Source organism: Lutzomyia longipalpis, chromosome 1, assembly GCF_024334085.1.
Source record: "Lutzomyia longipalpis isolate SR_M1_2022 chromosome 1, ASM2433408v1".
Taxonomy (NCBI): Eukaryota; Metazoa; Arthropoda; class Insecta; order Diptera; family Psychodidae; genus Lutzomyia; species Lutzomyia longipalpis.
Genome location: NC_074707.1, coordinates 2075902 through 2206294, shown reverse-complemented (window position 1 = coordinate 2206294; position 130393 = coordinate 2075902). Strand labels below are relative to the sequence as shown.

At 35.6% G+C, this 130393-nt stretch overlaps 6 protein-coding genes across 14 annotated transcripts; 3 read left to right on the top strand and 3 right to left on the bottom strand.

Moving 5' to 3' along the window:
* Positions 1–2986: 2986 nt before the first annotated feature.
* LOC129786490 (innexin inx1) lies at positions 2987–7882 on the top strand. Its single transcript, XM_055821572.1, has 5 exons — positions 2987–4007; positions 4097–4204; positions 5982–6137; positions 6231–6583; positions 6703–7882. Exons 1-5 carry the CDS (start codon positions 3759–3761, stop codon positions 6920–6922), a joined length of 1086 nt encoding a protein of 361 aa, XP_055677547.1. The 5' UTR covers positions 2987–3758; the 3' UTR covers positions 6923–7882.
* Positions 7883–33918: 26036 nt separating this feature from the next.
* On the top strand, positions 33919–91432 carry LOC129786455 (innexin shaking-B). 7 transcript variants are annotated; one of them, XM_055821502.1, is made up of 9 exons: positions 33919–34103; positions 43941–53474; positions 65862–66015; positions 68367–68500; positions 68685–68874; positions 85951–86170; positions 86735–86901; positions 87651–87829; positions 87915–91432. In XM_055821502.1, the coding sequence occupies exons 2-9, from the start codon at positions 53146–53148 to the stop codon at positions 88105–88107; spliced, it is 1566 nt and encodes a 521-aa protein (XP_055677477.1). In that variant the 5' UTR covers positions 33919–34103; positions 43941–53145; the 3' UTR covers positions 88108–91432. The 7 variants fall into 7 exon arrangements, with proteins under 7 accessions (XP_055677477.1, XP_055677478.1, XP_055677479.1 ...); XM_055821503.1 differs by having other exon boundaries at positions 33919–34140; positions 53030–53474; XM_055821504.1 differs by having other exon boundaries at positions 33919–34140; positions 43941–44334.
* Positions 91433–92789: 1357 nt separating this feature from the next.
* Positions 92790–94339, bottom strand: LOC129786494 (solute carrier family 35 member G1). The gene is made up of 3 exons (XM_055821575.1): positions 94187–94339; positions 93885–94117; positions 92790–93814 (listed from the first exon to the last, which is right to left on the bottom strand). The coding sequence occupies exons 2-3, from the start codon at positions 94085–94087 to the stop codon at positions 92974–92976; spliced, it is 1044 nt and encodes a 347-aa protein (XP_055677550.1). The 5' UTR covers positions 94088–94117; positions 94187–94339; the 3' UTR covers positions 92790–92973.
* Positions 94340–94707: 368 nt separating this feature from the next.
* On the bottom strand, positions 94708–105449 carry LOC129786476 (arginine/serine-rich coiled-coil protein 2). Of its 2 annotated transcripts, none has more exons than XM_055821549.1 (5): positions 105335–105449; positions 98786–98923; positions 95899–96000; positions 95705–95838; positions 94708–95569 (listed from the first exon to the last, which is right to left on the bottom strand). In XM_055821549.1, the coding sequence occupies exons 1-5, from the start codon at positions 105401–105403 to the stop codon at positions 94786–94788; spliced, it is 1227 nt and encodes a 408-aa protein (XP_055677524.1). In that variant the 5' UTR covers positions 105404–105449; the 3' UTR covers positions 94708–94785. The 2 variants fall into 2 exon arrangements, with proteins under 2 accessions (XP_055677524.1, XP_055677525.1); XM_055821550.1 differs by having other exon boundaries at positions 98786–98939; positions 105335–105424.
* Positions 105450–105908: 459 nt separating this feature from the next.
* Positions 105909–110438, top strand: LOC129786522 (COMM domain-containing protein 4). 2 transcript variants are annotated; one of them, XM_055821611.1, is made up of 4 exons: positions 105909–105999; positions 108012–108152; positions 109591–110045; positions 110184–110438. In XM_055821611.1, the coding sequence occupies exons 1-3, from the start codon at positions 105997–105999 to the stop codon at positions 110029–110031; spliced, it is 585 nt and encodes a 194-aa protein (XP_055677586.1). In that variant the 5' UTR covers positions 105909–105996; the 3' UTR covers positions 110032–110045; positions 110184–110438. The 2 variants fall into 2 exon arrangements, with proteins under 2 accessions (XP_055677586.1, XP_055677585.1); XM_055821610.1 differs by having other exon boundaries at positions 109591–110438.
* Positions 106005–107100, bottom strand: LOC129786518 (leucokinins-like). The gene is made up of 2 exons (XM_055821605.1): positions 106571–107100; positions 106005–106495 (listed from the first exon to the last, which is right to left on the bottom strand). Exons 1-2 carry the CDS (start codon positions 106818–106820, stop codon positions 106101–106103), a joined length of 645 nt encoding a protein of 214 aa, XP_055677580.1. The 5' UTR covers positions 106821–107100; the 3' UTR covers positions 106005–106100.
* Positions 110439–130393: the final 19955 nt, after the last annotated feature.

Here is a 130393-nt window from a genome sequence, read left to right as displayed (position 1 = left end):
TGCTGATTTTCATGTAGGGGGATTCTATTTTTGAAGAGAATACGATTAACTGACTAACTTGTGATCTTTGGGACATTAATTTTCTTGAATTTTACCTCTTTTTCTTTGATTTTCTTTCACTGTACTGTAACTGACTTTTCTTGGCAATTGTCTGAGACATAACTGACAATTTTTGAAATTATAGGGGAAGGGGTTATCCTACAAACATTGAGATAAGCATAATAAGATAATAATAATAATAATAATAATTGAGATAAGACGTTTGACGATTCCCAAACAAAGACACAATTGAGTAAGTTAGGAAATTTTGAAAAATTGGAAAAATTGAAAGAAATGAAATATTGAAAGGAAAAATTGTAATTTATTTAAATGTTTAATAAAAATTCCAGCCACTGAGGAAGACGCACAGTAGCGTCGAAAGCTCTGGCCCCTAAAATTGAAAGGATGTGTTTGGGTTGACCTACCGTCCCTTGGCTGACGCAATTCGGAAGGATTGTCCTTAAACATCAAAAACTTTAAACCGTTTTATCATTAAATCTAGATACTTCTTTTTAGTTTAAAATTTGAGAATTAAGGCTAATTAAACAGAAAAGTTTTTTGTTACATCTTTGCACAGTTTTAAAACAATTAAAGGACTTTATTCATTTTAACGTTTTTATTTGATTTTTTTTGCAAAAAATCTTTGAAAAAAAATCAAGACAGACCTAAAAAAATTACATTTCTATAGCTAAAAAGATTGAGAAACATTAGTTCTAAACTGCCAAAACCGCGCCCACGTATTTCCTTGATTATTATGATTATTTTTATGAGAGAAGCCTATTTTTAATTTTCTGTCATTTTTATTCTTAGCTAGATCTCTTCCAAATTTTCCAGCTGAAATTATATTTTTTCTTCTAAGTAATTTTCAAAATTTAATTTTATTTAATCGAATGATAGAGCTCTAAAATGAATAAACTCCTTCCTACGATATAATGATACTGTATGTATATTTTTTGAGAGGGTCATCTGTCAGCATCCCCCAAAGTCATTTGCCATAGATTGTTGTCTTATCTGTTTATTCAATATTTATTATTTCATCTGCAAATGACAGAGTATGATAGACGGAAAATTTATCTCAACATTCACTGAAAGAGTTTATCGTCATAAATAATTCTGCGTTCGCTAAAATGCCAAACATGACAAAACAGCTGCCAAGACGCAAAAATTTATCACTTATGGACTTTTATTAGGTCTCTCGCATAATTTATGTATTGTCGGTCAGCAAAAGATAGTGAGAGGAAAAAAAGCAACAACTATTTGCCACAGACTGCGAGTAAATTAAGATTTTCATGTTGCAGCGTCATTTTCACGATGAATTTTCGCACTTTTTGCTGTCTTGCTCTTGATTAAGAGCCCCCCAACATGCCCCGGAGGAGTACATGGACTTTATAGAGACTTCTCAATTGAGATAAATTGAATACAAAACACCAACGACCCAATTTTCACATAGAAACATTCCAACAAAACCATGCGACTTAATGCGAAAAAGTGCCACACTTAGGAATTATTGAGAGGAATTTTTATTAAAAAAAGTGCTCGAGTGCTTCAAATTAGAATTACTTTACTATGTACGTTTATTTTTCTTCTTTAATGTTCACTTCACGGCTATATTTTTTGCTGAGAAGTGATAAGAAAAAAAATGAGAGTGTGGTGTAACATGCAAAATAAATTATGTAAGAGCGAAATGAAAATTGTGTACATATGCAAGTATCAGGAGTTTTATTGAAATTCTAGTAATTCGTTTAGATTAATAGGCAAATTAAGCGATAACATGCAATATAAGGTCATACTTCTTTCTCAATAATTAATTTATCAAAAGTTATTTAATAAAACTCCGAGATAGTTTATTGAGATTAAACTTTGTGGCAGAATTCTCATGCTCGGGAGACACATAGAGGTGACACGCTGAGCGCATGAACATACTTCAATATTAAACATGTAGAGGAAAAATATAGAAAATTGAGATATATTTGAGCAAGGGGAAGTTTCAAGGGGGATTCTATTTCACCCAGAAGGGTGCCATTTGAAGTGCGGAAGACATCAATTCACGATTAGAATGCTAACCCTTGTCTAACGTCCCATTGTGTGTTTTCTATTTTGGGATGAGATTTCTTTCAAATGAATACCGCAGGAAATCCAGAAGTTTTTTTTTCTGAAATTTAAGCTAATCAGGAAGCTAATGCGTTGTCTGGTGAAGTTATTTGTTGTTTTCTTTTTCTGCCAGGCATATCCTCTTTAAACTGCGATAAGGCTTAATGACTCAAGAGCTGCCATTTGTATATAAAATCCATAAATAGGAAAATGATAAGACGTTGGAAAAACACTTTCTGTAAAAATTTCCTACGTAAGGAAGTGTTAAACGTGGCAATGAAAACTTTTATCTCTCGTAAAAGAATTTTTGGCTGCAAAAATATCTCTACATGCTGTGCATATTTCGGGCTGCACAGAGTAGGTCAGAGGCGAAATTTCTCCCTTCGTGAAGTGCAGCTGCGGAAAAAAATTATGTTGAAATGCTGCATAAAGGCCAAAAGGGACCTTCCCTCTCACTCTGGCACCCTGTTGAGTGATGTTTCCAAGGGAACCGGGTGCTGGTTGCAAGCGAGAAGCTCACAAATGGTTTCTCAATAATTTACCACGGAGTGCCACAGCACGCACAATTCAGGGGCTCGCAACCTTCATGCGAAGACGCAATGCTCTTTTATTTTTCATGAGACTTCTTCATGCATAAATCCTGCTCTCTTTGAGGGCGTGTAGCACATCAATTATTGGCACGAATCGCCATGGCAGCATTGACCCGTGGAGCTTGGAAAATTTTGGGTGTCATTATCATAAAAATTGCATACATTTGCGTCTGTGTTGCTGATGAGCATAATTCCCCGCAGCTCATATGATGGCTATGTTGCCCACCCCAGGCATTTTGAGTGTTTGCGAGAGATGGGCGAACGTTGGAACGGAGAGGAGGAGATTGAAAGCAACCAAATACAGTGCCAGAGTCTGGCAAAGTGGAACCAAGAGGAGACACAAGCAAAGGCAAAATAATAACACGCGAAGCAACCACAAAGAGGGGCCTCAGCTCACTCAACTCCATTCCCAGTAAGTTTACACGCTTATATACACATCAATCGTGGTAGATAGCCATTATAAAATACATCTGGAGGGGGGACTGCTGGAGTGGAGAGGTTGCTCAGTACTCAGCAGTGTCCTCGTAGTGTAGTAGTATCAATCAGATTGGAGCTCCAGCACACTGGTGTATCACGTAATTCAGTTTGCAGAGAGAACGAGCTACGAAGTTTCGTTTGGAGCGCACGGAGTGTTGGCAAAATTCATATACGGGCTACCCTCTTGCTATATATGCCACTACACCCCATCATCACCAGGCCACCCCACTGCTAGACTACCCTCCGGAACAGGGAAAAAAAATTGTGCGCGGGAAATTTTTTAAACAAATCTCACTCCCACGCGCAGAGGAATTTAGTGTGTACCAGGAAGTGGGGCTTTTGTGAATGCAGAAAATTCAGGGCTGAACAGGGGGTAATTTGTGATGTGTACAAAGTGAGAGAAAAATGAGGAGTTTAGTCAGAGATTGCATCTAGGTATGCGCCAATTTGCCAAGTGACTGTGTTAATGATATTCACGTAGTTGTGATTGCGGGTTCTTTCTTTTTGTGTGCGGAGAGGGATCAACATTACGTGACGTGCGCGCGTGCAACTTGAGTAACAATGTATAAGCTTCTAGGAGGACTCAAGGACTACTTTAAGCTCCAAGAAATCCAAATTGACAATGCTGTCTTTCGCCTCCACAATGTCTTTACCACCGTCCTCCTTCTCACATGCAGTCTCATCATAACAGCCACCCAGTACGTGGGTCAACCCATTAGCTGCATAGTCACCGGAATTCCGACTCATGTTGTAAATACATTCTGCTGGATTTCCAGCACTTTCACCATGCCCGATGCCTTCAGGAGGCAGGTGAGATCACCAATATAAAATAAAAGCTAAATGTTACATTGTTTAGTGGCGAGAGCTCCCGGTGTAAAAGTATCCAATACCTTCTCTAGGTGGGGCTCGATGTGGCGCATCCAGGAATCGCAAATGACTTCAACGATGAAGATGCCAAAAAGTACTACACATACTACCAGTGGGTTTGCTTTGTCCTTTTCTTCCAGGTAAGTTTTCACGTTGCACCCATCTTCACAGCTCCATCCATACAGCCCCCCTGAATACACCCCTGCTCGACTTTGGCGCGGTTCAATTGAAAAAGATGTTCTAAAAAATTAACATCAATTTAATTTACTTTTCTCGCCACATCGTATGCTCTCCCACTGAATTGAGTGGGAGCCCATGACGGTCATATAGTGACATGACAAAGTATAGTGGCTGGCTAAAGGAGTGCGGGGCAAGATGTAAGAAAAAAATCGCTGCCCATCGCACAAGTACAGAAGAAACTACAGATAGAGCATTAATATGCTCTGCGGCTTCACTTGCCATCTCTCCTTTCCTTTCGCATTCACCACCCGGGCCTCGCGACCGGCTGTGGCCACGATTCCGTGCCTGGCCAAGATGCCGCATCGCCAACCCAATGGTGGGCAATTTATTTCAATTTACAATACTCATGGCCCGTATTGCACGTCCCAAAAGGAGTTGATTGCTCAATACGAAATTTTCTTACAATGCAATCATACAAGTAATTTATTCTGGAATTTTTCTCTTAAAAAAAAAGTTCATTAACCAACAGAATGCAATTTGTTCTTTGACAAAAACAAATCACACCTTTCAGCGTTTATAATTAAAATTTTTACTACATTATCAAGTAATAAAAACAATTCAACGTTAAATGAGGAAAAAGAAAAGAAAAAGATATAAAAATGCCGTTTATGAGTTTTTGAAACTCTTCTGAATTTGTTAAGCAAATCTGTTACAAGGTTGTACGTAATTTGAATTTTCTTATTTTAAGTTTCTTTTAGGATTTTTTATTATGTGTTTTTCTTTTACTTTTTAGACGGGAAGAAAAAATTAAAATCTTAAAATTACGTAAAATCTAAATAATAGCTAAACTGCTTTAGTTTTTTTTTTTTTTTGAGGAATGTGGAAGAAAAAAGTTTGTTTTATTGTTCAAAAATAAATCCAATTCATCTCTGAAACATTTTTTTATTATATAGCTCGTGAGAAAATTATTCTATTCCGTTCTAAAGAGATTTTCTCGCTTTAGAAAATGCAAAGGTTTTTGTGAAAACCAAAAGGGTAATTATCTGAATGAAAAATATTCTTATAGGTAATATTCGTTTATTGTTTAAGAATATTGAGGATTTTTGAAAGAAAAATAGATTTTTAATGTAGAAATTTTTAATAGATAAATATTAATAATTTTCGTAATCATTTTCCAAATATTCCAGAAAAATTATTTAAGAAAATTTCTCACATTATCCATTGAGGTGGAAAACTAAAAACATGCTACGTTTAGATACTAGATGCTCGCCTCTGACGTTTTTAAATGATTTTTATAAAACAATTGTATCAATAAATGATTACAAAGTATTCATAAATGTATAAGATGGTATAAAAGGCACGTAAACGCAACATATTATATAATATATTTATTTCCATTCATAATACTTTTATTTCTTTTATATTTAAAGTAATAATTTATTCTTAAAATTATTTAGTAGGTCAATTAATAAGGTTAGTTATATAGAAAGAAAACTATTTTTAGGCAGAAAAATATATCTCTTGTCCCATTAATTTAGCCTCTAAAAAAAACTGAATAATAAGTATTATTTCTATATCTTCTCCTGAATATATTTGGCAATTTAATTAGCACTTGTGGTTGCTTTTTCATTTTATTTATCCAAATTTTCTCACACACAAACCTCAATTATTCCACCAAAAAAACGTTTTGTTAATCAAATTTAAAGTTCTCTAAATTTTTTTTTCTTTCACTTTCAGGCCGTTGCATGCTACACCCCCAAATTCCTTTGGGATTCATTCGAAGGTGGCCTCCTGAGGACCATTGTGATGGGATTGAATTTGGGCATATGCCGCGAAGAGGAGAAGAAGGCAAAGAAGAAGGTTCTCATTGACTACATGCTGCAGCATCTCAAGGTACACCCGATAGCACCACCTGATTGTGGGGGGAGGGAGTGCGCCATTCGTGAATAAGTAAATTTGACGTGAGCACTTTTATTCACCTTCTAGCGCCATAAACTGTATGCCATTCGGTACTGGGGCTGTGAATTCCTCTGCTTTGTCAACATTGTCATTCAGCTGTGGCTCATGAATAAGTTCTTTGACGGGGAGTTCATGTCCTATGGCCTGAGGGTAATGAGACTGTCCGAGACACCGCAGGAGAATCGATTTGATCCCATGGTCTATGTCTTTCCACGTGTCACAAAGTGCATCTTCCATAAGTATGGTGCCTCAGGCAGCATCCAGAAGCACGACTCCCTGTGTATTTTGCCACTGAACATCGTCAACGAGAAGACATACATATTCATATGGTTTTGGTACATAATCCTCGCTATTCTTCTTGTTGGATTAATATTTTATCGGTGAGTGGAAGAATTTTTTTTGTGATGATGTTGAATGCGTGTTTGCCTGTTTGTGGAAAACTAATCTTTTGGGTGGACTCCATCCGCTCACTCTCTCTCTGTGTTTTTTGTGCTTCCAGGGTTATGATAATAACGATGCCAACAGTTCGTGCCAGAATCCTCAATGCACGCAATCGCATGGTACCCAGAGAGGTGGCCAAGTCCATTTCCAATAAAGTTGATATTGGAGACTGGTGGATTATCTACATGCTGGGTCGCAATTTGGATCCCATCATCTTCAAAGATGTTCTCACTGAGCTCACGAAGAGCATCGATTCGTCCAAGAGGGAGAAGAACTGAAGGCACCACCCCCCCTGAGCGTCATCAGCTCTTGCCATATCGGTTGGAGGAATCGTGTCGAGTGAGGAGTCAGAGCAAAAAGTGGACCGAAAGAGCGAGAAGAAGACGAATTAATTAAGTTTAGAGCATTTAAAACTTTTGTAATTTATGAATTTCCCATCTGTCTGCATGCCACCACATCTGGAACAACGATGACTTTTCCGCGAAAAAGGGCATTTTTTTTTGAAAAATATTATCTCAAACACTCTTCATTTGGCAAATCAAATGCAGCGTGATTTCTCAGAAGATGCTGCACAACACTTGCTCTCAAAATTCTCTCTCTCTCTCTGCGTGCCCTTATTCGGAAACTCTCAGAACTATATATGCCATAATTTTAGGGATGAATTTTCACGGGAAATTGCACTTCCACCATGTAGTGGTGTCATGTTGTGGAGGCGAGAAGGTCCATTATATTTTATGCCTCTGTGATTATTGGTAAATTAAATTAAGGCACACAAACATTAGACGATATGGTTCCTAATGGCCAAGGCAAAGTTTATTATAATGCAGATGTGCATTTCACTGCATGAGATTACACATTTTGAAAATGGAACCGATGTTTTAATAGGTCCTCTCTTGCGAAATAACTTATCATGGGAGTTTATTTTATTGCTGGCGCAGAGTGTCTCCCGTGTATCTCAGTTCGTCTCTCTGTGCCATTATACATAACGAATTTCGGTCAATAATCTCATATATGGCAGCAATAAGATGCAATTATCTAGCATTTACAGTGCCCTAAACACTCTCAACTCTATCGCTCTATTTTAGAGCTTTTTTTTCTGCGAGGAAAATTTTTTATTATTCTTTTTACGAGGCTTCCCAACAGCAATATTATGATATTTTTTATGTAATCGTACAATTGTAACTAGTAGACCCCATTTTGAAACACAAATAAGATGAAAATATAATTTTTATCAGCAAGTTTTCTTTTTTTATTTAACATTTTTAACTTTTATATTGAAGAGGATTGTGTGAGTTTCGTGCAACTATATAGATTGCAACGGTCTTAACGCAACTACATAGCAATTTGTGAAAATTCTCTATGCTCACAGATGGAGACACATTACATACATACAATGAGCATCATAAATTTTTTTTTTCATTTTTGGTTTTTCAGGATTTTCAAGTTTTCTCAGTAAAAAAAAATTTCCTATAGTCAACATCCTACACAACAGATAGAAGAATGCATAAAGGAAAGTCTAAAATTCCTTTTCTAATAAAATTAATAAGATTGAGGGATTCTTGGCATCCAGCCGCCATTTCTTTTCGGCGTCATGACTGTTTTCCCGCGGCATTGTTTTTTTTAATATAAAAATGGAAAAGCTTGAATTTCCTGCCCGGAAAAACTCTACAGGGTATAAGGAAGGCCTCAAGAACCTTTTAATTAAATTCTTTATTAAATGTATAAATGAAAATTAGTGGTCCAATTTTGAAATTTTCGCGCGGGAAAACTCTTCCGACGCCTTTTGTTTTCGGTTCCGCGCCTGAAGTTCAATTTTCTCGCGTTGAATTAATTAAAAATGTTGAATATCTTTCACTAAAAATATTGTAATAGTTGTTTTCCCCACATTTTAGAACAAAATTGTTATAAACAATTTTTTGTTAATGTTTTTTATGATTCTTTTAATTTAGAAGCTTTGATAAGCTTTTTATTTAAGCTCTGAGAGCTGTTTGACTTATTTTTTTAATTTAGTTTAAGCTTGATCTGAATTTGCTAATTATTTAGGCAAAAATCAAAAGGATTTCATTGGAGCAAGAATTTTTTTATGCTAAATTTCAACAATTTCGATTAAAGTTAGATACTTTAAGAAAATTTCAAGACGTTCTTGGGCTACCTTTAAAGCTTTGTTAAAGCTTATTAAGAACTTTCGCAATTAGAATTCAAGTTTTTAGTTTCAGATTTAAAGGAAACTCATCCAATAAAACATCGAAAAGGCCGTATGTGAAAATGATGATTGAAAAACGAGAATTATATAATTATTTTCCATATCCTGAACCACAGAGATCAATGATTTTGTAAATTCACCGTATCTACTACACAGAATTCAAATTGATTTAATGCAAAAAGGAAATTGCGATTGAGTTGGAGGAAAACCCTACGTTTTATTTTGATGTGTGTGCTTTTTTTCTCATATAAATTTAACCATTCTGTATAGCAGAAAATCTTTCAGCATTATTCTCATCAATCGCTTAATGTCCTGGGTGAAAGAGAAGAGAGAATGTACAGAAAATCTTTGTGGCATACCACGGTGTATGTTTCGCAAGAGAATTCTGTATGTGAAGGCAAGAACAGAAGAAGACGGAAAAAAAATTCACCGAAGAGATACAAATAAATTGTCCCACGTGGTTGAATATCTCATGGTATTATTCTTTAGAATTCATCCTTCTTACCGCACGCGCCACCACACCGGGGGTTTATTCAACCCACTTTTTACCTGACACTCTATTAGTTTCAAGCGCGGTTTTGCCGGGAGAGAGAGCTTTGACTGGCTCCACTATTGCGCATTGCATTTATGGTTTCTGGCAACAATTGAGCTTTTGAAGTTTCTCATCGTGTTTCCTCTCATTTTTCCATCCATCCTTCCGTTCCTTTCGTTGCACTTCCTCCCCACTTTCCCATCGACATTCCACACTCTGTGAAAATGTTAAATCAACACTCAAAGATTCACCAAACATGCCAAATATTAATTTCCAAAATGGATATTCTAACAAAATCCTTTTTTTTTTAATTGCATTACTCGCAGAAGAACTTTTTTTTTGGCAAATGAAGCCGTCAAACTCTTAAATGGATTGTATGGGGGAAGAGTCAAGAAACTAACACTATATCCACACTGTCGTCTCTTTGAACTTGAGAAGTTGTCATCATTGCGACAAAATTAACAAAATATCTTTCTATTTTAGGTAACAGCCATATAGGCTACAGGGTGTTTCCGGTTCTAAAATTTATCTGAATATTCTAAAGAAGAAATTCGTTAAATTTTATTTAAAAATCAAATTATAAATAAATCCTTTTAATCAATCTTAATTTTATAATTTGGCTAAATTATTAAATGATTAGTAGCTTCCTCAATGAATAGGAAGAAATATTATTTTCTTTTCCCTTTAAGAATGCAGCATCAAAAAATGCGATAAAATAAAACTTTCAATGAATCATGCATAGTTTGGGGTGAGAGCGAAGAAATGTGGGAAATTCTTGAAATTCTATCTCAACTATTAGTCATAAATTCATAAATATAAAATTCAAGCATATTTTTGTAAATTCTTTTCAGAGAAGAAATCTCATTCTGCATATGCAGGAGAAAGGAGAAAAAAAACGAGGAATAAAATCTAATTAATTTATTAGAAGATTATGACATGAGGAAAGAATGTGGGATAATATCATGAATACTTGAAAATGTGCTTGCAGCAAAACTCTACATAGCAGAGAAAAACTATCCAAAAAAAAAGACAAGCACAAACATCTTTAATATTCCACAGTTCAACTCCAAAAGTTTTTTTTTTTAATAAATAATAACATCCTTGGGTGAGAAAAAGGAAATATATGAATAAAAAATTATCTTTCTTCACTCAATGAACAGAAGAAAAAATCACAGCTATAAAAAATTTCACGTGATATGAAAAAAATGCTGAAAGTAGAACATCCAATTCTTACAGAGCAATGCAGAAAATGTTTATCTACAAAAAGATGAATGTCAAGATGGGAAAAAATTGGCGAATTATTCTACTTGTAAAATTGTAGAGATATTTCCTGGAAAATCTGGAAGCTCAAGTTTAGAGCTTTTGATAAATCAATTATGTAAATTAAATCCTTTCTTTAAAGCGTTCTTTAACCTATAAACTAAATTTATGCAATTTTCCTTAATTCTTTATTAATTAGAATAGAATTCTTAGCAGCTAAACAATTTATAAAAAAAAATACAAAAAAGTCGTGATTCAAGTAAAATTATTTTTGGCATAGATCTTCACTTAAAATGAACACTGAGGGTGATTTATATAAATTCACCGCTGAGTGGGATATTAAAATTATTAATGGAACAACTTTGAGGACATAAAATATAGGAACTACAAAGCAGAAATATCAATAAAAAGAACACGTTGGTTTTTAAATAAAACATAAACATCTCATTATTGCCCCCATAGTCAAGTAAAAATCCATTGAGTAGCTCACACGAAATGTTGTGAGGAAAATGCATCGACAAGAAGAAACCAAAAAGAAAAATCAGCTAAAACGTGGAATGAACGCACGTTTAGAGCCAAAAGGAAGCATAAAAGACACATTTGGAATTTTTAAATTTAGATTTATCTATGCATCTGCATAATATTAAGTGATTTTAAAATTAAAACAGCATGTTGGTGATAATGACTTCTTGTCAAATTTTCCCAAATAGAAATGGCTAAAATTTATTAATTGAAAGCAAAATTTTCCAACGAAAAGCCAAGAGTTTTGGGTGAAGTTGATCATTTTGCATAAAATAATTTTCTCTCTCTCTGGAGTATGGAGGAAAATTACATAAATAAATCATTCTCATATAGAAAATTTCCTGACCTCCTGACCTATAACTTTCTCTTTGACTATTTTATTCTATCTCACAAATGCGATTTGTCGAGCATTTCTTTATGGCTAGCTATTTAAAAATTTTATTTTAAGTTTTTTATCTGGGTTAAGTAAAGTCAAAGAGAATATTTTAGTTATACAATCATTCCACACTGTATCAAAAATTGACATGATTTTGATTGAAAATAAATTTTTAAATTTCTTTCAGTTAAAATAACATAAATACCTATTAAATATATATTTACATACCTACATATATAATTCACTGAATATCTGTTCTTGAAGGGTTCTCCGTCAAAGTTTATTATAACTTTTTTTTTCTTCTGTGTTAAATGACTGCAAGTCTAAATCACATTTAATAATAGTTTCTTGTTCTCAAAAGCAATATTGTCTCATCCAATTCTTCCAGCTTCTTGGCAGCTGAAGAGCTGAAGGCATTTCTCGTAGTTCCTGTTTCGCTCTTTTTTTTTCTTACCAAAGTCGCATCAAGAACATTATAATGGCAGCAGCGCTAAGATACCTCGATATTCCAAAATATTTCAAGTGTCTTCACCTAAACCTCATGCGGAACATAAATCATTTTGATTGATCGGTTGGGGAACAGTAAATAATATAAGATTTTGCTTAATTACACAAAAATGGTGAAATCTGTCGTGGGGTGTGAGGATGATTTGGATGAATTCTCGATCTGGCAAATGTAAATATTGAAAATCATCAGTGTGGCTCAAAGACGTCCGTCTATGTTCTAATTAAACACAAAATGCGGTCTGTGGAGAACCCATCGTCGTCCTTTTGTGTGCTTGTGGCACAACGATTCGTATGTGAGAAAAGCGACACAAAATTTGGAAAATCTGCGCTCGGCTCTTCGTGCTTGCACATGGATTAGTGTGTTAAAAATACACTTTTATGCCCCTTTTTACACATCATATTAAAATGTGTATACAACGGGCTTTTTTTTTGCCCCCGCGAGCCCATTAATGCCGCCAAACCTCCTTCACATCGCAACCTCTTCTTTATTTAAATACTCCACTTACTCGTAGATAGTATATAATTCAGCGTTTGGTGAAACACTAAAAATTTGTTTATCAACCGCCCCCCCCTTCACTCTTTGCTGGATGAAACAATTCCATGTCTATAGGTGAGCATTTTTTTACACTCTTCTCCCCCAATAGAAATCATGAATAAAATGCCGAAAAATAAACCAGATGACATAAGATCAGTGACGCAGAGGACGCGCGCGAAAAGCGTGAAAAACCAGCACAGAAACATCGCGATAATTGCAAATGGCATCGACCGATTCAATGAACACTGCCGATATATATGTAACTTTTTTTTGTCTCTGGAGTTGATAAATATATATTTTTTTAAAAGCTCCCACTCGAATAATATTGGCAACAGCTATAAATCTATCGAATTTGGGGCACCTTCTGTGGTGGTGTGGCATCAGCGGACATCCCAACAACAGGCAGCAGCAATTCCAATAGTCCATCAGGGGAGGACATATATAGAAAATATATTATATGTATATGCTTCTATTGAAGTTAAATTTGCAGGAAAATTATACGGAAAAGCATAGAAATTAAAAGTGAGCTTTTCTGATTGGAAAGACTCAGAAAGCAACCGGAAATTGAAAATCTATTTTGCTTTTATTTTATATTTATTCTTTGCATTTTTTTTGTTTTTACACTGTGTAAATTAACTTTGCATCAAAGCTTTACCTGCTGGGGACGTAGAAAAAAGCCAAGGAGCCAATAAAAGAACTTTATCCGTGAAGAATTTACTATAAAACAATAATATTAAAATACGAGGTAAATTGTCGCTTCGCTCCAATTTACCTCGCCCCGCTTCGCGGGGATTTGTTGCGCTTCGCTCAAATTTTAGAGAAAAAAAATTATGATGGTTTATAAGTAGATGAGGTAAATTGTCGCTTCGCTCCAATTTACCTCGCCCCGCTTCGCGGGGATTTGTTGCGCTTCGCGCAAATTTTAGTGAGAAAAAATTGAGATGATTTAAAGTTAGGGCCACTTATTAATCCCGGAAAAAAATCTCTATGGGGGCTACCTGAAGGGGGGCTTTGGGGGGGGGGGAATGAATACGGCCATCTGAAACCGCCTGTTATAAGGAGCCTCTGTACCAAATTTCATCGCGATCAGACAAACGGTGTGGATTTGTATAAAAAAGTCGGAACGACGATTACCAACAAACAGGCCTTTCTTTATTATATAGATTTGGGCCACTTATCAAACCCAAAAAAAAATTTCAAAGAGAAGAAATCATATTCATACAACATTTCGGGCGCCAAATTCAAAAATTCGCAAAAAATGCATGACTGTTATATGGGGGCTACCTGAAGGGGGGCTTTGGGGGGAAAATGAATACGGCCACTCGAAACCGCCTGTTATAAGGAGCCTCTGTGCCAAATTTCATCGCGATCGGACAAACGGTGTAGATTTGTATAGCCGAACACGACGGAAGATTACCAACAAACAGACCTTTCTTTATTATATATAGACTAGAATGATTAAACTCCTTTTTTTTTTCAAATCATTTAACGGATCTGAATGAATTTTTCATCAGCAACTCCTAATTTAAAATTATCTGGAAAATCCAATTCCTATTGATATTTTGTAAAACTTCGTATTCAAGTTTTAAAACAATTTTTTTAACTGAATTCATTCAAATTTTGTGAAAAATAAATTGTCTTAATCTTTTAAAGTGAGAACCATGCAGAATTTTCAAGAAATAAATAAGATAAATCCTGATTATTTTGAAATAAATGTGAAAGAAAAACGTTATTTATTTTCTCAGAACAATCTCGTAAAGAAAGAAAAATCTTTCTCCATTGTTATTGAGAAAAGCTCGGAGGGAGCCGAAAGCTCTGGAAGAAAACTGAGTTTTCTTTTTTAGGTTTTATAGTTGAAAAAGATATTTTTTCTTGATGAAAATCAGTGTAAATGGGACACAATTTCATAATTTTGTTCAGATTAAAAATATATATATCGAAGTTTCACTTTAAAAAAAATTATTAAATTGATTCTTAAAAAAAAGAATAAGTAGGTTGCGTGAAAATTTCTCAATTGAAAATAATATTAAAGAAAATAACACTATTGCAAAATAAAGAAATTTGAAACAATATTGAGAAATTGAAGGAGATATCTCCTCATGAGTGAACTTTAAAACAATTTTGTTGCATGAGAAATTCGTGACTATGGGATGAAAGTGAAGTGAATCATCATTTAACTGAATGAAGCTACACTTCTTGTTCTTGGTATCGTACTTCATGCAGAAATTATTGAATTACCGCAACTGTGCAAGTGGAAAGCCCCCTCACCTCGAGAATCATCTCACTCTGCGAGATGTGAAAATTCAACACTTTTGCACACATTTATATACCATGTGGGATGCTGCTGCTGTGCCTGATCTCACCATGGCATAGTGATTGAAGCAGCTCAAGTGCGTAAGCACACAGTGTTGATTTTCCGTGGAAATAATGTTGCGAGAGTTTAGGGTGTTGCACTTTATATTTATAATGCTCACTCCAGTTGCAATATGGGTGTTAGCATATATTTGAGATTTGTGGCTTCCCCATGTGGGCAATGTCCAACACACAGTGTGGCATGCGTGCGTGTATTTATAGGATGAGATAAAGGGGGGAGGCAAGATTATGCGTGCCGAGAGAGGAGCCTTCGGGGCGCGCGTTCAGATCATTCATCAAAATCACAGGCATAACAATTGATGGAGTTGGGTGACATCTGTCACCGCATCATTACACCCAAATGCTGGCGCAGCTTCTTGATGATGCCCACCCATTCCCCACATTCATTGGGGAGGATTTGAACGGGGGGAATGAAGGTGGGAGGGTGGGACACTTTTCGTGGCGCGAGAATCCGCGACCACGGGAGGAACACATGTTCCATGTCCCATTATTGGCAGCTGAAGCATCATCTCTGTCGTCGACGACCTGTCGTGCTGCTCCGCGACCGAAACGCCAATCATCGCTAAATTTAAAATGATAAACGCCGCACCACTTCAGCATGCAGATCTTAATTACACATCCCGCCAGTTTATTCACCACACAGTGCGGGTACCTGTGGAGAATCTTCACGAGATGATTCTTCACCTTGGGCGCAGGCATGTGAAATGGATGTTGGGCGCTTGAAGGTGCCGTCAGTCTCTCACCTCAAAAGCACAACACCCCATGGAGAAATTATTAAATAAAAAATTCAGTGAGATTCCTTATTGCCTCCTCCTATACATACATAAATGTATGTATGTATAAATGTAATGTAGATAGTATACCCACAATATATACCGAATGTTATGAACTTCTCACACTCCACCGTTGAACTATTGATGGGAAAACTTGACTAAATGCCTGCAAGAGCAATAAATCCTTTAGCTGGTTGTTCGAATTAAGAATTAAATATGTGAGACTGAAGGATCTATTTCACTTTGGAAATTCCCCATGGGATCACGAAAAAGAGCTCCCAGGGAGGAGATACTCCGACAAGAATATTCGTCCGGTATGAAAAAAAATTCAATATTCCTCCGTGGTGGGTTAAAAAGGAATCTCTCAGAGGATTTTCCACAAATCTGAGAGTTTCGTCTTCCTCTTTTTTTTTTGTTCACCACTCAATGTGTCCCACAAGCCTGTGGTGCTGCTGGTTTCGAGGCAATATCAAAAGGAAATTTTCCACCAGGAGACAGGATATTTAAAATACTGCAAATGAGAATTTAGATGCATTATCATCAATTTTTGCAAGGAAATAAATTTGAAAGGAGAAGTAAATTCCAAGAGCTGGTCTCTTATGAAATATTCCAGCAGATGAGTGTTGTTGCACAAATTCTAACGCTTAAAATGCCTCGTAATATTATTGAATTCATTGTTTGCATTTAATTTGCTTCTATTTTTGGGAATTCAACTAGTTAATTAATGTTTTTACCCATAATATGTAGGACTGACTCATATATTAACATAAATAATATTTACATGAAAATTTTGTGATTTTTTTCCCCAATTTTTCCTTTCAACGTTCAATACAAGAACACTTTATCTTAAAAGTTATGTGAGGTCTTTAGGATATTGAAGCCAGAGGAGAGAACATAATATTAAATCGACTTAAAATATATGGGGAGAAAAAATCTCAAGAGAAGTTTAATCAAAAGCATCTGAGCAAAAAGCACAAGTGCAAGTTGTTGAATTTTATCAGAACTCTCTGTGAAAGCTTTTCATGTATTTCAAGTGCTTCTCAAGACTTTACAGAGGAACTTTCCACACAAAACTACTAAGCAAATTGCTCTGTGAGAATTTGAAGATTCCGTCAGTCAACTCAGCGGCTTGTCCAACACCAAGTTCAGCAATTAAAGAGCCAACACAAATAAACACAGAGCAGCACGATACATTTTGAAAGTGAGGCAAAGGAGTTGTTGTGTATGCTGTGGGGGAAAATGGTGAAAAGTCATCGAAAATGGGTACAAAATTGAATCATTTAAAATTTAAATATTCCCAACGGGATACACTGAAAGGCCTAATACTTTCACCGCATCTACACTTCTTGAGTATTTGCATCCTGCATTCGGTGGGAAAACCACAAAGTATTTGTCGTATATATGAGATGAACTTCCGTCATGTGCAGGCTGCGTTTTGCGACCCAATGGGGACACACCATTTGGTGTCGTCGATAGAATCTCTATTTTTTCCTCATTTTTATTTCTTTTTCATCACAAAAATAGAATCATTTGAGATGGATTTTAATTGGTAACGCTGTGTGTCATCCCAGAATAGATTTTCTCATCACAATCACTTGACGAAATTTTTTTTCATGCGGAGAATTGTTTCCTCACATTCTTATTTTCTTGTCACCCAGTTTTCTTTTTTCGTTTACACGCTCCCCCAATTTTCTATGCATTGGCACGTACGTGGAGGTGGAAAGAGAAGGAAAGAAAATTACATACATTGGCGGGTTTTCCGCTTAAACATAAAAATAGACCCAACATTATTAGATTAATGTCATTATCCGCCAGCGCTTTCAAGAGCACCCACCTTCAATTTAGTCAACAATACATATACTACCATACACTGAGCATGATTATGTTTATAAATTGCATAATTATCTCCACAAATAACTTTTGGAAAAAAGTCCTCCAAGCATAATCCTATCAATTAAGCAAATAATATTGAAGCAAAAACTTATTTAAAACATAACTAATTGTGACATAGAAAAAAATGAAACTCAATTGAAGCTGAGAATTGGACAATGTGTGGCTATGCGGTAATGGCAGGTCATTAATTTGCAATTTAGTTATGTTGGAGGTCAATGTTAGTTCTTGAAATACTTAATAAAAAAATCAATGAAGGGAAATTCTACTTGAGACAATTCGTGCCAATTCTGCGTCTATTTTTATTCATTCACAAAGTTACATTTTGAGAAAATTAAATGATACAAATTGTCTTATATGTATTTGGAGTATGAAAGACTAAAGGTTTTAAAGCAATTTAAAATCCGCGAAAAAAATCTAAGTTTTGTGTTTTGAACCTGGCGTAAGGCAATTTTCTTTGTTTTTCCGGTCATCGCCAGGGGTAGAAATTCTCGCCCAAATGAAAGACGTACTTCCCAAAGCTTTCAACCCCTATCCGGGCCGACGAGACAACACAGCTCTCACACAACATTCAAACAACATAGAATCAACATACACACAATCATTACAGGTGACGAGACAACACAGCTCTCACACAACATTCAAACAACATAGAATCAACATACACACAATCATTACAGGTGACACACAGCGCACACAACAGTCACACAACATAGACTCAAACTCCATTCCACACACTCATTACAGGTGAGTGTATATTACACATTTACCTTAACATATGTCCAAAGAATCTGTTACGAGTAAGAATTAATGTTTTATAAATTTGTTTGAATGTAAATTGTTAAATAAAGTAATTCACCCACTTCCAGCCACTGAGGTGGGCCCGGATAGGGGTTGAAAGCTTTGGGAAGTACGTCTTTCATTTGGGCGAGAATTTCTACCCCTGGCGACGACCGGAAAAACAAAGAAAAAAAATCTAAATTCCTCAATATTCTAATTTAAATTTAAAATCTAATGTTAATCAATGAATTTTTGGAATTAGAGAAGAATAAAAAAATTGCAAGCAATGCGGTGGTGGTGTTAATGTCAAAAATGTCAGCACATTTGCTATAACAATAGAATTTGATTGCCGTCCAAACTCATTTTGTATTACTATCTCTTCCAATATAAATATTGCGCTTGATTTTTAAAATAGCTCCAACCACTTTTCATCAGCCCCAATCCCAAATCTCACTCGCCGGAGGGCACCCATCGGATGTCGCATTACATTTTCATTCGTGCACCGCCACATTGGTGTGGATCACCATGAAAAAAAAGCCCGAATGTGTGAGATATTTGCGTTGATAGTTTATTTATTTATCAGCTTAAATATATGTTTGCAGTATCAACATGAGAAAAATTAATATTTTTTTTTGTACCACCATCCAACCTGCATATGGGATATATTTTGGTTGGGAGATTGTCTACAGCAATATTTATCCGCCACCCAGGCTCCCCTGCCCAAATGTTGGAGCCGCATCTCCGTACACTACATACATACACGCGGGAGGAAGATGAACCCACCCACACCCAAACTCCAATTCCCACGTCCAGATAAAACTTACACTCCCCTCTGGAATGAAGTTGTGCAATTCACGCGCGCGAAAAGCCCCTACCGTAGCCGGAAGCATCTCCATTAATTTATAATTTGCCAGCGAATAGCTTTTCGGGGTGGCAGATCTGTCGAGGGGATTCACACCGTTTGCCACATTCAAGGTATAAGGGAAGCCCCGTGTAAATGCTGCATGGCGAAGAGGCGCGAAACACCCATTTGGTAGATACAAAAATTCTGGCCGTAAAATGTAATGTTTTGTATTTTTTTTGTAGGTCACTTGTCCATTGAATGGTGCTTGATGCCAATTGGCGACATTTTATAGTTCTTAATTTTTCGGTGAAGCACATTTTCCGTGTCCGCTTTTTTTTTTGAAGACATCCTCGTCTAGATCATGGAACTGACTGTGTATACATAGGTGTGATAAAAATCCCTAAAAATACATGGGAAATGTCGAAAAATGTATTTCATACTTTTTTTTTATTTTTTTGGTAACATTCAGTGAGATGTGGTGGTCAGTTAGCATTGAGCTTTTCCACGCTTTTCACATAAAATCTGTGTTCTCTTTTCCCTCTGCCTTTTCCAGGTTGTTGAATTTTAATTGAAAAGTGCAAAGAACGCAAAAAATAAAATAAAAATAGAATATTTACAACATTCAGTAAATTCTAATTTTATTTATTTTTTATTATTTAAAAAAAATCAACAAGTCTGAAGATTTTATTCTTAAGATTCTAAAGAATAATGTTTTCTTTTTTAATGGATTTTTAATAATGTAGTAGATTTACTTTCCTATTAGTTTTATCCGGAATAATGTTGGACAAAGCCAACGTCTTTTGCTGACTTACTTTTATCATTTTCCATTTGAGAAAACGACAGGATTGTATACAAGTGCTAAGAATCCGTAAATACGTATACGTTTAGAAAGCTTTTAATTTACATTTAAGCTTCGTAATTTTTATTCATTGACCGGAAAGTATTTTTAAGGACTGTCATGAGGAAAAATCGAAAAAAATACTAAAAAAATAAATAATAAAATTTTTAATGTATTCTTCAGGCTTATTTAATTTACGAAATTTTCTCAATTTTTTGTTTTTATTATAAACCCAAAATCTAAACACAGTGTAGAAAAAATTTCAGCCAGATCTTTTTAAATAACTAAATTACTGAACGAATCGCCGATGCAGATAACGTTGTACACCAAGTTTCTCATACTTTTCCCTCATCCACCTTGCAGTCCCTCCCAGGAGATTTTCCACCTAACCCACATCCCGTGTTTGGCTGATAATTTCAACAACTTAACATCAAAGGTATATGGAGAGCCCCCCCCCTAACTTCCACGCGATGCCCCCTCCCCCATTGACTGGCCGCACTGGTGTGAGAAAGGCTAGAGGCGAGCATGGAAAAAAAAAGCGTGAAAAGTGGCGGCGTGATGTGAAAAGTTTCCCAACAAGTGGGACATTTGGGGATGTTTTAATCAAACTGTGTCTCCCAAGGGGGGATGAGTTCATCATAGTTTATGTAGTTTGAAAAACTATCGCATATATAGGAGTTTAATTGGATTCGATCAAACGGTTCACACTAATGGACTATGCGATATATATAGATTTTTAATAAACATCCACCCCATCACCCAAATTGAGGCAATTGAGCATTGCTTAGGGTCATACACAAAATGGCTAGTGCACAAATATAACAAACATGAATGGATTTGGAATGAAATGAGAGGTCTGCCTATGTGGATTTTCGCATTTAGATTATAACACCCAGATAGCCAGCAACGGTTAAATAGCACTTACACAGCCACCGAAGCTCTATATAGGTAGCGAAATGACCAGAACAATATTGTCTGGTATGGTCAATTCATTTTAAACCATTTTCATATCGTTTGTGCTCATGTGTTTGGGGTCTGCTGGAGCTGCCACTATTTGCGACATAATACAACACTGCGCATTGCCTCATGGGCAAATCTCTTCTGTATATATACCGTATACATAGCAATAATAATTATAACGTGTACCTCTGCATTTTGTCGCCTACAAATTTTAAGCAATGTCCTCTTTCCAAAAATATGAAACCCAAAAAGGAGAATAACATTATACAAATTAAACATACCATCAAATAAATATAATCACTTTTACAACTTAAATTTATTATTTATATAATAAACAACCCTTAAGGCATTCAAGCATAAATATTAGTTTTATTGAGACACTTATACCTATATGTACGTACATGCGTATATAGTAAATTTATCCAAGATTTATGTCTTAATGTTCTCATATTTTGGCATTGTTTAAACAAATTAATAATTCATCCCTCGCCCCCACCCCCCAGAATATTTATGAGTAGGTATTCATTTTCAATGTACAGAAATTTCCTATTAGCATTTTCTGTTAATTTTCATTGAAAATTTATCCCTGAGGTGTGATATATCAAAAATTAACGACTGAATAATCTCCTTTTGGGAATATTTCAATGCAAAAAAAAATTGGTTAATGTTTTTAATTATGCAAACGTTATGAAGTATGAAAATTAAATTTGTCGCCACATGAAGGGTATTATCGAAATTTTCGAATTTCCGTATTTGGTAAAACTTATCGTGGTACATATCAAAAATTCTCCACCCCCCGCAAATCCCTACTTTTTCCACTCAATGCATCCCAATATGGGTAAATAATTATATTTCAATGTATGGAAAAATCATACAAACTGTTTACTTATTTATTTTTCAGAGTGGAAAATACAGCTTAAATTGTTGATGGTCAAGCACCTAAGGGTGAGGTAATTGTGTTGGAAAACTGAATGAATTGTTTGGTCTATGAGCCAATGTGGTATGAAATATTTATTCAGTGGCCACAGATTCAATATTGTTGGCAGCAGTTTTGTATATTAAACGCACTTTAATTACACGATAAATATAATATTTTAATATGTACTCCTCACACTTCTTCCACATTTCGTCGTTATAACAAAAATGTGCATTACAGTGTAGCCTCGACAAAAAAATTCTTTTTAATAAATAATTCCAAAATATTTTTTCTGTGTGTTTTTATCCGTAGTTTTGTTAATAATTTTAAAAAAAATATCAGTTTTGCTAGCATTTAATGCTAAAATTAAATTCTAATAAGCCAATGGATTATCATAGCTTCATATATGTTTGTTATTTTAAGGCCAAACTGTACTTGTTTTGATGATCAGCACATAAAAGGCCACCGCACTCAAATAACTATACCTATTTATTTGCTGCAGCATCATACAGCATTGAATGAGGGCGAGATTATGGCAATGGGATTACATTCTTGCACAGCTCATGTTGTTATGTGACAAGTTAATTATTTTTCGCTGGTTGTCGAAAAATCAATTTGATTCTCTCTTAGAGAGGACACACTTGCGCTTTGTTGAATTTATCTGATAAAATCTTATAGCATACATAACAATTTTATGTTGAACATTTATCATTGATGCCCAAAGGATGTTCTTTACATACTCAAAGCAGAAAAACTTTTTAGAATAATAATAAAGCTCAAATTATTTTAAATTTTTCTTCATAAAAGTAATAAATTGTGTGAGTTTTGAAAAGTTTAATACGTACATGGATTATGAGAATTAAGTAGGAGGAATAACAGGGGCACATACATACATTGGGACTAATTAAATAGGTAGATATAATCATTTACCCCACCACAGAGTACTGATCCTACATAATTCAGTGGTATTCAATTAATAGAAACTTTAGAGAGTATAAGTATTATCCCGTAATAGAGAGAATTTTCCACTTCCCCCTTTACATCCCACATGCAGTTACACTTAACGACATCCCTCCTGCACATGAGATGGATATAGATGGGTGCAGGAAAGAAAATTCCAGTGATGTCCAAGTATTTTTTTTGTGCCATGTGTGCAAAATTCAGCACACGGTGCACAAGGGTGGAAATTCTACACGCAAGCACTGACCAATGAGAAAAATGTTCTCATCTACTCCTCTGCAGGCAATTTTTTTTTCAACATAGGATTATGCTGTTCACATTAAATGTATAAAGTCGTGGAGAGAAGGGGTTGTCTTGGAGCATGGATGAGAAAAACTCTCTCCACTTGGTACATTTTATTTAATAAACATTTGCAATTTATGTTTGGTTTTTGCGCGAACTCCACACACACACCGCATACACTTCCACCCCACAAACATTATGTACTTTCCCATGGTGGAATTTCCCACATGAGTGTGATAAGTGTTTGAGTTGATGGAAACATACACATTATTTTATTTTATTTTATGTGGACTGACCTATCTTTATGTGTCCACCCCGGAACAGGGTATAGCCCCCCAACTGCTCCCCCAAATCCCACCGGAAAAACTGACACACAACACCACTGGGCTTTTGGGGGAGAAAAAAGGAAAACAAATATTGCTATACAATACACCACCGCAAAACAATGAGAGTGAGTGAGTAGATGGAATTATTAATGGCACGCGGAGGGCATAAAGTGCCTCTTTACATATTATATTGGAACATTTTGGGGACGGTTATTGCGAATCAAAATGCAGCTTCAACAAAAAAAAATTATTGCTCACTCTCCTTTTTTTGACCACTAAGGGGTATGTTATTGCAAATTAAAAGGACCGGCAAAAAGTTTTTTTTCTTGTTTACATTGCTCTTAAGATTAATTTGAATTTTTTTTATTGATTAGACAAATTTAATAATTCTTAATTGAAATCAATAAGAAAATAATCAAACGCATGGATGTGGCACACCTGAGTGCAGTATATGAAGGTTTGATGACTTTTGACAGGGATGGCAGTTGAGCATATGTTTGTGGATGCTGGAAATTGTTTTTAAACCCACTGGAAGTTTCTTTGTGATTTAACGTTCAGTCACACAGTCTCTCCTCAATTTGTGTATTATTTTTCGTAAAAATTTTTATTTTTTGTTAAAAATTATCAATTTCATGCCTTCTGCAATATTGTAAATTAGTTAGTAGGCCTCCAGCTTCCTCATCTATTATGACGTGATTCACACAATTAATCCAGAAGTTTTTTGCGTAAGAAAGATTCCCTTGATTTTATATTCTTGAAAAATGTATTGTGAACTAAATAAAGACTATTCCTATAATAGCCACTGAGGATGACACGCAGAGTGTCGAAAGCTCTGGCAATTCAAATGTTTTAATTGCTGAATCGAATCTTACCCGACGCTCACCGGAGAAAATTTCTAAAAATTTTCAAAAATCATTTAAGAAAATAATCTTTTTGTGATTAAAAAAAAATCTTTTACAGTAAAGTCTGTCGCTTCATACAAATTATGAACTTTTTGTGTTTTCCTATTAGGTCAATTTTTTTTATTATTGCTATGTGATTCTACTCGAATTAGCTTTAAAAATAATCTTTTTTACAATGCTTAAAACGATTTAAAAATCATAAAATCTCTTGGTAAAATATCCATGAAAAATTTTCATAAAAACATTTAACAACATATTTTGTGATTATTTAATTAATTGAAACTAAATAAAGTTCATGCAGATAGAAGCAATGAATTTCCTTTCAAAAAATACATCTAAAGGAATTCTTTTTACACACAAATAAAACATTAGCAAAAAATAAGAAGGAAATCTTGAGACATAAAACAGTAAAAGAAGGAAGCAATCAAGAATTCAATTAAAGTCAAAAATAAATAAATAAAATAAAAAATTTATAAACACGGAAAAAAAGATCCCTTTTAAGGGAAGACTGATAGCCCTCTTGTATTCCCCCATTTATTCCACAATGTCACTTCAAAAGAGGGATAGGGATGCGGTCATTGGTGCGATGCAGACCACCCCAAAATATGTACAAGAAACAATATTTTTTTCCTCTCATCTGGGAGCCTTTAATAAATGGTTCCAATAAAAATTGTATAACCCCCACACACGGAAGGACACACGCAGCACTCAACGTGCGACAGATGCAATCTGCACAGGAGGTTGAATAAATTTTCTCCACTATTTCAATAATATTCTGCACACACCGAGAACTGTTGGAATTTCAAGTAGATCAGGAAATCCATTATTCTCCAGGGGATAATTTTATATCCCATACGACATAGGTCCCCCACTGCTGCCCTAAGGACATGAACAGTTTACAATAAACCACCCTTTCATTTCCCCCTGGGGGGTGAATGATGTCCCAAACCGCCATGCAGTTAAATATCACCCAATATCCCTTTAAAATCTTCCCCCATATAATGTATCTATTTAATGTAGGTATATAGAAACTCATTATCCCCGTGATTGTTGACTCATTTCATGGTGGTAAAATGATACAATATCCTCAATTTTCTAATTACATCCAACACGTTCGCCAGTATTCGATAAACACAGTGTAGTGCAGCTCTAATGGTGAAAAATTGATTTTACTCCAAATACACAACATGGGATGAAATACTTCCATTGATGAGTCAATGATTTGCATGTCAAATTAGACAGAAATCTGATTATATCTCCCTCTGAAAATTGATTAAAATTGCCCAAATGCAATTTCACTTCATCACACTGCTTGGTCTGTATTATGGAATTACAAAATTGAAATTTCTAGATGAATACCCTTGATATGTTAAGTTTAGTGTTATGACCATTTAAGAAATGTTCCTTATGTCACATTCATTACTGCAATAACGACAAATTCCACTTTAATTACAATCATGGAGACAATTCCGAAAAGGCCATCCGAAGCAATTGAACGTAAACACATCTTGCAAAGCTTCTTTGGGGGGCATTGAGGGCCAATTTACGGAAGCATTTCAATTTGAAACTTTCCCCCGAAATAATTTATCAAACTTTGAGTTGCAACAGTTTGCATGAAATAATCTTTATTCCATCTCACCATTTGATAGTTTTGCTCTATATATTACAGTTTATATAAAAAAAGTTTTAGTCAACTCTTGCTCTGATTCTTTTACCGTCTTCTCGTCTTTATCATTGTAATGAATCATTTACAAAGAAAGAAAGAAAAAAAAACCCCAAGAAAAGTAATTGATTTATTTCTCTTTATTTATAATAATGATGAGCTTCACAAGAGAAAAGCGCGAGAAAACCACAAAGTATTGAGAAAATAATGCTTCAACAATTTACAGCCCAAATGCTGCGAAGATCAAACAGATGGAAGAGTCTCATCGGTCGATCAAACAAATTATATATTCTGTTTTGTGTTCAATAAAGTCGATCACGCAACAAAAGACCACAAATCAATTTCCGACAATTTTTTTTTTTTGACTTTAACCATCATTATGTGATTTTCATCGCATGGCTATAATATAAAGTCAATCATAACGCGTCCAGTTATAAGAGTTGGTGTCCCACAACGTGTAGAAATTTGTTTATGCGTTGTAATACTATTTGTGAGCAGAATTAGTAGACTTTAATTTTTTTTGTAAAATTTGGCAATTTGATGGATAAAAATGGTCATATCTTTGGTTCTATAAGACCTACAGAAATTTCTTGACTAGTTTTGGAAAGGTATTAAAACAGGCTATAAATTGACATACATTTCAATAATTTTCAAGGTCATCTCCAGAACACAAAATGGCGACTTTTTGTTTTACTAAAACAGTTTTTGGAATTTTTTGTTTCGAAGAAGTGGTTCTAGAGGGTTCTGATGTTTCAAAAAGTTGTAGAGAATTGCAAAACCTTTAATTTGATACTAAGATGAGCAAAATCGATCAAGCAGTTCAGGAGATATGACTCTTAGAACTTTTCAAATTCAAGAATTTTTCAAATGGCTATATCTTCTAAACGGCGACATAGAATTTCTTCATTTTCGGACTGGTGATAGATATTGAGTCAGACTACAACATATCAAAATTTAAAGGAAAACGATAACAGATGTTGGGAGATATTGCCCCTTAAAGTTAGGCAATTTTTGTTTTTGATTTTAGCGCCTCTTGCGGATGTTCTTGGAACTTGAAATGTTCTAGACAGTTGTAGGGCTTCGCAATACCTTTCATTTGATACCAAGATGGTCAAAATCGGTTAAGCCGTTCTCGAGATATATCGAAAAAACACTTTTTGCTTTAGGCCGCCATATTTGCTAAACCGCTTGACCGATTTTCAAGTATGAATTATCGATGAAAACGTCTCACTGAGCTCTACAACATACTAAAATTTCACACCTCTAGCTATAAGGGAAGTGGTTGACAGTATTTCAAAATGGCGGACGGCGGCCATATTGGATTTTGAAAATGCAAAAAAATGAAAATTTACACCCACATTTCTATAGAAAACTTCAAACCGGAAGTCTCTATCTTTTACCGTTCTCGCGTTATAAGGCAAAATGACGACCACCGGCAGGATAACCGGCAGGATAACCGGCAGGATAACCGGCAGGCCGGCCGGATCAAAAATTTTCCACCACCAGTTTTGGAATGTGGGTTGTCTGAAACGTACTCATACCAAGTTTGAGCCCGATCTGAGGTGGTCGGTTTTTCCGACGATTACAATACTTGGTGTTGGCCACGAAGTGGAACACCAACTAATTAAAATATCCCAATGGGTTTGCAATGAAAGCCAAAACTCTGGAGGTGAATACTGCGAATAAATTGTAATTAATTTGTATCCTACCCATTCTCTCTTACTCTTCATGAAATTTATAACCATCCTCTTTAGCAGACGTCGAGAGGAGAGGAAGGAGGGGGATACGAGAAAATAGGGAAACTTTCAATAGCCTCAGGGTGTATTGTGCAATTTGTGCAATTTTCGAGTTTGACCTCCATAAAAATCATTTCAATATGCAAATACAAAATTGTCTCCATACACCATCGCTTTATATTACAAAATGCATACATATAGCGAAGATTCAGAAGGTGGTGCAGCGTAGCGAAAAAAACCACGTTGATGGTCATTATGAACTTTTCAACAAGTCGTTTTTCCCTCGAACAAGCCAAGGTACTCGTAGATGAGGATTTTTCTTCTTCTTAATGTTTTTTTGGGGGTGAAAACACCTGCAAACAATGAATTTTGTGGGTGCAGGTGGGGATGTAAATGGTGACAGAAAAAAAAGGAAAATTATACAAATTGCTGCATGTGGACCTTGACGGAGTGGATAAAAAAGGTCGCCAGTAGCCATGAAAGTTTCTCCAAATGCATTACTTTTGAATGCCTACAAACCCTTAAAAGGAAGAGAAGGTACGAAAAGGAAGGGGAACTTATCAATTTCAAAAAGGAAATTTTTATGTATCCTCTTGTGTATCCTCCTAGACCAGAAGTAAGAGAGAATTCTAAATTAGACGTTTTTATTTTAGAAATTAGGTTTGTGGACATGCGTTTTTATTAGCTTTTCCTCAAATGCAATTTTCCTGCAATTTGCATATTTTACAAAGAGAATTTTATGAATTTGTATGTTTCTGACATAGACTGTACAGTGGTGCTCTGCAAAAAGTCTATTTAATTTTTTTAACTTGGAGTTAGTATTAAGACTTTCCCAAAACGCGGGAAATTACGGTTTTTGGCTTATCAGGGGCTTTATATTAGCCAGCAAATCGATTTTTCTAAATCCTATTTCTCGCTTTAGAGGAGAGTCCTAAAATTAATTCAATATAAATTCGTATTGCGTAGCACCACTGTATAGCATTATATATAGGGTAATGCTCGTAATATGACGCAGTTTCGTTCATTCATTCTTTCTCAATTGAAAGCTAAAATTAAATTATATTATTTGTTTCATTAAATATTTTAATTAGATTGCGATAATTTATTCAAAATATTTTTTTCCCCAAAATTTACCTTATTTTGATAATATTTTTCCATAGAATAATTCATAAACAATAAAAATAATTGATCAAAAACTACCTCACACTAGGCATACTGACCCTATGCACCTATTAATAAATAATGGGCAATAAAGTGCTCAAAGTTATGTATATTTTGTAAATTTAGTATTTTAATTAAATTCGCGCAAATTTTGAATAATATGTACACGCATACGCTCAAAATTTGACGCAGAATTTTAATTTCAAAGGACTTAAATTAATTTTTAATGATTTTGGGGAAATATGTGATTACAAACCAAAATTACAACTAAAAAAAATCAATTTGCGATTTACTCCAAAGTTCAAAAAATAATTAACTTATGTACATACATAATTAGGCGAGTTATGTATAAATTGAGCTTCTTTTGTTCAAAAGTCCCAAACTATCCAATGTCATATATGTATATGAAAAATAAATTAAAAATTTTCAAATTAATTTCATTTGAAATGGTTTTTCAATAAACTCCATTTTTGGGGGGGTTTGCGTCAAAATCTGAAAGGCATAATGCGAACTTTTAAAATGTTCCTCAACTTTTCTTCCAAATGTATTTCACCATTCCTTTTTGGAACACTTACCACATTTGCCACATGTTCTATTGCAGAAACTAGAAGTTATGCGAAGGAAAAGTCTTTCAAGCTAGAGTTCAAAAGTGTCCTCGTGCATGCAAATTTCACCATCAATGCATGCCAAATGACTAGCGCGAAAACCACTTCTAATTAAATTTTTGAGTACTCCGAGTGGCACACATTGGACAAAATCCATAGTTTTGCTCTTAGTGCACCCACCCCGCGTGGCGTTAGGCACCCCCCCTTGTAGGCATAGAGTTACCGCCAAAACGGGACGTAGAGTGATTGCCAGCGCGAAGGGTTGTGCAGAGCTCTAACATACATTCAGTGCAGAGGAAACTCTCTGCTTTCGCATTCACTCCAATTCGTAAAACAGAACAGGGGGGGACCACTCTTCGCGTAATGGTGAGCAAATGCTGTATCTCCATCCTGAAATGGTGAAATTTTTGGTGTGGCACGAACCGGGCGATGGCACATGGGTGTTACATTTGTGTGAGATGGAGAGTGCAAAATTATATAATACATTTTGTATTGTAATGTGCTGCGATAGGGAGCTTTTTCCGCCACACTTTCAAACTACGGCAGCCCCGCGTCAGCCTTTTTCCGGGGTGGCTGGCAACACACCATCATCCCCCAAACCTCGCACCCATTTGCCTTTCACCGCGCACTGTCCGTCTGACGCCACGAAAATTCCCTCTCCACCTTAAAACATACATATAAATATCTATGTATGTATGTAGCATCTCCTCTAAGGAATTGGGCTATATAGATACATAATATAGCATTATATAGGTACAATGTATAATTCAAAGTGATATTTCGGGAAAATGATGAAAATGAAACACACTAATTGTATCCAATATTGTTTTGATAGGCACACAGTAGTGCGGGGGAGTTTAGCAGTTGGTGGGATGCAGAATTTTCCTACTCATTTCACTTCTTCAACCCCTTCCCTGCCCATCATTTATACTTCCGAGAACCCCCAGCTGTGAATCACTGTGCAAATTGTGTGGGTGACTCTGGACGAAAATGTGGTGTGTTTGCTATTGAGAAACCACCCCATCCCCATGCCCACACCCTCAACCGCTCGGCTCTCGAAACAGCCTGCATTAGAAAGTGTTCTTCTTAGGAGGCAAGATATAGTCGGCGATATCCCCCAACTCTCTCGCAAGGAAATTGTACAACTGAAAGTTGCCAGATCGAAAAGTGCCATCCACCCTCGTAATTTGTTTGTGCCATTGTGTTTGGGATGCATCCAAACTTCATCCGTTTAATTCCCTACACCCCATGTCGGCAATACCCGATTTGAGAGAGAGAGAGAACCCCCAAACCACCCCCCATTGGCACACACATGGTGGCATCAACAAGAAGCATGGGTGGGATGTGTGCTTGAACGATAAGCCGTATAATTTAGTTGTACAAACCATTTTCGGACTTCAACATTGTGTACTCCCGCCTGCCGCCCCCGCGCCGCACTTTACTCCCCCAACCACGGTAGTTCGGAAATGTTCTGGCCAGCCCCATTGGAGTCATCCCGAACGGCAGCCAATTCTTGCAAAAATTATCGCAGTAAATGCTTCAAAGTTCTATATATAGACACACATAGAGATTTTGGGAGGGGGTGGGTGCGGGCGAACAAAGTGGGATAAGTACATTGTGGGACATTCTATACCGAAAGAGACTCCTCTTTCTGCAGCAGTGGGTATTATCCGTTGACATATCCCATACTACCACCCCCTCCGGGAAGGCGATGGGATGACGAAGAAAGGGCCAGCAGAGCTTCCTCTATGGATTCTTACGCCTCACAAAATTGTACTTGTCTGCCTTCCTGTGGGGTGGGGAGTTTGGGTGAAGAGTTCAGAGATTCCTCATCTAAATAGATTGGTGGGATTGTGAAAGAGACGTTCAAATTCAATATCTGGATCTTACTAAAGCGAGGGTACAGCGTATATGTGTGTAGTACATATATCGGTAGTAAGGGTAGTGAGGATGTAACGAGAAGGGTGCTTAATTATTGCATTGACGATAGTCTCGGGGTGACGTTGGCCAAAACGCTCCATTTCTTCCCATATCTCTCTGTATGTAGCTAAAAGGGGGGAGGGTTGTGTCCTCCAAACCCACCCCTAACCGGTGCCCCCATTCTCTCACACCCCTATTGCATAGCTTCGCCAAAAAAGAACATCTCTAGTTGCTCTATGACGTCACGTATGGCTCGACATTTTCATTGAATGTGCTTTTCTTGCACTTGGGCCAGAAATGGCAAAAATGAACATTTCCTTGGGAGCACATGTACCCATTCGGCTGCAACAAAGAGAGTTGCATGAGGTACAGGGGGAAAAAAGGAAATCAATGGGTGAGAGATGTGAATATTGCTCCTCTCTCACCCATTTCCCCATGATGAAGTCCCCTTTTGCAATTTTAGAATGCTTCAACCCTCGTGGCTCCAAGATGGAATCGGTTGAGGGAAGGCTAGACTATTTGGTAAAAATTCTCTCCTGCATATGAGGAAAAGTCATCACATAAGAATTTGCACATAGAATAGCTACTATACCACATAAATGTCCTGTGAGCTTTCAAGAAAAAAAAACTTTCCCATTCCACCCCCTACTGCTCATCGGCAAATAATAAAATTTAACTCTTCTTACACTCCTAGGAAATAGAAACTATTTTCTGAATAGAATTTTAATTATATTTTTAGAATTATATTTTTGATCTATAGAGGAAAGGCTCAAAAATAATAATTCTTTACCTATTTTGAATTTCAAAAACTCTGTTTCAAAGTTAAACGTTTATTGAAGCTATTTAATAATAAAGCCTGATCATGAAAATAAATTTATCAAAATCTTGCTGGAAAGCATAGGAATTTTATGATAAAATATGTTGTTCTTCTATTTCATTAGAGTTCTATTCTAATTTATATAAAAGAGTAACGTAAATTCTTATATGTTTCAAAAGCTTATCCCAAAGCTATTTTAGAAAGTTTTTGTTTCGTGGTTTTTCATAAAAAATAAATAAATTTTTTTAGAAAAAATGTAATAAAAGCATATTTTAAAAAATGACATACTTACCTTGTATAAGATTATAAAATAATTGTGAAAAGGTCTTTAATGTTATTTTACGTTGGTACCTGATGAAGGGTAAAAGATTCTTTGAAAGTTCATGCTAGAATTCGTATAGCTATTGAGTTTCAAAAACACTTTAAATAAGTATCTTAGATACATTTTTCTGTGAAATTCTGTGTATTATATTTTTCACAGGTTCATCAAATGTTTTTTAGAAAAATATTTTAATGAAAAATCTTAAGAAGAATTTTTAATCCCTCTGTACGTAATATGTACAAAAAGCTCCCAATAAATGAAATTTTTCCCCCAAAATAAAAAAGTGGATCCCCGCAGAGTTAATTGAAATGGCAAAATACTGCAGTTTTAAATTCTTTTCGCAATCACGGTGTTCCCATTTATGTTCTAAAAAGGCATAACCTTGACTCCACCAAGAAGTTTGTTTGCAAATCGATAAGCAGCGGTGTTGTGTGGTGTCTTAGAAAACTGGGTAGAAAAGTTGAATTGGCGTGACATCAGATAATCGTTAGGGAAATTTGTTCGATATAATTTCTCTGGGTGCATCCATCCAATGCCACCCAAAATGTTGCCGACTCAATGCCCCACTCCGGCAGTGGCAGCCCCCCACCCGCCGCCGCCCCCCGAGCAGGATGCATGTGAGCACACAAACATATACCCCTTCTGGCTCTCATGCATGCAATGGAGAGATGCTTCAGTAGCCAAATGTGAAGGGTAATGTGGAGCCGAGGGTGGTTGTGGCAAAAGACGAAGAAGGCACAACGACATCACATGGAGGAGAACGAGATTCACAGTCAGAGACTTGGCTCTGGTTGACGTCGACGTGGTTGGGAGGTTGCTTTCGGTCTCTGTCTCTCGCAACAGCTGTATATATATGGGAGTAGCAGCATCTCCTCTTCGGGGGATACTCTATACACAAGGATTTAGCCAATATGTATGCTGAGAGAGGGGGATGTGCACGAGGGGTGGAAGATTGGTGGATGATGCAGAAAAAAAGGAGGAAAAGGAAGAAAATCCTAGCGATGAGACGTCCCATCTATACGGAAGCACGGTACAAAGTGAGAGACATCCGAAGCCGCTACCACACAGTGTGTTTGCTCCACAGTATCCCAAACAACCACGCGAAATGATGAAATGCGAAAGACGCGCGCATTTCCAACACTATTCCGCCGCTCATGCCGCCGTAGTATTGAGAGACGCTGGCGTCGTGCTCGAGACGACGGCCGCACACACAAATATAATAATCCACGAGCAGTTGAATTTTTAAATATTTACAGGCCGTCGAGCAACGTCGACGGCGTCGTGAGTGCTCCTACTCTAGTTTGGTGGTTAGTCATATGATGGACGTCGCACGAAATTGTCGCGAGTGAGTGGTGTGTGGATGCATCCGTGATTTCTTTCACTGTTAGTGACACACAAAAAAGCGCCGCGCGATGAGATGGATGCATCCCTCCTGCGGTAGTCCTAATCCGTTGCAGTCAGATTCTTTCTATTGGTGTCGTGCTTGTATTTCCGTGTGTAATTCTTTTTCACCTTTTTTTCAACATTTTTATTTTATTTTACACTTGACGTTGCATTTTCAACTTTTTTTTTACAAAAAAAAAAAAATTTATTTCTCTCTCAATTATATGTGTATTTTTTCTGATATATATTTATATGAAATTTCCCACTCTTTCACTTCAAAAAAATAAAACCAAAAATGCATATTTGGTTCACCTACTTTTTTGATAAATATGTAAAAATATATAACTGAGAAATCCTTTGGAAAAAAAATTAACCGCGTGCAGAAAACAAGAGAGAGAGAAACATCGACAGGACATTAAAATATTATATAGTGTGTGATTTTTTTTTGAAGTATAAAAAAAACTACAAACCACTTTCCCTATATTTTCCGTAGCAACAGCATAAATTTTTATCACGTTTTCAATTCATATACCCCAAGCTAGTTTGTGGAATAGAATTCTGCACATTTGTGCCGCAATATTTCTCCCCAAATTCACACGTCACCTCAGTCTATCGCTTCACCCTTTCCATATGCGAAAGAAACCCTTATAATACAACCTCCCCCACCCCCTGCAACACACAGAAGATGGCCCATCGTCATTGTAACTTCTGGTTAATTAAAAAATTTCGTGAGTCCCCCCCAAAAAAGGAGGAAGAGGAAGAGGTTTTGGCCACCAAAGTACAGAGTGTGCACTTCCTCTCTGAGCACCCCGTGCTCACCCATTAGTGCAGCACCACTGCTAAGTGTGGAATGAGTCGCCTCGACTAGGGTATATGTGTGTGCAGGACGAATGGGAAGGAAGAAGGAAGTATTAAGTGATTTCTTCTTCTCCAAGAATTGGCGTAGTACCTTCCTTTTCGTCCTCCTTCTCCCATCCTTGATCAATTAAATTACACCACACCGGCACCACTATATCGCAACATCATCATCTGTGCATGCGAGAGAAAAGGAAGTGGCCATACCAATTTCCCCAAAAAAATCCCTACCCGCAATCTCCTCTGCTTTGACATCTCTCCTAAAACTCCATACTGCCTGCTGAATTGTGGTGAATGGTATAAAAAATAATTGGTGCAATGGAAAATGAGGTGGAAAAAAAATAAATCAGCGTGATTTAATAATACCAACGTATGAGTTTGCCTGCGAAGAGTGGTGATGGGAAGGAAATTGTGTTACCGCACGAGGACATCATCATCATGGAAAATGATGCAGGAGAATCTCTCACGAGGCATCTTAGCTGGTGTGCGAGAAAGTTAACGTGGTTTTTTCTGTGATCTAAAGATTTTTTTTCTTTCTAATCCAAGGATTTTTTTCTAATCCAAGGATTTTTTGTGATTCAAAGATTTTTGTGAGTTTGTAAATGATTGGTATGGGAATGTGTTGATGCTGCTCATCCCTTTTTTACAACTTTTCCCCACCCCCACCACACTAATTTCCTAATTTACAGATTATATCTCACACTGAAGCATATAACTTTGAGAGAACTTATTACAGTCTCGTGCCAGAAATAATGCAAAGAAGCTTCGGAAAAAATAATAGGGTAACTCACATTAACATTGCGTAAAGAAAATAAGTTTGCTGGGAGATGGAGTAAGCATAAAAGATAAACTTTTTTTTCTTAATTTTTGAAAAATTAAGAATATTAAACACAAATACAAAATTATGATTATTATGCAAAGAAAACTTTTAGATTTTGTTTTTATTTTTATTAAATGTTTAATGATAAAAAAGTTATTTTTTTACACCTAATTTGTCTTGTGTAATTATAGAAAGATTTTTTTTTCATAAATTGCATTATTTCTTGCTCTGATTCCAATTAATAATTAATTAAGAATATCAGATAAAATGTAAGTTCAAAGTAGAAAAAAAACGGGGAAGTAAACTTAAGCTGGGAAATTTTCTACTTGATTTTCTTTTCTCATAATATTACAATTAACTGAAAAAGATACTTTTAAGGTCCTTTATGGAATTATTATTGACGAGAAAATATTTTAAAAATTCTTATTGAATGTATTGTAAAAAAAATCTTTTCTAGCTCCTATTCTTTCAATTTTCCTAACGCTTACTACATTTTGTAGCTTACGCTCTCTCTTACATTTTTATGTGAGTTTCCATAACATGTAAAAAAAAAATAAAACAAAGAGATTTTTTTAATTAAATTTTAAATTAGAAAAATAGAGCTTTAGAAATATGAAGACTTTACTTTATTAATCAAGTTTGGTTCACCTAAGAGGTCTCCTAAAGGATCTTTGAATAAAATTATTTACAAAAGCTCCATGGCCTCAGTGTAATAAAATTGTTATTTTAATTCAATGAGACTTCTAATATTTAAATTTTATCTTATTAAGCTTTTTAAATAATTCTATACTTTTAAAAGTCTCCGATAAAGGTCCACAGGGGGTAAAAGCTCCTCAAATGCATTGAGCATAATTTTTTCAATTTCATCTGAAAAATTTAAATTTATCTAAGGCGCATGTGGAGCATTGGGAAGAAAATTAACTGAAATATATATTATTTTAAATATCGCAATCTGTGAAAATATTAGAATAAAATGAGAATAGAGAGTAGATGATGGGAGAAGTAAGAGCCCAGCTTACAGGGGATAGATAGTATTGCATGGGAAGTCTATGAAATGATGACGATACTGAAGAGCCAACATTCTTCCTTTATCCGGAAATGAAATTCTCACAACAGCCCGAAAATCTCATGACACCACCTCTGAATTATTTAGGTGTCACCCCAAAAAGCTCACCCCAAACCCCCTCGTTCGCAAACAGAGTCGAAGTGGATAAGTAAAGTCACCAGAGAACTTGTGTGATGTCACCGTCAATGCCAATAAACAGACACTTTGGCATCGAACAAATCGTGTTTCTTTATTGTCCTCATCATATACTCGTACGTTATGCGAAGAGGCGTCTCTCTGCAGGCCCACCCTACTTCACAGAGGTATTTTCCCCGGAACTTTTCGCACGAAGCAAAAGTTGTGTGCTTGAATTAATGTACAGCCAGAAGCCGTTTTTTTCTCTAGATACATTTCAAAATATTGTACACAAAACATTTTAATACACAACTTTCAACTGTGGCAGCACATAGAAAACATCCACACCACGAGAACATATGTGAGATTGCGGAGATTAAGGAAAAATCCCATTTTCGAAAAGCCTGAACCATTGCGCTGGCTGCCGCCTTAGCCCCGCGTGCCTTCCCTTTTTGGTTACAAAACCACCCACTCAGAGATGTATGCAAAATTGTTATGACCCAAATTGCCTCAGTCGTACAATTATTCAAATTGAACATAATCAAAATCTCTGCACAGAGCCCAAATATCTACTAAGCATTCGAATCTTCATCCATATTTCCACCAAGAACATGAGGCGAAGAACCAAAAACGCGTCGTATAGCAAAAATACACATTTAGAAGGGAAAATAGTAAAACTAGCGACATTTGTCTCCTCTGTGCAGACAGCTGGCAGCGTTTTAGAAAAGTCATTCGCGGAACAAGAAGATTTTTCCTTCTTTTCCACTCACTGAGCACCACACGGAGGCGCAAAGGAGAGGAGATTTGCGGGGTGTGGGGTGTACCGAAACGGGAAAGAAAAGCATGATAATTTACTATGGCCATCTAACATGAATATATTATTTCATGGAGCTTCGAGTGGAGTCGGAGGAGACACTATATGGAGAAAATCTCTCAAACTATTTGTCTTGTGCTTTCCCTCCTCCCCAAAGAAACCCATCCCATGTAGCTTAATCAAACACATCAAGTGATTAGGCGAGTGTGAAAAAGGTCTCAAATGAATGTTGCGAGAAATTGAGTGAGAAAGATGCTTCACCAAATGATACACAAAATATTGTGGCTCACAGAAAAAGAGAAGAGATGTAATGTGTTAGGAAAAATGTCACTGAATGCATAATTAAGTTCCATAGTTTGCATGTTTTTTTTTTCCTCGCTCACACTGTCGCACTCTGGCAAGTGCTGAAGGATATCCCGCAGCCACAGAGGGGTATGTCATACCGGAAAACCGTGTACCCTTGAACCAAAAATGACGTCAAGTGTATGAGTGCACAAAAAAAAGACATTCCGGATATTCCGCATGAAAGTCGCGTTCAAAACGACGTGAGTTGCAAATGTGGAAAATTATTTTCTCGCATTTCTTCACATTAATAAAGAAAAAAAACTTTTCTCTCCACATTACTCACATTTCTCAGGTCAAGTCTTAGGCGGATTATGAAGCGAAAAATAAAATGCAGAGACGGTGATTAATTGCAAAATCATTTCCCTTTTATAATTTAGGCGTTTTTAATGCACAAAAATTTGAAAATTTAGCTTCCATTTTTTTTTTTCAATGAAACATTTATAATTTAATTGGCGTTGGAGACTGACGTGAAAATTCGATTATTCCTTTAAGGTCCGCGATAATCTAGCGAGCTGATGGAACTAAAAATAATTTTTATGGGTTCTTGATTTGAGCTCAAATAAGACATTTTTGGCAAAAAAAAACCCAACTAAAAATTTACGGTTTTATGTCCTTCCTGATCCTGTGTGTCCTTAAGGATGTCTTTTTGTGGTTATAAAATGATCAGGTATTATAAATACATAGTCTCGTACTAATTTGGACTCAATATTCAAAAAATAACTATAGGGGAACCTGGGGTAACCTACAAAATGCAATATTTTCAAAATCGAGCCTTTGGGTCATGGTATGACCCAATGGTCCTTAAAGGGTTAAGGTGAGTAGGACGGTAAGTCCTTCCGGGAGCGTCAGCAAAGAATCTTTTGAAGAAAAATTAATAAAAGTCGTCTTACTCCTCCTAATTAATTATCCTTCTTTATGAAACCTTTAAACATTTATAAATCCACAAACAATTAAAAATAAATAAACAAATAATCTTTGAAAAGCTCTTGAATAAATTTAAAATTAATAAAATTTATGATATAGCTCTGTTTCATAGACATATAAAAAATGAAAGGTACCTTGTCCCCTCAATGAATACCCCGGTGTTTTCGTTCCATGCTAAAAAGAGCAAGTTCAAATCGTTGTTTCGAACAAATCCTACTCTATATTCTCACCTTTTCCACCCACCCACACCATATGCTGTGTAAGACAGATATTCACACGTAAAATAGGAGATTCATAAGAGAATTGAAAGATATCAGGAAAAACGAGACATATGTTCCAATCGAGTGAAAAAAAAATCCACCTCTCGTGAGGCGGCAACTGTGCAAATAAATACAATTGTGAAATCGATGAGTTTATTGAACCAAACGGGCTTCGTGCACGTGAATGAACACTGGAATAATTAATTGACGGCGCTTTGGCCGTAAATTCTGATAAAAGTTCAATAAACATCGCCTTCAATTTTTGCCCATATCTTTCGGCCCATTTGCATCCTATATACACCCCCGCCCCTCGTCTACAGGCACTCAACTCATCTCTTAAAAACCTCTTTCTGTATTCGTGATGTGTGTGAGGAGATAAATGAATTCAAACACACCGTGTTTCACCTGTCTTTCACATTCACCTCCAATCATTTCATTCATCAGTGCGGCAGGGGTAGCACACTGCCGGAGGGTAGGTAGAAAAAAAAATCCATCCACCCACTCATGGGATGTACGTATAACCTCGTGCGCTGAAGTAGCGGAATCTGCGAAGGGGTGTGAGTGATATGGGGGTGATGTGAGAAGTGAAAATCAAGAATGGATGAAGAATGGCACTTAGATGAGGAGAAAAAACTGGCAAACAATTTGAGTGTTTGGGTAATGGGGATGTTTGGAGCAATTATTAAAATTTTATTTCCTTTTGTCAACTTCACTTTTTTTTGACATACATTTCACATTGGGATCGTGATCACCGGATGCACACATGTTCACCATAAAGCACCCGCTCGTGGGAGAAAGCACCGCAGATCACGTCACTGCTGTGAGAAAGACGTCGTCATGATTTCACAATGCGCCCCCATAACTCTCGGATAAATCCACGTTAAGCCCCCTCCTTAGCCATCGTTATATTAAAAAAAAACCAGAGGCAGATGAATAAGACAGAACAACACTAAAATGGCGAATAAATCACTTACTATGGAACAAATCAAGTGCGGTCTCCTCGCTCACTGAACTCGATGGTATTTCTTCTATAGAGCTACAACTATTGTAAATAATTAAATTTCCTTTGATTCTCTAATATTTTAACTCACCTAAAAATATTTGAAGAGATGGCAAAGGTTTTCTTTAACCGTTTTCTTACGATTGAAATGATAATTTAAAAACATCTTGGTTTTGTATGAAATTATTTCGTGAATAAAACGAGTTCTTTTTTTTAAATTGAAGATTTTCGTTCAAAGAGTCTTATGTACGAGGCATAATGTAAGTCCCCCTCATGTAACCAAAATTGGGTTTTAAATTATTGTAGGAGATCAGTAAAGATTCAAAATAAGCGTGGTCATTTCCCGGAAAAGCGCTGGGAAACCTACGAATTTTCCGGTTTTTGGTGTAACCTATATTGATTTATTTCTCAATTTCTAGCAATTGTAGGATATTGCGATTGGTGTCAAATGAAAGCTATATCAATGCTTAATATTATATATTAAAACCATTTTCCAAAGTGCCCTAGAAGGTGAAAATTGGGAAAGATTTTCCGAACACGTATTTTTCTTTCGCCTACCATTCCCACAATCTTGCATGGGACCACCTGGAACATCCCTCATTTTGTAGCTTTTTTAATCCCCTTTCATTTGGTATTTGCTGGGGAAATCTGCTGGGAAAACTATTTTTTAGTGATTTTCAATGTTGGAAAAACTCACTATTGCCATCTCATCAATATTGCATTAGTTGAAAAGAGACAACACGATTCCTCTTGAAGCTTTCAAAGCTCTTTAAGATAGATCTTTAATGATCCCCTATAATAATTGAAAACCCAATTTTGGTTACATGCGGGGGACTTACTCTATGAAATGCGCATAAGACCCTTTTTATTAGTTTAAAAGAGCAAAATTATTTTTTATTCAATTTCCCCATAAAACGAACGCAAGAGGTTGAAAATCATTTAAATTCAATACAAACGAAAAGAAAAAAGTATAAAGTTTTGTCACAACTTTAAGGACATTTTGAGGAATCTTTAACTTTCCCAAGCATCCCCCCCATCCAGTCAACTTCCTCCGGTTTTAGCATGCGAGAATGATTTTCCTAGACCATGAAAACAGACGCTTTTTTTTTCTTCACTTCAACATGGGCTTTTCTATTTGGAGGCAAAACCCCCCATAGTGTGTGACAGTCGCCAAGAACAAATACATTCCGTTTCCTTGCAGAAACGAGAAGTACCGGCAAAAGGCAAAAATCAACTGACTGGAAACAAATAATCTACCATCACGATTTGAGCTTCTCCCCAATTCTTGCTACTCCTCATAGCGGAGTCCCCCATATCCTCACATGCTCACCCTTCATCCGTCTGAGAAATACATATTTCTCCAATAAATTTTATGTACAATGCACCAAAAGCTCAAGAAGCTGCATTACACCATTGAGCTTTTCCCCGAGAGCAGACATTGTGCCATTGGCGGCATATACATACACATTTGCTTTCTCATCCCCAAATATGTATGTATGAACAGAGAAGACGACGGTTTCAACATCCGAAAAGTAAAATGGTTATGTACGTTAAGAAAACTTTTGCATTTCACTATAGGCATAAATATTTAATATTGATATAATAATGCGATAACATGGAAAATTGTAACACAAATTGTGCTTTCAAAATCAAAACCTTTCCAGCACTCTGTGATGGGGTGAAATGGTTCAACCACCATTGATTGCTTCCATATATTTGTTTTAGCCACACGGTATCAAAGAAGTATGACAAGCAATAAAGCCCATGCCAGAATGCGAGAATATAACCGTCACAATATACTTTTCAGGAGACTTCCGCGCTATGAGCTAATCGACAATCATTTTATTAATTAATTTTTGGCAATATTTGGTTATGCCTTTGGAGACAATTTATCATATGGGATTTTGTGGCTTGTGAAAATGTCCTCCCCCCTCCCCCTCGCCCCAGCTAAATATACATTTCACAACTCAAACCACCTAGACATATGACAGTCATCCCCATGATCCCTTTCCTTCACACATTACGCGTGGTGGTATTCAGTATATGAAAACCTCCCTCAATCATTGAAATCGAATTTGTATAGGTATCTTAATATTACATACATATATACATAATTATCCTAATGAACATATCATTATCTAGAATAATAAACATTCATTGATTTTTTGATCAATTCTATTATTAGAAAATAATACATCTAAGATAAGATTCTAATCAGTTGCCCTTTTAGTCTTACCTTTGCTCTCACTTTAATATCTGTTCCTGCCTTTTCATATTTGGGGTCATTCTTTTGAATAAGTCTTTTTGTAATGACCAATTAAAATTGATCAATAAAGAAAAGTTCAAAATGATCTTCTTTTCTCTCTCGAGATTTTGTAAAAAACCTAAAGCTTTTTTTTTTTTTTCAAGAGAGCTTTTGGTTCTTTATTTAGTTTATTTTCTAATAATCCTTCCGGGAAATTTTCCCCGCCATACACTACGCTATATAATTAAAAGTTCGTGCTAAAAATAGTCCTGCACTTTTTGTGGCAACACATAATTGCGTCAAATTTCGCTGAAAAGTGTTAAAAGAATAAAAATGAAACAAAAAGCAACCAGTTGAATATTTCAAAAACACCGTGGTGCAACAAGCTAATCACCTGTCCACCAAAAATAGCATGATTGAGAGCAACTTCAAAAACACGTATTTGATGTATTAGCAATTTACGTATTATACTGTTTATAAGGAGGTTTGTTTGATTTATTTTTCAATGAATTTAAAATGCTGTAAAGCGAAATTTTCATTAAATTTTCCAAGTAAATTAAAGTTATAAAATTGGAAAAAATTAAGATATTTAATTTTAAATGATTTGAAAATTAACGTAGAAAATCTTAGATGGAATTGGAAAATCTGTTTTTTATAGGTCGGCTTCGGAAAGTTAGATCTCAGTCCAGAATTAAAGGCAAAGTTCTAGCAGAGCTTTCAGAACTAACTTGAGTCAGAAAAGCGATTTCCCTAATTCCCAAAAAAAAAAAATGAAATAGGCTATGATTTTTAACAAACGATTAAAAATGATTTAAAAAATCAACTCTTCCATCAAATTTGAACATCCTGAAATCCTTTTTCCTTTTTTGCCTTAAAATTCAGCCATGAAACTGAGAGAAATTTCAAAATTAAAATTAAATCGTTATTTTTATGTTATGTGCCATTTCCGAAAAAAGGAAGGAAGGGAAATCCATTGAAAATCGCTGGGAATGAGTGTGAAGGAGAAAATGGGAAAATTGCAGGCTTAATTGGTTGTGTGTCTGGTAGAATAAACATAGAATGCAAGAATGCAGTGCAATGTTTTCCCAAGTGATGTGTATTTTGTGTGGTATGTGGAGGAGAGTTGCCCAATAAGTGTATCCACCCCACCCCCACCCCCCGGGCAATCCTTTATAAGAGGCCACCTCATACATACATTGAAGCCATTTAGCACATCCTACTCCTAAATCTTTTCTGCACATTTTGAAAGGACCCCCATCGTACTCCCAGTCCTAATACTCTCTTCTCTGGGTCTTCCATACACACAAGAAATGCCCTCAAGCTCCTTATAGGACACCACTCATGGGTGTCGCACATATTTCCAGGAGAGGAGGGGTGGGGGTTGAAATCTATGTGGAGAATTGGGGTGAAGGAGTGGAGTGTGAGAGGTGAACAACTTAAACAATAAGTGCGCTTTGGAAATTCCAGAAGGCATCCCAATCCTACAGCTCTTCCTCCCTCTGGAATACACCATGGAGGATCAAATTGTCCTGTGAGAAGATACACCATCCCGATTGATGGTATGAGGAGTGCTGAGAGTGCTGCAGAGAAAGTAAGAACGACACAACTAAAGGGTGGGAAAGGAACCGACCGAATATAGGCAAAAAGAGAGAGAGAGAAAAAAGAAAAGAAAATTGTATCGCTTCCAACACTAAATTGCAGCTATTATCTGCATTGTGTGATACAAAAGAAAAGAAGTAACCAAGTGATTAAAAGATTGTGCAACGATATTCATTGCAAAAAGGGAGAATTAATTCACCACAAGTGCTGCCCGGTCGCGAATATTGTCATCCTCTTGAATGCATCCAAACAACGAAGACGAGTAAGAGAAAATTGTGTTGGAACAAATTGATTTTAAGCAACACAGAGAAAAACCACCCGCTCTCCCCTAAAAAAAAAGAAAATGATAATGCTTTTCTCTATGCATACCGCAAATCTAACAAGCACATCTTTGGCAGAAAAACTTTTTCCACCCCACCAACACTGCAATATTGTCGCATATTTTGCACATGAAATTTTATGGTTATTTTTACTAACACCACATCTTTTGAAAACTCTTTATGGATGATTCTTGTCTCCGCAGTATCCAGCTATTTCTCCTAATGTTTACTAATACATTTTCTCACATCTCTGGCTGTTGACTATGCTCTGCCTTCAAATAGCCAAAAATGGATAAAAGCATTGCTATGCGTCCAAGAAGAATATAGCAGAAAAAGGCAATTAACCCATTGAAATGGCTTTCATATATTTTTAGCAAATATTGATGAAGTTCCTCGGCACGAGAATGGAAACTTTTGTAGCAATTAATGGTCGATAGATTTGTGCTATTTGAGATGTTGATTTGCTAAAATCCAAAAAAAGTTTGTGCACAATGACAATTTTTCCCGTCCCCAATTTCATACGACATATATGTTATACAAAAGACAATAGACTAATTGTTGTTCTTCTTTTGCTCACAATGTGATCATCAGCATTATCATTGCGCGTCATCAGAGTACTTTATTCCACCCACTACTGCCGAACCATACAAGGAATGAAAAAAAAAACACATACTTGGCGTCTCTCTGGAGGAGGCTTCTTGTCCTCCTTCTCACAAATACCCTCCCCAATGGGTTAGCCCCGTCCCCCTGTCCCGTTGGTCGTGGAAGTAAATAGATGAGAACGCGTCACACCAAACTCCTTGTGCATCATCCATATATATAATACGTACATATAGTGTAGGTCCTCAGCAGCGGCAGCATTAATGCACATATGAAAGGCAGGCAGGGTGGCTTAGTATTAAATGAGGGAATACTGCGGGATAAAAGAGGTGCATCAACGGGATATTGTAGGAAAAATGAGGGAGATGGGGGCAAAGGAAGGGTGTTGGGGGACGAATTGAGTATGAGATGGAAAGTCCCTTTTCTGTGTCACCCACAAAGTTATCCGCATGATTGTGAATCAATATCATCGTATGCCACTAGAATGCATGATGACTCCAACAACGGCTAGCTTAAATAAATATATATACGAAGGGGGGATAAGATAATACCATGAAGAAAATTGTCCTACTGCAGAATTGACAAAAATTCCAAACAGGAAAAGAACTTAAGATGAACTTTTCACCTAATTGGTACAGATGAAGTACGAATGGAAAAAAAAGAAAGAAATCAGTATTCCAATCCGGTCACAATGCAGTCTATTTGGGAAATTTAGGTCATTTTCCCCCCTAATTGAATCAGTTTAAGGCCAAGGATTATGAGCAATTCGCTTTCTTTGACGTAATGAATAAAGCTTTCATTATATATCTTTTCTCAATCAATCAATTTTCATGTAGTAGATTAAATTGAGCTTAAATAGACTTAATCAATTTCCTATAATTGTACATAATTCAATTTTGATTTATTGATGAAATTATGAAGAATGTTTCATCATACAGATTTATTTCAATAAGATTTATTTTGAAAACTTTTCATATCTAAACTCATGTTTTACAAAAGCTCCAGAAAAGCTTCAACTATACTTGCAGGACTTGGGGCAAAGTACAAAATCGAATAAATGCAAATCTTGTGAATTTTAGATAAATTATCAGCTAGTTTTTGGGGTAGGTACTTGGAAATTGGGTAAATGAATGGCATATTTACCCAATTTAGCAGTGTAACACTTTGTGCAGACATTGGAGTAAGTAGTGGAAAAACTTTGGGAATCAATTGCAAAATCTTCATCCCCAAAAAGCACCGTAGCTATATACAGATACCATGGTAAGAGTAAACGAATCTTCCTCACGTGTCGCAACTTCTGATACCCCACAAAGCTCTTCCTTTTACTCACCCAGCCCATACCCCGTAAACAAGGTGTATATATATATTCCTTTGCATCCTCCCCAACATTTACCCAACCTTTTCCATAGACCCCCTCGGGAGAAAAGTCTCAATACACTCGGTCGCTGAGAAAAGAGAGAATAGGTTTGTGTTAGGTAAATGGTACCACCGAAGGAAAGCCGTAACATACAATAGAGTGAGGTGAAACGCGGGAATTTCAATTTTCCCACCTTTTCCCATGTGTTTCGCTATCACATACACGCCATCCATGTACATTTCTATGTAAATTGTGTATAAATTATACATAAACTACAAAACTGGTACATTTGAAATCTTGGAATCATTTCGAAAAGTTTCACTGTTGATTTGTTTTTCTAACTGCCTCATTTGGTTGTAGGTAGGTATGTATGTTAGTATTTTGTTGAATAACATTTACGCAGAAACTTTTCCATGTGATCACGCGGCATAGTTTAGCTCGAGGAGAGCATTTTGCTATCATTTTCACCCAAACACACACCCAAACAATTTTCTCATTTCAATCCACCCATATAGCTTATATTGAGCGGTTGTTGATGGATTCCACTGGGAAATGGAATGAATTAATTGTAACATGTGACTCTGCTTTTCACCTCGGCTGCTACACCGTCCGACTGCTATAGCACAGTCCAAAAAACTTTCAGCGGAAAACTATTTTCACAGGCCCCAAGGTGAATACTGAGAAAATTTACTTTACTCCACGAAAGCCACATGCTTTTCAATGTTATACCCCAAATTATCCTGATTGACTGCGACCGTCAAATTGGGTTGTGCAACTTGTGTGTTATGTAGGTAGGTAGCATACCTAACAATACAAAAAAAAAGGAGAGCATTTGCGGGGTGGAAAAAGATGACAAAATAAACTCCTTTTCGTGAACTACAAATGTACATTTTGCAGAACTTGTGTCACTTTTCTCAACTTTTACCCTCCACCACCATCTCCCATTTTGTATACAACACAACAGCAATTCCCCATTGGGGTGGACGCTGATAGCTTGACAATTGTGTCCAACAATGTTGCAAATTAATTGCTTTCATCCACCCAATTTACCATTCTTCCCTCGCAATTCCACGGAGCAAACACCACCTGGTGAAATTTACACTCTCCACCAATGGGGGGCTTTTTGTGCTCAAAACACACTTCCAGTGGAAAATTCAACACTGAGCTGCCGTGTCAAGCTGCCGGAGGTGGAGACTGGGTTGTTTATTTACTCATTTAAGGAAAATTCAAATTTTATTGGATTCCCCCCGCACAGCCAAAGGGGGGTATACAAATCAATAATTACATAGTGCAGCAACACAATCAAAACATACTCCCATTTTTTTGCGCGCCATGAAGAAGAAAAAAAGAACCAAAAAGGTAATCTCATAGCATTTTCAATTTAGGATATATTTTCTTCGCTCACAGGAAAATCCATCAATACCCCCCCGCCTCACAAATGGATTCTTTTCATAATATCCGGAAACTATTCTTCATTTACACACCTATCCAATAAATACCCATTCATGGCATTTTTGGCTTCTTTTCTGCCAAAGGAGCTTCCTCGAAAAAATTGCCACATCATTGGCTATTGAAATTCTAGATCAAAAGGTTAAATAGTGGAGTATCCGAGAATGATGTGTGTGATATAAGCAAGGAATTCTCAACAACTACACAAACGCTATATAGTCTCTCTCTCTCGGTTATTTTTAGGAATTCCAGTTAAAAAAAATCAAGGGGCGATTTATTGCGAAAATATATATCCCAATAGGAATATTTTTTGAAAAAGCTCTCAATATTTTAAGAATTTTCCAGATTTTGATTGATTGTTAAATTAAATTAAATTTTATTCTTAAAATAAAACATTTTATTGAATTAACATGCCCATTATTCGATTAACCTTTGGAGGATTTTGTTTACCAAAGAGGCTGATTCGACTTTTTTTAATCACCACAGAATTGAAATCTTTTTAACATTTTCTGATATATTCTGCACGTCTATGTTTAGGGAAGTTCTATAACTTCAAGATAGTCGAAAAAAAACATTTTATTTTCTGAGAAAAATAAAGATCAAAGTTATGAGGCTAGAAACCTCGATCCTCCAAAGGTTAAAGAATCAGGATAAGAACAAATAATAAAAAGTATTTTGAAAGTATAATAAAATTGTCATAAAAACTTACTATTTTACGTATATATATTTAAAAATATTTATCAGATTTTCTAATTAAAATTGTCAATCTGTTTGACGGTTTTTTAATTTTTTTTTTTGATTCTCTACCACGTTTTTTTTTCATGACCTATATTGGATTGAAGTTCTTGTTTTAACTTTAATCGATTTTTTTTTATAAAATTGAATTTCTTCAAAATCAATAAAATAAAAGTCTCTTCTCAAGCAATATTTGGAAGTTTTTCTTCATACACTAGGGGTCTAAAAACTTTTCCTTTTACCGTACCTATCTATTTGATGTTTGAGAAGAAAAAGAGAAAAAGTTTTATGCTTTTTCTCTTGCACTTGACGTACACAGTGCAATCTTGCCAAATTTACTAAATACAATACATATGTACATGTATGTACGAGCAAAGGGGATGTTAAATGGAGTTTTTGGCTTAATTTCAACGTACTTTGGTATTGGGAAATTTTTGAAAAACTCACACGTGCCCCTTAATTTAATTTTGTCATCTCATTCACTCATTTTCGGTGGATAAAACCCATATACACATACCAGTGGATTTGCTCATTTCACCATTTTAACTACTATTATATACTCCAACTGGACCAAAGGGGTCGTAAATTGTTGAAATCACGACACTAATCTCCTGGGCAGCTAATTGAAATTTTTGCAATAAAACCCACTCATGGGGCGGTCTTTTGTTCATGGCGACAGGGGTTGACAGAGCAGTGAAATTTGCCGATCCCCATTTCGAGAATGAAAATAAAACCATTAGAGATTGGCATCGAAAAGACATCACAGATGTATATCGCGGTCTTTCATCGCGATGTGACAGCAAATTTCTCAATTGGACAGATGAGGATGATTTATGATGTTAAGATGAACTCCTGATAACTTTGTTTTCTATCAATCCCCCCCCCGCGCACCTAAAAGACTATATTTAGCAATTATTGTGTACGATATTTAATGCAATGTAATTATATTTGAAATTGATTAGAGTTTAGTTTTTGATGGAAAATTTTTAAATGGAATTTTTACTGAAAAAAAAATGAATAATTCATACGCGAGATAGTTTATTAAATTGAATTTATTATTCTTTTACATTTCCATTCTGTAACTTCATTGAGAGAATTTTTCAGTTTTTTTTGTTCTTAAAATAAAACCGAATGGAAATACATTTTTTCTCCATTTTTAGTGCATATAAACAATAAAAAACGTATAATGCATTTTCACATCATCTAGGGAATATAATGCAAATTTCGAAAGCCACGGTCATGGGAGTGCTATTAACCCTTTTCGAGTTGACTTATACCCTATACTGAACCATTACGTATGACTCGCCAACCATTTGCTATACTACATATATACATATGTTGTATACGTGGGGCAGGGAGGGTGGTAGGGGGTAGGCACCATCACCAAGTGGCAATAGTGGCGTATAAGTTGTGTGTCGAAAATTTCCCCAATGAAAGTACTCTAGTTTTAGGTGCTTGGTAAATAACCATACGTATGTATATATGTTCTCTTTCTCACCAATGCTCCATACAAACCCCTTCCTATGCCTTTTAAACTAGAGGCCAGCCACCAGAGGAGAGAACATCGGCAGAGGCCACATTGGAGTCCATATAAATTGTTGGTTTCACTCTGTGTATATGTATGTACATGGTGGCTCCCCCTTTTGGCTCCACCGCGTTTTGCTCATAGAACCCCCTCCCCCCTCTGTACTCTTCATTGCTCTAGGGGAGTGTGGGTTCTCCGGGGTGTATGTGGAAAGGCGCAAAAAGAGAGTAGCACAAGACAAAAGTCCCCATTGTGCAACTCGGTTGGATTCCGAAATATTTAACACACCAAAGACCTAATGTACAGAATGCGAAGCACTAAAATTTCTGCAATAACCCCACAACCCAGAACAGATGAGGTGGGTGAGATGAAAAAAAAAAGAGCGCAAGCCACTGCCCAAAAAAAGACGTGCAATAAAATTTGTTTAAAAAAGAAAAAAAAACAGCAAACATAATAGTACAAAAAAAAATGAAAAAAGGAAAACATTTCCATGATCTGTGCCTGTCTTGTGTGAGGAAGTGTAAACACTTCCATCATTCACGATCGAGATACCGTCATCAGTGGTGCAGTCATGAAGAAATGAACATAAATAGTGGAGAATTTTCTGAATGTGGTATCCACTTCTGGGACTCTCTCTGGGGCATAAAAGGCACAATCACGTTGTGCACAATCCACCATGTCGCTCGTCCTGTCCTGTGTGCGCCACTTTACCCCAACCCCCAACCCAACCCACCCCCCACCTCATACTCTTTCACAGAGAAAAGCGCTCATGGCGGCAAAAGAAGAATGACTTTTCCACTGAGCTAAAGTCGAGGTTAGAGTGGAGAGACCAAAAAAAAAAGACACCCAGAAATTTACGGGTGGTCGATGGCAATTTCGCCTCATCTTTCAAGGGTATACGGAAGCAATGGGGTAAAAGGGGTTGAAGGGAGGGATGGGGTGAGTATGGGGACAAAAAAGATGGCATGGAGCAAATTAAAAGGAAGAAAAAATATATTGTACTTCTTATAAATGGCGGAGGACACCATCAAACACTTTATGCCACTCCACTAAATGTGCATTCTGTGCCCAATTTTGTAAATACATAAACCCTCCCGTATGTAGCCACCATGATATAGAGACGCTTTACAAGAGAAACTAAGGGGTACCAAAAAAGTGTCACATAGATGGGTTAAATTTCGCGTCGGGCATCACTCTACCGACTGAGCGACCCACGACCCCTGCTGACACCCACCCCACACATATCTATATATAGCAAATACATATAATAAACCCAAACGTTGCCAATGCCATTGCATCGCTCCAATGTTTGCATATAGATTTAACATTTTCACAAAGAATAATTTATTAGAATTATTCTATTTATATTGAAACTCCACAGAAATTTCAAAATGCATTTTGGTCATTTTGGCTCCACCACACACACAAAACTATTGATTTACTCTTCGGAAAGTTTCCCAAAGAAAACCCCAAAATTTAATCAATATAGCTACAGATCATGTCGCCCCTTGATTGATTGAGCAAGATAGATTGGTTTTAGTGAAGCGACTCCTTTAAAGTTTTGGAACAAGTCTGGCAAGGAAAAGAACTCTATCACAGTCGGTGCAGATATATAGAATGATTACCATTCTAGAGAAATCTATTTGAGAATTTTCATCTTAATGTATGGAATCTTCATCCAAATCTAATACATAATATTAAATATAGGTAGCTCTATATATACATATATTCAGACAAATATTGACCTACATATTTTCATTCAATTTAAATAAATTAAAGGGGAATTTGGTTCTACAGTGATGATTCGTATTACGTCTATTTTTTGTTTTGAATCAATATTGAGACTTTCCTTTTCCCGCAATGTAGGGAAATTAGGTTACATCAATAAGTTGGTTAACAGCGTATAAATCATCATACTGACTCAAATTTTTAACTGAAAATGACGTAATTTAGAACATCACTGGTTTTTATTAAAATGATGATTTAATATTGATTACTTTTATTTATTTTTATTAATTAGTTATCAATTGAATGAGTAATGAAATAAAATTTTAAACGTTGTTTAGGTTATTCGGTTAATTCGTTTTTAACCCAGATATGTCTTTAATTTATTTAAATTTTCACAGTCTGATTTAAAAAAATGTCTAGAATGAATTAAAATTATTGAAAAGCTTAAAGCTTTAAGATTTTTCGTTGTTTTTTTAGAAGTTTGTGCAACTTCTATGCATTCAACTAAATTTTTCCGAGTGTACTAAATACAGTAAAATGGACACATCTGGGTTAAAATTACTTATTATTCTAACAAATATTTTTTTTCCTTTAGAATAAAAAAAACTCCTTTCAGTCTTTAAATAAATATACTTGTGTGACAATTACCCGGGAAAAGTGCAAAGACAGAAAAACTAATAATTTGTATGTAGCACGAGGAAAATAATTTGTATTTAATATATATACAGAACAAAGAAATAATTAATCAGAAATATTCTGAATATTTGAAACGAAGCAAAATTAGCTTTGTGACGATGTATTTCTCTCTCCCAACATGAAGATTATCTTATGTGATTTTTGTTGATTGGGTATCTTCTTTCGTAACATTCTTTGACCACACAATAAAACAGTATGATATATATACGATTTTTTCACACTTTTTCCGTTTGCAATGTGTGTCTTCCAATGATTTAAATGTGTGTTCTATATGTGTATATATATTTTCAACTCATTCTTTTAGGAATGTGAAAAATTTTTGCTCTTTTGCAATATACTTATACTGTTGTTGGATGCCTTGTTCTCTCTATCCTATTGTCTCACCCTCTCAGTTGTTATACTCTTCTTCACTGTCGTACAAAATTATGTGTTGTGTCTGTTTCTTTAGTGTTTTTTTCGTGTCTTTCATTCTAAATAAAATATCATGAGTGTGTGTGATCCTCTCTCTCTCACCTCACATTGGTGGTGCATAAAATATACAATAAAGTTGGACGAAAAACAATAGGAATAGGAGGAAAAATAATAATAATAAATACAAATATAGAGATAATATAAAGAGAAAAAAGAAAAACAAAGGAGAACAAAACGAACTTTTCCGCATAAATGTTTAAAGAACCTGCAGAACCGCGCCGTGGCAGCTTGAAGTCCTTGCAGAGCACTTCATTGGTGAGTGCGGTATTGGAGAGTGCAACATCACCACGAATCTACCCCCTCGATCCGACATCCGTGGAATTTGTCGATTTCAAGCAAAGCATCTCGGGACACCATCATCATCACCATCACCATCACCATCACCGGTACCGAGACGACGTCAGCACTTCCTCAGGCGGACACCATCATCCTGGCAGACGATTCGCGCTTATGGGCAAGGCCGCAACCGGCCGCCACAGTGAATTCAAGCACGGCTCAATCAATCAGCACAACAGGCAAAGGTAAACACTATACATTTCCCTCTATCCGTCCGACAGGAGAACACCCCATGTAACCACATATCATGGAATACTCTCTACCTCAGGTCCACTCATAGGTGATATCTATCTATCTATCTATCTATAAACCTATACCTAACATACACATATACTTTACTATATATAAATATATTCACACCACCCAGAATAATAAAACGCGGAGAAAAACATACAATATAGAGAGCATTACAGTTGTGGGGAAAAAATAAAAGTGGAGGTGAGCAAAAAGGGCAGGAATTCGACCTCTTGTCTACAGCCACGCCACCATAGACTCCATCTGCAATGGTATATTTGGTCCCAAATGACCGAATAATTGCCACAATAATTGTCCACATGACTATTTTTTTGTCCACCCTGACAATCTACCCACCCGGCGTCCTCATCGACTACAAGTGCCCCACCGTAGTTCACCTTGTGGTGCTCCCTCTATGCCATCGCCACATGTACATACACTTTTCCTCCCATGCACACCCTCCCACCTCACTCCATCCATCCCAATGGGAGCATTACAAAATATACAGCAGACACAGTGAGACACCAACAATGTCAGGAGAGCTTTAGCATGGGGAAAATCAAACCAAAGCGTCAGCTTTTCGCAAAGTGCTTACTTAACTATATACTCAAAGCTCTATATTTCATTAAAACTAAAAAAAATTTCTCTCAAAAATAATATCAACTTCATGAAAATTGGACAAGATTTTTAAATACATGTGCAGGCCAGAATTATGCAAGAAGAGAAGGAAATCCTTCAAATTAAAAGCTTATTTTAAACACAAACGTAGACTATAACTAAAACAAAACTTCCCCATAGAGGCCACAGAGGCACAACCCATAAATCTCCAGGGGACTTTGTACTCAACACAGCACTTATTAAGCTTGGAAAAAAAAAGAAAGTTCTGCTTAATATTTCCTGTGTAGATTTAGCTTTTACTAAATGTTTCTCCCATTGTATAACTCTCCCTCTCTCTAGAAGCTCTAGAACATATTCAAAGTTTTCTCACACTTTTTGTGACAACTTTTTAGGAAAAAGTTCTATAGATTAATTGAGAATTCGCATTATTAAATGTTAATTGAGTTTGAGAAAATACAGTAAGAATTTTACGATTAGTTGGTATTTAATAGAGTGGGTGGTGATGAAATGTCATCACGTATTAAATGCATGAAGTCAGCTGATATAATCCACGGGCGAGGGAGAAGAAGGACATTGAATCTATTTTTAATATATCATTACAAAACCGTTTGCGCGAATATAAAGTTTTCGTAGACGATAGATTTGCTCCCCCAGACACCACATAAAACTGTGCGAAAGTGGTGGCAATAAAAAGAGATGGAATATGGGAGAAAAGTGACATCATTTCGAGGACGAGCTCCCCTTGCGTGATGTTGTTTATTCGATTCGATTTGTCGGCATAAAATGCACCAAAAAGTGTTTTGATACCTCCTAACATTTACATAAATGTATGTAGGTTTGTATGAGCACATCAATACAATAAATTCAAATTTTACCAACGAACCCTCTCGCTCAATCTTTAAGCAAAAGTGCACGTGTACGAGATAGGAGCGGGGTAGGGGTCGGGGTGGAAAAGAACGTGGGGTTCTTATGGGGTAGGTATACCCTTACACGATGCAAATTCGCTCGATTATTCATACGAAATTTGAAACATTTATCTTATAAAATCCACTAAATCCTGACCACAAAGTACGAATATTTTAAATGAAAATACTAAATCTGAAACAGTCAAATAACTTTTACGGCACATAGTATAAGTTTGAATAGACTGACTATGGGGGGATCCCATAAAAGGCGACCCCTTATCTTGCAATGATTTTTTTCTCTAAAAATAAAACGAAATATGTATGCTGTAATATGCATACATTTGCATAAATGCTGGAATTCATGTAGCAATTGAACTTATGCTATGTTTATTCCATCCATTATGTATGCACTCATTTGCTTCCATAAACAAATTATTAATATTTACTCAAATTGATTTATTTAACAAAACTATGAAAAAAAAAAGTTTTCATAAATTTAAAAATTTTCATAAATTTAAAAATTTTCTAACGTCAGAATTTTTTTTCAAACAAAAACTCTCACAGTTGAATTTTTTTTAAAAATAATTTTCATGCAAGAAAGAAATTGGGAGCAATCTATCGACGAGGAAAATTGTTATACAACTTGCATTTGGTGCAAGTTATATGTACAACACTATGTACAATTTTCACAACCTGGGGTATCCATAATTGAAAAATTTCATACGATAAATCACCAAAGTTATGGTGGGAAATGAAAGAAAACAAATCCTACTTTTACTCCTGAGTAATGCTCCGCAACATCAGGGAAATGTGAAAGTGTAAAAGAATAGAAAATATATATGGGGCTCCGTGAGGTGCCCAAGAGTTGCTCAATCACCCTATCGAGCAAACTCGGATGATTTTCACATACCAAAAACTATACATAATTCCTTCAATTCTACCTCTCATATGTTGAGACAGATTAATTCAACAAATGTTGCTGCGCCGTGCAAATATTAAACAAAAAAAATTTTTTTTAAATATTTTTGAAAAGAATAGGGAAAACTGGGGTAATTCGGTGAATTTTTGGGAGATAATTTTTTCTGAGTTCTATGGAAATATTTGAGATTTTCCATGAGAACTACCTTATAGGAAATTTTCCGGGCTACAACTTTGTGTCAGACGATTTTTCTCTATCTCAATGGGAAAATGCTTTTTCATGCCATTTTCCAAACCCTTCCAAATTTGCCTGTTCCAAAAATCCTGGGGTAAAACGGTTAATTGCGTTTTTTGTTCGCTAATCTTAATTTAATGAAATTATTTTAGCAAGGCACTATAATATCTATTGAGAATGAGAGATATGTGTACCAATTAAAACTTTTTTTTAATAAAAAAAAAAATTTTAAAAAAAACGTTAAATTTAAGAAATTGCCTTTTTTATTTTTTTAGTTTATAAAAATTGGTAATAGTAAGTGATTAAACATCCCAAATTGTATATAATAGTTATACTAATTAAGGGAAATTATTTTTTCAAAAATGTAAAAAGTTATTTTAAAAAAAACACCAAATTCACCATTTTGCCCCAAGCGGTACTTTTTACTATCAGTGTTTTACGGGAAAACTCGGAAAATTTTTTCGGAAAATTTAGATTAGATTCGTGTTTAGCAATAGTTACTCTGTCTAAAAATGCATTTGGATCAAAAATATTGCAGAGAATTTCGCCAAAACTGAATTTGTAGTTGAGTGGTCAGAGTAACTTTGAGGTTCGAAAAATTTGTTTTTCAAATAAAAGCCAAAATATTGGATCAATTATTATGAAACTTTCTAGGCTTAGGCAGGGGTACGTAGTGCAACTACTGACAAAATTAGACAGATTAGCTCTCACTGCTTTTTGAGATATTAATTTTTATTTTTTTTTTCAAATTCACCATTTTACCCCAGTTACCCCTAATAATTTAGAAAGGAAATTTTATTACAGCCTTTTTTATAACTTTATAACTTGCATATGACTCTTTAATAGAGTTTATGTTGTACGTTTATTCTTAGAATTCAACTGTTCAACTGTTCAACTGTTGGATATCAGTTAAATCACGAAAACAATTAAATAAAAACTACTACCTGCCTCTATTATTTTTTTTTCTTTTAAAAAATATATAATTACACCCGATAATGGAATAATAACTAATTATTACTTCTGTACACAAGAATAAAAAAAATGACAACATTTTATTTCATTATTAGAACGATGAACCTTGCAGATTTTGCATTTATTTCTAGACCATCCATTAGCATTTTTTCCCATAATAGTTGTGTTACATTGGTGCGGGAGCCAATTGAGAAGTTTAAATAGGAAATGGGTGTGAGCGAGAAAGTATGTAGTGAGGAGTATGAATGAATTCATTGCTCGATATTTTGCAATATGCAGTCAGGGCATGTCGATATGTTTACATTCTCCACACTGGAGGAGGCACATGTGTATGCCAAAATAATCGTATTTTTGGCAGATTATATAATAAAACTATTGCATAGAGAGCATGGAAAAGCCCCACCCCCGCACTACCCTCCCCTTGAAATACGTATAAATTGTAAGTTTGGTTGGATACATAAAATACATATCCAAGCACCGATATAGGAGGCAAAAAACCATTTGAAATCCCATTAAAAGGCCATCAGTGGGCAAAGTGAACAGAACATCGTTAAACATAGCAGAGGGTGAGAAATCACAGCAAAATATGGAGAGTTTTATACACTTGCCCGCAATTTCTTGCCAATCCCAACACTGTACTTGTTCACCATCTTACACACCACCACCCCAGAGCACCCTCATACCCACCCCCCATATACTATAGTGCTCATCTTGCCAACAGAATCATTGTGAATGGTGGTGCAAGAAGAAAAAGGTGAGAATAGTTGTGCACTATTTAATACCCGGCACACCGTTAATATTTTAGGCTATAGGGCGACAAACGCTAGACCGCACACAATGCAGATTCTCACACGTAATTTGTTGCATTAATTTCTTCTTAGCGCCACGCGAAATAATCCCGGGGCTTTTGCAATGTGCCCCGAGGAAAAAGGTGCAAGATTCATTGGGATTGCTGCACCATGCTTCCTTTAACAACTCTCCTGCCCCCCCTCAGCCGTGTGGTGTTTGCAATTTTCCACGTACCAACCTATTATCATTAAAAACACTGTATCTCTGTCCTTTATGCAGCTTCTCACAAGCCCACCAAATACTGCCGCCTTTACAATTCCGTAGCATTTTGCATCATATACAATCGTTAATATTATTTTAAGTTGTGCGGAAAGTTTGGAGTGTATCCCACTTCTGATTTTAACAACTTCAAAATGCATATATATAGCGAAAGCTTACGAAAGGGTGTGAGTTGAGTGGGGCATTTAGTTTGTAGAGGAAGGGGGTTTTAGGGCAATCTGGGTTGAAAATATTGGTGTAGTTTCCCCATTAAATTATAAACCTACTAACTATATACAAATCCAATTGCTATTTTGCCGCTAAGAGCGTCGTCTGCATATTTCCGCCACTTCACTTTGGTCGCTATTATCTTAATCTAATATCGTCGTTTCATATAACCGGATGAGCCATAGGATATAATCTAAATATAATTTTTCTTCTCCATTTCGTCCGTTTTTCATCACACAACCCCCCACCCTGTATAATTTTCTCCTTTTTGGAGCCCATAGGCACTTGAGCGGAAGTACACTGTGAGACGGAAGTCAAACAAAAAAAAAAAGCTTCGTAAAAAGATATAATTAAACATTATTTTGCATTTCCGTCTTGAGCAGCGTGGAGACAACGCCAAGATACGCGCGCACCAAAACCCTCTTGCTTTGCATGCAAAAAAAAAACCCGGGAGAATGCACGAGAAGCCACCGGAAGAGATACACGCAGAGCGTCAAAGAAAGGCGGAAGATGGAAAAGGGAGCGAAAGAATACAAGAGAAAAAAAACACATTTGCATTTTCTACTCCACCACCCATAACGCGCGTTGACCAAACCACCCGCTGAATTGCATCCAAGTTAAGCTTTTACAACACAGCCTCAAGTTCTCCTTCATCCACCACCCAATAACCATTCTCCCACAAAGGGAAGAAGCCCAAACCCCTTGTTCTGTGTTTCTCTTGCAAATTCACACAGGGTGATGTGCGGGTGTGGATGATGCATCCTCATGCATTTTCAACTTAATCTCATTTCCAGGCATCACGACAAAGTGACAATAACTAAAACCCCCAATTAACAATAACATTTCCTCAACGGGGGTGCGGATTAAAAAGTTTTCGTCTTTAATTGCATGGCTTTCTCTTTGGATAATGAGGAGCTTTCAACACATAACGTATTTGTACTGAAATTTAAACTATGCAAATAATTCACAAGCCTTTTGCTGTTTGTTATTCAGAGTCACGAGTTCACCGTGTCAAAAAACTATTCAAATCGATTCTTTATTGTTTGATGCCCCCACGACACAGAGTTCAACATTCCGAATTTCTCTTCTATATAGAAGGGGTGAAGGCTTTTAGTGAATCACAATCAAATAAAAATATCTCATACCATAACTTCTTAAGCGTGGGAGATTTTTTTGGCACGTAAGAATTTTCAAAGAGAAACGAGGATACTTTTCTCTGTAAAAACATCATTTATCTCGGATAAAAGGCACGAGATTTGTGTAGGGGTGAAAGACATTTAATTGAACATAGGTACACTATAAGTATAGTTGATAATAATATTTAGTTTTATTTAATGAGATTTTGTGTGCTTAAATATCTTATAAGTTCAGGCAGCTAATATTTTTCTTTAAATCTTCTTCTTTAAATTACACGAAAAAGAAATTTCCATAAATTTTGGAAGAGTTTTTTTCAATATTTTCTCTTCATATATTGTAATATATTTTGTTTATTATTTTTCTTTTTTTTTCTATATTTTGTAAGCTGAAAACAGATCTGTGAACTCTTAAAAGATTTTGTATATATTTAATGAATAAACATTTTATTATTATTAAAAAAATTTCCATAAATTGTAAAAGAATCAAAGGGTAGGAAAAACGGAAATGGAATATCAAACGGAAATTAAATTCTCTAAAGCTTCTAATTCAGATGTAAAACCATTTAAATTGAAGAAAGAATCACAGCTAAAAGGTTTAGTTCTTTTTCCTTTTAAACCTCAAATCTTAAATCGTTCTTTTTATTAATTTTCAACGTCCTTAGAAAATGATAATTTATTTTCTAAAATTAAGTCTTAGGAAATATTTCTGGATATATTTTAGCAAAATTTCGCTCAGAATACCATTGATTAATACTCAATTCTTTATCCAGATAATTCAGGCAGAGCAAAATTAATTATAAAAAACTATATCGAGGAAAATTTTCCGGAAAATCTAATTTAAAATCTTCCCAAATAAATTTAGAAAAGTAAAGAAAATAAATTATCTAACCTACCTCATCTCACTGTCTCCCAATCAATTCATATTCTCTCCATTCTTAAAATACTTTTCATCAAGTTTTGTTCCCCTTTTAGCCAACAAGGCAAAAAAATCCTTTTCACTTTAATTCAATTCGTGTTATACCATTTAAATTTTCCGGTGAATATTTTGGAAAACATAATCGATCCTCCTGTGCTATATACAGACTCCAGCATTTGCCGAAGCAACCACAACACAATTCTCAGAACAATAAACAATCTTCCTCTGTACAAATGATGTTGGAGTTGTATTCAGAATTAATTTATGAAGTGTGCAGTGTTATTGTTATTGATTGAGTTATTTTCCAAACAAACATTTTAGCTCTTAAAATCTAAAACTATGAATATGCAAAAATACATGCCTCACCCACAAAAACCTACTGAGAATTATTTAGTTTAGAACATGGTGCTGTATTTAGCACATAAAATCGACCACCCTGTGTCCAGAATTGAATGCATCTCCTCACCCCCTTTTTTCCGTTTTGCCACTCTATGTATATATTTTATTTGTGGGGCGTTGGGTTGCATACATACATATATAAAAAGGATGGGCTCATAGTGGGAATTGTGGCAAAATTTTATGAATTGGCGTCGTCACTTACTTTGTTCCGACCAGTTTAGTTTATAGGTCGACCATCGCAACACAATAAAGTCTTTTTGTCTCACAATATATTTCTAACCCACCCCCAATTTTATTTTGACCCCAAAAAGAGCAAAAGAAGGATGTATATGTATACGAAAAAAACGGCACCCAACTACGTCAAGACACTTTCAATGCCCTCCAAATCACGGTGGACACCCAAGGAGGAAGGAAGAAGAAAAAAAAACGAGAGCACAGCCCCTTACTCGTGTGGTGTCTGGTCGGGCTGATGATTTAGCAAATAAAATTGGATGGAGCGAGGTGGTCTGGGGCGCAAAAAAGGGGTTAAATGTGGCAAAAAGTGACTATTTTATTGTGTCTATTTCAGATAATTTCCCTATATCACTTCCCCCACTTCGAGCATAGTAGTAGCTGTTATGGGGGAGAAAATAGAGGTGCAAGTTGAGAGCAAAAAGTGTCTGAAACCACCATAAAGTATTTTCTTGCAAATCATTTGAGTCACGCGAAGCACCTGGCAACTCTATCGAAATTTTCAAGGGTGAGAAGTTATTAAAAACTTGATCTTAACATTGAGACTCTAATTACCTGGGTGTACGTACATACGTAGATGGTATAAATAGGCATATGTTATGTGCAAGAAAAAAGACACAAGAACTTGGAGAAATTCTCTTGAGAAATACCCCCCATATAAGGGGTGGTACTGGCCCTAAATTTATACTATATGGAGGTAAATCTCTCCCCCTGTCATATATATGGTCCGTAATTTTCTCACAATATTTATTGCTACATGTATATCTTTTATGTTGCCTGAGTTTATGACCACTTGGTAATGCATCCATTTTTCTCCGTATAGTGATATGAGTGATAAAATTCTAGATGCAAATTGAACTTGTGTCGAGTATAAAGCACTTGGCATATTTCCCTATAGAAATTTAGACACTTCCCATGGAAAATTGTTCCGGTTTCGGGGCTTTTCCTGCAGACAACACACTGGGTGTATATCAAAAACTTTATACAACACTGCGGACGCAGTGGAGGGATGGGTGCTCGTCCACAATGACACAACTGACATAATCTTCGTCTTCAATCTTTCACACTCCCTCTCCCCTCTCCCGGGAAGGGGGTTGCGCGCGGGACAATAAAGTCAACTCTTTTTTTTTTTGTCCAACTTCTCTTCTTTTCCACTGTAGCACACATCACCACCCGATATTATGAACGGGGTGGAAGCTTCTTCTTCTTCTCCTTTTTTTTCTTCTTCTTTTTCTGCCTACATAGCCTAGAGGCCCGTAGCCAATACATAGTAGTGTGCTCTCAAAGCAAATCAAACACATAAAAAGCTTAATTTTTGGCAAAATCACACCGTAGTTCGTATATATAGGTTGCCGGAGAATTTCACCCAAATATTAAAGATTAGTGGGGATGAATACTCACACCCCTGTTATTACGCCATTTGGGACACGAACTTGCTTCCAAAGCCAAGTGATATGAATTTAAAAGAAATCATCTCCAGGAATGGAGTATAGTGGTTGGGTGGTGGTGATGTGGTGGCTCTGAAGGAGTCACACAAGTGCACAAGCGAGGAAAAATTCCTTCACACCAAAAGTCTTTAAGGGGGCTAATCATTTTGGAAAGTTTTGGTCCATAAATTGAAATATTTTGATCAAATTTAAGATTTATTTTTTATGATCATAAAAAAATTGCAAGAATTTTTATTTGTAAAAAAATTAATGATCAAGGTTTAAAAGCACATAGCTTTGCAAGAGATAAAGTTTTTGTTTTTTTTTTTCATTACAGTTTTTAAAACAGGCTAAAGTTCAAATAGAATTTAAAACGAATTATCTTTTAAAAAAATAGGGAAAAATCAAGAGCTTTTTATAGTAAAAGCTCGCATGAAAACTCAACTACATATCGTCATGCATACATACAATTTATCTGTTAAAAATCTTGTCCAAATTTCATGAAACTAAACATGGAATAGCTACGTTTAGGCTCAAAAAATCCTTCATACATCAAAATTCAGCTAAAATATCAAATTATTCTCAAAATAATTTTTTTTATATTGAAATCCACAAATAACTAATAAAGTAAATGTCCCTCAACTCCTCAATGGCATACCCTCGTGAACTTTGTATTTTACCTTAGGATATCATTTCTCAAACTACCCCCTCTTAAAAATTCATCCGAGGGTAAAAGAAAAACTATCATCTGCCGCGAAATTCGTGAGCGCCATCCAAATAAATGCCGCGCGAGTGGTGTACGTAATTCCCTTCTTTTAGCTCCTCCAATGCGTGCAATTGTGTCACCCAACTTGATGACGCCAAAGAATGAAATGTCATCATCTTCCACCCACACGGTGCCCCCATCCCACCTCCTTCCCGCACTGAGTTGCGCTCCCGTGCTATTCAGCAGCATATGTAAAACTTTGTGAAGGTACCCCCAACCACTCGTTCTAATAAAATTTGCGATTTAAATTTTTTAGCCATTTGACCATTTAGGACTCGGAGTATAATATTTCGCTGTCTTTCGGACATATTTCCTGGGCTTTTCTTTCCTTTTTTTTCGGGAAATAAAATAAGTCACAGTGACCAAGATACAAGAATGACAATAAATTCTCTGCCTCGAATCACCATTCCGTGTCTTCGGGTGGGTCTATAAAATACTACCGAAAAAATATATAGCAACACTGAGCGGTGGGGAACTATTCCAAAAAAAAAACGACACCGAGTGACATCAGGAGATTTTTTATGGGAATTTTGTTCCTATTTTATTTGCATCAGCACCAATGGTGCACCAATTTCGAGCATTTGGAAGAGAATAATGAAAGAATGCTTCCCGCGCGGGAAAAGCATCCAGAGCACTAAAACTGTTAAAATTTCAACTCGCAAGACCCATCGGGTAGTGTAAATGGGGAGCTCTCTTTAAAAATTGAGCACTCACGGAAAATTCAGAGTCATAAACATACGATGGAGCATCGGGGAACTAAATAGGCTCTAAACTATTAATTTTCTGGAAAATATTTTTTGATATTCATACAGCGTTGAGGCGCCCGCGTGGAGAGATTTTCTTTCTTATTTTTCCATCCTTCTTAAGACAACTAATAAAAATTTATTATATATAATCTTACGAGATAAATAATTTTCCTGGGAGGGGATTATTTGAAAGTTAAAAAAAATATATGTGCCGTCAATCGTAAAGAATTTCCCAAACATAGCCATAAAAAAAAACGAAGGATAAAATAAATCTATTAATCATGACATTCAAATTGAATGCGCTTTTGCTGCAATGGAGACGCCGGGTGGAAATCATTCAACTGAACCTATATAATCCATACTCTCTATATGTTTGCGGTTTCCCTATTCCTATGTGTTAATTGTGATATGTTTGCTAAATCCTTGACATTGCATTAATTCACTGTCAGTTTGATTCAAAATAAAACGATAAATGTGACAAAAATAAAAAGAATTGATGGTTTTAAATGGAAAACATTTTATTAATGGTAAGGTTGCTTTTAAAATCACTACCTTATACATTAATTCAACTACAAAAATAATTGTAAAAAGGAGCTTAAAGATTACAGGTAATTAATATAACATGTAGGAAAGCAATTCTAGGTTTGTTTAAAAGAATCCTCAACTTGAATTAATTTTATAAAACTAATAAAATCACAAAAGGAATGCATTAAAAAAAAACAAATTCACGCAATTTTGCAATTCTTTGCATTTTATAGAGCAATTAGTGCAAATTATTGATTAGGAACACGGGGAACTCACATAAAAACGTAAAAAGAAATATAATTCAGAACTCTATTTTTTGACAAAAATCTGGCTTTATTTTTTAGATCTTGATTTTAGAATTCAGTTTATTCACAATAAAAATCAATAAAGTTAAATTCTAATTTTTACCGAAAATCTCTGTCTTACGTATTTCGTTTTTTCCTTTTACGTGTTTATGTTAATGCCCCTACATATTTTTCCTTCAATTAAATCTTAAATAACTTTTAAATAAATTATTAAGCATAATATATTTTTTTCTTTAATTAAATCCACAATTAAAAATACTTAAAAAGAATCGAAATTGTTTTAATTAATAGAAAAGCAATCTTCTAAAACTTTCACAGTTTTTTTTTTCAATTTCCTGCAGAAAGAATTGGGAGCTTTTTGCAAACTCATTTAAATATATAACGTAGAGGGAAATGCAGACAATCGTGGAGAATTTATATTGTGAATTTATGTACAAAGACATTAACACAAAACACAAGCAAACACATAAATCTCTTCACAATTGAGATTTAGCACTATGAATGAAGGAAGTATGACAAAATGACACACTATTATTGTACTTAATTAGTCATCTCCTGTTTTACTTGCCTTTTGTATTTCACATTCTTTTGGGACATTCTAACACGCGATAAAACACACACAAGTCGAAAAAGAAAGGGGAGGGAAAGGCAAGAGAAAAGCAAACCATATCACCGCCAATTGTCCATTCTAAAAAGCTTTTGCTCACTTTTAAATGACTGACGAGAATAAAAACATTAATTTTGCACTTATCCGAGCATGTGAAATGACACTTTTTATCGCCAGGAATGTCTGACTATGAAAAGTGCATTAATCAAGTAAAAAAGGCGCTTTTCCACATACATATACACACCATATATATAATGTACAATTCCAATATATAATGCCGTTTTACATTGAAATGTATAACTGAAAATTCATATGCCTTCTGGGCGTGTGCTCTATCTTTCTTCATTCCATTTGCAGACCAATTTCGCAGAAATTAAAATCACATCTCACAGAAAGCATTCCATCATACCTCAAGCGGGGTCGTGGGGGTCAAAGGAGATCCCCGAGTGTGTCATCCAATATGGAATTTCTCCGCGGCGTCTATGCCTTCATGCAAGTGAGTAGATCTTCGGTGAGTGGTTTTTTTCTTTCAATCACATTCACTAATCGCATTTTTTCTCTTTTATTTTTTTTACTGAACATTTGCTTGAAAAGTACTAAAGGATGGCAAATTTAAAAATAAAAGAAACCAAAAAGGCATTTTTTGTCGCTCAAAACCAAAGAGTATTTAAAACACTTCAAGTCACTCGCCCCACACCAACTAATGAGAACATATTTTTTCTTACTTCATTTTTTTTGTCTTTTATTGCAAGTCACTATATATATGCGAATGAGCTATATACATACATAATCAATTTATATGGTAATCAGAAAGTGACTTTTATCATCAACAAAAACAATCACAGCTTCAAGTTTTCCAAATAGAGCAGCTAAATAAACTGCACAGCAATAAATTGGGAAGAATAGCAATTAATTTAGCGAAGTAGTTCTCACTCGTGAATGCCAATATTGGGGCTATGTTTTGAATATGTAGCTAAAATACATTTAAAACGGTTCATGTTATCCACAACCGCCGCACCTCTCAAATTGTTTCAAATAATATAATTCGATTCAAAATCTAAATGAAAACAATTGAAAGCGATTGAAATAATTCTAAAATGAGATTTTCACAAATTAACAATTTGAAATATAGGGAAGACATGGGTTGTAGTGAGTCAATTTTCATTAAATACTTTCAGTGGAGGATATTTGGGGGTTCAAATAGTCTCTAAAAATTCTGGAAGTGCAGGCTTTTCAGTCAAAAGGCAAAAAGAGAATTTTCACGTCAAAAATACAAAATTAAACATTAATCGTTAGAAAAAAAACTTTAAACTTTAAATAAGCCTCAGAAAAGTATTTTTAACATTTGGAGGACACGAATTTCTAACCTCAATCTTTGAGTTTTATTTTCTTTTTTTAGAGAAAACGTTTTTCCAGATTTTCTTTTGAGGAACTTGTAGTATTTGAAGTCGCCCACACATAAATGTAGAATTTATCAAGATAAGTTGGATAGATTTGATTTAATCTACGGCGATTTTAAAAAATCGAATTGGCAGCAATTACCAGTTTTGTCCTCCAAGTGTTAAAAGTTAAGAAATATGTCTGCATAATTAGAAAAGATGCGTCAAATGCTTGAAATTATAACAAGTTGTTTTTAATCAATTTATAGCATTTTTAAAATGAAAAAAAAATCAAAACTTCTCTTTGAATAGATTTTAGCTACATTCCTGAATATTTTCTACAAATTCCTTGTCATGAAATACCCTGTAGGATGCAAAATTTAAGCAGTTATATAAGCTTAACTCTAGAACTTACTCTGCCAAATTTTCACACTATATAATATGGGTTAAAGCTGAAAAATACGATTTTTAAAGCTTTTCCGATACCCTTGCGTGCGACCCACTTTATCCCAGTCTTCCCTATACACGTTTTTTTCAAACCAATTTAAATTAACTCAGTTTACGTACTTTAAAAAAAGGGCTTTTATTGGCGTCCTAAAAATTGATTTTTTTGTTAAAATCCAACGAATGTGAGCTATAAAAAATAGGTATAAATTAAAAACATTCACGTTATTATGTTCTCTTACCCTAAAAGAAAAAAAAAGAGCGCCGTTGTGAAAGAAAATGTAGTAAACTTTAATTTGGATCGTTTTAACGGCGATTTCGTTGAGTGTAGCTTCACTTTGCTGCTCATTCACAATTTATACACCTGAGATATTATTCTCAAATTCTTCCTACTCACGAACTGTAAAAACTTGAAGTAAAAACCCACCTCACGTAATCCTTGTGTCTGTGAAAGGGAACACAGGAGGTAATATGTACATAGTTGAATAAATGGAGAAAATATATTTTTTTTCTTTTACTATAACTGTATGATTGATGGAATGCAATTTGATTTTACTCCTCCGTATTTTTGAATGATTTTAAATTACTCAAGAGGAACTCCGTGCACTTCGAAATTTGCAAAAATTTACCTTGAGCCAAAAATGAAAAGAAGTATCCATGTGGTGCATGAAAAGTCTCTGGGAGAAGTGCAAAGAGTTCTTTTTTTTCTGTTGAAGTATACGGTGAGGGTAAAAAAAAACTTTTGATTTATATCCTCAATTTTTAAGATTATTTCCTCGGATTAAGAAAGGATTTCACTTATTTTGTTTGCTGATGTGAAAAGATATAGCGGGAGATGTGTGTGTGGGGGAGGGGGGGGGAGGAGAGGAAAAAGTCGGATGCATTTTGTTTGCCAAAAATGCTCTAACATGTCTCTTGTCTCTATTCTCTTTTTACTATGTTTTTGTCTTCCTGCATTGGCTGGGACTCCATCTGCACGTGGGATGGTGCGCGCTGCTGCAAAAATTCCACACAACCTGAATCCAAAATGGCAATTAAGGTGAATCATGTGAAAGTGGACTCTGCAGTTTTCCGACTTCACACCAACGCCACTGTAATTTTGTTAGTCACCTTCTCCATAGCCGTTACAACGAGGCAGTACGTGGGAAATCCAATAGACTGCGTTCACACAAGGTGAATGCCTATGCTTAACAACTTTTCCACTTTGTGCCCGCGTTGCGTGAATTTCCCTCGGCGCGCAACTTTTCCACATAGACACACACACACGAGTCACGTTTGAATGTTACTCCAACGGAATTTTAACGTACTTTGAGGAAATTAATTAAATTCTTTTCTTTTTTTTTTTGCAACATTCCAGAGATATCCCAGAGGATGTCCTGAACACATACTGCTGGATACACTCAACATATACAGTGGCTGATGCCTTTAACAAGAAACAGGGATCAGAGGTGCCATTTCCCGGTGTCGACAACTCACAGTCGCGCGCCAATGTGACAATAAAGCACACAAAATACTATCAGTGGGTTGCTTTCACGCTTTTCTTCCAGGTATGTTGCAATTTCCTTTTTTTTAATAACACAAAATGTTCCTAAGAAGTCCTTTGAATGCTTCAAATTGGCTTCTGAAGACTATTGAAAAAAAAGTAATTTATTTAAGAGGGTATCAAGTTAGAGCTTTCGTTGAATATTTGAAAAAAAGCTCATTTTTCTCAGTGTTGTAAAAAGGTGTGGGAAAATAGTAGGGGAGAGCGGGGTTAAAAAAGTCACTTAAGGGTTTAGAAAAAGCTCAAAATATCATATATCCCAAATAAATAAAGCGAAATGTATAGATCATTTCTTTAGGAAATTTACTACCCTACAACTCTTTCTCAGATCATTTTGTTCTTTCTAGCTAGGAAATATGATATTTTAGGCTTTTTCTAAACCCTTAAGTGACTTTATTAGCCCCGCCCTCCCCTACCTACAAATCAATCTCAAACTTTCTCACCTCTTTTTTTTTTGCATTTCCTCCATAATAATCACGAAGACGTTACATATCTATAAAACATTGTCACGCGTCAAGAATAATCAGCGTGATGATGTTGAAGGCGTGTTTTGGCACAAATCTCCGTGTGTGTATATATTCATTGAGGAGTCCCATAAACAAAACTTAAAATCCGAAAGAACACTCTTCCACTGAAATCAATTAAAAATATTTGACGCTTCACGCGTGAATTAATAGTCATGCCGCTATCGTCACTAAATCATTGCAGAACTCTTCCATCTTTTCCGACACTATATGAGCCATCAGGCACCAAAGAGAGATGAAGAAGGAGGCAGAGAAAAAGCTCCACGGTGGTGGTGGGAAAAATATGACAAATGTCCCGACTATAAAAATTATTGATATAGACACAAAATTTTGTATGTTTCGCACACTCCAAGTGCGATGAAAAGTCTATCCGGGTCAGGGGGAGGGGGGTGGAGGGGAAAAATGAGAAGCACAAACTATCCCATAAAGTATATATACAGAGAAATATTTCATTGAGATGCAAGATGAATAAAAACAGAAATATAGAAGAAGGATTTCCCATAGAAATTTTCACGAATTTTGTACCCCATCCACGACACTTGAGCCGCTACATCGGAGAAATTGGTAAAAGGGTGGCATATCATTCGATAATATCCTGATGAAATTGCATTGTTGTAAAAAAAATTCTCTGCATCCCATGCATATCATGTGAGGCCAATGAAATCATATTATATTTTATGAGAATATCGCCGAGATGGACGAGATGGTGATTTTCTCGTTTTTTTTTTCATCTTCCTAACACCCCTCTCCACCCAGCCCAAACTGTCAATTTTCCAAGAATTATTTGACTGGCAACAGAAGCCAATATGTTTGAATCATAACAAACAGAATGCACAATTTATTTGGACAAGAAAAAAAAGAACATTGAAAAGAAAAATTTATTTCACAATGCATCCATTCTCGAGGTTTTGTTACCAACATTCGTCTTTTTCTCGCTTCTTTTTTATGGCTTTTCTTATGAATGATCCCCCCTCAAACATTGTATATAGAAATATCATCCACAAATGTATGGTAAAAGAACAGAAGGTTTTTCTTTTCTTTTTCGGTAGATGAAAATCCCAAAAGAGATTTTTCTCCATACCAAGAAAACAAATTAATTTTTAAACAGGTTGAAAAATTTTTCTATACCAACATACCTCCATCCTGCAAGCTTCTGTGTGTATTTAATATTCCACAAGAAAGGCAATAAATGTTCAAATCTCCATGGGGAAAATTTTGAAAAATATTTTTCTCTTATTAGAAAATTATTGTTCTTCTCTGTAAATATTGCTTCGAGTTATTCTGTTTGATTTGCAATATATTACTTGACTCAAGCCACCAGGCGTCTCCACGTACAATGGAGACGCCTGGTGGTAAGAGAATAAAATGAAGGACATATGTGATGCAACTTTGGTATGCATTTTCATACACATGTACATAAATAATTCATCCGTGTTTAAATAATGTTTTATTAACTGATTTATATGGTTATGAGTTATTAATTATTAATATACATTTTAAAGTGAATGAAAAAGAATTTCTTCGGGGAAATTATGAGGAAACTAGCGGGTAAAATGTGAGAGAGTAGAAGAAAGGCTTTTGTAAATTGTATGACAAGATTTAGTGGTGTTGTAAAGTTGACACAAATAGCACTTTGAGGATCATAAATGAAAAATTTCATGTGGCTAATGTGAGAAAAATGTTGATGGTTTGGGAGTCACGTAGAAAGGCTTCAAAACACAATAATTGCACGAATGATAATTTATCTTATGCGAGATGAAGTCATGGATGAGGAAGATCTTCCGCATTGTGCAGAACACGGCATAATCTTCATATTATAAAATTGACATTGCTGAGGGATGAGCAGGGATGATGAAGATGTGGATTAATCGCGGAAAAGAGCGGCATGGGTGTGTGTAAGTGAAACCGGAATGAAAGGAAAAATCACATGAGGCTCACACACAACGGCTCAACGACATTATACTGACCGAAAAGCCTTCCTGCCGTCTCACTCACTCTCCTCTTCCGTCATAGAGTTGGAAAATTTGTACATAATATACACACAGCGGCGTGCCGTGGATTCACCCAACAAAAGCCCCAAAGAGATTCTCATAGTCAGTCGCAGCGTCTGATGCCATTCGGTCAGTGTTAAATTTGGCGTCGCGGTGCTTACATCGTTATGCGGTACCCAGCGTGAGGCACATTTTTCTCCTCATCACACCAATCATAGTGTTCAAGTTAGCACCAACAGAGCTAAACCCCCAGTTGTACCTTGTTGCCCCATAAGGACACGCCGTCCTCGTAGAATACGTAGCAAAGCCCATAAACTCCGTCACATGGACATTGATCCTCATATTTGATTTAAACATACATAACGGCTATCGTGCTCCACACACCAGAAAATTCCCTAATTTGCTACATATTTTCAAGTACTCCGGGCCAGGGGAAAAAAAAACTCCAAGAGACCTACATGTAACAAGAAAGGAGTAAAAAAAAAATAACTAACCACAAAATATCCTCCTCAGCCCATTAACACTTCCACTCCTTACACAGTTTTCTGGCAATGTCCTGCCCATAGCACATTTACTCCGAAAAAAAAACTATGAGCGCGTTGGGTGGAACATGAGATAAAGCATTTTCAGTCGTACTTATCGCCTCCCAATGTTACACCCCACACCGCCCCCCCCCCTTCCCACGACAATGCACCTCGTGATTGTGATGTGAATGAAAAATATTAAAGTGCTGCTAAAAATTCTGCCTTGTTGCTATTTTTCCCGGCCTGGTGCACACGTTTGTGAGGAAGTACAAAAAAAATTGATTGACCTAGCAGCGCGCGGGAAGAAAGCCTCGAAGAATATATAATAATATAGATTTTCTCACAAGGAGAAGCATCATGAGAAGTCTTTTTTTTTTCTTCACTAAATTTTAATCGAAATGTGTGAGAAAAAAAATGTTAATACCCCGATGAGGCGATGAGTGCTCAACCTATTAACCTTACACTTATTTTCCCGTGTTTAATCTAAAACGCACACACACGCGTAACTTTCTACCAAACTCGCCCCCCCCCCCCAAATGATTTTTCTTCCTTCAACGTGAATCAGATTGTGTGCGTGCGTGTGCCTTCTTCACGTGCTTTTGAATCCCGCGAGGTATCTACTGGGAATCATAATCATCCGGCAAACAATATGTGAAGCAACGACGCCGTGGAATACATAAACACTGTACAAAATTGCCGGGGATGTCTAAATTTACAATATGTTGCAATTTAATCAACATTCGTGAGTGAGAGGAGAAAAAAGTGTGTGCTGGCGAAAAGGTACCCATCCCCCTGTCGAAAAGAGATTTTTCGCGCGCGAGATGCTGCCGGAAATTCAAAAAAAATATATAACAATTTCCTCAACTTGCCACAGACAATCACCATTGTTGTCCAGTCATCAGTGACGACACCAAAATCGCCACATATCAGAGATTGAAAGAAAAAGGAGAAGAAAAAATTCTTATGGAAATTACATTGAAAGAAATGCAAAGGAGGAAAATTTTTAATGTGAAAATGCCTTGCACTTTTGTACGAAATTGTAAAAGTGTCGTGAGATGTGAGAGACCACCCAGAGTGCCTTATTGAGTGGTTTAATAATTATTGTGTGTAGTATACAAATCACAAATCATTTTCTGACTAATTGCTCCGTAATTTGTGTGAAAATTAGACGATAAAGTGCCAGATTGAGCGATATCTTTGTAATATCAATGCAGCAGCATAAATTCGTGGACCATTGCACACATTTGAATGTAGTGTCCGTTATATAGATGGCAAACATGGTAAAAGATGGTGAAAACGAGGCGTTCGAAGGAGTTTCTATAGGGAGCACCAAGTGCCGCATTGAACATCTCCTCTTTTTCTGGCGATGCATATTAATATAGTGCCTTGTGAATATTTTGTGGAATCACCTCCACCCGCTTGAGACTGTCCTAGATCTATAAGAGACGTGTCAACAGGGCCTCGCAATCCAAACTGGGAGGATGTGAGAATTTATTGAGAAAAAGCAAAAAGAATTTTGGTCTTCTTCCCAGATGCAATTGATCCAGGTGGGAGGTAGAAGAGAGTAAGGAAAGAAAGAAAAAAAGCTACAAGTGTGAGAGCGAGAGAGAATCCAGCAAACCCCCCATAAAAGACATAGAAACATGTTAGATATCTTCCGTGGTCTCAAGAATCTTATCAAAGTCAGCCATATCAACATCGATTCCCCTGTTTTTCGGCTCCACTACTCCATCACCGTCATGCTCCTCATGGCATTCTCCCTCATCGTCACAACACGCCAATATGTGGGAAATCCCATCGACTGTATCCACACAAAAGACATCCCCGAGGATGTTCTCAACACGTACTGCTGGATCCATTCCACATACAGTCTCCGGAGTTACTTTCGCAAGAAGGTGGGAAGTGAAACGGCATATCCCGGTATTGGGAATTCCGAGCAGAAGACCAATGATCGCAAGGACCACAAATACTACCAATGGGTCTGCTTCTGTTTGTTTTTTCAGGTAAATCCTCCCACCCACAAACTCACCCTTATTTTTTTTTTCTTTTTGCTTCAATCTACCCCAATCTCAAAAGCCATTCCTCATGGGAAAAATTGCATCACACCCCCACCCAAACACAGAAAAAAAATTATAATCTTCAGTGTCAGACACTCTCGTTGACTTTTTGGCCCGAGAATTCGTGACTTTTAGCGTGAATCAGTGCCAAGATTGCCTTTTCACCCGAAAAAAGTATTCTGCCCCCACCTCCCCCATGACTATTTTACATATAGGATTGCGTCTGTCGACAACAGAAGCTCTCTTGTAGAACTCATCTGAAGCACATAAGGCACAGCTTTTAGAGAGAAACAGATGACCCCGCACTGAATTAATCATACACACGTCAGTCATCCACTGCTACCATTATTAATTTTTTTTATCCATAAATTCTTTCTTATTCCCACCACGTGCTCTTTCTCAATCGTCCTTCATCGCCAAAATACCCACACATACACCCACAATTTAATTTCTTTGAAAATCAATGATATCGCAAGATTCTTTTAACATTATTATTTCTTCATTAAAGTCAAGTCCATTTAATACAATCAAAGTCAAAAAGTTTCTCTTGAACTTCCATAGCTTGAGATGATAATTGCAGTGTCTGCTGACTGAGGGGAAACAAAAATTAGCCAATTTCAATTAAAAAAATATTGAATTTTTATTATTTAACAATAAATAATTTATTATTAATTTTTTTATAGGGTTCTACTGTAGTAGAGTTCAAACTGATTTCCATACATTTCCATTAATTTTTTATGCATGAAAATCCAGAAGAGTATTGAACAATTCAATATTAAATTTATCATTAATTAATTAATTGAAATTCAATTTATTTAATCTTAATTCTTTTTTATTATATTTTTTTTTAATTTTTCATTAAATAATTATTTATTTAAATCAGTTTTTCTTGACAAGTTTTTCCACAAAAATTTTGTAATCAATTCTAAATGAAAGACTGTGTTAAACTCTTGGAAAAATCATAGTTTTCCCAGTCAAAAATATACCAAGTTTTTCCTTGACTTTTTAAAAATTCCCTGCAATAATTAATACATAAGCTCCTTTCGGCCATGTGAGTCTAATTCAAGAGTAGAGTAAGTGTTTTGAGAGATAACAAATTAAGTAGTTACCACGAGAAAATATTAACTACATACAATACATATGTAGGTAGGGGAGACCGGGGTAAAAAAAGTCAATTTGCATAAATCCTTATCTGCAGGATTCCCCAAGGACAAGAAAATTTCCTCGATAGGTCATTCTTATAGGAAATTTCCTGGCCTACAACTTTGTCTCAGACCATTTTTCTCTATCTCCACGGGAAATATGAGTTTTCGAGCTTTTCCTAAAGCCTTCCGCTTCTGACTTTTTTTAGACGCGGCGGGTAAATATAGTCACCAGTTGGCTAAATAAAATCGGTCGAATTTTCCGACATTTCCAATAATTTTCCACCTGAGAGATTGATAGTAGTTGATAGCTAAACTTCTCACCTTTTAATCCGCGACAAGGAATTTCACTTTTATACGCACTAAAACAAGGAATTTTGCGATTTTCTCAATCACGCCATTTTGCAACAAATGGATAGAAAATATGTCGAAAATTTCGAACTCCCATATGATTTACATGGGTTGACCCAATCTACCCCAAGGGGTATGTTTTGATTCAAATAATTGTACAGAAAAATCATTAAAAGTTAATGAAAAATACACCTTGGCAACGTTTTCTGCACTAACCCAGGTAGTGAGAAAAATTATCAGATTGGAAAATTACTAAGGGAAAAGTATCGGAAAACGCGTTTTTCCCAATACGCAAAAGTTTGGGAAATGGGCCAAAAATTTATTTTCTTTTTTAACTCCTAAAGTACTGATCGCACAACCTCCAAATTACTGTCAAAAATTATAGGTTGGTAAGGCTTTCCACCAGAATTTTTTCCGATTTTTCCGATTAATAACTTCGGAGAAATTGGCATTTGAAAATTCGAAAATGACTTTTTTTATCCCGGTCTCCCCTATGTTTTATGGCATTCTTTTTAATTCTCCGATTAAAAAATCTTATGTTCTTGAAATATTTACGAGAAAAAGAAATCTTGAGGCAGAAAATTGAAATTAAAAAATGCCACAATCTCAACTTAAAACCCTGTCTTTTTATTTAAGAACTATCAAGGCAAAAAAGCTCTTATTGCTACTTAAGCTGTTTCAGACACTTGAGAGTGCGAAAAAACACATCACCTTGTCAGTTATTAAGCCCTCAACAAAAACAATCTTTTCTGTGGTTTTTGTCTGTTAAAAAAATGAGCTTAGAATTTCAGTGGTTTGCTTCCTCATTTTTTTCTTTTCTTCCTGAAGATACGCGGAGAAAAAGAGCTCCCACTTCAGTCCAAGTGAGAAATAACTCTTGTGTGAGGGGGGAAAATATAAGACCAATTTGGAAAACATGCAAAAGAGATGGACAAAGCCTGTTGGCACATTGATTTGTGTTTAATGGCTTGAGTTTATATTTGAAGAAATCTCGAAGGAAAAAATACAGACGCATAAATTATTTTAATAATAGACTCCAACACATTTTCTGGTAGTACGGGGAGGTGGGGGAGCCAGATGAAGAATTCCGAGACAAATTGAACACATGTGTAATGCACGTCTGATTAATTTCAGCGTGAAAAACATGCGTTAAAAGAGAAAAAGAACTTGAAAGCTGGGTTAGAGAATGATTTTTCAAAGTGAAATCTTTTTTGGGAAAAATCAGGAAAATTTTCCAGGGATTTGGAGGTGTTGGAGGTGTCTGAGAGGTGTACTAATTTCATGCTGAAGCTTAAGCGACAAAACACTATGTATATTCCTGGAAACTTCCACTAAATACTCAAGATCGATTAAGAATCTCGACTAATGTTGGGGAATTAAAGAATTTTTAGTGTGCACTTTGCAGTGCAAAAAGCCGAACACGGTGGAGGATGAACCGGGACAGGAATTTCATATTCCACCCTGTCTCCGGTCACATTTCAATTGCAATCAGCCTAAAGAATATGTACCACTTGGAAGTCACCGTGGAAATTCTTATGGAAACGAAGAAGTTCTCGCAGGAAGAGTGAAAAGAGGAGACGGAAGAATGGTCATAAGTGACTTTTTTTTTCTTGCACAAGTAAAATGCATTGTGCCTCCAAAGTACTCCCCCCCCCTTGCAAAGTATTTCCCCCCGAAAGAAATTCGTTAAATCTCACCAAGATAAGGGTGTAGTCGAAAATGGGAAAAGTTCCATGAATTCCACCTGACCGTTTATATGCAAATCATTTTGGGGGTTGCAGCAAGAGGAGACAATGGGCCGAGGGTGCAAAAGTATATTGTATGAGTTGGGTTTCTTGATGACTGAGCCCACCCGTGAAATTATGCCCATGTTCCTGTTTGTGACTGGAAAACATTCAAAAATGCATTTCCCTAGCCCGTTCACACACATTTACCATAAAACTATATTTCACCTCCCCACCTCCCCTCGAAGGAGAAGAAAAAACGGAAAAACTTCCTCCGAAAAAGGGCTAATGGATGCACCCCAATAAGTTTCCCATCAACCACCACCAAGTATTGCAACACATAAAGAAAAGGTGTCCAAAATGTAGGTTACATTTTGAAATATTTTAAATTTCCAAAATGGGAATAATGTTATTCGAGTTTTATAAAGAGAACCGTGTGTGCCTCTTAAAATTCCTTAATGGACAAGGAGGGAAAGAAATAAATTGACAAATAAACAGAAAATTTAAAGAGAAAAAAAAATGTTTTTCAAGGGAACTTTAGAAATTTTAAGAGATTGTACAAAATTATTTTTTAAGAGAAAAAACATTTAAAAGATTAATTCAAAACCCTATAATTCCCATCAAACTTTGATAAACCTGATTAATTTTAAGTTCTAAGGAAAGAGCCTTTAATTATTGAATCTACATAAGATTTTCACTGAAGTAGATGTTTAAGGCATTTAAGAGCTTTTTGGAGCTTTTTTGTTTGTTTGGGAGATGTCGAAAATACAGTTGTTGTACAATGTGAAAATAGAAGCTTTTCTAGAGCTTTTAGCGTTTTATCATATACCTTCTCTGGAGTCTTCAGTTTAGCTATGCCTCTGAATTTTTATCACATGTTTTTTTTAATCCAGTCAATTTAAAAATTGTTTGGAGAATATTGACTCGAATTTTCCAGATTTTCTAGAGAAGTTTCACATTTTTTTGCGGGTAGTTTTCATTGGTTTTTTTTTGTTCAAAATTAATCTTGAAAGCACTTGTAATTTATTTTACTAAAATACTAATCTTTATGCCTATAAAAGAAGCAAGAATTTCTTCCAATTATTATTTTTAAAAAGAAATTTTAAGAAAAGAATAAAAAGAATTTCTTTTCTATTATTGGTGAGTTGGAATAACGTTCTCCCTTTAACGAATTTAATATATTCAGTTGCCAATACCACCCTTTAATTTTATATATCCCAAATAAAATATCAAAATCAGGAATATATCAGGCTAGACAATTTTTCTAGATGTAATGCACTTCATTGATATAAAATATGTTTTACGATGAATGAATTATTACCCCTTCTAGAATATCGAATGAATCTGAAAGGAAGAATGAGAAAATCAAGAAACTGGAGGAGATCTACACAAACACACACACACACACACCATCTTAAAGATTCATTCGAGATATCTGACTAATTCTGAAAAGACAAACGAGAAATTTGGCAAATAGCCAGAATGTTTTTGGTATGGTATTCTTTATGAATACGACGATGACGAGATATCCGTTTCTTCCTCTTCATACAATCTCACCACTTTTCTTTCACAACTTCCCTCTTTGGATGCACTTCCCTGTGCAGTGTCCCTCTCACCCCCGCCTCAGTGCACTCACATCATTGCACTTCGCGGCATCGTGAGGGGTGGTGGCCTCCGGAGAAGAAGAGGGTGTTGGATTGATTTAAAAGGGTTTCTTGCACGCGAAACTTACATCATCCACTTTGGAAAATTTTCTCACCAAACACACCCCTTTCCACTCTGCCCAAATCGCATCCATCAATTTTTGTCACGGTCACAGCGTGAGATCTTAAATTTTCTTCTTCCATCCTTACTATATTATGGAAAACCCATTTTCCTCGGAATTTGTCCACCGTCGTCGTGAAATTTGCCTATAAATAAATTTATGCAGATACATCTCTCACAGGGAATTTCCCCCGTGAAAGTTCATTGCGCAAACAAACAAAAAAATATCCTTCCCATTCTCCAAAACAACAATACAGCGAGCCACGAGAGAAAATCATTAACATGTGTTGGGAAAATTTTTCAAGAGTGACACATCTATGGCAAAAATGAGAGAGAAGAGCTAAATGGATACAGAGAGTGATCAATTGTGATTTTCCTCCATATTTTGCGATCTTTCTGGGTAATCTCATCATCATTATTTTCTGCGGGGAAATTGATGTAATTTATGCTCACAGTTTCTGCGGCCATTCATTCTTCATGTTGTTGCAACAATAGAGTTTTCCGAGTGAAAAATGACCCCCCGACAACCTGCATTATGCACATATTGTACACCCAAGCCATTGCACAGATTTTCGCATAAAAACCCTCTCGCTGGAGATTATGGATCATCCTGATTTTTTTTTTCATACCAAAATCTATATATAGTCAAATTCCCCATGGGAATCAAAATTATTATATGAGAGCAAACATCTGTATAATCGGCATTCCAACCCGCGATAATTTCTCTCATGACTGATTTATCCCGAGTCTGTGAGTAAGATTTATTATTTATCTCTCATAGATCAAGGGGATGAATTGCTACCGAAAAAAAAAGATTGTATTGACCAGGCCATGTTCAAAATTTAGGTCGATTTACGTTCAAATTTTCATACACCCCTAAAACTTTTGAGATGCCACAAATAAATAACAAAAAAGCTCCATTAATTGTTTATTCAGCAATTTTATTGAGCAAAGATTTTTTTTTTCGCAAAAGAATTTATGATATTTGCTAAATAATTCAATGAAATAATTTTATTTGAGATTCTGGTAACATTTAGAATTTTTTGGGGCATTTTGCCTTAAATATTAAAAAAAAATGAAAATTGAAAAACAAAGAAGAAAATTCCGCTTGAAAAATAACAAAAATTCAATACACTGAAACACCCTATATTGCAAAAGAACATATTAAAGCAGTCTCACGCATTATTTTTTCCGGCAGCAAATTGTGGAGAAATATGCGCGCGTCTTTTGTGTGTTGCCAATGAATTATTTTCTTTTCAAACATTGCGATGATTGACCCCTTCGTTTGAAAAAGTTTTCCTCACTTGCACGCGAGATAAACGTGCGTGGCTCTTTAGGGATAAATTTTCGTTTAATTTTTGTTTTTAAACTGAGCGGAAATCCACCATGATCCACCTTGTCTACTTAACCCCAACCTACGCTCGAATTTAGCCATAATTTATGATATCTTGCTCGATGGAGATGATCCACACGAAAAAGAAATGGTATTAATAAATCGTTTTGAGACCATTTGGTGTGTCAGCAAATTAACAGTGTGGCAGCATCATGTTGTTTAACATGATCATCAACCACGTTGATTGATCTTGGGATTGGAGGAGGGGGATGGGGGCTATCAAAGCTGACTCTTATAATGTGGGGGGATCTCTCCATTTTGCCATTTGATGCGTTTATCATCTTGCTGATCGAAAGAGATACTTAATTTATTATATATAAAAAAAAACACAGAAGGAAACTCTGAGGAAATGGCAGACATTTGGCGCCCCAAAATTCTCAATTTTCATGCCATGAACTCTCAAATTGCATAAAATAGAAAGGAAATCTCGCACATTGAGAATTGTATGGCATGAGGGCAAGTGTGTGGTGGTTTTTTTCTTCATGGAAAATGTGCGATGAGTTGGAGAAATCCTCTGCAGAAGTCACGCGAGGAAATTGTGAAGCATAAAATGATATTCTTATTATTTTTAGAATTTCAAACCCACAGAACTCTCATCGCAATGTGCACATTGAGAAGTTTTGAAATCCGACGATCACGATCGACTCATATGTTCTCTTTCAAGTGTGAAAGTTTTTCTCTTTCTCTCCACGTCGCTCTGTGAGAAAAGCTTTTCCACCACCACGTTTTCCACTAAATGAATGTAACTTTCACACACGAAATCAATCACGAGATGTATATAAAAAAAAGAAAAAAGAGAGAGGCCATCACAGGAGAAAGTTTTAAAGAATTGTTCTTTTCTTTTATTTCTTTTGTATATTTTTGGAAATGTATATTTTTGCTGGATACGCTGACCATTTGGTGAATGAATACTTTTTTTTATTATTTAAAAATTAAATGCTTTAACGGAAATATGTAGGGGTTGAAAAATCTTAAAAAAATTAGGGGTAATTTTGCTGAATTTTCATTCCACGTCGATTTTAATTTTCGCATTTTTTTGTATCTCTCAACTTTCAAAGAAATATTTTTCTAAAACCTTAAACCATTTGAATCCTTGATCTTATTTTCCAAGGGGAATTTTTCTGATTAAAAATGTTTGGATATTCGTATTGCTTCTCGATTATTCCGAATATTTAGGGAAAATGCAGAGAATAAAAAAAACGGTACACAAAAGTTGTTCCGAAAGCCAAAAACATGTAAAATATGAGGAACATTGAGATTTTTGAACTAAAACCGAGGTAAGAAATTAAATTGACAGAAAACTGGAAAAGTATAGAAATATTCGGAATAAATGAATAATAAATTACCAGATAAACGCCCCTTGACTTTTTCATTAAGAAAAATTAGCAAATCCTTCTCAGTTTCTCTAAAAGAATAATTTCTTTGTTAAATCAAAATGCTTCTTTAAATTCTTTGAAATGGATTGTTTGTAATCATCCTACCAGGAAGACTAAAAAAATTATTTCCCAGGAAATGCTCACTCCCACCTTCTCCTGAAAATTCTAAAAATACAAAATCTTATGCATTCTTATTTTTATGTCAGATAATAGAATCTAAATTCAAGCACGATTAAAATATAAAATTGCGATCTCCCTCTCAGGATTGGTGGTACAAAATGGTGTGTAAAGCACTCTGTCAGTGCTTAATTAATTTGCATCCATAAAATTTAGTCATTTCTTGTAAATTATTATTATCTGCGGTTAAAATTTAATACTATATGTACATTTTCATGTGCGAGTTTAATTAAAAAATCATGACTGTTTATTTATTGTTTATGAGAATCACCCAGACGCAGTATAATGCGTTTCATCATACAATGTCGCCATTTTTTCATGTTTTTTTTTTCATGTTTATTTATGTGCAATGCATACGATACAAAACTGCAATACAACATTATTCAATTACACGCCCCCTTTCCAGCCTGGATAGGATTTTTTTCTCAAAGAAAATTCCATAAAAAAGGCTTGAATTTTTTTGGTTCAACATCTGCTGCATGATGTTTGTGATTGTGCGGTGTGCGAGCGGTTTGCGCAACGTTTTAAGGAGAAATGTTGTGTTATATAGAGCTTCGGCTCTTGGATTCTGCCCACAAAATGTGCCTCAGCGGTTATCCATGCAACCGCTGCACTCCATAAAATTATATTATTATATTTAGCCACTATTTTTAGCCAGACTTTTTGTCCACCATCCACCATTGAGGGGCATCCGTGCCACAGCAGATTTATGCACTTTCCCCAATGCCTTCCACACAGCGCCATTCCCTCAGGGAAGAGGGGCCTTTGGTGCTCCTGCAGCCGTGATTCTGCAGAAAATCATACGAGACATTATATACAATCGAAGAATTCAATTATAACTTTAATGCTGACGGTGATTTATAAATATGCTTTAGTGGGGATTTTTCCTCCTCTTTCGTGTTTTCCGTGCGCGCCTTCCCTCCCTCCTTTCCGCGTAGTACTACGTCACTATTAATTCCCCATATTTCTTTCCATAATTTCCTCAAAAATGCATCTCTTTGGCTTCTTCAAGAAAATCTACAGAATTTTCCCCACGGGGGAAAGAATGAAGAAAAACTTCACATATGTGAGAAAATTTTATGCTCCACCCAAATTCGTGCCTGGAATCGCGCGGTGTAATTGAAATTATAAAAATAATTTAAAAATAAACCCCAAAATTAGCTCAGCAAGTGTTTTTGTTTAGCTTTTTTTTTCTTCTCCAATTCTCTTTCACCCAGCAAAAGTTTTTGATTTTCTCCACCCCCCGTTCCCCCTCCCCCCCCCCCCCTTCATTTGCGAAGAAACGAACAAGTTTCACATCTTGGCGCTCACCCACATTTCAACACAAATCTTTTATTTTCAACAATAAAAGAGTTTTTCCTATTTCCCAATAGAAATACATTTGCAAACTGAGGAGCATACAAACTTATGTACATATGTATGCTTTTCTCTGTGTATGCAGAGAGTAATGGTTATGTATTTTCTCCCGAGGAACCCTCCTCATACACCTGTCTCACTTAGGAGGAAATATTGAAATTTGCAGTTGGGAGCCAAAAATAGAATCAACGATTGTTTGTAATAAAGTTTCTTCTCACAGATGAAGATAGAGGGAAACAAATTGCACAAACATTCGACACTTTTTCCCACTAAAGTGCATAAAAGATGCACAGCCAAGTTATTAATTTATTTTCTCCAACACTATTTTTACTTCTTTTTTCTTTATTTAATTTAGGGGAATTAGGCGCTATTTGAGTCATTTTTGGTGTGAATGTTTTTTTCCGGAATTGTGGAAAATTGTTGAATTATGCTAACGATGATTTTGACTATAAATCCTTGCATTAAGCCTAAAGAATTCTTATTCTTTTTCAATTGTGAGTATACTGACTATTTTCTTGTTGTGTAACCTATCCCTAGTTTCTCCTATATAGAGAAAGCTGCTCAATAAATCAATTAGAAATTTAAAAATAATTCTCAAAAGCTTAGAAAGTTTTTTTTTAAATGAAAATTCAATATTCAGCCACGAATTTCCAATGCAATTAATTTCCCACGGATTTTAGGAATTTTTTTTTGGGGGATTTTTTGTTAATATTATCACATAGCTCGAGGTTGAATTTCCAACACACAAAAATTTGTTTATAGTGCTCAAGAGCCCACATTTTATCTGATCTCAGCTTAAATAACGTAAATATTAATAAAGACATGCTTTCATTCTTGGATTTAGTTTCTTACTTCAGAGTAAAATAAATTTTTGGATAATTTGTCAAAAAAGCACAAATGACTGTGAGACAGAAAAAAAGACGATCCTCCCACGCGACAGACGATATTTTTCAGTTAATCTAATTATTTTAGTGAAAATCTCTTCAATTTAGCGGTTATTTGCCTTACGAAGCACGTTTGGTTTCCATCAAGCTCTTTTTTTCTCAATTTTTTTCTTCCGGGAAGGAATCTGATATCACTTTTAAGCTGCTCTGTGACTAAAAACCCACAAAATAATATAAACTGTCGTCTATATTTCAGTGGAGCTCTAAATCATTTCTGAAATGAATAGAAGAAACATTTTGCGAGACAATATTGCTTCTTAAATTGAGGAAAGATAAACTTTTCATCTAAATATCTCCTTTTTGTTATTCTACCACAACAATCCAAATATAATTCCCCTCTGGGTGAGTTCGTAAATCATCCATATGAATATAACACGCTTAAATGGAACAAGTTAAGCTTTTAGATTTGATTTGTTTTTCTCTAAAGAAAATAAATGCATTTTTTTGCAAAGAAAAATCTGCAGGATTGAGAAAAAATGCAAACACTAAAAGAAAATTAATTCGACAAAAAAATCGAATGAAAAATATTAAGGAAAAATGCAAGATGACAAAGAATTTATGGGGAAGATGGAATTCCAAGGAGGAAATCGCTTTCGCTTCGAGTTTTGAAACTTTTTTTTTTCGCTCAACATTCACATTTCCAAACGGATTTCTTCTAAAGAGAATTCCATGCTGTCGCAATTCTTCTATACTTCTCTCATTTACCACACCATGAATTTCACCGCATAGGAGGAGAAAATGTTATTAAATTTATAAATATTGCGCAATTTATGCATTCAAATGAAATAATTCCTGATAAATTGAATATATGTAATGATCCTAATTTTCTTAAGAGAAAAGAAAAAGCTTTAACCACATATTTCTTCCACTATATATGTTTATATTATCCACGTTCTGTGCAGCACACACCGTTCAATTGGTTATGAAACAAGATATGCACATTATAACGACCATAAATTCCATGTGGAGGGTATTCCTCCTGTTCTACATAACAACCAAATGGGAGAATGTTGATATTTCTTTCGCGGTGGGCTAGAGAAATCCAAAAAGCCACACGCGGCTGATCTATGACGAAAAAGAAGTACAAAAGAAATAATTTTGTGTATATACGTGAAAGCGTGTAAAATCTCCATAAAATTTAAATAATTATCCACAAAACTGGATTAATATTTCACTTATGAACATAAAATTATTAACAATTTGTTTATAATTGCTATGTAGAGTGCCAAGGTTGAATATATGGCAAAAGTACATATCTATACCTACCTACAATGTATCTACATAATGCAAATAAGTCAAAAAAAAATTTTCATTTGATGAAAAGTGAAATTGTCTTAAGAATAGCCACACAATTTCCCTTTCTTTTGTAAAATCTCCCACACAAAGACAATAAAGGCTCAATGCCCGTGAAGTTGAGCTTTTTTTGCGTGTGTAAACTTTTGGCATCACACACCGCATAAATACATATTGAGGAAATCATTCGAAAGTTTTGTGGCGAAGACAATTAAATGAGGTCAATGAATTTTCTCCTCTGTGTATGACCATTGACTCTTTCGGGGGGTAATTTCCACTGTGAGAGGAAAATTGTGAAATTTACGACCGGTCGAATTTCCACATTTGTATTTTTTTCTCCCGCATATTCTTCTCCAATCGAAAACAAATTAGTGAATAAATTAGCAGAAATTCCCATATCGTCTTGAGATTATTTACAAACATGACATGATGTTGAAGAAAAATGTGCTTTATGTTTTTTTCAGGCTATCCTGTTTTATACACCACGATGGCTTTGGAAATCGTGGGAGGGTGGCAAAATACACGCTCTAATGATGGACCTAGATATTGGGATCTGCTCAGAAATTGAGAAGAAGCAGAAGAAGAAGCTCCTTATCGACTACCTGTGGGACAATTTGCGTTATCACAACTGGTGGGCGTATCGATACTTCCTCTGCGAACTGTTAGCTCTAATTAATGTCATAGGTGAGATTTTCAAGATGTTCTTCCTCTCTTGGTGCTCCTATGTTTTTTCTCTTATCCACTTTTGCACTAAATATTCTCCTACATATTATGTATGTTCACCTAACATAAATTTCCCATTTGCCGTCATCAATAAATTAACATTTTTTGCGGCCTAGTTTATTTTTTTCACTGAATATTACGAAAGTTTTAGTCCAATGAGATTGGAGCTGATGGATTTCCTTTTATAGATAATGATTTTCCAATTTTATGACAAATAATTAACATAAGATTCTATTGATTCTTGATTCTTTTTTTTATTCTTTTAGAAGATTTCTTTTAATTAGCAGTATTTTGTCTTTAATTTCTTTTTTATAAATTCTTATGGTTTAACAGCTCACAATCAGCAAAACTTTTCAAACACAGTGGAGTAGTCAGAAAACTTTTTAACAGTGTGCTTTTATAAAAAAAAAAGAATTTTTTTGATTGAAAGAATGCTTAGAATATACTAAAAATTATATCTAGTTAAATTCAACTTTGAATTAATTTTCTCTCTCTTTTTTCTTCTTTTTCTTCCTCATGGTGCAGGACAAATGTTTTTAATGAACAAATTCTTCGATGGAGAATTTTTAAAATTTGGCATAGAGGTGATAGCTCATATGCAAGAAGATCAGGAGGATCGTGTAGATCCCATGATCTATATCTTTCCACGTATGACCAAATGTACATTTTATAAATACGGCAGCGGCGGTGAGGTGAGTAATAATTTGAGTAATTCTCTCAACAATCATCTAATTCACTTCAAGGAACAATTAAAATACTTTTCTACCCACTTTTGCATACAGAAATCATCATTCACTTTTTGCATATACACCGACCATGACTCACTTCTTAATTCCCTCCCTCCCCCCTCCCCTTTCACAACAAAATTGTGTCTGATATTTTTGTCTATATGCACTTGTAATATTTTTTATATACACTACCCGCAAAAAGTTTCTCGGCAAGACTAAAATGGGGATATTTTTGAAGGCAAAATTCAATTGGCTATATCTCTGGCTGTGATCAACCGATTTTAAAAAGTTTACCAGTTTTGGAAAGGTAAATTTCTCACCTTTCCAAAACATGTAAATTTTTGAAAATCGGTCAACTCGGTAATTTTTGGCAGCCATTTTGGTAAACCTAGGCGGAAGATACTCTTTGCAACATTTCACAAATTTTCCTTTTAACCCCTTGCAAATTGGCCGCTAATGCACCGATTTTGACAAATAGACTATCGTTGGAAAGGTAATTTAATTGCCTTTCTAAATCTGATAAATTTATGAAAATCGCTTAACCACAGCCGGAGATATAGCCACTTGAAATTTACCTTAAAAAATACCCCATTTTAGTCTTGCTTGGAAACTTTTCGCGGGTAGTGTATATATGTACGTACAGAGTATATAATGCTATAAATAATTTTTAAAATATTTTCTCTCTTTTTTCTTCCCTATGTATTTTCATAAAGGTGGAAAAACACGATGCAATTTGCATATTACCCTTGAATGTGGTCAATGAGAAAATATATATTTTTCTCTGGTTTTGGTTCATCATTCTCACAATTCTCACCACGCTGACCCTCATCTATCGTGTGGTGATCATTTTTTCACCCAGAATGCGTGTTTATTTACTACGACTACGATTTAGGTAAATTAATAAAATAAATCTTGGCAAAATGGTCAATGAAGACTGACCCAAGGATGATTTTTTTTGGTCTATTGCCTTCACGTAGGTTAGTTCGCCGGGATGCCATTGAAACAATTGTGAGACGCTCAAAGATGGGCGATTGGTTCCTTCTGTACATGTTGGGAGAAAATATAGACACACTTATCTTTCGTGACATCATGCAGGATCTTTCCACGCGTCTTGGTCACAATCAACACCATCGAGTGCCCGGCATCAAGGGTGAGATCCAGGATGCGTGATACTGGGAGTAGCCGTCGCCATTGCGACGCGCACCTTCAGCATTCTTCCATTGCGCGCTGTGTGTATAGGCACCACATTCGATTTCTTATATTATATATTATCTATATACCTATATATTGTATTTATCGAACTAAACTATATATATTATATACATAATCCGAAATCCCTATAAGACATTTAAGACGATATAGAGAGGAATTAAATTACATATATACATATAGCTCGGGAGGGACAGAAAGAATACATCATCATCTTCTAAGAAAAAAACAAAACCAAAACCTTGCGACGCCAAACAAATGAAGAAAAAAAATCCTTTGTACAGTGTTCATGGAGATTTAGGAGCCGTGCAGTCACCGCCGTCCAGAAGAGCTCGTCACACTCTGAATTGACACACACACACACACACACATTCAAGAAGAAAATGCAAAAAGAAAGTTTAAGAAAAAAGGGAAATAAAGTTAATCAATTAACATTCAATAGGTAAAGAAAAGGAATCGTATACAAAAAAATATTTGAGAAATGCAATTGATTTAATATCAGGATTCTTCTGCCGTCAATGTCTTCTATAAATCAATTTAAACTGCCAATTTATTCTTAATAAATAAATTGTTGATTTTTAGTCTTTGATTGAAAGTTACTGCCACTTTTGAAAAATATTCCAAAGTGTTCATTTTTTTTTTGTAAAATATCTTGACGAATTTCTTACGATTATTTTCTTTTAATTGTTAAAATTATCAAGAGATTAATCAGTAAAAAAATAATTTCTAGAGTTTCCATAGGACTATTGATTATGAAGTTTAGAATTTTCTGCATTATCTTGTAACTATAGAGGAGACGATTGGGTGGAGTTGATCACCTTTGATTAGAAAGAGATAAGGCAACTTTTTTTAAGAGAAAGAAATCTTAAATTATTAATTCTAAAAAAGTATTTAACTTGACCCTACTCTCCAGTTCGAGAAATGCACAGAATATTGGTATTTAACATCATATTCAGGTCAGAACTTAGAAAAAAAATATTTCTACTTGGCAGCAAATAATCAAAATTATATTTAGTTTCAAATAAAATTTTATTAAATGTAATAAAAAAAACTCAATTCTATGAAATTGTAGAATAAATTTAAATATTATTTTTCACAATGAAATAATTTTAATAAAAAAAATGATAATAAAAATAATAAAAAAAAAGATTTAAATGCTTTTCAAAGTTTGAAAAAAAAACTGATTTGATTTACATTTTCTAACTTAATATGTTTTTCTTATTATTGATTTTTTTTTCTATTTTATTTATTTTTTAATTAAACTTTCTTTTCATACAAAAACATTATTTTTCCTCCATCTTTCCTAAAGAAAGTTAAAATATATAAATAATGCGATTAGCATTCTTAGGGATCACATAGTTGAAAAAACTGAGATATTATGTAGTCTTAGAAATTAAAGTGTTCTTTAGTAAAAAGAAAAAAAAATAAATAAATAAAAATAAAAATGGTGCGATAAAAACATTTAAGTAACTTGTTAAAAAAATAAATAAAAATAAATCCAATCAGTTGCATTTCTCAAATATAATGTAACGTCAAACTAACTCACAAATGAGTTTAAGAATACCTACGTTGACACACAAATCACCAAACACCTCACGATATGTTAGTTAAAATTTATTGATATCATTTAAGGAATAAAAAAAAATAGTTTAAACAATTACCAAAGTGCAACAACTGCCATTCAAGATATTCATTAAAAAAATATCTTCTAAATAAATTATAAATAATAAGATAAATTAAATTGTATTGTAATCTAATATCAAAAAAAAAATTAAAGAAAGAAAAAAAGAAAAATGAAAAGGTGGAATAAATTAATATTTAAGTAATGACGAATCGTAGAAATTATTCTTATTCTTATAGGTAAATCAATTAATAAATTATTTTTACTCTGATCTCTATTAGTTTTTTAGTAAATATACCATAAAACTTGCATTGTAAATCAATTTAAGCAGTTACTTGTGTTTTAACTATATGTAACTTCCGACGAAGAAGAAAAGTAAACAACAAAAAAAAATGAAAAACGATTTATATACATATTTATCGTCTCAATTATTTAATCCATTTTAGATAAATGAGCAACAAAACAATACAAGTTAGCAAAAAGAAAATAATGAAAACAAACAAATGGAAATAAGAAAGGAAAATCTGAAGAAAAAATGGCTAGGAAAACTGCGGTGGAGTGTTCGTATCGTAGCGCAAGAAAAAATGAATCTTATAGGAACAATTTTTCGAAGAGAACAACAGAATATTTACTCAAGTCAAAGAATGAATTCTCATTGCAATGTTATATTCTTCTTTCACCAAAAGTGCTACTTAACAAATTGTCATAAAAAAGGAGGATAAAAATGAAAAAAAAAATCCACAAAACATGGCTATAATGAAGATATTTAAATATATAGTTAATTGCACATAATTCGAAAATTTATAATGAAAAAAAAAGAAGCAATACGATTTGCAATGAATTACCTTCAACATTAGTTACCTATTTTATTGTTTTATAGGCGAAGAAGAAAACTTAAGAAAAATGGAGAAAATAGTACGATAATAAGGAAATGAAAAAAAAAAATAACTATTCTAACTAAATATAGGACAAGAAAAAAAGTGAGAGAAAATAAGAAAATCAATGCTCGATTGCATCCTAAAGACACCAAGAATGAGATAAATAAAATTAAAGAAAAAAAAATGATTTTTTAACATTATCAAATAGACTAGTTATCACGTAAAAGAAAATCAAATAATTTTTATATAATCCATAAGGAAAAATGCACCCTAAATAAAAAAAAGAAAAGGAACTACCAAAAAATCCAAATAAGAAAATTTACGGAACAAGTTATACATACATAGAAAATAATCGAGGAATTGTTGAGAGGAAAATTAATTTTAAGTTGTGTAAAAAAAAGCAGTAAAAAATATCTTCCCCTCCTCTACTTCCTAATTAAAAGAAAAAACTTAAGTAAGAATGATGAAAAATCACCCAATTTATCAAAAATGAAAATGAAAACCCAACCACTCAAAAAAAAAACACTACACAATTTCTTATATCTTTATTATCTCGCCACATTTATAAAAGACGTCCTTCGAAGAGAAAAAATGATGAAAAGTACTTAATTATAATCATTAAATAGAATGAATTACCAATTATTATATAGATGAAAAAAAAACAAATAGATAATAAAATTTTTAAATGACGATGCGCAACTTGATTCGAGATCACACATTTCAGCAATAAATAAAATGAGAAAAGAATGAAGAGGAATAAATATTCAAAATCATGCCTTTTTGTAAATTTGCACGTGCCTTTCTTATTCTCAATCTTTGTTCTTCATCCCCTTCCCGCTGTGGTTGTTTTCTTCTTTTATTTCTTTTTTTAGGAGTGAACGAGGCTGATTTTATCTATATTCTTACCTAAAACAACGTGAAAATCGGTATGAAGAATAATCAAAAATTAAAATCTCTGCCCAACGAACTACAAGCAGCAGAAAAATAAACAGATCTGGAAGAAAAAGGAGTCTATTCACAGTCATTCAATTCCTGGATAGCCACAAGGATAAATAAAATTTTGTAAAGTGCTAAAGGTATTAAAAAAGGACTCATATACACCTTTAATTTTCTTTACAAGAATCAGCTTAAGCATTTAACTAAAATCTTATATTAAGTTTCGCCAGAATATGCACAAGCCACGCCCACATTGTACTTCAATTTCCCTTTAACACTATCCATACAGGCTAGGCTCTAGAACCGCTAATATTTTCTATATATTTTTGATTTTATTTGAAACCTGAAGCATATGATTTACGAGCGATAGAGCACAATAGCAGTTTCTCATAACAATTTCTGATGTGACATTTCAATAGCTTTATTCGTTCTTCATCAGGTCTACAAAGTGTTAGAATTATGCTTAATAATTAATTTTAGAATTAATTTTAATGTTAGGATTTTGTGGGATATATAAAAATTTAATAATTCGAAAAATAAATGATGAGATAAGAAATTAATGAGAAAAATTAGTAGCACAATAGACCTTATGCTTTACGCGTCTTTAGAGAAAGAATGGCAACAATGGGGTGTAATTTTTGTTTTTTCTTTTGTAAATCTCTCCTAAATTTTCTCAGCTTCTTTCAGTATTAAAAAAAATAGAAGAATGCCTACAATATCGACTTTTCTTGAATATTTTTTAAGCCCAACAAAATTTTATTTCATGTGTAGGTATCTTCAAATGAAATCGTCACAGGAAAAATGTGCTATTCTTTTCTTCGAAAGAATCACAGCTAAAAGTGAATAGACTCCTTCATCTGTAAATTTATCTGATTTCGATATTATTGTCAATTATTCTTTCTCTAAAAAAAAGACAAAATTAAATAAAGGAAAATTATCAATTAAATAGTATAGTAATAAATTAAATTAATAGATTTTCTTAATTTTCTCAACTTTCCAAACTGAGTTTTCCCTTTAAAATCTTTAAATAAATTTTCTTTTCATCCTTTATTAAGGAACTGAACGACAATTAAGTGAATAATTCAGATTCTTAAGAATCAATACTCTTTGGAAAAGATAACTTCTCATTTTCAGGACAATTTCCCCCAAAGGATTTCATGCAAAATCAACCCTGAGAGACTCCCCCAAATGAACCAAGAAAATAAGAAAAATAAAAAATCATTTTATTTGGTATAAGAGATTTATTAATTCTTCTAGCTAATCTTTGGCGAATGAGTTTTGTGTTACGATTAAAAAAAATATCATTTTCTTGAGTCCAGAATGTGTGGGTGTGATACAATAAAATCGAAAGAAGAGCTAGAGAGAGAGTCCCGCTGCTTGAGGAGAGGTTCCCTATTCCAAAGCTAGCCACCTGAAACGTTGTCGCTTTGCGGAATCACGCGGAAGAGCGAGAACCCACTTCCGGAGTCCCGTGAGGATGACACAGCTAATGACGAGTAGAGCGCCAAGGAGGGAGTAGACGTTGGGTACTTCACGGAAGAAGATCACCTGCCAGATGAAGGCGAATACAATGTCGGCACTGCGGGCAATTGCTACGGGTCCAGCTTGTTCCATTTGCAGCGATAGTGTGAGGAGGATCTGTCCGAGGAAGCTGAAGAGTGCGAGCGCCACAACGAGAAGACGATCTGCCCCACAGGGTGGGAGGCAGGCTGAGCCAATTGTCCATGAGACGATTGTGGTGTAGATGAGCCCAAAGGCGCCAAAATTGGTCATAATAACGGAAAAATGGAGCCCCTTGAGGGCACGCAGGAGGACGTATGCATTAGCACCGAAGAGTGTGGATGAGAGTGCAGCCACGGGGCCCCAGAGATCGTAGCTGGTGCCATCTGGTACTTGACTATCCACGAGACTGGGTACGGTATCGCCGAAAATTGCAGGTGGACGTGTAATGAGAACCACCCCCAGGAGGGTGAGGAGGACAGTGATGATATGGAAGGTGCCACAGGGCTCCTTGAGGAAGAGTCTCGCAAAGATGGCCACGAAGACTGGTGTGGAAAAAATGATCACAGACGCATCGGCCAGAGGCATGTGACGGAATGCATAGAAGCTGAGCATGAGCCCCGTTGTGCCAACAAAGCACCTACACAGGAGAATTATTCGCTTCCCCTTTGGAAAAATCGGAGTCTGCTTCTGGATGACAATTGGGATGGTTGGCAAGAGGACCCCAACGAATCTAATAAAATTAAATATTCCCAAAAAGGATCTTTGAAATTTTGCAAAATAAGTAAATTTTCAGATTTTACCGGAATGACGCCAACTCCATGGGATTAATCTCAACCAATCCCTTGACAATCACTGAGCACAGTGAGAAGAAGAGAGACGAAAGGGTGGCCAGGAGTATCCCAAGGTATGGGCAGGAGCACCGAAAGATGGACATTAGACGTCTCCGGGAGTGCCTCAATGGACCACCGTCGACAAGTTGCTGCAACTCCAAATGTTCAGGCATCTTTGGTGATGTTTTCTCTATCAGCAAAACCTGAGCACGTAATTTACGTTTTACTTTGATAAAGCTCCCCTCCCACCGTCACTTGAATGAATCACAAACCTCAGAAGAGACATGATGGTAGTTGTGGACCCAGAAAACCTCTTCGGCGTCTCTCTAAGAATTTTCTTTAATTTTTCTTCCCTTCAAAGAACTTTCTGACACTTTCCTTCAGCCGCCGGGAGGGGCAATAATGATCCCCCCAGAGACTTCCAACAGACTTTTCCGGAACTACCAAAGGGCAAATTGCGCATGCGACTGTCCGAATGGGAAAGCTGAGATTGAAAAATCATCTGGCGGGATTTTCAAGTTTTCCCTTTCAACAAAATCTAAATTTTTAGTTCAATCAACTCGCTAGATTGATCGCGGACCTGAAAGGGTTAAAATGAAAATAAAACAATTTTTTTACTTCAATACTATATTTAAAGATTTCTCTCTAATTTTCTTCGGTGAAAGATTGTTCTCATAGATTGGTTCTCTTCTAAATTTCCATTTTTTTTTGTATTCTTTTGTGGACAACACAGATATTGGAGTAAATGGCATAAAACCTTGATAATTTGGCAAATTTTCTTCAGCACAAGGGATGAATTTAGGAATATATATTTTCTTTTTCTTTTTCTTTCCATTGTATTGCTAAATAATGGGGACGACACTTATATAGTTTAGAAGGGACGCTGGGATGAGAAGCCAAAACCAACGCCACGCATTGTGTGCGTCACCTGCCTTGCCACCTCATACTGTTGTTCCATTGTTGAGAAAAGTTCTTCCTGCTTCTTCACCAAATCCACCCCACCGGATGCCGAAGTAGCCCCACTTGCCTTTGGGGGCTCCTTAATGCCCATCAATCGCATAAACTTGGACTGAACCTTCCCATCTTGATCCTGAGAGAATTTGGCTGATTCCCACTTGGCAGCCGCCGCCTGTTCAACGTTGTCACTCTTCTTGTGACTCCACAGGAGCTTTCGCTTCTGCATCTGTTCCGCATAGCGCGATGGATTAACAACGCCGGGATTGTAGTAGCTTGGCAGCTCAATTGCCGCTGTTTCCGTCTTCTTCAGATCTATTCCCATCTTCTCCAGCTGCTGCACCCTCTGCTGTGTCCGCCAATCAAACCTCTCCGTTCGCATGTCTGCAACACTATTAACCGGCACTGATACCGTTGGGATGAGTCCAGGTGATGACGGGAGGGCATGTGCAACAGGTGGAGGGATAGTCGGTGCGGCTGCTACTGCAGCTGCTGCTGCGATGGGAGTTGCAACTGCTTGGGGATTATTCTTCCCATCAGGTGATCTTCGTGATCTCCCGTGTGATCGTGAGCGACTCTTGGAACGTCGACGATCACGACGACTCTCTCGTGAACTCGATCTACGACGCCGTTCACGTGATGATGATCTACGGCGGTGCCTCTCACGATCACGATCGCGTCGTGAATCCTTCTTCCTGTCACTACGAAAATGAATAAATTTTGTTTTATACTTATTATTTGTAGCCTTTTCTGCAATACAATTCGACGTGCCCAAAGATTATGAACCATATTCCTATCTTTTAACACAGGAGTAATAAAAAACGTTTTCTCCCCACCTGTGACGATCCCTGTGTCTACGATCGCGATCTCTATCCTTATCGCGTTTTCTTCCCCTATCTCTGTCTTTCTCTCTGTAATCTCTGGACGAACGATGGTGTTCCTTTGATGATTTGTATCTTGTAGCTTCGCGCTAAATAAAAACAAAAAAACTTTACTTTAGAACCTTTTTTTTTTAACTTCAAAAACAAACCTCATTGTCTGCACTGCGACTCCTCCGACGTTCCCTTGAGCGACTTTTGGCCTTTGGACTTGGAACATCTCTCCCATCACGCGAGGATGTCTCCTCTGACTCCTGTAATGGCAGAAAATACCACAAAAAAAGAAGAAAAAGACATTTTCACATTAGTATGTACAACACTATAGCACTTTCATATTCAACAATGGAAGTGTTTTGGAGAAATATTCATTAAGAAAATGTACTTGAACTATACATTTTTTTTCGCGACAACCGGCAAAAACAAATGCAAAATGTGCAGAATTTCAATGAAAAATCAAAGAAAATTTAAGGAATGTTGGACCTTTTTTTTGCGGCAAAGAAATCCTTTAAAATTCAAAAGAAATTCTTGAATTTTCAAGGATTTCTTGGGCGCACAATTCGGCATTTCACAAAATAAAATTGAATATTTTTTTTTTTGGTTTAAAGGAAAATTTATCACTGCCTTGGACATTCCTAAATGAGAACAAAATAAAATGAGAAAAGGAAAAACTTTCTAAAGAGTTTCAAATTAAGAAAAATTAGCCTATTTTACCCCATTTACTAATAGAAACTCTCTGTAAAAATTGGAGTTTTCTTTAAATTATGCAAATTATGAAATAAATTGTACATAAATTGCTTTCTTTGTTTTTTTTTCTAAGGGAATTGTTTTGGAGAATCATTGTGCAATGTGCAATAAGGCTCGTTGAATGCTTTGTGGAAGGTTTGTTATTTCATTTAAACGATTTTTAATTTTTATTCAAGGATAAATAAATTAATATTAAATTGATAATAGAATTTTTTTTTTAGAATTATTAAAATCGTCAATTTTACGGAAAATCCTTGATAATTTCTCGTAATTTCCTTATCTGTGAAAACTTTTTAAATGAAGAAAGAATCAATTAACCAATTCCCTTATAATTCATAAAGAAAGGTTCACAGAATAATTTCCAAATGAGTTTATTCGTTTCTCACGCTGAAATGAATAAACTCCTTTTCATTCCCCTTTCAAATAATTTAATTTTTCACATTTATTTTCCTTTGTAAAAATATTTTAATGGAAATCACGTAATTCTATCCAAATAAAACCCATTTTAAGGAGAAATTTTTTCCTCTCCCTCTTCTTTAGGATGATTTAGCAAAAGAAAATTGATTTTTCTGTCCTTTCATGGCTTTCCCATATAATTTACGAATGAATTGGTTATTTTGTGATGAAATTGAAAAGCATTCTAATATGCGCCATTTGGAGTGATTGGAAATGAAATTAGGCCATTTATGTGATGCTTTTAGACAGTTCTATTGATTTCCTTTCTATCTGCTCTATGTCTGAATTTCTTTGTATTTAGCACTCAAAGTTTATAAAAATATAGAGCGAGGCTTGAAATAAAAATAATTCAACAATTCTTCTTCAGCTTGTTCTCTGCACATTATCTTACTTAATATTTCTGCTTTCTTTTCTTCTTTAATTTTGTGAAAATTCATTTTTTTTTTTAATAAAAAAAAGAATAAATAAAATAGTGAAATTGTTAAAAGAGTGTATGTACCTAATTTGGTGGAAAACATACTCACGTGGCTGACCCCGTCTTGGGGCTTAATCCCCCGCTTAAAGCGATAGAGTGTGTGTGACGGGGAGCGCGAGGAGGCAGATTTGTGCTGATCAGCATTTGTGGATGGGAGGACAATCAACCAAACAAGTGGCTCAACGTATGGCCAAGCACATCAGATTCGTCTCACTGAGAGACACTCTAGCAATCGTTTCAGTTCTTCATATTGTTGTGAGGAAGATATTCACATTTTTCAATAACAACAACACAGTGGATTGTGTTAATATTCTTCATAATTTTCTTTTTTTTTTGTAAATTGTTTCATAAAAAAAAATCTTATTTTGTACGGGGTGGGTGCATTTTATGTACATAGATAAAATGCATTCTGTGGATTTTCTTTTTCATGGAGAGAGAAATCCTCAAAATTTGTTGGGGGGGGGGGGGGAAGAATTTGAAGAATTGAGACTATTTTTTGAAGATTTTCTTTCTTTCTTTTCAACGAAACCCTTAGGAAGATGATTAAGTTCCTTACAGCCTTACTTTAATTTTAAGGGGGGTCTCTTGGATTAGAATTTACTTATTTTTTTTTATATTGTAATTTTTCTTAAACTTGATTTTCCAATGTTGTTTACATTTAAAGCCTAATTTTTGAAGTGTAAGAAAATCATTTTCCGCCATCTTAAGTGCGACGCCATCTTATGATTTTCCGACTTTTCCACACAACTGCCCTAAAACACAAAAGTAGGTTTTTCTCAGGATCTACTGGATGGATTTTGATGGGGTAAAAAGCAAATGAAAGAGGAAGCATCAACGAACAATGTACCAGAATAGATTTTGGAATTTCGAATTTGAATCTGAGAAAAATATTCTTGTGCACTTTTCACAGCTTCTGAATGGAAATTCAAAAATTCGCTCCGGTACATTGTTCATTGATGTTTCTCCTTTCATTTGCTTTTTACCCCATCAAAATCCATCCAGTAGATCCTGAGAAAAACCTAACCTTTGTGTTTTGAGGAATATCATAAGCTCTCTTCAATAATAAGTCTTTAAATGTGACCAACACCTGAAAACCAAGTTTAAGAAAAACTCTAAGAAAAATAAAAATATTTAATTTCATCAGCTCTCAAAAGAGACCCCCTTTAATCTTTCAACTGCAAGACCCCTAATCATCTTCCGGAGGTCTCTCAATGGGGGAAGGGGGGAACCAGAATAAATTGTAGATAAATTCCCGGAGGAGAGAAACTACCAATGATGAAGACAAGGGTGGTTTGAACGAGAACTTTTGCAAGCCTTTTGATTGAGAGAGAGACAAATAAAAGCAATTTTTTCTTATCATTTACCTCACTCATGTCCATCTGCACACTCTCATAGTTGGTATCGTCCTTCTTGGGCCTCTTGGTAGCCTCACCCTGACTTCCGGACATGCTCCAGGGGTTGTCGCCTCTGCGTGCACCGTCGCGACTCTTTGATGAATCATCCTAAATTAATGGGCGACTATTCAGGAAATGCAAACAGCAAATGTTGTTATTATCTCAGCTCAGACAGAAATTAATGGAATTGCATTGTGCTTCTTCTTCATCATCTTTGTCACCACCACCCCCTCCAGAGGTGATCAAAACAAAGCAAATTCCCGGAATTTTCCATTCTTCCCCTCAAAAAAAAATCTCAAACGCAGCAATTTGCATCCAAAGATTTTGATGACATTTCTCTCATTTTTTTTGTCACGATTGGAAGTGAAATTTGTGAAAATTTAAATTTGATCTTAGTGAGTGTGTGAAATAAAAAAAGTAGAACAAAAATTTAGAGTGAAAAGAGTGCAGTGAAAAGATCGAAGAAAAAGAGAATTTTAAGAAAAGGACATAAAAAAATAGATTGGGCGCCCATCTCGCGAGTGTAGTGTATTGTGACGGAAGAGGGCTTCAACAAGAACAGCAACATAAGGTAGGCTCTACCATTTTGGTCACTATCGAACCGGAGAAAAAGGGACCCAGCGCCCAGCATTCCATCTTGAAAATTCCCTCCTCACAATGCCACCTAAGAGAGGTGCCCCCGGCCTCCGCGCCACTATTGGCGACGCCACCGCATCCACCAAAAATATTCGCGACTTCTTCCAATCACTCAGCCAAGAAGATCTGCAATGCTCCACAAATGCTGCCACAATCCAGGGCAAATTAGATAGGCTCTCATTGATGCAAGAGAGGTTTTGTGATGCCCGTGATAAATTGAATGAAGCCCAGAGAACCCCAGAAGAGATTGAAAATGATTCCCAAGCTGAAATAGAATTCTTGGCGGCATTTGAAACCGCGGAAGATATCGGTATGATGAAGCGCGCTGAGATGAAGACCTTTAATGATGAGCATCGTGCCAATAACGACATCATGGCCAGGCTTACTCACGCGATTGAAATTATGTCCGTAAACCATTCCCAATCTGCCCAGCACCCCAAGAATCATGTGAAACTGCCCCAAATTACCCTTCCAGAGTTCAGTGGCAAATATTCCGAGTGGATGGGATTCCGAGACATTTTTGTTTCCACTGTGCATGAGAATTCAAATCTCCCTGATGCCGTGAAAATCCAATACCTGAAATCATCGGTGAAAGGGCAAGCATCTTCACTGGTGAAGCATCTTGCAACCACTGCCGAAAATTATCCCATCGCCTGGCAAATGCTCACTGAACGTTTCGAGCGTCCCGCAAATATTGCTATGGATTATGTCCGTCGACTAATTTCCCTCCCAAAAATCCAAACCGCCAATAAAGACAATGTTCGAGAGCTTACTGCTCAATGCCACGAAATTCTTCAGGCCTTAGATTCCCTAAAGGTCACTGAACGTGATCTCTGGATTATCAGTCTTATCTACGATAAACTCGATGCCGAATCTCAATCCCAATGGAATAAGGACTCCCCTGAAGGCATTCCCTCCTGGAATGATTTCTATAAATTTCTGGATAAGCGAAGTGAAGTTCTCGAGAAGTCTCCTGCCTTAGATTCGGTGGTCAATAATATTAAATCGGAAACCTCGAAAGCCAAGACCACTCCATGGTCAAAGAAAAATACCACGAATATTGTGAACAGTACAATTGTCAATGGTTGCTCTCTGTGCCCAGGAGAGAATCATCCAATTTTCCGCTGCAGCGCTTTCACTGCGAAATCCCCAAATGATCGATTGCAACACATTCGCACAATGAAGTTGTGTCGCCAATGTCTTACCGATATCCACATGACCAACACCTGCGCGTTCAGAAAATGCAAGAAATGTGATGGGAAACATAACATACTCCTCCATGATGCTTTCGCGAATTCCACAGCTCCATCCGTCCCAAAGGATGATCCAAAATCATCCAAAGAATCAGCCCCAGAAAATACAGTCCAAAAATCCAATGTTGGTAAGGAAAATGTACCAACCGCCAGTATTACAACCAATGTGAATACTGCCAATGTTTCCCACAAAACTCAAGTGTTCCTTGGCACTGTTGTTGTTAGAATTCTGGACAAAGATCGAAACGTTCATCTCTGCAGAGCTCTTCTTGATAGCGGTGCGCAACGGAGCATCATCACTCAGAGTCTGTGCGATAAACTTCGCATCCCAAAGAAATCGGTGAGCATAACCGTGTCTGGAGTCGCCAATAGGCTCTGTGGCGCAAAACATCTCGTGAATGCTACCATTTTCCCACGTCATGCAGAAGATTACATCAATCTTGACTGCTTGGTGATGCCATCGATCAATGGAAATATGCCAAACTGGAAGGTCAACCCAGCAGACTTCAATATTCCGCCAGACATAGTTCTGGCAGATCCTGATTACCACGTACCTCGACCGGTAGATCTTCTCATCGGTGGTGATAGGTACTGGAGAATTGTCCTAGATAATCAAGTATCATTGGGACCCAAGATGCCAATCCTGAAGAACACCACATTCGGTTATGTGATCGTTGGAGAACATGAAATCAGCCAAAATGATGGAAACTCTAATGATGACGACAAGGTCAATCTGAATGTTGTAACTATTGAAGAACTTGATTCAACTCTTCGCGCCTTCTTTGAAATGGAAGAAGTTCCTGCAGATAAACCCATTTCAAAGGAACATGAAGAGGCAGAGAAATGGTTTGTCGAAACTCACACACGAAATCCTGAAGGTCGATTCGTCGTGCATCTCCCTTTCCGAAAAGATTCTCCTCCCCTAGGAGAATCTCGATCCCAAGCTATAAGTCAGTGGCTTCGTACTGAAAAACGCTTAGCACAACATCCCATCCTCAGAGATATCTACAATGAGACCATGAAGAATTATCTAGCCAACAATTGGATGGAACCCGTTCCTCCAGGAGAACTTATGAAGCGACCATGTTTCTACCTACCACACCACATTGTGTACAAGAAAGGTGCACCATTGTCCAAAGCCCGAGTCGTCTTTAATGCTGGTGCTAAGTCATCAAGTGGTGCTAGTCTAAATGATGCTCTTCTTATCGGTGCTGCAGTCCAATCTGATTTGTACTCCATTCTAATACGATTCCGCCTCAAACAGTACACCATGACTACAGACATCTCAAAAATGTATCTACAACTGAAACTCTACTTACCTGATGCCGATTACCAACGCATTATTTTCCGTGCTAGTCCACAAGACCCAATTCAAGAATTCAGAATCACATCTGTTTGTTTTGGAGTTGCATCATCAGCTCATCATGCCACCCGAGCACTCAAACAATTGGCTGATACATATGAGAAGGAATTTCCACTTGCTGCGAGAGCCATCAGAGAACATTTCTATGTTGATGATGGGCTAATAACCGCTGATTCTCTCCAAGAAGCTCTAGAAACGCAGAAGCAGCTCCTTGAACTATTTGCATCCGCTGGATTCCATTTGAGCAAGTGGACATCCAATAATCCCGATTTACTGATCAACATCCCACCAGAAGATCGCCAGGACTGCATGAAGGAAATCTCAGGAAATGTGAAGGCCTTGGGAATTACATGGAATCCCAAAAATGATGTCTTCAATTTTGCAGCTCCTAAAATGTCAGATGGACCTGTGACTAAGAAAACCCTCGTTTCTGACGTAGCAAAACTCTTTGATCCTCTCGGTTTAATTGGACCGGTAATTACTGATGCTAAGATTCTCATGCAGGAAGTTACCCGTCGAAAATTGGATTGGGAAGAGGAACTACCAATGGATTTGCTTGAGAAATGGCAGACATTCAAGAGTCGCCTGAAGGATGTGGAATCAATTTCTGTACCTCGTTGGATTTCTCCAATGGAAGCACCCAAAATTCAACAACTGCATGGATTCTGCGACAGTAGTAAACTTGCACACGGTGCTGCAATTTACTTGGTCAGTATCAACACAGAGACAAATGAAATTACCTCCAAATTGATGACTTCAAAATCACGAGTCAATCCAATTGATCCCATTACCATTCCCCGGAGCGAACTCTGTGGTGCTGCACTTTGTGCTAAACTCATGGCAAAAGTTAGCAAAGAGTCCGGCATTTCCGACTGCTATTATTGGACTGATTCTGAGATTGTCCTACATTGGATTAATTCTCCACCAAAGGATTGGAAGATCTTTGTCTCCAATCGTGTACGTGACATTCAAAACATTTCTGATGTGAAGAAATGGAGACATGTTCCATCAACAGAAAATCCCGCTGATATAATTTCCCGTGGAGCAACGCCAAAGCAACTTGCTGATTCCCAGCTATGGTGGAATGGACCGACGTGGCTCAGTCAAGATTCTTCATCATGGCCACCTCCTTTTACCAAGCATTCTCTCACGAATGAGGAAGCTGCCATCAATCTAACAAATGAAGAGAACAGCAATGGATTCTCTCAATTTGTGACTGCACATTCCAAGTACATGCGTCTGCTACGCGTTACCGCATATTGCTTGAGATTCAAGAAAAATCTACGTTCCAACCCTGAAGATCGTTCTCTCGGTCCACTGTCACCTGAAGAACTAGATGAAGCCCTCAATTGTCTGTTGCGTCAAGAGCAATCAGAGAAATATCCTGATATATTCGAAGCAATAAATTCTGGTCAAATCCTAACCAGCAAGAAATGGAAATCGATTGCTCAATTCAATCCTTACATCGATCCCAAAGGAGTGATAAGATTTGGTGGTCGTATTGAACGTGCAGCAATTCCGTATGATGCCAAACATCCGATTCTTCTACCGAAAGGACATCTTTCTGAGTTAATATTTCGTCATGAACACCTTCGCAATCTCCATGCCGGACCTCAATTACTTCTCAGCACAATTCATCAAAGATTCTGGGCTATTAGTGGACGGTCCATCGCTCGTAAGATCACTCGAAGCTGTGTTTGTTGTTTTCGACGTGAGCCTCGTTTCCTTCATCAGCAAATGGGACAATTGCCAGAGTCAAGAGTTAATCTCGAGAGTCCGAATGACCTATTCAAACATGTAGGTATCGATTTCATTGGACCTTTTAAAATGAGAATGACTATACGAGGAGCAGCCACTCGACCAGTTTGGATTTGCATTTTTGTTTGCCTCGCAGTCAAAGCAATTCATTTGGAATTGGTGACGAGTCTTTCTACTGAAGCTTTCATAGCTGCCTTTCGCCGTTTCACAAGTCGAAGATCATCTCCAGCTGAAGTTTATTCTGATAATGGGAAGAATTTCATTGGCGCTGAAAGGGAGTTGAGGAGACTTTTGTTCCAAGAGCAAGGACAACGTGAAATTGTTGATGCCACTTCCGGCGATGGCATAAAATGGCATTTCCAACCAGCAGCATCTCCACACCATGGTGGAATTTATGAAGCAAATATAAAATCCGTAAAATACCACCTGAAACGAGTAATTAAGGATGAACCTTTGAGCTATGAGGAATGGCTTACAGTGATTAATCAGGTGGAGGCAGTCCTTAATAGTCGCCCATTGACTGAACAACCAATTTCACCCGTTGACGACATTCAGCTTACACCTGGACACTTCATTGCTCATAAACCATTGAATGCACTTCCGGATCCATCACTGGAACATCTCCCTACAAATCGATTGTCTAGATGGCAATTGTGTCAACAAATGATGCAAAATTTCGCAAAGAGATGGAAGACCGAATATCTCCGACTTCTCACGAAGAGGAATAAATGGTTGAAGCTCGGAGACAATTTGAATATAGGAGATGTCGTTATCTTTCATGATGAACGATTCCCATCTCAACGTTGGCCACTAGGCCGTATTATAGCAGTTCACCCAGGCAGTGATAATTTGGTGAGAGTTGCTACTATTAGAACCACTCGTGGGGAATACACGAGATCTGTGGAGAAAATCGCTAAGCTGCCGATCCATCTTTAATTTGCTACGTTCCAAGTTCCATGTTTATTAGTCCTATTCAGAGGACGTGTTATTGTTCAGATCATCAAGAAGATCAGCCCGGGGAGTATGGAAGTGAAATTTGTGAAAATTTAAATTTGATCTTAGTGAGTGTGTGAAATAAAAAAAGTAGAACAAAAATTTAGAGTGAAAAGAGTGCAGTGAAAAGATCGAAGAAAAAGAGAATTTTAAGAAAAGGACATAAAAAAATAGATTGGGCGCCCATCTCGCGAGTGTAGTGTATTGTGACGGAAGAGGGCTTCAACAAGAACAGCAACATAAGGTAGGCTCTACCAACGATGGACCTCAAAATAGCCACCACACATCCGGTCACACAGTGCACACAATCTCTCGCACTCTCCCTCCATAATTATTATAAGTCTAATTTTAGTAATTGGCAAAAAATCAATAAAAAGCCATTGAAAATTTTTCGGGAGATTTTTTTTGCACATGAAATTCCATGAGAAATTTTCCACATAGCTGGAAAATTTCAACGCCAATCGCTCACTCACATCCCAAATAAAGTTCATTCGATTAATTAATGCAATTATTTACCCTCTTCTTGGTGCAATTATCCATTATTTCTGGCTCATCTTCACTACTATAGTTCACTATGGAGTCCATATTGTGTCTCTTCTTCTTCTTCTTTTTTCAGTATTCTCTTGACGTCTTTTCAAATCCCGTCTGCCCACCCGAGGTCACTGCAAACACTTTAAAGAGGGCGCTTCGAACCAGGACGAAGAAAGTACGCGTACAAGGGGAAAATCAATTTTTCTCAATTTTCTCGCGTTTTCCGCTGAATTTTTCAACCAGAAGTAATTCTTTTACAATCAGGAAGCGACGCTGTGTCGATTGGTATCAAAAATTCAGAAAGTTCGCAAAAATCCATTTCCGAGAAAACCGAGTCGTGTAAAATCCCCAACCGTCAAAATTCCCTCCAGCCCCAATTTCAGCACACAGGGACTCCCCAGAGACTCCAGAGCACCCGTAAGTGCCCCAGGAGCCCCAAAAAATGTGTTTTGTGCCCAAAAATTAAAAGAAAATCAAGAAAAATCACGAATTTGTGAAAAAGCAAAAAAACTATCCGTTAAAGTTCAAACTGCACGTGTTCAGTGAACTTCACGGTTATTGTTTGTTTACCTTTTGGAAGTTTTTTTTTGCGAGAGAAAAAAAATAACAATTTCCGACCGAGAAAAGTGCTGGAAAATCAGTGAAAAATGGTGAGTTTGCTCCTAGAATCATTTGACATGGATATTTATTTGCATGACGCTTCAAATTTACACTTATTTACGGAGGACTGACATGGAAAAAGAGGTGATTTCTAGTAAAAGTCATAGGGCGAATCCATCGCGGCTCTCTTTCCGCCCCAGGAGTGAAATGGGGTCCTTGTGATGATCCTGTACGCACCACTGTCCAGATTCACTTGGTGCCTCTTCCCACCCCAGGAGTGAAACTTTATTTTCTTCCCCACAACCTTCTCATCGCTGCGTTTATCCGCAGGGTTGGTGAGAAGGTCTGTCTCACAGCCTCGCCGGAGGCTGCGTTCTATGCCCTCCGTGGACACGGGGTCCATGACGTAGGCTGTAAAATCCAAGTAGATGTCCAGAATGTCCAGGAGATTCTTTTTGGGGTCTGTTGGGAGGCGGGTTTCGGCGTGATTTTCCGCTGTGGGTGGTTGAAGCTTCTCAATTAGGTGCTGAATGTCCGGGGAGTGATCTGTTGCGATGGTAGCGGTGATGTGATTAGGATAGGGGGGTGTTGGGTAGGGTGGTGGTGGTGGTTGGGACTCACCGGGGAATTGAGGAGTGGAGTATTCCTCAAAGATTCTCAGCAAATCACAAGATCCGGGTAATTTTCCAAAGAGATGAATAATGAATCGTCGATACTGATTGATTCTCTCCTCCAGACTCTGAATACGCTGTATATTGCTGTAGGTCCACGGGGAAATACCCACACCCACATCCCCGTGGTACTCCGCACTGACACAAAGTCCACAGAGAACGGTGAGAAATGCAAGTGGAAACATTCGGAGAAATAGCATTTTTGCTAAAGGCGGGGGCGCGCACTCTTTGCGAGAAAATTGACTTGTGCTCCACTTGGGAATTTTTGTCTTCTTACTCCTTGAGCATCACCGTGAAAAGCGAGCACTTTATCCTGCGTCGACTAGAGTCACACTGAAGGCGCACCAATGTGAGCTGTGTCCTTTTATATGAAGCTCCCAGATCATTCCAATCAGAAGTCACTGAAGCGAACACCTCTCCAGCGGAACTCGTGAGCGGACGAGAGATGTGAGGGAGGACACTTTGGCGAAAGCTTTTAATGATCTCATTTCCTTCTAAGTTATTAATTTCAAATATTTCGTCAAAGATAGCCTCATTCACATTTACTATACTTAGCACAGCTCATTTATAGGCAACATTCCCTTTTGCATTACAATGGGTTTCCACACAATGTGCGAAGGATGTGTGCCCCCCTGGAGGGATGGATACTTTACTTTGGGATTAAAAGTGTCCACAAATTGATTTGTGCAACTGATAGCACATTGACTCTTCACCCTCAATTACGAAGCGCACGTGATTGTCGCGAAGAGGAAGTTTGATCCTTTTTTCCTTCAGAGGATTTACAAGAGAAAAGGGTGAAGGTCACGACGAAATCCACAAAAGGGGTGCGATTAAAAAAACAACAAATAAATAAATAAATTTTCCAAACATTTAATTTCCTCCAATACATTTAGCTAATGGGATTGAGAGCTAGAGAGCTGTCTCCTCACCGATGAAATATCGCAGAAAGTGTTGATTGGGGAAAATATTTATGTAAAATGAGAGAAATGAAACCGAGTGAGCAAATATTAACTTTTGCAACTAATTTCCAAATTTTACGCACGAATTCACACGTACTTCACCCTCCCGCCCCTCTCTCAGTACGCGTCCAAAAGTATCATTTTAAAGTGCCCCCGGAATGCTTCTGACGACACAAGAATATCCATTCCGTGGGTGGGAGCGTCATCCTTCCGTGAAAAAAAGGGGTTTGCTGGGAGAATGGGTTGAAATTTCCTCACACAGAATAACCTCCGCGGGGCTCATTTGGACAAGACCGATGATGGTTAAATAGAAAAAGTTTCCAAAGATCCTTTTGACTTGAAAGGGAACCACACACACACACCCCAAAAAACGGCGGGAAAGTCACTTGAGGAGGAGGAATGAAAAAAAAACCTCTTCATTCCCTTTTGCAGAAATTTCGCTTTTGCGGCGATGGTGATTGTCCTGACTGGATCCTTGCTGAAATTCATTCAACACTCTCTGTGCTCAGTTCCGTAAAACTGCGTGTCCTGGCACAGATGGTTGCCAAGTGTGTCCTTGGTGAGGATATTCCGGTGAGTTTCTTTCTTCTGCAACCAAAAAAAACGAAGTTTTTAGAGGAGACTGGGGCTCTGTGAACAAATTGATACAATTTTTAATTTCGAAAAATGTTCTTAAAATAAAAAAAAATATTATTAATAAACATTTTTTATTACTTATTGACTTCTGAAGAATATTTATTCCAAAACTGAAAAATGCTGATATTGAAAATACTAAATCTTTATCAATTTTTCACAGAAAAATGCAAAAAAAAAATTTAAATTATTCCTGTCTTAAAATTGAATCAATATCAATCATTAAACTCCTAGAATTTCCATTTTATTGATCTTTCTAATCTTATCTCTAATGATTATTTATTAAACACACTAAAAAATACAAAATCTTGGATTTTTTTTCTAAACACGTAAACTGATTTTTTAACCCAGTCATCGTCTTTCCAACATTGGGCCATTTTCAAAATTTTGCTGAATAAATAAAAACAAATTTCTTGGATTCATAATTTAAAAAAAAAATTAGGGGAGACCGGGGTTAAAAAGTCACTTAAGGGTTTAGAAAAAGCTCAAAATATCATATTTCCCAAACAGATAAAGCGAATTTCTTTAGGAAATTTACTGCCCTACAACTCTTTCTCAAATCATTTTGTTCTATCTAGCTAGGAAATATGTTATTTTACGCTTTTTCCAAACCCTTAAGTGACTTTATTAACCCCGGTCTCCCCTATAGAAGTTCTGAGAAAAATTGGTGGACTTTAAATAATTTTCTGGGCAGTCTGGGCATGATTCTTTCCGTATTTGACCTTTTAAACTCTATCGTTATCCTACTTTTTCATTCAAGAATAAAGAAAAATACTTATCCTGTAAAAAAGAATGCAATTTTTATGTAATATAATATCTTCTTAATTTTTTTTAAATAACTGTTTCTATTCCGGAAGTTTAAATGGTAAGTTCCGGACGAAAAAATAGGGAATTTTTTCCTTATTTTTAACTATTTCAACAATAAAGTTTTTTTGTGTATAAACTCAAGTCTCGGAACGTGCGCAAGATTGAACGTAATGCTTTCCGGGACATTCATTAAAGAATGTAGGCTGAATGTGCCCACAAAGATAAAATAGATTTTTCCGGGAGCTCAATGTCTAAAGAACTACTAACAAAAAAATTTTTTAATGTTTTTTTTATGTATTAAGGAAATTACATTAAATTATGAAGAATGGAAAAAATATCTTTTATTTTTAGGACCTAGTCTGAAACAACAAAATTTTCTTTTCATTTTTATTTAATAACTCACCTAGCCCTAGTTTCCTCTATTATTATTTAATAAATTTTTAATGAATTTCTCAGTCTTTTGTCTTAAAAAATCAGCCAAGAATTTAAGCAAAATTAATTAATTAAAATCATTTTAAAAATAAAAAAAATACTTCAGTAAAGGGATATCAAATGCAAAAAAAAATTTTAGGAAGAAAAACTCTTCGATACAATGTCTGCCAATAAAATGGATGCAAGATCAGCACGATCGGCATTTTCCTGCCTTCGCTTTCTCCTTACAAGTGCCGTCCGGCACAACACTCCACCATCAATCTTTGAGACAGAACTCCAGCAATTGGGGCTACCGAAGGAACATTCAGCAGCAATCTGTAGGACTCAGGGGGAGTACTCCGAGAGGCTGCAGCAATACCTCGATAGTCAGTGTCTCAGTGTCAATGAATTGGGGGATGTGGAGTGTGTGCCCTCACAAACCCAGCCGGATTGCGTGAATCTGAGTTTGGGCATTGAGAATGAGATCATCAATGGGATGCCACAGAAGACCCATCACACTGTCACCATTCACAAATGTCAGCTGCCGCTTTTGATAGGGGAGCTCAAGGCAGCACGGGATGTGATGGAGAAGCTCACATAGGCAGGGGACAGGGGGTAAGTGTGAATATAGGGAAAATTCTATGCAGGGCGGGGGGTGAGTCTTGTCTAACTTTCTGTATGTGTCTCATCCATAAAACATTGAAAAATCGTGTTATCGATCAATTTTTTCGCCATTTTCATGATTTTATTAAGTGGATACGTTTCCATAAATATGTACCATCATCCGGGAAGGCACACGGTGCATACAAGCTACCCATATAAAGAGGAAAAGGAACATATGTCGACATCATATATTTGATGATAAGGGCCAACAGGGTGATGTCACACACTTCCTTCCTCGACAATTCCACCAAATAATCATTATCTTTGCCGGAAAGAATTTTTTTCAACGTTCTTTATGAACAAAATTTGGAAAATAAATTGAATAAAAATAAATTTAAAAATTGAGAGATTTTTTTCTTTTAAATGTTTGAAGATATATTTTTTTAAATAAATATATTTCAGTTTAGCTGTGAAAGGAACCAAACTGTGGTGGATTACATTCATGTAACACGTGCTGTAGTGTGGGGGATGTTGGGTCTTGTGAATAGTAACGACCCAGTAATGAGTAAATGATGACTTTTAACACTGTTAATGTTCAATATTATCAGGTGTGCGTGTGTGATTGAAAGATTGTGCAAAAGAACAGCGTGCAGAATGAATTTTCATGAATTTTTCTTTATGTTTAATTAAAACAGAACCTTTTGCTGTTTAGTAAATCCCATTTATTCCCTTTGGAATAATAAATATTCCTCAAACTCACTGGCAAAGAATTTGCTATAATTGATAAAAAAAAATGTACTGGTAAGCTGACCAAGCTTAAGAGAGCTGTGTTTCTTTCAGTGTACCAATTTTGTGAGCGCAAACTATAACGCGAAATTAGTTTAAATACGCTCAAAGTCGGGAAAAGTAGAAAATTCATACCCTAAGAAATCTTTAAAACGCCATATCTCGGGAACGGCTCCATAGATTTTCGAGTTTGAGCTATCGTTGGAAAGGTCTTAATCTCAACTATAACATATTAAAATATGAAGTAAATCGATAAAAGCATTTTCGAAATATTCGAATTCAAAATTTTCGAAAATTTTGATTTTGGCTTTAGCGCCTCTCGCGGTCATTTTTCGAAGTTGCAATGTTCTAGATATTTGTAGGGTTTCCCGAAACCTTTCATTTGCGCTTAAGTTGATCAAAATCGGACTTGTAGAACCCGAGATATGACATGTCAAAATTTGGAACTCAATATTTTCAAAATGGCGACATAATTTTTTTTTATTTATTTTTATAAATAGATGTTATAGTAGGCTATAATATATCAAAAAATGAAGCATATCGATAATGGCGTTTACGAGATATTCATCGAAAACTCATCGAAAATTTTGTTTTTGACTTTTGGCCACCTAGCGGTCACTTTTGAAACTTCGGATGTTCTAGAGAGTTGTAGGGTTTGTTGAGAGCTTTCATTGAGCCCGAGTTGATCAAAATCGGTTAAGCCGTTTTCGAGTTATAGTCGATTTTCGATGAAAAATTGTGGCGGCATTATTGACTAAACGGCTTGACCGATTTTCGAAAATGTGGTATCGTTGGAAAGGTATTGATGTCCCCTACAACATATAAAAATTTCAGATTTTTAGATATTACAGGGGCTGAGATATAACGAAAACAAAAATTTTAAGGTTATTCAAAATGGCGGACGGGGGGGTGGGGGGGTGGATTTGACATCATAATCGGATGTCTTCCAGTCGATATTTAAACTTTGCCGTTTACCGCAAGTCTCTATCTATCACCGTTCTCTCGCAATTTAGCGTTATACTACGGACGGCCGGACAGCCGGACGGCCAGGAAAATCTTATTTTTGGCGCATACGTTTTTTGGAATGTGGGGACCCTAATTCGTGCTCATCCCAAGTTTCAGCCCGATCTGACGACTTTCGATTTTGCTCGGTATGAAGTAAAATTAATAAATTCTCCAAAGAAAATGATACTAAAATCCTCAATGACAAACTTTGGCTGCATTTAATCGCCAATCTCATGCATTTGTGTCCCCTTTGGCTTTTTATGCGGTTGATTGAAGGGTAAATGGAGGGAAAACATAAGCCCGGTGCAGTATTAATTCTCTTTTAATAGCCCAAACATTTACACTTATGTAAATTTATTTTTGTAAAGAGGAAAACACCAAAAATCCGCCCCCGATTTGCCACGTGGCACAAATTGTAAGGCCACGTGCCACCGGGCGAATGGGAGCAATGAGAGTGCGAAAATGCTAAAGCCATGTAAATACAAGAAAACACAACAAATCCTTTTCCATCGAAATGCACTACGCGAAGGATTGTTTGTTGTAAATAAAATGATTACACGCATAATTTGATTACATTTCCAAGCGAGCGACACACATCAAGTGTTTCAAATAAATGGTTAACTCGTGGGTTATAAAATGAAGGAGGAGAATGAGAGAGGATAAAGGATTGGCGCGAGGATATTTTTTTCGTGGGTTAAAGAAGGGTTGGGGGATGTTTTTTTTTCCTCTTAAATTGTCTGCACAAGCGATCGAGGTTATTTATAAATAATGCACCATTTCCAGTTCATTGGCACTATGTATTCCATTTCAATGGTATATGAGTAGCGTATCGAGGAGTTTTCTGTATCATGAAAAATCATTTGGGAAAATCCTGTAAATCAAATTGAGTGGAAGTATTGAATATTTCGTCGTCTCTAAATTTTGGCACAAATATTGAAAGAGGACGCGAAGAGGGTGAAAGAAAATTTACAACATTGATTTTCAATTTCATCTCTTTGCTCTTATTTAAAATTGAACATATATGGAAGTACCGACAATGTAACTAAAGGAGCTTATTCACTGTTGTATGGGAAAATTTCTCCTTTGATAAAAATATCAGAACATGATCATTTTTCTAGTAAATAAAAAAAATCACAAGAAACTGCTAAAGGCGTAGATTCTGATAAAAATCTTTTTCTTTTCTAACGACTTAAAAGTTTGTTGTAAGATTTTGACAGATGGAGTTTTTTAAATCGTTCTGTTGTCGTTCTATAAAAGAAATAATAATAAAAGAATAAAGTTGTTCCAAAAAACAGTTAGAAAGTTCTCTAAAGAGCCCTGAAAAAGTAATTTTTATTCAGAAACTCATTTAACCCTTTCGAGTTTTTTGGGTCATATGTAAACCCAAACATAAAACATTTTATTTTCCCAATTTTTTTTTATAAATCCAATTGTTTTTTTCTGTTTAGAAATACATAAAATTCACGCAGAAGAAGTCGAAGTATAGACGTTTTGCTTGAAAAAATCCCCTGAAAGCATTCATAGAATAAATATCGTGAGAAAAGAGCTCATGTTTCAACGTTTTTATGTTTCACGTTGGACGCGAAAGAGTTAAAGGAAGAAATAAAATGTCAAACACCTATAAAATTTTTCCCAGAATACCAATAATCTTAGAACTGACGAATTATAAGGAAAGAAAAGGTTTGTATTACAATCTACTCCAAAATTTTCATTTTCTACTAAGGTCTGTTCAAATCACCAGATAAAGATTTGCCGAAAAATGTTAAGTATGACGTCACAATTGTATTTTTTATCACTTTTTAAGCATGAATCAAAAATATTATTTAATAACAATAATTTATTTCTCCCATATACAAGCTTTGTTTTTAGGAAAGGATTCTTTAAAAAAAATCATTGAAACATTATCCTGTATGTTTCAAGCATTAAATATTAGAAAAACACATATATGACGTCATCTTTCGCATTTTTGGCAGCAAAATCTTTTCTGGTTTTTCTGAGCTGATCCTTGTTGAAAATGCTGGATTTCTTTAAAGATTTCTTACTATTTCCTGATCTTCTACAAGTTCCAACTGTTTCCTTAACCCTTTAAGGTTTTTTGGGTTATACGCTGACCCAAACGTGAAACATTTTATTTTTTCACTTATTTATGAATGTATGTTGTTTTTCCATGTTACAAATGCATCAAATTCACGCATAATGGGTCAAAGAAGACGTTCTGAGTGAGAAAAGTCCTCTAAAAAAATTCATATAGAATAAAAATCGCGATAAAAGAGCGCATGTTTCAATGTTTTTTATGTTTCACGTTGGACGTTAAAGGGTTAAAATGAAGAAATTTCCTATTAAGAGTGAACAAACTCCTTTCCCCAAATATTATTTTAGGACAATTTTAATAAGTGTAATTGAGTGTATTAATATTTTCTTTTTCATTACCTAACAATAAGCAAAATTTCCTAAAACAATACATTACGATGATAGAGAAAAGAAATTATTTTCTTATGTGGCATGATCTTCCCCACCATGGCAAATTTCCACAATATCCATTAGCATATTTTAGAGGAAAAGTCAAAGGTCTCTCTCCCATTGGAGTTGAAAATGCAATTCCCTCTTTGTTCGTTTTCAAATTAAGGGTAAGATGACAAAAACACCATCGAGTTCTCGTGCGGAAAATGGCAAAACCGCATACAACTTGATACCGACAAAGTGGCAAAATAGAGAGGTTTAAATGCTTTTGCCAAAGTAGATGTAAAATGGCTAAATTAGATAGTGTGCTAAGTGAATCTATATCCTTCCGCACTATCTATAGGGGAATTACGGGTAAAATGCATGTCCGATTAATTCCACAAAGTTGGGAAAATTTGCAAGAATTCTAATAAATTAGAAAATTATTTACAAATGAAAAGAAATTCCAAAAAATCACTTTATTGGTAAATAAAGTCATTTGAATGGAAAAGAAAATCCACAAAATACAGCAAAAGTATATAGAGAAAGTTTGTCCCGGAAAAAGTAAATGCTCAAGCATACCCTAAAGTGTTTTGGAGACTTACAGAGAGAGCATTTGGAAAAGCAAAATGCACAGTTGATGTTTTGTTCATCTCGAGAAACTCTGAAAATTAAATTAGAAAACCACTCTTGAGATTTATTCATTCGAATGCAGTAACAACCTAATAGAAAACTTTACCATAATCTAAATTTATTCGGAAAATTTTGCACAAAATGTGGTTTAAGAGCGCCATTCCTTTTTGGCTTCACTCCCTTTGTCTCCCCGCTTTGCACATCCCCTTTGTCGTACAGCTCCACCATAAGTAAATTTTAGGGTGGTTTTTGAGACAAAAGGGATGCCAAGACAGACAGAGAGAGCACAGACATGGGGTTCAAAGTTGCTTTATTGAGAGAACACTTCCAAAATGCAAAAAGGAAAATGGAGAATGTGCCAAGGATTTTGTGTTACGCGACAATATTATTATTTAATTTAAAATGCCTTTTTTATTCCATATTTATTTCATTAAGAAAATTTCTAATTAATTTTCTAATAATTAGAAAATATTAGGTGCAATTAATTAATAATTCTTTATGGTCTATGCATGTTTGAATTATTGCAATTTAATTTCCCGTCAGTTCAATTGATATTGATTTCTAATTTTATATCTAAAATTTGGTATGTTTTTCAGGGATGGATTTTAGTTTTATTTACAAAATTTCATAATGAAGAAAATTTGAATTTTTGAATTGGATAATTATTTGTCTTTTTTGTCATTCTTAATTATAAATAATTTTATTAAACTTTACAAAATAATTAAACGAAAGTACAATTGGATTGGAAAATTTTGGTTAAGATTGTAATTAATTTTGATTGACACACTCACCTTAAAGCCTCGCAGAAAACTCATGAAAAGCTCTTTTCAATTTTAAAAGTTTTTTTTTGAAAAATCCTAATTTTAATTTTTTAAAGATTTTTTTCATGAAAAAGAATCTTGAAGAATCTAAAAATTTCCCTGATTAAAAAGAAATAAAATTATAATATCAAAAAGCTTTCAAATCTTTCTACGAATTAATTTCAAAAGAAATCTTTATTTTTTCTTTAATAAGTACGTCCCTGGGGAAACACAATATAAAATGCAATAACTCCCAATATATTATTGTGCATCAACTAATTTTGTGGTGTCAAAATGCACGACACACTCCCACCATTTTGGCTCTTATATAGCAAACCTGGCAGGCACCAATCGCGGTGTTGTATAAGTGGAAAATGATTGTCGGAGGAAAACAGCAAATAATGTGTGGAAATTATTTCACCGCATCTGCGTGTACATGGTGTATCATTTGAGTATGAAATAAACATGATTTTTCCTGAAAGACATAACTCGCGTGGACAAATATCAAAAGCCACCGAAGCTGATGATTGAATGACTAAATATGTAATCGAATTTATCAGAAAATTCCTTTGAGACTTATTTTATTTTGTGGAATGGCTACGATCAATTCTTACGTCTTGATATTGATTCTGTAATCGATCTTGTTTTCTCGATTTCATATTATTTTTTTCTATAAATTATAAAGACTAGGTATTTAATGAATAATCTCAGAATTATGTTCATTCAAAATGAATAAACTCCTTTTTTGCCTAATCTTAATTCATTTTTCACAGAAATAATTTAGAAGTTATTTTATGCATTGCATACATCTCCCTCTCTCTAGTTTTCTACACTCTATTAGCTAAATATCACGTTGACAATAAATAAAAAAAATTCTATTCAAATGAGCAAAGAAGGAAATAGAACCAAAAAAAATCTCTATAAGAAAAGCCTCTCATAGGAAAAACAAATCGTAAATTCTCAGCGATTCCTCATAATTTATGAGAGGAACATTTTGTGTTGAGATTTTTTTCTTCATTCTGATGAAAATTTGGGGTGTAGGGTGTAGGAAAATATATATAAACCGCAAAGTTAAATATATATAAACTGCAAAGTAAAATATACATATATAAAACTGCAAAGTAAAATATATATAAAACTGCAAAGTAAAACATATATAAACTGCAAAGTTAAATATATAATTGCAAAGTAAAATATATATAAAACTGCAAAGTAAAACATATATAAACTGCAAAGTTAAATATATATAAAACTGCAAAGTTGAACATTGCATAGATGAAACAGTATAAAGCGAATGTACGGTAAGTAAAACTTACAGGCTGTGATTCTTTCTTTGTCAGTGAAATGTGCAAAATTGGGTGAATGGGCTGAAATTAAGGAAAGGTTAAATTCTAAGGAAAGACTGACTCGCGCGATGGCTGTGATTCGGGCGCGCGAGTAAGTCTTTCCTCAGAATTTAACCTTTCCTTAATTTCAGCCCATTCACCCAATTTTGCACATTTCACTGACAAAGAAAGAATCACAGCCTGTAAGTTTTACTTACCGTACATTCGCTTTATACTGTTTCATCTATGCAATGTTCAACTTTGCAGTTTTATATATATTTAACTTTGCAGTTTATATATGTTTTACTTTGCAGTTTTATATATATTTTACTTTGCAATTATATATTTAACTTTGCAGTTTATATATGTTTTACTTTGCAGTTTTATATATATTTTACTTTGCAGTTTTATATATGTATATTTTACTTTGCAGTTTATATATATTTAACTTTGCGGTTTATATATATTTTACTTTGCAGTTTTATATATATTTAACTTTGCAGTTTAATATATATTTAACTTTGCAGTTTATATATAAACACCCCGCTACGCGGGGCGCTGGTTTATATTGAAGTAGTTTTAAAGTAACTTTATATCAGTTTCAATCGTAAAATTCAAAGTCGTCAGATCATTCTTATAAACCTTTCAATTCAAACTTTTTATTAATTTTACATATTAAATATTATAAAAAGTTCCCCCTGCCGCGTCTGCCACTTATTCTTGAAAAGAATGAGCGCCCAGGTTCTACCACGGGGAGGTGCGGACAGAAGTTGAATAAGAGAGGCTATATGTGTCGCGTCTTATTCCATTCAGAACCCAAAAACTGGAAAGAAAAATATTATTAAAAATATTCATAACAAAATATTACAGAAAAACTTGCCTTAAAATTCGTATGTAGAATACTGCGTGGCCAACGTCGCCTGCCCGTTGATCTGCGTTGCTTGTAGATGCTGGTTGAGGCCGTTGAGGTAGTCTGTCTGTCTAATAAAAGGAATTAACTACATATTATGTTATTTTATCTATATGGTAGGAAAAGGAGTTATTACTCTATTTTCCAAAATATCTTTTATGTGTCTTCTCATCTTTTTGACATCATATCTTTGTTGGCATGGGTCTTTGCCTAACACGTAACTGACCGCATTTGCCATTGCAAAAATGCCACACATGATATAGTCTGGCTGACTCATTACTTTATTAATTTTAATATGATTCGAAATTGGTTTTAAATGGGGATGTAATTTTCTCAAAAAATTTAAGGCCTGATCATTAATTGTTGAGCCGTTCATCGAATCATAATAATCTATCGTGTTGTCACCGTTATATATCGCGAGGGTAAAATGTCCTATGAAATTAGATTCTTGTCCAGAAGTAAGTATTATTTGAATGTGTTTTTTATTGGGAGAAATTATGGGACATGCGTCTGTATTGTGGACTCCAAATTCAAGATTAACGTTTTCAAATTCGGGGTATTTTTCGGTGAGAATATGCATGAAACGGTATATATGAAGTGAATTTGCATATGAGGAGTCTAAACTTATATCTTCAGTTCTCCATAGTTCAAGTAGAACGTCAGGTTGGTCAACAGGTTTTTCTGGACTTTTGTCTTTGACTATTTTCTTAGTAGTTGATGGAGAAGAAATATTTTGGGGCTCTTTGACAATTTCGGGAGGTGGCAAAGAATCCGGCGTATGAGATTTAGGTGATTTTGAAATAACTTTTTCTGGTTTCTTTGGCTCAGGCGTATGGGGTTTAGGAGGTGATTTTGAAATCGGCGTATACGGTTTAGAAGGTGACTTGGGAATAAATGTTTCGAGTTTCTTTTCATCGACTATGCAATAAACGGGACGATGATCAGAGAAATAACTATCATAAATTCCGACTGAGCAATTTTCATTTGGAATATTGCTTATAACGACATCTAACTGACTGTCATATTTGGTCGTAGTTTCATGAGAATCTAATTTAGATTCCAACTGAAACTTTGCAATAAAGCTTAAAAATTTCTTATTTATGTTATCCGCATGAATATTGAAATTAAAATCACCTGTTAAAATAATTTTTGAGTTCTTAGGAATTTTTGAAAAAACATTTTCAAATGAATTTGCGAAAACATCGAAAGGTACTTTAGGTGATTTGTATCCAGAAATGACATAAAATTGATTTCCGTAATCTAAAACGAATAAGCTTAAAGTGTATTTCTTCTCATGATCAATTTTTAAGTCTTCTGCTAATACTTTAACTTTTGACCTATCTTCATTTTTGACCAAACATAAAAGGCCTCCAATATTCTGTATTTCATTGTCTTGTCTATATAAGGTAAAGTAACCCTTAAAACTTGGAATTGAATAAGATTGAAACGTTTTAGTTTCAGAGAATATTAAAATATTGAAGCATTTATACCACGAATCGGTATCAATATCTTTGAAATGTTTATGCAAGGATACGATATTGTGGTAACAAATTTTAATCTTTTTCCGATCTACTTTACGAACATCTTCAAAAATGTCTTTTAATGGTTTTTTTGTTCGTAAATTATGGATTTCATTAATGATCCGTTGTCCTACGTGTGAAATTTGTCGTGGATAAAATGTACCAATTATATATAAACCGTTTAATGACGTTACTCTACTCAGTGCTACGTACATCATGCACAAGCTAATATTTTCTTGTTTAGTAAGATCAATACATATTGATTGATATGTTTGGCCCTGACTCTTATGCATTGTTATAGCCTCCGCAGGCATAATAGGAAATTGTACCCTTGATACTGTAGTGGTACCACCGCTATGTAATTGGAAACTGAAATTGCACTTTTCAAGTGGAACTAAATTTTCATTTAGATTATTTGTCTTTAAATAATTTTGGTAGCGACTTTCCTTATTGAGTTTCTTACCAACTCTGTCTTCTAAGAATTCTAACCATATTAAAGATATATTTTTCTTTGAGTCAAAAGTTATGTGACGGAGTATTCCGCAAGCTCCATTTACTAAGCCGTCTTCCACATCTATATTCTTAATTACCATGTATTTAATTCCTAGTTTCAAATGCAATGTGTAAACAGCACCTGCACTTTTATGGGTATCTCTAGTTTGAAGATCTTTTAAAATTTTATCCGTTTTCTTATCGCTTATAGATTTGGACTTTTTACTAGTAACTACTTTATCTTTTGCTATCGATGTGTGCAATTCTCCTGGAAATTCGGAAATTTTCCTTTCATTATACGCGTCAACATTTGCACGTGTGGCAAATAATCTAATAGCTTCTAATGGAACGTCTTTTGCATTCTTAACCGTTCTAGATCTAATTAAATTTATATCTTGCTGTGTCATTTTTCCGATTGCCATATTATTTAATGCTATTGTGAAATCTAAATCACCCTTTTGGCGCATTATTTCATTTAATTCAAAATACTTGAATTCTTCCCAAAGAGGATTGATATCTAATATATTGATGCTACTTTTAGTCGGTGCACGAAATATTGAAACATCTCCAACAGGAGCTATTTGATTGAGATCTCCTACAACGATAACTGATTTACCACCAAAGCTTTGATTTACTCCAAAAATTTGTTTTGATCTTTGATTCATTTTCAAAAACATATTTGAACCAACCATTGAAATTTCGTCAACTATTATAAGGTCAACGTCTCTAAGTTCACAACGAATTGAGTTAGCAACATCTTCTGAGAGACGATCAGTATTGACAGGATTTTGTGTATTGGGAAGCGCGAAAGCTAAATGAATGGTCATACCATTTATTAGAAAGGCTGCCATGCCACTAGGAGCACAAAGTAATACTTTCATAGTACCTGGATTACTATTGGGTAAATTATCAAAGTGGTGTGTTATTAATTGATATAAGCAGTTTATTACGCGAGTTTTACCTACACCGGCTGAGCCTGATAGAAATATACGAATTGGCAATTTATTAGAAGTGAAACACTTGTATATATGCATTACGATTTGCCTCTGACGTTCATTAAGAGATTGCATTTTTAAGCATAAATCATCTTTAGTTATTCTAACGGGGGAAACATATTTTCTGGGTTTATTATCACCGGGTTTATCATCTTTGGGTATAGGATCAACTTCTTGTGATTTCGATACAGGTTTGTTTGTATCAGTTTCGTCATCGCTTTGGACATCACGAACTTTACCTATTGCTTCTATTATTTCTTCTTCAGATACAAAGTTATACTTATCGCGCACTAATTTTATCGCTTCTAAGTTCTTCAAATAAAGTTGCTTGCAATCAGCATCTTCAATTTCGATCTTTTCGTCTCTAAATGGCAAATACAAGAGACATTGAAAACGGTAATAATTTTCTTCATCTTTAAGTTTATCATATGGTTTAAATCTGACTATTTTGGAACGAATTCTCATACTTATATCTGTTTCATCGTCACTATCATCTTCCTCTTTACTTCTCTTAACTTCAGTATAATCTGCCGCATATTCAATCAAAGTTATGTTATTTAATTCAGACTTTCTCTTCTGATATTTAAGAATTATATCTTCGGCAAATATATCAGTGGAATCTGGGGGCAGGTTTTTAAGATAAGATAAGATAATTTTATTTCTTTTTCCATTTTCTGCGTCTGCCGACGACTTCATTACCAACCTCACCGAGAAAACGGCAGAAAACTCGGATCACTGGTTGTATATGCCAGAGAATTCATATTTACAATTAATTTACAAATTTACATACAAAAAAAAACACTTGAAATTATACAATACAAAAGTTTTTTCCCCACAATTTAAAGATGAATGAGAGCTTCTCGGCAGAGCTGAAATGGAAAAAGTAAGGGCCAGCAAAATTCCAGTAAAGGAATGTATGGTGCTGGTCCTGGGTTCAGAAGGAGTTCGCCCAGGGTCACGGATAGAAAGAAAAAGGAAAAGAAAGCATTCCTGACGTAAGGTCAGGAAGCAAAGCCGAGCCACCAGGGAACGGCAAAAGAGGAGCAAAAACAAACGCAAAAACAGTAAAGGGGAGAGAGCAAGAGAGGAGCAGTCACAAGGACCGTCGAAGAGAGAGACACCTGATAAAGGACACATCCAAGCGAGCCACGGAAGCGCAAACAGAGGTCGGCGGCCAAGCCATTCAAAAGAAAAAGAAAGAAGCCAGAAACCGGGGAGAGGGAGATGATAAGTGCTAAGTGAGTGCCATCCACTTTCCAGACATGTCGTAGGCCACGCTCAGGAGCACCCAGAGTCCAGACGAGGAACCAGTGAGGCCATCTCCACCCCCCCACCACCTTGAGACTCACAAGTGCGCCATTGACACCATAAATTCAAGGAAATAATAAATTTGCATTGATAAAACTCCAGTCACCCTCATCCTCACATAAATACTGGAGGATTTAGAATAAATAATAAAAAGAAATGAATTAAACCCGATCAAATGCTAAAGTTTACACCCGCATTCCTTCACTTTTCTGAAGGTATCAGAAATGGGTTTTAGCATGAGTCCTTCATCGGGTGCCTCCTTTTGAGGCTAACTCAATGTTTTGTATTGGGCGCATGCTCTAATCAATGCAACACATATATATATAAACATTTATAAATATATGCCTCATTTGAGGCTTTACATAAAAGGATATTCATGTAGTGTCTTCAACCTCATATTCATTTTTATAAAAGGATATAACCATCATAATTTGGAGGCTGAAAAAGAACCACTTAGAGTTAGTTCATTGAATATATACTCATTAAAAAGAGCGCACAAGGAGTCTCAAAGCAATCCCAAAGGTTGTGTTCTTTTTTACCTTTATTGCAAAACAAACAAAAGATGGACATGGTCGAAGAGCATACTATGCGCAGATGCAGTCACTCCAGATGAAGAGTCGGAAAGGGAGGCACCCACCGCACAGACCCCCATACCCCAGATACATCAAACCCAAAAGCACCCCACCAGAAAAGAAGACAAAGTAGATTCAGTGTTTATCACTGCTAAAAACAGATCCCAGGATCTTCCTTAAGAAACCAAGAGATTAACTAGAGGTCGCTTTGAGCTGTACTCCACCCACAGAGAGTCCTTCAGTCTTCGCAAAAAAGTGAAAAGTGAGATTCGAGTGTCTCTGAGACTATCCGGCAGACTGTTATATAAAGATGGGGCAAGATGAAGGTACGTTCTTTTAAAAAGTTCTGTGCGAGGATGGGGCACCAAAACAGGGTCCAAGCCGCGCAATGGTCTACATCTGCCAGTGTTAAGGTAGCCACCTCTAATAAAGAACACCCGCAAGACTTTATATCTAAAAATGTACATAAGAGGAAGGATCTTCAGATCAAAGAAGGACTTATAAAGAGAGTCCCTCTTACCTTTGCAAAGAATTGCTCTTAGAGCACTCCGTTGTGCCATCTTAACAGGGCGTAGATTACTACCGCATGCACTGCCCCAGATCGTAATGCCATATTGAAGACGAGATTCAACGCACCCATAATAAAAAACACGAGAGACATGAGAAGGGGTCATTCTCCCAATAACATGTAGACTGCTAATAGCAGGAAGGATATTCGACTTCAGTTTTCTTACATGAGGCTTCCAGGTAAGGGCACTATCGATTGTGACCCCCAAGTAGGTGAACTCCGTTACGTAAGGGATAGAGATGCAGCGGTCACCGCATGAAATGCGGTCACAGGACACGCTGTGGCAGACAATTGTTTTGTCTGTTTCAACATTCTAGCTCTCTCATTAATTGGCCTAGTATTTAAATATACGTTTGATCTACTACATCGACTCATAGGAAGTGATAAGCAATAATAAGAAGCTTCTTGAGCACCTACTAATTTAGCATTTAGAAGTCCATGTGCATATTTTCGCATTCGTTCTTCTAAGGTATAATTCTTATTTACTTTAATTTCTGCTGATATATCTTTTAAAATTTTCGCAAGACCAGAGTCTGCTTTTGTCACATAATCAACGACATATTTTGCCAAAGCAAAGACTTCTAAAACGGGTTGAATATCCATATTGGATTCCGTATAATTTAAAATATCTTCATTATACGCATTTATATTGACTTCCCTACTGGTTCGTTTAAGGAACAAACGGGGACGTTTAATATGTGCCCTAATAGCTAATATATATTTCTCTCTTGTGATATTAAGTTTAAATAATAAATCTTCAAACGACATATCGACATATTTCTTCGAAAAATTTTGAACTTCATTGTCAATCTGTTGATAGATTTCATTTAAAGTTTTACGATTGTGTAATTTTCTCTCTTCTTCATTAAGGGGCAAAAGAATTTCTGTTTTATCCATTGGTGGATGTGGAATATTGAAACGACACCTCTTCCGTTTGCCTTTGTAGCAAGTTTCGGAATGTCTGTGCATTTGTCTCTTAATTAAAGGATATTTAATTGGATCTTTATATTTACATGTAACAAATTTATCTATAAATTGAATAACACCTTCAAATGTGTCAGGGTTTTCTGGGTCAAACTCAGGAAAATCTTTACACCATAGAAGCATATGAATATGAGGGCTTCCTCTCATTTGAAATTCTACTCTTTGGAAATAATCAATTACGAAATTGTCTTCAAATGGACCACATTTCTGAATTTGGTCTTCACCTACTTTGACTGTTTTACTTGGATCAATTGTTAGCATTTTCATTAAATTCTTTGATTTATTTTCAAAATATCTAACACACGTAATAGGGTCATTTTGAATCATTTTGGTCCTATCGGCCTTTTCAAGGTTCATACTTTCTAGAAAACTTATGTTTTTCTGCAAATTTTCAGCTAAATTTTGCAATAGCTCTGGGCAATGCATTTCGGAACATGTTATAGTAAGGAACAAATGTGGTTTTCCTAATTGTCTAATCATTGAAAGAATTATATTTTGCTTCTCTATAAAGTACGCGGGAGTTAAAGGATTTGCCTTAAGGAATCTATATCCATCATCAATTCCAACAAGTTTATCGACTTTTGTTGGGTTAAGAGCATCACCTGCAGTAACATTTTTAACGTTTTTGGATTTTCGTAAACATATATTGACTGTACTAGTAACAGAATTTCGCAATTTTATATTAGCGCAATATAAAACTTTCTTGGGAATACGACACCGAGGGTCTTTTCTACGAAGTTCTGACTTGACACGTTGGTGATAGAAAATTTTATTAATTTTGTAAGTTTGTCCACAATAAATTTTAGGAAAGGATAGTTCTTCTAGATTTTTATGGGTATCGAAATAGACGGGTTTCTTTCCTTGACCAGGGGCCATAATACAAATTTTACTAGCCGCGGCTTCATATGCATCAAGATCTAAAAGCATTACATCTTCATTCGGTAAATTATCGTCATCATCAAAAATGTCTACAAGGGCATCTTTACTTTCATCTTTCTCACTTTTAATCTTTTTATTGGGTTGAGTTAAAGGCTTTTCTTCCTTAATTTTATTTGTAAAGGTAAAAGTATCAGGGAAATCAAAACTAATATTATCATCAAGATCATCATTTTCGCGTTTTCTCTTCTTGGGACTTTCTGGAATTTCTTCAATTTCCATTAAAATATTATATACGACATTACTATTATTTTCATCAATTTGGGACGTTGAAACTATAGGGAACATTGTTACATTTCCGGTATTTAACATATTATATAAATGATTTCTCATTTCTTCAATTTTATAGCAAAGATTACTGGGGTCAATATTATTAAGCAATGCTACACTATTTGCAATGGCATGAACACCACAAGAATAACTATCATTCTGCTGAAATGTTTTCATGAATTTAATTGCATCTTTATTCTTCATTGTAGTGGGGTACATTTTCTTTAAAAATTTAATGCAATCTTCATTGAGTGATTTCCAATCTAAAGAATCGTATACGTAAATAGTTTTATCTTTATGTACTGTTGTTACCCAATGACCAATTTTATTATCACCTTTGGGTTCTAAAAACAAAATCTGAACATTTCTCTTATTTCGACCTTTTGCCTTAACATGCTTGAGGCCCATGTCACAAATATAATAAGTTGGAAACATGTGGTTGTTCTTATATAATTTATTTATAATTTCGATAAATCGTTCAGTATGGTCACTATTTACGTAAATTTCGGAATTGCGAACATCTTGAATGTTCCATTTAGCATCTGGTTTAAATGAAGATGGTTGTGAATTATCTTTACCAGATAAAGTAAATATTTCTGGGGGAATTTCTTTCTTTTCGGGACTAACAACTTTATCATCACCTTTTGGTTCATCTTTAACTTGATCTTCCGGATCAACTATAAAAGAAATTTCTATATCTCCGATATCTTTTAAGTAATTGGGATCAACCGTAATTCCTTCAGATATATAAAGGGGAGTTGTGACTAGATAGTTAATAGCTTCTAATACTTTCCTAATTCGTACCGTTTCAAACATATAATGACTCTTGTAGTCTTCGTGTCTCTTTAATTTAACTTGAACGGTATTCATATTATCAAATCTTCGCGGTAAAACTTTAACCATGTCGTTTATTTCAACAGGAATATGGACGACGCTACCTTTTAAGCCTTTCTGGGGATTTAACGCATATTTCTTTAACTCTCGAATTTCCATGAAATTTATTATAGGGGCTACCATTCTCTCTTCTAATTCACTTAGATCTTTAAGGCAATCAGGAATTTCGGGAAAAGCTAATCCGTTTTTAATCGCAAGTGTGGGTAATTTATTTCTATTTAAATAAGTGTGGCACGTAGTGCAACAATACTTTGAAATTTTGAGGAAATCTGCAAGGTCAGATTTATTCTTATACTTGCATTTATTAATATTTAATTCTTTGACGTTGTGTCTGAAAAATTTTCCTTCGCAACATCCGCAAATGAAATTAGTTACTTGTTTGCGTTTATCAAAAAATTCTAAAAGGGAACGATTTTTGTCTTTCATCTTTTTGACCTTTAATTTAAAATTTTTATTTCCTAATTTCCTGTAATTGTAATTAACTTTAATTTTTAGGGACCGCTTTAATCTGTCTCGAAACATTAGAATTTGATTTTCAAATTTGTCTTGATCAACGGAAGAATATTTAGCTTTCAGTGACTTTTCAATCTTTGCATCTATGAAATTTTTAGGTTCTACTTTTACTTGAGGGGTCTTAATCTTACATTTCTGCATTCTAATCTTTCTAAGCAAATTTTCCTTTCTTCTGAATGTGGGATCTTGGCGTTTTATAATTAGTCTCCTTCTTCTATCTTCATTATCAAGAGCTTTCTTCTTAGGATCATTTCTTTCGATTTTACGTTGTTGCCTTCGTTTAAGATTTTCAACTAACTTTGTCTCAGGGTCATGTCTCTCAATTTTACGTTGTTCTTTTCGTTTAAGATTTTCAACTAACTTTTTCTCAGGGTTTTGTCTCTCAATTCTACGTTGTTTCTTTCGTTTAAGATTTTCAACTAACTTTTTCTCAGGGTTTTGTCTCTCAATTCTACGTTGTTTCTTTCGTTTAAGATTTTCTACTAACTTTGTTTCAGGGTCTTGTCTCTCAATACTACGTTGTTTCTTTCGATTAATATTTTCAAGGGATTTTATCGTGGGATCCTGTCTTTCAATTTTATGTCTTTCCTTACGTTTGAAATTTTCAAGGAATTTTGTCTGGGGATCTTGTCTAGCAATTTTAAGTGTCTGTTTTCGTTTCAAATTTTCCATTTCTCTCTTAAATGAATCTAACCTGTCTACTCTATGTGATTTTCGACGTTTTTCATTTTCAATATCTGTATAAAACTTACTTTGAGTTCTTCGAAACTGCTTATATAATTTACTGTATTCGCGCTTTTTATCCGCAATTGTGTTATTGTTTCTATTTAAAGATGTGTCTTTTACCTCACTTTGCATTGGTACGTTTAATAACTCACTAGTACCTAAATTATTTTCTGTATTTTCATTTAATTGAACATGAATAGGTGTTATTGCAAATGGTACCTGGCCATTAAATGTGAGATTTCCATGAAGAAAATTATATTTTAAAATATTATATAAAGAGTTAATATCTGAATATCCACATAAAATTGATTTACCATTGTCCACAAATTGACCAAAATTTCCACGGGAATGACTATCGAAGTAATAATATAAATTGTTAATTTTAAATATTGCAATTGATAGCAAATTACACGTAATTACACCGTGTGTGAATTTGACGAAAAATTTATGCAATGCTGTTTCAAAAATTGAATTTTGATCATTACCAAATATTTGACCTTGCAAACCGATCATTGCTTCATTGAATTCGTAACCATTAAATTCTTGTTCAAGAGAAATGTTGATCTTAATGTTTTTAATGCAAAATTCTCTGTAAACTTGTTCAACAGTTAAGTAATTAGTAGCGGAAGGATTATTAGCACGTGAAGTTAAATAAAGGTCATTGCCTGTTAAAAGAATATCATCTAATGTATTTGTTAGCCAACTTGAAATTGGTATCACATGAGCATAAGCAATTGCTGCTATTGAATTTGCTGTGCATTGATTATTATTAGAAAATGGGCCAAAAAGTGTTATGTTATCTTGATTGTGAGAACCGTGAACTAAAATATGGGGTTTGATTATTCCGAACTGCTTGTAATAAGATTCATTTTTCGCGACTTTCTTCTTCTTCTTAGTAAAACTGGCACCGTATTGTTTTGGCCGTTCATGAAATAAATTTTGAAAATTTGAATTTTCAACAGTAAAAGAAATTGGTAATTGGTTGGGCGCAGCGGGTGCCACGACCTTTTCTCCTGACCTTCGACCTTCGGTCTTGATCAGGGCGACTTCGGAGCTATGGTCAAGCCATGCCACGGATCCAGTCCTCCCAGAACAGCCCTAAAAAAATTTACTTTCAGTATCTCGAAAAGAAATTCTGCACATAATTCATCTACGTCCCTTCAAATTATATAAATAAGCATCATAAATAAAAATTCACATTTAAACAAAAAATCTAACTCTGAAAATCCAAATGGGGACAGTGTAGGCCAATTTTTGCAAGATTAGCTCATAACTTGACCTTTAACGAATTTCCCAATCAAATTTGCTTGATTCAAGTAGAGCTCTCTGACAGTTTTCCATTTTATTTTTTGTCTATAAATTTTCTCCAAGAAATGGAATAAAAGCAAACAACTGGCGCCATGGGCGGCCGGAAACCTAGATATGACTTGACAAATATATTTATTTGTGTTTATTTTTAAAAATTTATGTTTAATTAGTGTTTTTTGTGCTTAATTACGCTACTTTATTGAAGAAAACAATGTGCAATGAAAGCAAATAAATCAGCCAAAACTCAGTGATGTAAAAGAGTATTTTTTGGACAAAAAGTAGAAAACATAACTATTTTCAGGTGAATTATTAAATTTTCTTTTAAGTCTGGAAAAAATTGTATGAAGAAATAAAATGAAAAATCTTCAGAGAGCTTAATCAAATCAATTAAAAGAAGTAAACAAAGAGGCATAAAAATTTTCCACATTTAAAAGTTCTTTAAACAGATTTCTCACACAAATGCGACGCGTATCAATTCTGTACCAAAATAACGGAAAAATTTGAAAATTTTTAAATTTTGGCATAACGTTTTTTTAAGCGTCACAAACACCTGCACGATTGATTGCAACTTCTTTACATAAAATAACTTTTCCGATAATTTATGCCAAACACAATGAAAACTTAATCAAATCAAACGGAAAAGCTTAAAAAATTTTATATTTTCAACGAATTTCTCACACAAATGTGACGCGTACCAATTCTGTGCCAAAATTATGTAACGGAAAATTTGAATATGAATTTTTTAAATTTTGCCATAACGTTTTTTTAAGCGTCACAAAATACTTGCATGATTGATTGCAATTTTTTCTCAAAACGCCGCGAGATTCCACACAAAAAATAACTTCTTTTGATAAATTTATGCCAAAAACAATGAAGAACACAATTTTCACGGATGAAAGAAACGCGGCATTTAATGATTTTGAAGGGAAATGTAAATGAACTTTGAGCAATTTGTCCACGCACTTTTAGAGAGAATTTTCAAAGAACTTACGTCAGTGTCGTGGGAGGACACGCCTGACGATTTGGCGGCCTCACGTCCGAGGGCGCGCCCCCTGTCCCGACGGCTGCTTGCTGTGGCCCTCCATGCGTCTGGTCCTCCCGTTGAGACGCTGATGTCCTAAGAACTCTGAAAATAAAGAAAGAAAAGAAAAAGAAAAATTAAAAAAGCGGGTGCCCTGTGAGAGAAAGAAAGAAAACACTAAAAGCACTCCCGACGCGACGCGATTAATTTAATTCTCTCTCCCTATCACAAATTTACACCAATTTTCTCAAAAAATCTAATCCTAATCAGCAAATGAATGAAAAATGAATGGAAAGTCAATGAAAATGAAAGAAAAATCAATGAAAATCAATGAAAAATCACTAAAAATTGCCCG

Bases quoted from the DNA above. Each gene is read 5' to 3' on its own strand.
- LOC129786490 (XM_055821572.1), top strand. From the start codon at position 3,759: ATGTATAAGCTTCTAGGAGGACTCAAGGACTACTTTAAGCTCCAAGAA. The intron at 4,008-4,096 runs GTGAGATCACCA...TACCTTCTCTAG, and splicing joins CCGATGCCTTCAGGAGGCAG to GTGGGGCTCGATGTGGCGCA. The intron at 4,205-5,981 runs GTAAGTTTTCAC...TTTCACTTTCAG, and splicing joins GCTTTGTCCTTTTCTTCCAG to GCCGTTGCATGCTACACCCC.
- LOC129786455 (XM_055821502.1), top strand. From the start codon at position 53,146: ATGTTTAAAGAACCTGCAGAACCGCGCCGTGGCAGCTTGAAGTCCTTG. The intron at 66,016-68,366 runs GTGAGTGGTTTT...ATGGCAATTAAG, and splicing joins TGCAAGTGAGTAGATCTTCG to GTGAATCATGTGAAAGTGGA. The intron at 86,171-86,734 runs GTGAGATTTTCA...CTCATGGTGCAG, and splicing joins AGCTCTAATTAATGTCATAG to GACAAATGTTTTTAATGAAC.
- LOC129786494 (XM_055821575.1), bottom strand. From the start codon at position 94,087: ATGCCTGAACATTTGGAGTTGCAGCAACTTGTCGACGGTGGTCCATTG. The intron at 93,815-93,884 runs GTAAAATCTGAA...TAATTTTATTAG, and splicing joins ATGGAGTTGGCGTCATTCCG to ATTCGTTGGGGTCCTCTTGC.
- LOC129786476 (XM_055821549.1), bottom strand. From the start codon at position 105,403: ATGGACTCCATAGTGAACTATAGTAGTGAAGATGAGCCAGAAATAATG. The intron at 96,001-98,785 runs GTAAATGATAAG...CTGCCATTACAG, and splicing joins TGCAGATGGACATGAGTGAG to GAGTCAGAGGAGACATCCTC. The intron at 95,570-95,704 runs GTGGGGAGAAAA...TCATTTTCGTAG, and splicing joins AGACACAGGGATCGTCACAG to TGACAGGAAGAAGGATTCAC.
- LOC129786522 (XM_055821611.1), top strand. The intron at 108,153-109,590 runs GTGAGTTTCTTT...AAAAAATTTTAG, and splicing joins TCCTTGGTGAGGATATTCCG to GAAGAAAAACTCTTCGATAC.
- LOC129786518 (XM_055821605.1), bottom strand. From the start codon at position 106,820: ATGCTATTTCTCCGAATGTTTCCACTTGCATTTCTCACCGTTCTCTGT. The intron at 106,496-106,570 runs GTGAGTCCCAAC...CCATCGCAACAG, and splicing joins CTCCACTCCTCAATTCCCCG to ATCACTCCCCGGACATTCAG.